The sequence below is a fragment of the Lissotriton vulgaris genome, chromosome 6 (genome assembly GCF_964263255.1).
Source record: "Lissotriton vulgaris chromosome 6, aLisVul1.2, whole genome shotgun sequence".
Classification (NCBI taxonomy): domain Eukaryota; kingdom Metazoa; phylum Chordata; class Amphibia; order Caudata; family Salamandridae; genus Lissotriton; species Lissotriton vulgaris.
In genome coordinates, this window is record NC_141694.1 from 763,799,794 (window position 1) to 763,943,972 (window position 144,179).

Here is a 144,179-nt window from a genome sequence, read left to right on the forward strand (position 1 = left end):
TTTTGTTTCGCTGCCGGTCCGCGAACCGGGCAGCTTTCCGTTAGCTCAATTTGGTTCCGTGACCCGGTCCGCGAACCGGTAAACGTTCCGTTAGCGCAAATATCGCGTTAGAAAGCAACATTGTGACGCTTCGCGTAAGCAAAACGTATTACGTTACCGCGTAATGCGTCTTATGACGCGCCGCGTTAGCGCACCTGGAAGCGCTCCGGAACGCGAACCGAGGCGCGAAGCGCAGCGCCCCGGAAGCGATCCGGGGCGCGGCGCGGAGCGCGTAATGTAAGCATAACAGGTCATGTGACTTGTTTATAAAACTTTTAATTGGTTCATTTTACTTTTGGTTTCCTAATGATGGAAGGCTTGGTCATATGACCTAAAAATACCACTTTTCATTGGTTTAGAACATTTTTTTTTCCCAAATGATGAAAGCCCCACCTTTTTTCCTCACTCTGACTTTCATTTTTATGAGAGAAAGACCTTTTTTCAATACCAGAGAAATGGCTTCAGTGATTGCTGCAGCTGGTGGACCCCCACCACCACCACAACCTCCTAGGAAGAGAGGACCACCTCCTCAGGTCATCCTAGAACAAGAGGAGGAAGAAGAGGAAGAAGAGGAAGAGGAGCAAGGGACAGGAAGGTTTTTACCTGAAGAGCCTAGGAGGTCCCATGTTAAAGAGAGTTATATTTGGCAATTTTTTTCAATACCCCCGGAACAAAAAAAGGTAAATGCCCGGTATGTTACCTGCCTGATTTGTAAAGATGAACTGACTAGAGGAACAGACAAGAAATACAGTTTTGGTAATTATACAATGCATCGCCATATGGAAAGGTGGCACCCTATAAATTACAGTGCTGCACAACTTCGTGATCTGGTGGATAACCCCCGACCTGTGGCCAGTACATCCACCAATGAAGAGGCAGTGTCGGGACCAGAGGCGAGGGAGATGGTCCCAAATATTCAAATGAAATTTGCAAGTGTGAAGCATGTTTGCATTTTTTGTGGACAACTCATTTGCTTCAGAGAGAGCAGCATAAACTTAATTAATAAAGCAATTGAAAATCAAAAATGTGCAAAACGTCCCAAGAAATAAATTATCTTTTTTTTGTTGCTCCTGTTGAGCCCTTCATAATGAATCATTTTTGTTTCTCCCCCCATCAAAAAAAACAAAAAAAATATAAAACCGTTCAAAAAATACAAAAAAAAACCAAAATGTTCAGAAAAATAATAAAAAAATATAAAACAACAAAAATAATTAAAAGAAAGTTCTTTTCAGAACTACCTCCCCTTTATAAGAAATCGCTAAAATGTTTAGCACTCTGACAACCTCTATTTCTTTTGGTTCGCTTCCCGGTTCGCGCGCCGGTACGCGAACCGGGAGCGAACTAAAAAAAAATTTTTTTTTTAAAAAGAAGAGTAAGTAAACTGAAAGTAATGTTAAAAGAAAGACAGTTAGAGGGAGTAACACAGAGATACTGTTTAACGAGGGACTGAGAACAGGAGTGGAAAGAGTAGAGTAAGAAAAAGGAATGAGGGAAGTAGCAAAGGCAGGAAACTGAGGGTTAAAGAAATGAAGCAGTGGAACTAATAAAAGTTAAATGTAAAAGAGATGTAACAGAATGAGTACTAAACACTTACCTTATAATTATCGTTAACTTAGTCATGTGTTATTTTTATACTTTCAATCTGTGAATGAGAGAACACAAATTTTAAAATTGATAGAAAGTAGTAAAAGATGAGTGAGCATGAGACAAGATAAGTACATATTAAAAATCACAATTCAAAGTACAGAATTAATTATACATATTAAATGGTTTATTTTTGCTGTTCTCAGAATATATCAAATTTCACTGATAACAGTGAGTTGAAGGTATTCATCATATAACAGCGGGGAAAAAAACACAATCAAAATGATTGTGTTTAAAAAACCCATATAATATTATCAATTAGAAATCAGAACTCCTCAAAAGTAACTTACTTTCCATGACGTCAAAGGATGTCCTATGAACAGCTTATACTCTGTTGTGCTGTTATTATTTTCTGCCCGCCACTTTCTGAAAGATAAGCTCTATCGTTTTAAGAAAAATGAGACATACAAAGCAATTTAAAACAGCACACTAAATTACAACAACACCTAGAATCATTATAATTCAGTTACCTACCCTAAATTCTCACTACTGAAAACAAGTCAAAAGGCAACATTGCTTCATAGTCAAATTCTAATCATTGCCGAAAGAGCAGCCTTTTTTAAATTTGTGGACAGCATTGCAGACTTACATTTCCTCTACTCCTTGTTTTGATCTACTGCTTGAATTAGCTTATTAACACAAACAGTTTTCGCTCTGAACTACAATTATCCACAAGGCCATATAGAGTAGGAGCCATTATAACCTCTTGAAATTCCTCAGAACAAATCCCAAGATTCCATCCCTAAAATTTTGGTTGTAAAAACACCAGGTAAGAATTTTGAAGGTGGAAAGGCAATCTTTTTTTGAAAGGTAAAACAGAATCATTGCAGAATGACCAGCCCTTTCCAGATTTTAAATAAGCTGTGTAATGTCCTGAAGTTGTTGATGGACCGTCATGATATATAATTGCTCTAGTTACAAAAGTCCTTCCTGATATTGACAACTGCGAAGCCACAAAATTATTAATTAAAGTTGTCAATTTAGTTCCATCAGACCTACATCGTTGGAACATTAAAATGACATACTGGCCATAACTTCTTATAATTAACGTGAACAGCATTGCAGACTTACATTGGCTACACTCCATGTTTTGATCGGCTGCTTTTACTAGCTTATTGAAGGATACTGATTTACTGTCAGGCAAAGTTAAATATATAAATCATTCTGAGTCTACACTAGTAGTACTTGATAGCCTACAGTTCTCGCAGTCATGCTGCCATTGATAAGAAAGGCCAAACAGATAATCTACATCTACACCTTCATCTTGCAATACATCAAGCATATACATTAAAAACTCCTGACAATCCTGCTGAATATTTCGAGAGAATTGCGTTTGACCTCAACATTTGTCTAACAGATTACGAATTTCAGACACACTTTCTACTCTTCTTCTATCAGTGCTACATTTCTCTAACACAGAATTCAACAAACAGCATAAACTTTGTTCCGAATTCATCACAATCTGTTCTTTTAAAGTCTCTAGTGAAAAGACAACATTAACCACTACATTAGCATAGCAGTTGACACCGGAACTATTTTCAAATTGAAAACCAACAACATCTTCAACAGAATTCATTTTCTTTCTGCTTACAATTTTCGGTTCATCAACCTTTGGTCTTTTTGCTACAACCTCCCTACTATTACTGATATTTCTTCGTTTCCGGCCTACCACACGTTTCTCAAACAAAGGATATTGAGGCAAATGTGGTGCATACTCTCTTCTTAACCTATTGTATTCCTTAACACAATCTATATCCGCACAAATGTTTGTGACATCACAGTCAATCAAGTACAATCCCGATAAAGTTCTGACTCGTGACAATGCTACATAAGCCATACCCTCTTTGAACACAGAACTGCCAATATTCACTAAAGCAGTGTCTACACTTAAACCTTGTGATTTATGGATTGTCACCGCATATGCCAAGCAAACAGGAAACTGCTTACGGCGAACATATAAGTCTTTTACAAGCAAAAACCTAGCTGTGCAACGACCAATTAGCTGTACTTCCTCAATGCCATCAAATTTAATTTTTAAAAATTCAATTCCATTTCTATTTCTGTATTTCTTTAAATCAACAACATTACCCATTGATCCATTTACCAGACCTCTTTCAACATGTAAATTCCTTCTCAAAATGATACGGCAATTTAAGCACACATTCAGAGTCTTTTCAAAACCAGCAGTTTTAGATATAGTCTTCTCTAATGAATCCAATTTAGATTTCAAATTCTCAGACAAAATAATTGTTGCTCCCATATGCTCTATTCTGTCAATAGCTTCCAGTTTCACAATCTATTGGTATTCTAAATTCAACATTTTGTTGTTGAAGATGGAACATTCTGCAAGAGTTGGCATCAAACATATTCCACATTTCTTCTCAGTAATTTTCTGAAAAATATCCTCTGGCAGAACGTCTTCTCCTGGATACAAATTTGACAGTAATCGTGCATGTAAAGCTTCTTTCCCACGCTCGGTCACTTTCCCAATTCTAACACCTTGTAGAATATTCTTGTAATCTTCATCCTTCGCCTGACGCATATTTTCACGCAGCTCAGCATAATTGAAGTTTAACCATATGTTAACGTTGCCAATGCTCCCTAGGCACTTCCTGGTATCTTCATGCGTAAGCAGTTTAAACACTGGATGTCCTTTCACTGGTGTCAGCTGCAGAACATCACCGAAAACAATGATGTGTTTGCCACCAAATAACACATCATACTCTGTTTTAAGAACTTCCTGCATTCTCAAATGCACAAAGGCAAGCATGACATTGGAAACCATGCTTACTTCGTCAATGATAAGAAGTTTCATCTTCTTCAGGACTCTAGATACTTCACAACAAGCATCTCCAGATAACTTGTGGTATTGTAATTTGTTATCATGCTCCACTGGCAGCATCAGTAGCCGATGCAAAGTAATACCTTTAATATTATGTGCTGCCAGACCAGTTGGAGCGGTGACAACACAAGACAGCGATGACTCAGTCCTTTTCTGCAGATAACATGAAATTGTTTTAATGAGGAAACTTTTTCCAGTTCCTGCTTCTCCACTCACGTACAGTCTGACAGGCTTCAACGACGTACATGAGCACTCTTTCTTCTCATGACTTAATCCATGCTCAATTTGTTTGGTAACTTCGTCATATATCTTCCTCTGCTCAACGCTGAGTTGTCTTTCCAAATCTTCTAAGTTAACAGCATCCTCCTGAGCATGTGCCATGGCTCTTTCCACTTCAATCATGGCAGTGGCAGCTTCATTTTCGATAACTGGTTCTCCTAGTGGATCCTGACTCAATGAAACAGAACTCTGACTGTCCTGAGAACTGTCTCTAGCAATCTCAGCTGCAATTGTTGCTTCCTGCTCTATTTCTGCATTCAACATTTCTAGATATTTTGGAAAAACAGGACATTCTATGGACTCCTTAGCTGCATTGAAAGAGTCTTCGTAACAGAGGAAATCTCCAAGCAGTTCCTCTTCTGCACGCCAAGGCTTGAAAAGTTGCAAAAGAGCTAAATAGAAAAACTCTTTTCTTTCTGGAGATTCGCAATTCAATTTTCGATGATTTACCAATTGACATTTTCTTTGCTTGACCAGACATCCCTCACTTCCAATTACAGCATACACTCCTTTATCAATATCTTCTTTGATGTTCCTCTTGAAAATGTAATTTTGTAGAACCTCATACATACAAACATTCTCCAGGTGACTGCTTCTATTTGGATAATATGTATTCAACATGTTGGTCTTCAAAATATCTGTACTGCTTGGCTCCTTCTCCGCCAAATACTCAATTTCCCGTACAGGTTTCAGAACTCGATTACGCGTTGCAGCAAGACCAAGACTCGCCCAAATGATACTCCTAGATTTGGCATAGAGACTTGCTGAAGATAACCGGTCAGAACATTCGTAAGCTCCGATTTCTCGATGCGACAACATCTTCAGACTGAAACTGTACAACTTCTTACTGAGGCTCTTTTCATGGGAAATATCCTCCCACATATCCTTGAGTTCTGACTTTCTTTTTTTGTGATGTAAGATGTCACATACCGAGCCACAGCCATACAGTTGTCAGCCACAAACTGTATATCCATGTTAGCATTCCACATGGACAAAATCACTGGGTTGTAGTCGTTAATGTACTTGGACTCTTCGTTTCTTATCAAATTGTATGTGTTTTTGGGTGATTTCCTCGTCACATTATGTCGCAGCGAAGACATCAAATTGTTCACTCTTCCTTTAGATATCACCGATTGTGGAAATGCAAAACGACATTTGGTATAGTACTTGTCCTTGTTTCTGAATTTACGACGACAGTACTTTCCACAACGATGGGTTTGAAACCGTAAAACTTGTTCTCTTAGACTTTTATCTTCGTTTGTCTTTGGAACAGCACATGTAGCATACTGTTCTATGAAATTCATCACTAAGTCATCCGGATCTGTTCCAAATTTGGGTGCATCTTTGATCCATAGTAGCATATGTATATGAGGAGCACCTCATGCTTGATACTCCTTTCTCCAGAAGAAATCCAACACCTCTCCAAGAGGTGGATTTTTCTTGTTCGTGATGAAAGACATAGCTTCAAATCTATGATTGAAGTACCTGCATACATTCACTGGATCCAAAGAGCACAGTTCTCCGGGTGTCTTGAATTCAATATTTTCAATGTTTCCATTTACCTCTCGTAAAAATTCAAGTAAGTCTTCCCAGCCATACTCAGCACAGCTGAGAGTGAGGAACCATGTGGGAGTTCCTAAGTTCCTCAGCATACATTTTAAGTCACCATGACGATGGTACCAATATTCATTAGTACCACGCTGACATGCCATGAGATTAATCAGGTGAGAATCCAAAATACTGTCTTGCACATTGACTTTATCCATAAATAGGGAATGCATTGACGAAACCTAGGATCTTCTGCATACAATCGTAAAGTCCGGTATTCAGAAGCAGGAATTTGATCAGGTCCCTCATCATATCGTCCTCCTCGACCTGTGGGAAATAACTGTGGGAAACACCGAGCTTCCAAACTTTCCTCCCAAACACTAATGGGACTCCCGTTGGCTTGTTTCATTTGAAACAACTCAATAGCATTCCCCATGACTTCCTTGGAATGCAAAGGATGAACACTATAATGTTCATATATTTCTTAATTTTTAGAAGCTTCTATTTTCTCAATTTGCCCAGCACACAATTCGCTGTCCTCTTCTTCACTTACTTCCTCTTCTGCAGTACATACATTCTTGTAGTACTCATTATTTTTATCAAATACAATGTTGCCTTTTTGACTTTTCTAACATCCACTAAATCTTGCCAGATTTTCTTACTCTTTGTCGGAACCCCATTAACTAGGATAACTAGATGTTCCTCTTCCACTTTCTCTACTCCAATTGTATTAATGTTTTTCTTCAAATCTAAAGGCAAATAAACAACTCTTCCCTTTAATCCTCTCTGTAAATCTGATGGAGGCAATTTCCCTGTCTTTGGCTCCATTCGTACAATAGCCTGAAAGGGATGAACACTTTGAATCAAAATAGATTCATAAGTATTTAAATCCTTCAATTCAGAAGGAATGTCAACCAATTCCAGATTATTATAAACCGCTCTAGCAAGCATCAGGTTTTGGTTTAATTTCTTTAAACACTAAGTACACATACGTTGGTCCGATCCCAAATCAAAACGATTTTCTACCATCAAGTATGTGGCAAAATCCTTCCATTCACTATTGTTTTCCATTTCACTTTTTGCATATAAATCCACTAACTTAGTCTGATTCTTATAATAAGTCCATTGACAACACACACAAGTAAAATTAGGCCTCTCACTTGATTTCACCTGAAAGTTGAAAATTTCCTTGTGAAACTTATCTATATTAGAAATCAGTACACTCTCTTCCACATTACCTACTTCTACTGGGTCAATTTCAACATTGTTCACTTCACCACAAAGTAACAGAACTCAATTTCTTCACAAATATTCTTCACATCTACTACAGAACCATGCAAAAGAGCAGTGCTTAATTGTTTAAGCATAATTGCCGGACTCTTAGCATAATACAACATTCTAACTAATTTCCTCACTTTATTATGATGCACTGCTAGCATCCTGAAATGATGAAAAACACTCTGGCATACTCTCCTGGAAAGACAAGCCAGTGAATGACCACGCAAACCTGTCACTTCTCTCACTCTGCAAGGATCTAATTCTTGCAGCAACTCCATTTTCTGTTTTAAACTTTTCTTATTAAATGTACGAACAAAATCACAAAGCAAATTGATGGAATCCTGTCGCACACTGCAAATAGAACTACACTTCCAGATGTACACTGGTCCCTTAGGACGTCTCCCTAAAACCTCATCACCTAACACCTCTTCTGCATCTGCAGACACAAGTTTTTCTTTTTCAACCGGACAACCATCTTTTACCTCATATGCTCGACCACTGGTGTCAACTGCATGTACCAAATCATTGTCCTGGAAGTAACTCTCCTCATTGAAAAATGCCTCACAACTTGAACTATGCATCCATTCTCCTGAGAAAACTTCACAAAAATTACTTCTATTAACTACTCTCTTCCATCTACTATTTGATTTGAAATCATAAATTACCTTGTTTAGTTTCCTAATTCTATTGATTACCAAAATAAATAACTTTCGCTTAATTTCGAAAGCCTGATCAATAATTTTCTCTACATTTTTCTTTCTCTTATAAAAAGCCACTTTCTGTTGACCTTTCTTAAAATTTTTTACAAATTGCCAATTATCCTGTTGCGGAACATTCGTCTACGAATGTCTCTAACCAGATTTTTCCTTCTACTACCATGCACAGAGTTATCTCCTGCTCTAGCAGTTACATTTTTGAGGGACCTTTCCTTCCCGTTTAAATTGTCTCTCTTCTTCTGAACTAAAACATGTTCTCTAGTGATACTTTTTCGTCGGAAAATGTTTCTTAAAAAAGATTTTGTTGTCTTACCCGGAATTGTTTTGGTGACTTCACTACTTTTAATTATAGAGGACTGCTGCAAAGGTCCATTATCTCCATTTTTTTTAAGGTGCGGTGTAAGTCGCTTTGCTTCTTTTTTTTTTCTTTGCCTTGAGGGCATGTTTCAATTTTCACGAATATTTTGAGTTGAATCTGTGGAAAATGTATTCAAAAAATGTTATTAAATACTATTACCAAACAGTAAATCAATAACAGTAATCAAACAATTGAATGGAAGGATTTTGCAACATACTTGATGGTAGAAAATAGCAATGGAGTGGAATGCTTCAACATATGACCTGTGCTCTGTTATATGTTAATCTCAACTAATTTCGAGACTCTATTTCTATTTAGAGATTGTTCCAGAACACACATTGTATATGTTATTGTTATTGACTTAAAATTGCCAAGCACACATGAAGGCATATTTACTAGACCCTTGCATCAGGGGGAAGTGACTTAAAATTACCAAGCACACATGAGGGCGTATTTACAAGGACCTTGCACCAGGGGGAAGTGACTTCAAATAGCCAAGCACACATGGGGGCGTATTTACAACGCCCTTGCACCAGGGGGAAGTCATATGAAATTGCCAAGCACACATGGGGGCGTATTTTCAAAGCCCTTACACCAGGGGGAAGTGACTTAAAATGGCCAAGCGCACATGGGGACATAATTAGAAGCCCCTTGCACCAGGAGGAAGTGACTTAAAATTGACAAGCACACATGAGGACGTATTTACAAGGCCCTTGCACTAGGGGGAAGTGACTTGAAATGGCCAAGCACACATGGGGGCGTATGTACAAGGCCCTTGCACCAGGGGGAAGTGACTTTAAATGGCCAAGCACACATGAGGACGTATTTACAAGGCCCTTGCACCAAGGGGAAATGACTTGAAATAGACAAGCACACATGGGGGTGTATTTACAAGGCCCTTGCACCAGGGGGAAGTCATATGAAATTGCCAAGCACACATGGGGGCGTATTTACAAGGCCCTTACACCAGGGGGAAGTGACTTAAAATGGCCAAGCACACATGGAGGCGTATTTAGAAGGCCCTTGCACCACTTATGCATCGCTTTTGACATTGACACTGTGGAGCACCATGGAGCATAAATAGCACAGATGCATAATGCATCTATTCCATAAAAAACACGCATTGCAAGAGTCACATCGCAAGTAAATAAATTCTTATAAATTTAAAAAGCATTCCTTTTCCTTAAAAACGATTTTCTGATCATAATTTGAAAACACAGCACCAGGGGGAAGTCACATAAAAATGCCAACCACACATGGGGCCGTATTTACAAGGCCCTTGCACCAGGGAGAAGTGACTTAAAATGGCCAAGTACACATGAGGGCGTATTTACAAGGCCCTTGCACCAGGGAGAAGTGACTTAAAATGGCCAAGCACACATGGGGGCGTAATTACATGGCACTGGCACCAGGAGGAAGTCACTTAAAATGGGCAAGCACACATGGGGACGTATTTACAAGGCCTTTGCACCAGGGGGAAGTGACTTGAAATGGCCAAGCACACATGGGGGCGTATTTACAAGGCTCTTGCACCACGGGGAAGTGATTTGAAATGTGCAAGCACACATGACGGCATATTTACAAGGAACTTGCACCAGGGATAAGTGATTTAAAAATGCCAAGCACACATGAGGGCATATTTAGAAGACCCTTGCACCAGGGGTAAGTGACTTAAAATGGCCATGCACACACATAGGAGAGTATTAACAAGGCCTATACACCACTTATGCATCGTTTTTAACATTTACAATGTGGAGCACCATGGGACAAAAACAGTACAGATGCATCATGCATCTATTCAACAAAAGCGACGCAATGCAGGACTCACATCGCAAGTAAATAAATTCTTATAAATTTAAAAAGTATTCCTTTTCCTTAAAAACGATTTTCTGATCATAATTTGAAAACACAGCACAGCTCCTATGTAGAAGCACACCTTGTCAGTAGTAATACTTCACATTATCTACAATTACAATTTGTAAAAGAATGCAATAGCTTTTTGGAAAACATAATGCAAACACTTCACACAAAACATCATTTTAAATGCACAACTGCCTTCCTTATTTTCTCCAAAAAGCATACTAGTCTCTTTCTAAAATAAAGGAACCATATCTCACCTTACCAAATGCTTTTTGAATTTAAAAACAGTCTCAGAGGCCTTTGCACCAGGGGGAAGTGACTTAAAATTGCCAAGCACACATGGGGGCGTATTTACAAGGCCCTTACACCAGGAGGAAGTGATTTGAAATGGCCAAACACACATGGAGGCGTATTTACAAGGCCCTTGCACCAGGGGGAAGTCACTTAAAATGGCCAAGCACACATGGGGGCGTATTTACAAGGCCCTAGCACCAGGAGCAAGTGACTTAAAATTGCCAAGCACACATGGAGGCGTATTTAGAAGGCCCTTGCACCACTTATGCATCGCTTTTTACATTGACACTGTGGAGCACCATGGGGCATAAACAGCAAAAATGCATCATGCATCTATTCCATGAAAAACACGCATTGCAAGCGTCACCTCGAAAGTAAATAAATTCTTATAAATTTAAAAAGCATTCCTTTTCCTTAAAAACGATTTTCTGATCATAATTAGAAAACACAGCACAGCTCCTATGTAAAACCACACCTTGTCAGTACTAATACTTAACATTATCTGCAATTACAATTTGTAAAAGAATGCAAAATCTTCTTGGAAAACATAATGCAAACACTTGACTCAAAACATCATTTTAAATACACAGCTGGCTTTCTTATTTTCTCCAAAAAGCATACTAGTCTCTATCTAAAATAAAGAAACCATATCTCACCTTAGCAAATGCTTTTTGAATTTCAAAACAGTCTCAGAAACACACCAATTTTTCTTTAGAAGAACAAAAGGTATGCACTCCAGAGGCTGCAACCAAGAAAGGCACATAAATGCTGATATTCATCACACATATCTCTCATGTCAGCCAATCAAGACTCTTCCCTCACTTTTTTCAAATCAACACCCTTCCCCCCTCTGCCCTTTCTGCCCTTTTTCCATAGCAACTACCTCCTGCCAGACCTCTCATGTTTACAAATTCACACAACAATGTTTCAAATGAACTCTGAACTCTCAGTACACCTGCTAATCCACTGCAATCTTTCATAAAATCATTTTTTATTAACCATTCAAATTACATCTTTCAAAGAACACATCCATGCACCCGAACTTTCTGTTTTCAGCAATGGAAATCCACCAATTATTGCTAATGAACCATTAGCACTGAAACTCCACAGTTTGTTTTCTTTACAAACTCCTACTGTTTCAACTGCCATTTCATTCCCACACTTCATCTGACTGCAGCAGAACCTCCTCTCGCCATGTTTTCTGTCTGGATTCTTGGACATAGCTATATTCACTGGGCTCACAGGTATGCTGATAACAGAAATTTACACAACCTCAATTTTCAAAATGTGGATATCAAATGGATTGGGCAAAGAGGATTGAGATGTCACCAATTGATACCATTGGTGAAAACCGTTTTGCATTTGCCAAACCCTGACCTCATAATAGTGCACTGTGGAGGAAATGATTTGGGCACTTTGACTGGGGTAGGTCTGGAGATGCTCTTAAAGGACACCTTTGAGCAATTGATGGCACTTTTCCCTCAAACTGCCTTGGTATATTCCAATATATGTCAAAGACAGAAATGGAGGTGGTCCAATCAATTTTGTCCACAAATTGAGAAAGCGAGGAAGCATGTAAATAAGTCTGTTTCAGCTTATATGAGAGACCATGGAATGGGCGCCATCTACAACAATAACTTGCGTTACTACATGCAAGATATCTACAGAGGAGATGGTGTGCACTTCTCAGATGAAGGCAACAGAGTTTTCATACAAAATTTGAGACTGTGTATTGGTACCTACTTATAAGTACCTAGAACTTACACAGAACACAAAAGCTCTTTTCAGAGCTACCTTAACTATAATTAGTCTTTCCAAATTTCGAATGTACCTTTTTTCACTAATTTTCACTTATGTTTGCTTCCCGGTTCGCTACCCGGTTCGCGTACCGCCAGCTAAGCGCGCGAAAAATTCAAATTTTCTTTTTTAAATTCCAACATATATGAGCCTCCTCAGCCACCCTCAGAAAACCTAGGGGGTCAGGATACGTCTCACGTGCCCCCTTATACCCATTTCCCACATTGTTTTTCCTCCATCTTGTGATTTAATTCAAACGAAACACAAAATGGTGAACTCCCGTTACGCTACCGGTGAGCGACCCGGTTCGCGTACCGGGAAGCGCTTCTACCGCGAAAAATCAAATTTTTTTTATTTGCCCCACGGGACCCTTTAATAACCCCAACATCATTCCTAGGTGGTCAAGAGGGGTTTACCTTGCCCCCTTTCATTAAATTCCCCCTTCGTTTTTCTCCTCCTCCTGTCTCTCAATCCTACCGAGAGACAAGATGGCGGCCGGTCCGGACTGTTTAGAATGTTGACAGACACCGGAGAGCCAATCAGCTTCGCTTCTCGAAGTTCCGTTACGCGTCAGGTACGCGAACCGGAGCGCTAACCCGAGCTCTGTCACAGATATATCTGTTTTTTAAAACGTTAATTTCTCAAAATCCACTGGAGCACATATATTGAGACATAGCAAAGGCAGGTCGGGCAAACCATATCTACAATTTTGCCAAGTTTCGTGTAAATCCATTCAGCCGTTCGAGCTAAAAGTGAGTCCAACCGCCCTATGGAAAACTCAATGTTAAAAACGTGTTTTGGGACCCCCCTTTTTTCTCGGGCCCCCCCTTGACGAAACCCCCCCAAATTTTCAGGGGCTGCTCAGAATCAAAATGTGCCATTTTCCTGAAAATTTCAGCCAATTCCGTTCACTAACGCCAAAGTTATTCGACATAGAATTTTCAAAAATCCCATAGGAAAAAAATCCTAACTATATATACCTACTGGCGACCGCCAGTAGGTAATATATTACCTACTGGCGGTTGTCAGTAGGTATATATAGTTAGGATTTTTTCTCTATGGAACTTTTGAAAATTCTATGTCTAATAACTTTGGCGTTTGTGGACGGAATTGGCTGAAATTTTCAGGAAAATGGCACATTTTTTTTCCGAGCAGCCCCTGATAATTTGGGGGTTTTGTCAAGGGGGGGCCGAGAAAAAAGGGGGGTCCCAAACGCGTTTTTCCCATGTTAATTTCCATAGGGGGTTTGGCCTCACTTTTAGCTCGAACGGCTGAATGGATTTGCACGAAACTTGGCAAAATTGTAGGGACTGTTAGCCCGATGTGCCTTTGCTGGGTCTCAATATATGTGCTCCAGTGGATTTTGAGAAATTAACGTTTTAAAAAACAGATATATCTGTGACAGCGTCCTGGATAGCGCTCCAGATCGCGTACTTTTCACGTAACGGAGCTTTGCGAAGCGAAGCTGATTGGCTCTCCGGTGTCTGTCAACATTCTAAACAGTCCGGAGCGGCCGCCATCTTGTCTCTCGGTAGGATCGAGAGACAAGAGGAGGAGAAAAACGAAGGGGGAATTTAATGAAAGGGGCAAGGTAGACCCCTCTTGACCCTCTAGGAATGATGTTGGGGTTATTAAAGGGTCCCGTGGGGAAAATAAAAAAAATTTGATTTTTCACGGTAGAAGCGCTTCCCGGTTTGCGAACCGGGCCGCAAACTGGTAGCGAAACGGGAATTCGCCATTTTCTGTTTCGGTTTAATTAAATTACAGGGTATAAGGGGGTACAGGAGACGTATCCTGACCCCTTATGTTTTCTGAGGGTGGCTGAGGAGGCTCATATATGTTGATACATGTCTTCCAGCGGCTGTAAGTGAGCGTTTTTTTTGTTGTTGCTGCGTGACGTCTGTTAACGTTCGATTCAATGGAAATCAGGAACTGTTGACCGCCATTTTGTCACTGCGAGTAAATATTTTGTTAAAAATAATTGTTATAAATTAATCCTTATTGATAAACATTGTCTGCGCCATCTTGCCTTTTTTGCAATGCCACACTTTTGTTGAGCACGGCAGCCATTTTAGATGCCTTGACCAGACCCACTCTCTGCACGCCGCCGATCCTCAGCATGGCTCCCCACCCTCGCAAGCATCTCCCCCACGCACTGGTCACCCCCGCTCTCTCTCTCATGCATGGGCCGGAAACCTCCTCCCATCTGCGCTGTTCTTCACTGAGAATCACACCCTGTGCCCGCCCGACACCTCCCTTTCACCCTATTCACTACCGCACCCTCTGACACTCCTCTTCCTCTGTGTCCGATTGTCCAGGCCGGTCCCAGGCTATCACCTAGCCCTGCAGATGTAGTTTATGGCCCCAGCTGTAAAGAATCACCCCTCTTCAAAGGAGTTACAGTAGATCAAGGCCCCCACCCGATGAGATCCGTCACACCACACGCGTTCCTACTATCTGATAACCATCCTGTATTGTGCTTGGGGAGGGGATTCTCACTGTGAGGGTGTGTGGGTCCGAGCCTGAAGCAAAAGATTCCAGGGATGCCTCTTTGTACATCAAAGTTTTTACAATTATGTGTCACATTAAAAATATATAGCACTCCAACAAAGTAGTAGGATTATAAAACTTTAATAACTTATAAATATATACAACGCAACAAAAACAGTAAATACATTTAAACATTTTTTTGAAAAAAGAAGCAACAATGGTCAGTAGCTGTGTTTTGTGCGAATAGTCCCAAGGCAGCACAACGTGCTGAGTTCTGGACGGCACCCAGGTGATGTTACCTGGGTGCCGCACTGGTTTTTGGTATCCTACAATGCTGCTCCAAAAAACGGCGTGGGGCATCCCGGGGGGTGCGGGGGGAGGCCTCGTCAGTAGCGGTCTGTTGTGCGAATAGTCCCAAGGCAGCAGAACGCGCAGAGATGTGGATGGCACCCAGGTGATGTCCAGTAAGTTGCTGCACTGGTTTTGGTATCCTATAATTCTGCTCCGAAAAACGGCGTGGGGCGCCCCGGGGGGGGGGGGAAACGGCGTGAACGGGCCTCCCCAGGTGGAGGCTCGTCTGCTGTAGTGGGGCGCCCCTTTACCGTTTCAGTTGCCATTCCGCCCGCTTTTGGTACACTGTGCCAAAATCCGCCATTCAGCTGAGTTGCGCCCACTCTTGCGGTTCAGCGATAGGCGGCTGCTACAGGACTCTCAAAATGGCGGCAGGCTCTTTCCTTTTTGGGCCTGGTCCACTAAAATGGCCGTGGGACACCTTGGAACTCGGACGCTTGTCTGCTAGGTCTTGGACCCCATTCTCGAAAGCGTCCCCTGAGCCTTGAAGATTCTACAAAAGTCTTGGGGGCCCCCGACTCCTGCAGGCTTCCGGGGGGGAGCAGATGCCATGATTGCTCGCGGAATGACCACGACGGAGCCACGAGATGGTGGTGCTTTTATGCTGATGCCAGCTTCAGTCTGAAACATCCAGAAACAAGGTGGGGCTTTCATCGTTTGGGAAAAAAAAATGTTTTAATCCAATGAAAAGTGTTATTTTTAGGTCATATGATCAAGCCTTCCATCATTAGGAAACCAAAAGTAAAATGAACCAATGAAAAGTTTTATAAACAAGTCACATGACCTGTTATGCGGCATAGGGCTATAAAAAGCGTAGAAAATCCGTTGGCACGTGAGGCGGCGTCAGTAGCGGACCGATGTGCGAATAGGCCGAAGGCAGCACAACGCGCCAAGATCCGGATGGCACCGAGGTGGTGTCCAGCAAGTTGCCGCACTGGTGTGGCCATCCTACAATGCTGCGCCGAAAGTCGGCGTGGGGCGCCCCGTTGGCCTGTGAGGTCGCGTCCGTCAGTGGGGGCTGTTTGAGGATCTGACTGCATTGGAAAGCAATGTGATGCTGTGCGTCGCCCCCAAGATGGAGGCTCCTCGGCTGCAGTGGGGCGCCCCTTGGTGTTTCACTCGCTATCCAGCTGAGTTGCGTCCGCACTTGCGGCTACAGTAGGCCGAAGGCAGCACAACGCGCCGAGATCAGGATGGCACCGAGGTGGTGTCCAGCAAGTTGCCGCACTGGTGTGGCCATCCTACAATGCTGCGCCGAAAGTCGGCGTGGGGTACCCCGTTGGCCTGTGAGGTGGTGTCAGTAGCGGACCGATGTGTGAATAGGCCGGAACCAGCACAAGGCGCCAAGATCCGGATGGCACCGAGGTGGTGTCATAGTTGAGAGTTCTGAGCAGCGCTTGTAACACTGTCTGAAGCTTATTTGCACCTGCTGCAGCTTCACTATTGTCCTGGTGTGGCCAAAGATCGCCCATGACATAGGCGGCCGGCTCCCGGGGTCTGGCGGAACTTTTTTCCTTTTCCTTTCTGCATCTTGTCCCACAATCCGTTTGACCTGAAGACACGACCAGGTCCCTGAATGTGTGCAGGGGGACGCTATTGATTGAATCAAAATGGCGGCTTCACACAAAGCTGACTCAAGCGTTGCTGCTGATGCTATACAGACAAAAACTGGTTTTCAGTTTGTACATTCTTCAGGATTTTTCCATCCAAGGCTGGTTGAGAGTTTGTAGAACAATGGCTTCAGATTTTCAACATACTACTCTTCAACATTCTTCCTAAATGTAACAATGTGAGACTCACTAGGAGAACGGCTGTTTATCTTTCCTTTCAAAATGCTGCCAACAATATTTTCTGAATGGAAGACACCACAAGGCGCTGAGATCCGGTTGGCACCGAGGTGGTGTCCAGCAAGTTGCCGCACTGGTGTGGCCATCCTACAATGCTGCGCCGAAAGTCGGCGTGGGGTGCCCGAAGGGGAGGGGGAGGCGGCGCAAACGAGCCGAAATATAGTTATGGTAATTATACCATGCATCGTCATATGGAGAGGTGGCACCGATTAATTATAGTGCTGCACAAATGAGAGATTTGGTGGACAACCCCCGACCTGCCAGTACATCCACCAATGACAGCATCAGAGGCAAGGGAAACAGTCCCAAATATTCAGAAGAACTTTGGAAAGATTAAAATGACATGTTTAGATTGTGGCAAATTAAGTTCATGTGGACAGATGAGTGTTACTCTAATAAATAGAGCTTATGAACATCATTATAGTAGATGGTTGGTGGAGACATTTTGACTATATCCTGGACCTGCCCGGCCTCGCCCAAAATGGCGCCGGTATAAATGGGACTCGTAACTCCTTGTTGTGTACTGGTTGCACAACCTTGATATCACGAGATACGTATGCAGTTTTGAAGCACATGGCGGGCGGGGACGAGAATTTATTGAATATTTCGACATCCCTATTGATATTAAGTTCTGATGTGTTATTGATTACTGTACTATTGAAAGTTCGAATTAACGTCACCCATGGTACTTGCCCGCAAATGTATATCTAGATAATTTTATTGTAAGTGGTCCTGTCGTATTTTAATTACAAAATGTACGTCCACCGATTCCGCAACTGTTAGACACCTTAGTTCTTGCAACCTAATGGCCCGCTCGTTACGTTCCTCTACAGTGTAAATGTCTCCTCATCATATACGATTCCAGTTTGCTCCGTGGCCGGCCCACGTGGTTATAGGCCCGTATTTGTATACTGACATTTTCACAATAAAGGTTTTTAAAACAAAACATGGTAGTAGTATTTACATTGGTAAAGTTTTTAATTTTAGTCACTGTTTTCGAATCAGTAAAAGGCAAGTGAAATAAAGCAGTCCAATTACATGACGGATAAAAGGTATAATACGCAGGAACGCAGTAAAGATAAATGGTCAAGGGCTGTTGTGTTTTCTACTCCTGCAACATAAAGTGATCGATAAGAATCTGATATTCAGGCGTATCGGCGACTAAGACAGCAGGCCGAGCCTCTTTTGCTCAACGGCTCCGTCATGGGACGAAGAAACGCCCTTTTTCTCGAAAAAGGAATATATTTTACTTGCAGGACAGTTGTAAATTTTCCGGGAAAGTACATTAGCCTGGAACATTATAACATATATGTTTAAGAAAAAATAATGTTCGAAAGCAATAAAAAGCGTAATTTTTAGGTCATATGACCAAGCCTTTCATCATTAGAATAACAAAAGTAAAATGAACCAATGAAAAGTTTTATTAACAAGTCACATGACCTGTTATGCTTACGTTACGCGCTGCGCGCCGCGCCCCGGATCGCTTCCGGGAAGCTGTGCTTCGCGCACCGGAGCACTTCCGGGTGCGCTAACGCGGCGTGTCATATAACGCATTACGCGACAACGTAGGTCCAGAATATAGTCAAAATGTCTCCACCAACCAGCAGTCGGAACAAAACCCCTTTCAGCAGTCTAAAAAGTTCTGTTAAATGACAACAGAAGGGACAGGCAACAAGAACCATCAGTCAAAGAGGGGAGGGCAAGTTCTTCTCTACCGGGTCACGTTGGGGCGCTACCGGAACTGATCGAATTGGTAGTCTACAGTGTTTCTGGATGTTTCAGACTGAAGCTGGCGTCAGCATGAGAGCACCACCATCTTGTAGCTAAGTCGTGGCCATTCCACGAGCAATCATGGCAGCTGCTCCCCACCAGAAGCCTGCGGGAGTCGGGGCCCCCAAGACTTTTGTAGAATCTTCAAGGCTGAGGGGACGCTTTCGAGAATGGGGCCCAAGCCCTAGCAGACAAGCGTCCGAGTTCCAAGGTGTCCCAGGGCCATTTTAGTGGACCACGCCCAAATCTGAAGAGCCGGCCGCCATTTTGAGAGTCCTGTGGCAGCCGCCTATCGCTGCATCGCAAGAGCGGGAGCAACTCAACTACATGGTGAGCGAGACGCTGTAGTCGCAAGAGCGGGCGGTAAACAGCTGAATGGCGGAAGAGGCACAGTGTAGCAAAAGCGGGCGGAATGGCAACTGAAACGGTAAAGGGGCGCCCCACTACAGCGTGTCTTCAGGTCAAACGGATTGTGGGACAAGGTCCAGAATGGAAGAGTCATCAAAAGGCAAAAAGTTCAGCCGGACCCCGGGAGCCGGCCGCCTATGTCGGGGGCGATCTTAGGCCACACCAGGGCAACACGACTTGGGGAGGGGGCAGGAGCCAAGGGCCCCCTCCCAGTCCGCGCCACCACACCGTATGTTGAAAATCTGAAGCCATCGTTCTACAAACTCTCAACCAGCCTTGGATGGAAAAATCTTGAAGAATGTACAAACTGAAAACCAGTTTTTGTCTGCATAGCATCAGCAGCAACGCTTGCAACAAAAAGTATAAAATAGTTATGTAAATAGTTATTTAATAAAATGTTTTACCCTGTTACTTTGCTGGTGTGTTGTATATATTTATAATATTTGCATAGAGTTTATCGTTATTTTGGGCGGGGTGGGTGGCGGAGCCGAGCTGTCTTGCAGCCATCATGGTGTGGAGCTCAGTTCATCTCACTAGTTTCGTATTTCTCATGAAGGGTTGTTCCTAATGTTTCTATTTTAGCGAGGTCACAAAGAGATCCCATTAGTGGCTTACTGATGTTGCTCGATTACTTTTGTTTTTTTACACAATTTTTCACTATCTGCAAAGACTAAACAGAGTATTGCGACTCTGTGCTTGTTTGTAAATTGAGAATGAACCAAAGAGAATCAATTCTAAAACAGTAAATGCTTGGATAACAATCAATCAAATGGAGAGACAAGCAGGCACGACGGATTACAACGGGGGCAAAGGCCTGCGTTAACTACCCTTCACTATCTGCAAAGAGAGAGTACTACTAAGAGAAAAGAGGGGGGGGGGCAGCGTTCAAAGCACATCAGCGTGCATAAACACGAAAATGTTTTTACCTATCACGTACTTGACATTTGACAGCTTTTGATATTTGCTATTAAAAAACCATTGAAATTCACTGAAAAAACCATAGGTTATAGACCATATATAGTTAGGAATTAGCATTTACAAAACCTTGAAAATTCAATGGAAAAACCATAGGTTTTAGGCCATATATAGTTAGGGATTAGCATTTACAAAACCTTAATTTACTCGCACAAAACCATAGAAATTTGCATATATAGTTAGTTGCAATAACTATATATCGCGCACCCGCAATCCACTGCTGATGATGTCACATATTACATCATTCATGACATGGTCAGTGACATCACTGATGACATCACTGATGACATCTCAAATGACATCACTGATGACATCACTGATGACAACACCCAGTGACAGTATGTTTCTGTAAAGTTAAAATATGTCTTACATATTGAAGAATGAGTGGATGTATAAGTGTCTGGATGAAGGATTTAGTAGGTGCGTGACTGACTGAGTGAGTGAATAAATATGTCTTATTGACTAAACTGTCTGAAAGTGTGCATCAATATGTCTGTTGTTGTGCAAACTGCTGCATGGTTTGATCAGTAGCTATATGAGTGGCTATATGGGTTATTGATTGGTTGCCCAAGTATTTGTATGGAAGACTGAGTGTGTGTGTGGCTGGCTGGGAGGTGTGTGACTTCTGAGTTCAGCTAGAAAATGAGTCCTGCGTCCAGAAACGTTCTCCTCAACTTTGAAGATTCTATAAGAGCCACGGGGGCCCCCGACCCCCGCAGACACCCCCGATGGGGAATGACTGCCATGATCACCCACGGAACGACCACGAAGTAGCCACGGGACGTTGGCGCACTCATGCCGGCGCCGGCCTCAGTCTTGAAATGACCAAAATCCTGCAAGACTACCAACTTGATCAGTTCCGGTGGGACACCAGTATGACCCGGTAGGAGAGATTGTTGCCTCCCACCCCTCTTTGACTGATGGTTCATGTCGCCAGTCCCCTCTGCTACCCTTCAACGAAAACTTTTGGACTGCCGAAAGAGGTCCCGGTCCAACCACGAGTTGGTGGAGACATTTTGACTATACTTGGACCTTCCTGACCTCACCCAAAATGGCGCCGGTACAAATGAAACTCTCAACTCCTTGTTGTGCCCCGATTGCTCAGCCTTGATATCATGAGATATGTATGCAGTTTTTAGCACATGAATTGATATGGGATAAGACTAATTATATGTTCGGACAATGAATTGATCCGGGATGGGTATTGATTATACGTTCCAACAATGAATTGAAATGGGACTTGTACTGATTACACGTTCGGACAATGAATTGATATTAAGTTCTAATGCATCATTGATTACTGTATTTATTGAAGGTTCGAATTGTCGACACTTTTGGTACTTGCTCACAATGAATTATCGATATGATTTTGTTGCATTTGTCGCACTTTTTACTATGAAATCAACGACCACTGACTCTGTTATGTTTTCCACAAATAAATACCCCCCCCCCCACCCATTTACAGTTCCAGCCTGCTCCGTGGCCGGCCCACGGGGTTGTAGGCCCGTATTTGTGCACCAACATTTTTATTAAAGGTTTTTGAAAAAGCAAACGTAGTTGTAACTCGTAGATTGGTAAGTTTCGAATAAATGGCCACTGTTTCCGATATAAAAAAAAAAAGAAAAAAGCAGGAGAAATGAAGCAGCTCGATTAGTTAAGGGTTAAAAAGTATAGTACGCAGAAGCATTGCAAATTAGAATGGTCCAGGTTTCTTGTATGTGTTTTTCATTTTTGTACAGCATAAAGCAATCGATAAAGATCCTGGTATTTAGCCTCTACTTTCTATGCTACCTGTATCAGGGAAGTTGTTTTAAATGCCCCTAAGTCACCCCGAAGGAATGTCACCTGGCCCCCCTAGTACGAACGAAAACGACCCCGTACCACTGTAGGTTATCTCTCTTCCTCAAAGGAGAGCACGAGCTCGCCCCCACTTTACACCGACTGCCCTTTGTTTTGACCCTCCCCTGCACACGATCCGTAATGCTACACTTGGGCGACCTATGCTATCCACAGGCCTCCGATAATTACCTCTCCCACATTACCGGTCCCCCCTGGGCTTAAACACCGAGATGGTAGGGACTGCATCCCGTGGAGATAGGCCGAGTATGTAGTAAGGAAAAGCCTTTTCGGGTTTATGCGCGCTGATGTGTTTTAAACGCTGCCCCGCCCCTTCTTTTTCCCTCTTTTCTGCAGGTCACTTCGGAACGTCCATTAAAGTACGGAAAAATGGTGACTTAACGGCCGATGGGATGGGAAAAAGGGTTTGAATATGGTGCCTATACACTTCCTGATTTCCTTCGAATCGAACGTTAACAGACGTCACGCAGCAAAAAAACGCTCACGCGCAGCCGCTGGAAGACAAGTATCAACATATATGAGCATCCTCAGCCACCCTCAGAAAACATAGGGGGTCAGGATACGTCTCCCGTACCCCCTTATACCCATTTCTCAAATTGTTTTTCCTCCATCTTGTAATTTAATTAAAACGAAACACAAAATGGCGAATTCCCGTTTCACGTCCCGATTCGCTACCCAGTTCGCGAACCGGAATGCGCTTCTTCCGCAAAAAATCACATTTTTTTTATTTGCCCCACGGGACCCTTTAATGCAGAAATTAAGACAGTTTAGTCACTGACCCATGCACTCAGTGAGACACATTAAATCACTCACTCATACAGTCAGTCATGCACCTACTAAATCCTGCATCCAGACACTTATACATCCACTCATTCTTCAATATGTAAGACATATTTTAACTTTACAGAAACATACAGTCACTGGGTGTTGTCATCAGTGATGTCATCAGTGATGTCACTGACCATGTCATGAATGATGTAATGTGTGACATGATCAGCAGTGGATTGCGGGTGCGCGAAATATATAGTTAGTGCAACTAACTATATATGCGAATTTCAATGGTTTTGTGCGAGTAAATTAAGGTTTTGTAAATGCTAATCCCTAACTATATATGGTCTATAACCTATGGTTTTTTCAGTGAATTTTCAAGGTTTTGTAAATGCTAATTCCTAACTATATATGGTCTATAACCTATGGTTTTTTCAGTGAATTTCAATGTTTTTTTAATAGCAAATATCAAAAGCTGTAAAATGTCAAGTACGTGGTAGGTAAAAACATTTTCGTATTTATGCACGCTGATGTGCTTTGAACGCTGCCCCCCCCTCCTCTTTTCTTTTAGGAATATTCTCTCTTTGCAGATAGTGAAGGGTAGGTAACACAGGCCTTTGCCCCCGTTGTAATCCGTCATGCCTGCTTCCCTCTCCATTTGATTGATTGTTATCCTAGCATTTATTGTTTTGGAATTGGTTCTCTTTGGTTCATTCTCTATTTACAAACAAGCACAGAGTCGCAATACTCTATTTAGTCTTTGCAGATAGTGAAAAATCGTTAAAAAAACAAAAAGAATGAAGCAAAATCAGTAGGCCACTAATGGGATCTCTTTGTGACATCGCTAAAATAGAAACATTAGGAACAACCCCTCATGAGAAATACGAAACTAGTGAGAGGAACTGAGCTCGACACCATGATGGCTGCAAGACAGCTCGGCTCCGCCGCCCACCCCGCCCAAAATAACGACAAACCCTATGCAAATATTATAAATATATACAACACACCAGCAAAGTAACAGGGTAAAACGTTTTATTAAATAACTATTTACATGGCAGCCTGCTGCAACAAACATCACTGTTCCTGTCGAGGTAGCATAGCTAGCGGCCTAGGGGTGGAGGACCGTTGTGCAAATTGCCCGGGGACGACACCATGCGCCTAGGCTCGTTCCCAGTACATCCAGAGGTGATGTCCGACAAGTTGTGTGGGGGGATGCCTTGCTGATGCCGCCACCCCACCACCACCTTCTTGTTGCCTGATCCGGCTAGCTCAATCGATCGAGCATGAGACTCATGCACTCTGATCTCCTTGGCCTCAGTCAAGCATCAATAGTAAGATTTTCATACGTGAGTGTAGGTTCATGGTTTTCCATCCACAGACTAAAAGCCTGGAGTGGGAGTGAAAGAACCATAACTGGGTAAGAAGGAAGGCAGAGGCTGTGGGAAGGACTCTGGATATGGTATGTTGCTTGGTCCCTCAGATGCTTCGATGTCACTGCCTTGCACAAATGGCATAAGTCCTGGATGTTGGGTGCCATAGTCGAGGGTTCCGAGCAGCGCTTGTAACACTGTCTGAAGCTTATTTGCACCTGCTGCAGCTTCACTATTCTCAAAGTAAGTGGGGGCTGTTTGTGTACCTGACTGCATTGGAAAACAATGTGATGCGGTGTCTCCCTGAACAGCTTGACGGAGGCCCCCAAGATAATTGCGCCTGCTGCACACCTTGTCCCACAATCCGTTTGACCTGAAGACATGTCCTGCGGTGCCCTGGTCCTACCATCACATATACATGCGCCAGGAAACGGCGTGGGGTGCAGTAGAAGGCAGAGGCAACGCGAACGAGCCTCCTCCACCTCCCCAGGTGGAGGTTTCACAGCTACACCCCAGCGCTTCACTCGACCAGCTGACTTGCGCCCGCTCTTGCGACACAGTGCCTCGCTCAGCCAGCTGAATTGCGTCTGCTCTTGCTATTACAACGTCTTACCCGCCATCCAACGAAATTGCACCCAATCTTGCGGTACAGCGACAGGCGGCTGCTACGGAGCTCACGAAATGGTGGTGGCTCCACAGACTTGGGCCTGGCCTGCAAGATGGCTCTGGGCAACCGTGGAACTCGGACGCTTGACTGCTAGGGCATGGGCCCCATTCCCAAAAGAGTCCCCTCAGCCTTGAAGATTCTACAACAGTCACCGGGACCCCCAACTCCCGTAGACTACCGGTGGGGAGCGACTGCCATGATTGCTCACGGAATGGCCACAACGTAGTCACGAGATGGTGGTGCTCTCATGCTAACGCCAGCTTCAGTCTGAAACATCCAGAATCAGTTCCGGTGGAGCCCCAACGTGACCCGGTAGAGAAGAACTTGCCCTCCCCTCTTTGATTGATAGTTCTTGTTGCCTGTCCCTTCTCTTGCCTTTTATCAGAACTTTTTGGACTGCTGAAAGGGGTTGTGTTCCGACCGCTGGTTGGTGGAGACATTTTGACTATATTCAGGACCTGCGTTGTCGCGTAATGCGCCATATGACGCGCCGCGTTAGCGTACCCAGAAGTGCTCCGGTGCGCGAGGCGCAGCTTCCCGGAAACGATCCAGAGTGCGGCGGGCAGCGCGTAACGTAAGCATAACAGGTCATGTGACTTGTTAATAAAACTTTTCATTGGTTCATTTTACTTTTGTTATTCTAATGATGAAAGGCTTGGTCATATGACCTAAAAATAACACTTTTCATTGGTTTCGAACATTTTTTTTTCCCAAATGATGAAAGTCCCACCTTTTTTTTCTCACTCTGACTTGTAAAGCAAAGGACCCAGATGCATTTACAGTTTATCACTAACAATGTTCCAGGCTAATGTATTTTCCCGGGAAATTTACAACTGTCCTGCAAGTAAAATATTCCTATTTCGAGAAAAAGGGAGTTTCTTCGTCCCATGAGGGAGCCGTTGAGCAAAAGAGGCTCGGTCTGCTGTCTTAGTCGCTGATAGGCATGAATATCGGATTCTTATCGATCACTTCATGTTGCAGGAGTGGAAAACACAACAGCCCTTGACCATTTATCTTTACTGCGTTCCTGCGTATTATACCTTTTAACCGTCATGTAATCGGGCTGCTTTATTTCACTTGCCTTTTACTGATTCGAAAACAGTGGCTATTATTCAAAACTTTACCAATCTAGGTACTACTACCATGTTTTGTTTTAAAAACCTTTATTGTGAAAATGTCAGTATACAAATACGGGCCTATAACCACGTGGGCCGGCCACGGAGCAAACTGGAATCGTATATCATGAGAGGACATTTACACAGTAAAAGAACGTAATGGGCGGGCCATTAGGTTGCAAGAACTAAGGTGTCTAACAGTTGCGGAATCGGTGGACGTACATTTTATAATTAAAGTACGACAGGGCCAGTTACAATAAAATTATCTAGATATACATTTGCGGGCAAGTACCATGGGTGACGTTAATTCGAACTTTCAATATTACAGTAATCAATAACACATCAGAACTTAATATCAATAGGGATGTCCAAATGTTCAATCAGTACTCGTCCCCGCCCGCCATGTGCTTCAAAACTGCATACGTATCTCGTGATATCAAGGTTGGGCAACAAGTACACAACAAGGAGTTACGAGTCCCATTTATACCGGCACCATTTTGGGCGAGGCCGGGCAGGTCCAGGATATAATCAAAATGTCTCCACCAACCAACGACTATGATGATGTTCATAAGCTCTATTGATTAGAGTAACACTCCTCTCTCCACATGAAATTAATTTGCCGCAAGTTAAACATGTCATTTTCATTTGTCCAAAGTTCTTCTGAAGATTTAGGACCGTTTCCCTTGCCTCTGATTCTGTCACTGCCACTTCATTGGTGGATGTACTGGCAGGTCGGGGGTTATCCACCAAATCAAAATGTCTCCACCAACCAGCGGTCGGACCAGAACCCCTTTCGGCAGTCCAAAAAGGTTCTGTTAAATGACAACAGAAGAGATAGGCAACAAGAACAATCAGTCAAAAGAAGGGACGCTTACGTGAATGGGGCCCATGCCCTAGCAGGCAAGCGTCCGAGTTCCAAGGTGTCCCAGGGCCATTTTAGTGGACCAGGCCCAAATCCAAAGAGCTGGCCACCATTTTAAGAGTCCTGTTGCAGCCGGCTATCGCTGCACCACAAGAGTAGCCGCAATTCAGCTAGATGACGAGTGAGTCACTGTACCGCAAGAGCGGGCGGAACTCAGCTGGATGGAGGGTGAGGCACTGTGCCGCAAGAGCGGGCAGAACTCAGCTGGAAGGCGAGTGAAACGCTAAGAGGCGCCCCACTGCAGATGAGGTGCCTTCACCTGGGGAGGCGGGAGAGGCCCGTTTACGCCGCCTCCCCCCCGGGCACCCCACGCCGTCTTTCGGCGCATCATTGTAGGATGGCCACACCAGTGAAACTTGCTTGACACCACCTCGGTGCCATCCGGATCTCGGCGCGTTGTGCTGCCTTCGGCCTACTGTAGCAGCAAGTGCGGGTGCAACTCTGCTGGACGGCGAGTGAAACGGTAAGGGGCGCCGCACTGCACATCAGGTGCCTCCACCTGGGGGAGGCGAGAGAGGCCAGTTCGCGCCGCCTCCCCCACCCCGGGCACCCCACGCCGTCTTTCGGCGCAGCATTGTAGGATGGCCACACCAGTGCGGCAACTTGCTGGACACCACCTCGGTGCCATCCGGATCTCGGCGCGTTGTGCTGCCTTCGGCCTATTCGCACATCGGTCCGCTACTGACTCCGCCTCACAGGCCAACGGATTTTGTAGGCTTTTTATAGCCCAAAGCCGCATAACAGGTCATGTGACTTGTTTATAAAACTTTTCATTGGTTCATTTTACTTTTGGTTTCCTAATGATGAAATGCTTGATCATATGACCTAAAAATAACACATTTCATTGGATTAAAACCTTTTTTTTTACCCAAACGATGAAAGCCCCACCTTTTTTTTTCTCACTCGGCAATCCAAAAAGGTTCCGTTAGATGACAACAGAGGGGACAGGCAACAAGAACCATCAGTCAAAAGAGGGGAGGGCAAGTTCTTCCCTACCGGGTCACGTTGAGGCTCCACCGGAAGTCATCGAATTGATAGTCTACAGTGTTTCTGGATGTTTCAGACTGAAGGTGGCGTCAGCATGAGAGCACCACCATCTCGTAGCTCCGTCGTGGCCATTCTGCAAGCAATCATGGCAGCCGCTCCCCACCGGAAGCCTGCGGGAGTCGGGGGCCCCCATGACTTTTGAAAAATCTTCAAGGCTGAGGGTACGCTTTCGAGAATGGGGCCCAAACCCTAGCAGGCAAATGTCCGAGTTCAAATGTGTCCCAGGGCCATTTTAGTGGACCAGGCCCAAATCCGAAGAGCCGGCCGCCATTTTAAGAGTCCTATGTCAGCCGCCTATCGCTGCACCGCAAGAGTGGGCGCAATTCAACTAGATGGTGGGCGAGACGCTGTAGCCGCAAGAGCGGGCGCAACTCAACTGGATGGTGGGCGAGACGCTGTAGCCGCAAGAGCGGGCGGTAAACAGCTGAATGGCGGATGAGGCACAGTGCAGCAAAAGCGGGTGGAAAACCGCTGAATGGCAACTGAAACGGTAAAGGGGCACCCCATTGCAGCAGAGGAGCCTCCACCTGGGGAAGCCCGTTCAAGCCGCCTCCCCCCCCTCCCCCCAGGGCGCCCCACGCCGTTTTTCGGCACAGCATTGTAGGATGCCAAGACCAGTGCAGCAAGTAAAGGACATCACCTGGGTGCCGTCCAGATCTCAGCGCGTTGTGCTGCCTTCGGACTATTCGCACAACAGAACGCTACTGACGCCACCTCACAGCAGACCATTGTTGCTTTGTTTTAAAAAAAAATCTTTTACGTGTTTACTTTGTTGGAGCGTTGTATATATTTATAAGTTATTAAAGTGTTATAATCCTACTACTTTGTTGGAGTACTATATATTTTTAATGTGACACATAATTGTGAAGACGTTGATGTACAAAAAGGCATCCCTGGAATCTTCCACTTCAGGCTCGGTCCCACACACCCTCACAGTGAGAATCCCCTCCCCAATCACAATACAGGATCGTTATCAGATAGTAGGAACGCGTGTGGTGTGACGGATCTCATGGGGTGGGGGCCTTGATCTACTGTAACTCCTTTGAAGAGGGGTGATTCTTTACAGTTGGGGCCATAAACTACTTCCGCAGGGCTAGGTGATAGCCTGGGACCGGCCTGGACAATCGGACACAGAGGAAGAGGAGTGTCAGAGGGTGCGGTAGTGAATAGGGTGAAAGGGAGGTGTCGGGCGGGCACGGGGTGTGATTCTCAGGGAAGAGCAGCGCAGATGGGGGGAGGTTTATGGCCCATGCATGAGAGAGAGAGCGGGGGGGACCAGGGCGTGGGGGAGATGCTTGCGAGGGTGGGGAGCCATGCTGAGGATCGGCGGCGTGCAGAGAGTGGGTCTGGTCAAGGCATCTAAAATGGCTGCCGTGCACGACAAAAGTGTGGCATTTGAAAAAAAGCAAGATGGCGCAGACAATGTTTATCAATACGGATTAATTTAAAACAATTATTTTTAACAATATCTTTACTCGCAGTGTCAAAATGGCGGTCAACACTTCCTGATTTCCTTCGAATCGAACGTTAACAGACGTCACGCAGCAACAAAAAAAAAAAAAAACGCTCACGCACAGCCGCTGGAAGACAAGTATCAACATATATGAGCATCCTCAGCCACCCTCAGAAAACATAGGGGGTCAGGATATGTCCCCCGTACCCCCTTATACCCACTTCTCACATTGTTTTTCCTCCATCTTGTAATTTAATTAAAACGAAACACAAAATGGCGAATTCCCGTTTCGCTAACGGTTTGCGACCCGGTTCGCGAACCGGGAAGTGCTTCTACCGCAAAAAATCTAATTTTTTTTATTTGCCCCATGGGACCCTTTAATAACCCCAACATCATTCCTAGGGGGTCAAGAAGGGTCTACCTTGCCCCCTTTCATTAAATTCCCCCTTCGTTTTTCTCCTCCTCTTGTCTCTCGATCCTACCAAGAGACAAGATGGCGGCCGTTCCGGACTGTTTAGAATGTTGACAGACACCGGAGAGCCAATCAGCTTCGCTTCGCAAAGCTCCATCACGCGAAAAGTACGCGATCCGGAGCGATACCCGGGACGCTGTCACAGATATATCTGTTTTTTGAGAAACGTTAATTTCTCAAAATCCACTGGAGCACATATATTGAGACCCAGCAAAGGCACATCGGGCTAACAGTCCCTACACTTTTGCCAAGTTTCTTGCAAATCCATTCAGCCGTTCGAGCTAAAAGTGTGGCCAAAAGCCCTATGGAAAACTCAATGTTAAAAACGCGTTTTGAGACCCCCCTTTTTTCTCGGCCCCCCTTGATGAAACCCCCCCAAATTTACAGGGGCTGCTCAGAAACAAAATGTGCCATTTTCCTGAAAATTTCAGCCGATTCCGTCCACAAACGCCAAAGTTATTAGACATAGAATTTTCAAAAGTCCCATAGAGAAAAAATCTACTATTATATATATACCTACTGACGACCGCCAGTAGGTAATAAATATATATATATATCCTCCTGTTTTGGTTCACGGCGTCCGGGACTTGCAGCGCTCGGCGTCGGGTTCGTTCTCCCTGCGGCTGAACCACGCCGCTCTTAAATTACTCACAAACCCACTTTACAAAGGGATTCACGGGACGAACTCTCAAACTTAAGGGATTTACTCTTTTTAATCAATTTTCAGCCTTCAGATAGTGCAAATGCAGTAAAAAGACAAGCAATGATCCACTCGTTTCGGGAGCACCTCTCCCTTGCTCACGATCACCTGAACACAGGAACTTAGTCCATTTAAAGTTACAGTGTAACCATTTCCTGCTCAAATTGCATTTTGTCTCTAGGCATTCTGGAGGTTGTAGTTTTAGTTCAAATCATATGTTATTTTTAACTTTTCAACATAATCACATCTTGATTCCCAGATCATTTACATTATATTTTTAAGTGTTTATATATCAATATGTGCATTTTTCTCATGTCCAACAATTCTCAAGTTTTATGATTTTTTTGGTACCAGTTTATTCTTTTCCCTTAAGTGGGAATTGATCTAATAGTTTTTTAATGTTCAATCAACATCTTATCTGTGAAATTTTTCGCTGAAAGATTTTGGTCTTCTTTTTTGATTTTCATTTGTGTTTTTTGATTTTCTTTCTTTTGGTGAGAATTTGTTTTGTTGGATACATTTCCCTTAGTGAATTTTTCAAGCTGTTATTCTGAATATTTCTCATTTTCTTATTTTTTATTATTCTGAGTTTCAGACAGTTCGAGTTACTTCCTATTTCCTTTTTTCCATTCAAAGATGTATATAAAGTTCTTCCGACTGGTTGAGGCCATACGGGTGCATTGTCCTTAACTTCATGATGTATTTTGATTCTTTCCGGCGAAGTTCCTTCTCTCTGTCTCCACCTCTCTTCATTTGAGGGACTGTGTCTATTCCAAAAAATTGTAGTTGCTTCCAGTCCCCTTGGTGGTGCTGTTCCATATGCTTTGCGATAGCGTTGGCCCGGTCTTTATGTACCGTTGCTCTTACGTGTTCCAACACTCGCTTTTTTAGCTCACAAATTGTACTGCCCACATACTGCAGTGGACAGGGACACTGAACTATTCATACAACATATTGTGTCTTGCATGTTATCAGGTGTCTAATCTCCCACGATTTCCCATTTTGCAATTGGAACATTTTTGTTTGTTTCTCTATCTGGCACACCTTGCACATGTGGCATTTCACAAATCCTTTTGTTTTAAGTCAATCACCTTCTTTTTTCTTTGGCTTAAAGTGGCTGTGAATAAGATGGTCCTTCAAATTCCTAGACCGTCTATATGTTACCACCGGATGTTTGCCCACTACTTCTTTAAGTGTATTGTCCAGCTGAAGGATCTTCCAATTTTGCCTCAGTATTTTCATGACTTGATTACTCTCAACTGAAAAGTCCAATATTAAACGTATTGGTTCTTTCTCCATTACGTTTTTTCTTTCTTTTGGCAATAGACATTCCTCTCTTGGCTTTAGGTTGGCCTTTTCCCAACTTTTATATATCATTTTGTTGTTATATTTCCTCTTTTTAAAACGTTCCGCCGTTTGTTGGCCATGTTTTTGCCACTCTTCTCTTCGCTGCAGATTCGCCTTATTCTGAGGAACTCCCCAAAGGGGATGCTTGATTTCAGGGATTCTTGATGGAAGCTAGTTGCTTCTAACGTTGAATTGGTGGCTGTACTCTTGCGATGCAAGGTTGTATGGATTTGGTTGTCACTGATGTAGATTTCTGTGTCCAGAAACACTACACGGTTTTTACTTGTTTCATATGTGAATTTGAATTGGGTAGTACTGTTGTTTAAGATTTCGAAGTATTCTCGAAATTCCTCTACCGTTCCGTCCCATGTAATAAAAAGATCATCTATGAATCTCTTCCACGTAATGATCTTACTTAGAAATTCATCATTTTCAGCTCTCCACGCCACCTCCTTTTCCCAATATCCCATCGTCAAGCAGGCATAATTTGGATTGAAGGAAAAGCCCATCGCTGTGCCATTCCGTTGCCGGTACGCCTCTTCTCCGAATAGAAAGATATTTTTGGTGAGGCAGATCTCAATCATCTGTCTCAACATGCAATTATGCTCATGATATTGAATATGTCGTTCCTGTAAGAAGAAGCTACACGCCTCTATGCCAAAATCATTCCCTATTGTTGTATATAAAGATACAACGTCCATTGTCACTAATAAGTAGGACTCCTGCCATGGTGTGTTTTGTAGCATTTTTAGTATATGGATTTGGTTGTCACTGATGTAGATTTCTGTGTCCAGAAACACTACACGGTTTTTACTTGTTTCATATGTGAATTTGAATTGGGTAGTACTGTTGTTTAAGATTTCGAAGTATTCTCGAAATTCCTCTACCGTTCCGTCCCATGTAATAAAAAGATCATCTATGAATCTCTTCCACGTAATGATCTTACTTAGAAATTCATCATTTTCAGCTCTCCACGCCACCTCCTTTTCCCAATATCCCATCGTCAAGCAGGCATAATTTGGATTGAAGGAAAAGCCCATCGCTGTGCCATTCCGTTGCCGGTACGCCTCTTCTCCGAATAGAAAGATATTTTTGGTGAGGCAGATCTCAATCATCTGTCTCAACATGCAATTATGCTCATGATATTGAATATGTCGTTCCTGTAAGAAGAAGCTACACGCCTCTATGCCAAAATCATTCCCTATTGTTGTATATAAAGATACAACGTCCATTGTCACTAATAAGTAGGACTCCTGCCATGGTGTGTTTTGTAGCATTTTTAGTATATCAGTTGTGTCTTGAATATAGGAGCTTAGCTGTTTGACATAGGGCTGCAAAAAGTGATCTATGAAATTTGCCACTGGTTCAAGTAGAGATCCTTTCGCCGATAGTATCGGTCGGCCCGGAGGTTTCTTTTGGTCCTTATGTAGCTTGGGCAAAAAATAAATTTTTGCCGTTATAGGATGATTTACTGTTAGATATTTCCGTTCTTCTTCAGTAATTTGTCCCTTCCTTGTCCATTCATGAATTGTTTCATCCAACATTTCCTTTATTTCATTAGTAGGATTCCTTTTTAGTCTTTCATAGTAGACACCATTCCAAAGTTGTCGGTGGGCTTCCATTACATATGTAGCTTTATCCTGAATCACAATATTTCCGCCCTTGTCTGCGATTTTACTTTCTATATTGTTGTCATCCTTGAGATTTTTTAGGGCTTCTCTTTCAGCTTCGGTTAGGTTGTCTTTGTATGTTCTGCTTTTCAATTTGTACAGCTCCTCAATTACGGCTTCCTGGAATACATCCACTTTATTTCCCGGCAGCAATTGTGGGTAAAATTTTGATTTTGATTTTAGTCCGCTTAGGCCAACACCTTTTTGTGCAATGGCTTCATCCAAGCTCATGTTATTCTCATCCATTGTATCCAGGTTGACTAATGTTAAGTAGCTTGTAGCATCCTTTGCTTGTAACCCTCCAATTTGCTCAATTGGTTTTTGTTGTGGTGCTACATTTTGTTTTTCCATGAAGAATTTTGCTAGTTTGATTTTCCGAAAATATAAGTAAAGGTCTATTCTTACTTGTGCCAAATCCATTTTTAGTTGGACAAAATTGTATTCCCTTTTTAAGCAGCATTGTCTCTGTATTTGTTATTTGGCGATTCGACAGGTTTACTACTTGGAGTTCATCCTTTACTTCCTCTTCAGGCGCATGCTCCTTGTCTCTGTTCCTATTTTTTCTGTGCTTGTTCCAGCACCTTTTGCCCCTTCTTGTGGGTTTCTTTGATATCATTGTCGTCCCCGTCCTCTTCTTCATTGTTGATAGGACGTAGGGTTGGCTTGGTCCCATTGGCGTTGTTGTAGTACGAGGCGCATGTCCCCTAAAAAAGAATTTCTCTTTCTGTTTTCTTCAGTGTCTTCATTAGAAATTAATGATGAAGCGCTACTCGAGCAACTTGTAGCACTGCTCCAAGATAACTGTTCCTTTATTGCGTCATATTTTCGTGCGAATGTAAAAATTCGACCTTCCTCATAATCATTAGCATCCCTGATAAACTTGGCATGTTTTCTTTCTCTCACAGTTTCTTCGTATTTTTCTATTTGTGCCTCCAAATCCTCCTTAAATTTTATCATTTCATTCGATAGTTTCATTGCTGCTATATCCTTTTCCATTTCATTTAACTCATCCTTTATTTTATTAAGGCTGATTTCTATATGTTTCCCCAGAATTTCAATCAGCCCCAGTGATGATTTCAAGATGAATTTACCCCATTCCTGCAGCAATTCATTTGAGGAGTCCTGATGGCTTGGCATTAGGGTGATTCTCAGCCCCCGCGGGACTCTTTTCACTTCCAGATATTTTTGTAATGTAATCAACTCCCAAGATTTATTGATCTCTTTACGACTTAATCACTCCCAGGCACGTAGAACGGACTTTGCATCCTTTTTCTCAACCTTATTAGATGACCCTGCTGTTGGGGTTTCACTTGTTGTATCTTGTAGCTTGGATTTTCTCGTGAGAAATGCGCATGCGCGGCCGCCCGCGCATGCGCATTAGTAAAGAAGCCGGAAGACGGAAGATAGCGAGCCCCGGGGACGCAGCGGGCAGCGGCGGGCAAGGTAAGTGCGTTTTAAATTATTTGACTCCTTTAATTTAAAGTATTTAGGGAGGGCGGGAGGGAGGCGGGTGGCGGGGCTGGCGGCCAGTGGTGTTTGCGGAGTGGGGCTACGCGGAGTGCGGAGGTGGGCGTAGTTTCTCGCCCACTTCGCGTAGCTCCGCGAAGCCCCACTCCGCCAACTACGCCCAGGGTTACTGATGACACCATCCTTGTGACAGAGTGAGAGACCTCCTTTCAGTGTAATGTAAGCCTTAAAACACATATTCAAAAATAGTATTTAACATTTTCAAAAAAATGGAGATACCATACCAGTTACAACAAACAATTCAGTAATTCCACCATCTATATACACATCCACTCATTCACCAACAGTTCTATATAGTCACTCATACATATACTCACTCATTATATGTAGTGATACACCTATACATCCTGTTACACTTCGACAGTCATCCAAAAGTTACTCACACACATATTCACACATGCAAAAAAACTATTGAACATCCATTTAATTGCATATACAGCAATACACACACTACCACTTTACTTCTAAGAATACTTACACATACTTACTCTCTTAAACAATCACTTATATAAACACATACTTATTTAAACAGAAACTCTTATAATCTCTCACTCTCACATATACTCACTTTTATAAATCAATACTCACATATACTAGATTAAAACATATGTCGTTACTGAAAAAGACAATAGTGAGACAGTCGTTTACTCACTAACATACACATATACACACTCATCCATCCATACTGTCCTGTACATATGCTGTCTTCAAAACACATATAAACAGTGAGTCAGTCACCAACCCATACAGCCACTTATACACAAAGTGAAACACTGATACATACATTTCAATATTTAAAAGTTACTTGCTAATATATGTATTCACTAAGATACACTTAATAAGGCAGTTAACCAATCAATTCTTTTAAAAACAAACATCCATTTACACACTTATTTAACCATTTATTCTTCCATCGAACTTTACAAATACATATACAAACATATTTATTTTTCAGAAAGACACACTTTCACTGGATGGTGTCATCAGTGATGTCATGAGTGATGTCACTGACCATGTCATGAGTGATGTAATATGTGACGTCATCAGCAGTGCATTGCAGGCGTGCAAGTTATAGTGAGTCCAACTAACTATAACGTGGGAATTTCAATGGTTTTATGTCAGTAAAATTTCCAGCTAACTATAACTGGTGTGAAACCTATGGTTTTTTCAGTGAATTTAATAGGTTTTTTAATGCTAATTCCTAACTATAACTGGTGTGAAACCTATGGTTTTTTCAGTGAATATATATATATATATATATCACGTTGCCCTATGATACAAATAAGAATGATTAGCTCCGGATGGGGTAAGAAGGAAGATCTTGAAATTACAAAACTCCCAAAGATCTAGGGTGGGTGATGAAGATGTACTGGTTGGGAATAGATATAGAGAGCTTGCATATATGGAATGTGAGGAAGATGGGTACTTGAGCGATATCGATTAGGAACAACGCTCGTTCCACAGCCTATCCTTCTTATCTTGGAACGCCAATGGATATAACAGAATAGTGCTCCAGGAAAGCTATAAAACATTCTTAAGAATACCGATATTGTTTGTTTGCAGGAAACTTGGCTGTCGAATGAAACCCTTGTTACAGAAGGATTTACCCATCGTGTAAAGCCTGAAAGAAAGAACATATTAGGTAGGCCGTCAGGTGGCCATCTGACGCTGGTATCCACAAAGATTGCTAGGGATATCAAATCCCTTGTACTTAACTGTAATTGGGCACTAGGTAGTACAGTGTTGACATTAAATAACAACTTAGGTTATAAAGGTATATGTATTGTCAATGTGCATATCCAGAAAGGTAAAGGAAATGATTATAAGGTGGACCTGGAATGTTTAAAAGTGTATCTGGAGGGCTCATGTGATATCTACCCCAGAGATGTGCTTCTGATATTTGGCAATTTAATCATAGACTAAATCCCTTAAAAATTGATTCATGGCACAGAGACTTGTTGAGAGCTTACAATGTAGAGACTGGTAAGTTTCCCAGTTGCGACACCTCACCCCAGGATGTGGCGCTTGGACAGTTGCTGGGTTCTATAGGCCTGGTCTGCGCAAATGAAAGAAAGGAATCCGATCAGCCCGCAAAGCGCACTTTTACAATAGGGCAGCAAATGTGTCCGATTGATTATGTATTTATTCAGGCTTGGAGCTTTGATCTAATTAAACATTTTGAAGTAGTAAGGGTTGAAGGTAGTGACCATTACCCACTGCTGATGGATTTATATGTAAAAAGGGTTCCTCAGAGACACAAAGCCTTGCAAGTACAGGTAGAATACCCAAAGCGACTTACAATTCGGATTACAGAAGAATATATAAAAAAACTAAGTGCACTCCAGTTGACATTCAGGTTAGAAAATGTATTGCCAGAGGAGGATATTACCTGGTATGAAGATATAATAAGAATATTGTTAGAATGTCTCAGGATAAAAATGAAATGTGGTAAACATGAGTTAGTAAGTAAGGAAAAATTACACATTAATAATAAGCCATGGTTTGACGAGGATTGTCACAAAGTAGCCTTAGAGGTAGATATAATGATGAAATGTTACTTAACCTTCAGAAATTAAGGTTGAAATATAAGACAATCATTAGAGATAAAAAAGATCCTATAAGGACAGATGCTGGGTGAAGTTACTAAAGGCAATTGAAGAAAAAAATGTGAAAGGCTTTTAGAAATTAATTCAAGAACGCACTGGTAAAGTTGTAAGTTCCTTGCAGTGCTCCGTACCGGAGGATAACTGGGTAGATTATCTATAGGAAATTTATGGGAAGTGGCCAAGGACGGTGGAAATAAATACTAACATATGGCCAGGTGTAAGGGAAGAAGTAAAAGAGCATTTCTCCCCCAGGCACATTAGGAATATAATAGTTAGGCTAAATTTAACTTGAGCCGCTCGTCCAGACAACTTGCCGGCTGTCATTATAAAAACGAATCCTGAGTGGTGATCAGAATTTTTTTCGAATATGTTCCAGGGGATACTAAATACAGGGGTTATGCCAGATAGTTAGAAAGGGGCTAATGTAAGCAAGTATACTAAGGCACCCCCGGTTTCTTCAAGGCCTAAGAGGAGGGGGAGAGTAAATACAAAATAGAGCAACCTCTTATCTGACCTGTCTGATTTAAGGAATGGCTATGACTCTAATTACAATATTCACTGTACAGCATAAATACACAGAAGTGAAATGGTTTTCATTTGCATTATATTTATTTATCAAAAACACATTTTTGTATATTTCGTTTTTTATATGCTTTCGTCTTTATAATTTGTTTTTTACATTGATAGACACATTACATAAAAAACATTAACAAAAATATTTCATAAAGGAGAAAGACATTTCTTCACTTTTTTTAACATAAATGTATATGTAGATAGCCCCCAGGAGCCACACAGGTCTGCTACACCTCTACATATGTGGGAGGACTAGCCTGATGTGTTGACTGCAGGATACTGTTGATGCCTGGATTCTTGATACTTTTAGGCAGTTCCAGCCCATCACAGCTACATTTACACTATAGAAATGGTTTTACTGTATCCCCGTTGTACCTATCAGTGCTAATTAACCCAAACATAACTCAGTGTAGATATTTCACGCTCTATTGGTCCTGACGAATCGCGAGTCTATTGACACACACGCGAAAAACATGTTGACCCTCCAATAAATCTCAACAACTGACACAGTAACAGGGGACATTATACCTCAAAATGTATCAGTCACACTACTTTTAATTGAGGCAGGAGACCCCCAGAATAAAAGTTTTTTCCAGGTACTCCCAGCCCCATTTTTTACTCACGATCACGTCTACACTTTCTCTGGCTCCATACCCGTGCTTCACCAAACGGCTGTTGGAAAAAAGATCTTTGAAAAAGGGCCCCTCCTTGAGGTGAGCCCGTTGGGTATTGCACCGCCGACCTAACGAGGAGCAGCCCAGATGATGAAGCATGATGAAGCATGACACCTGCAAGGGTGTGTGAGGGCATTAAATGCCAACAAATGGACTCCCCCTATAAATCCTAGTGAGACACAGTGGGTCCTAAACCCCTAGTGACTTTCATAACCCCCACCAGAGGAACAGCACCACAATCCTTTTTTGACTTCTTGATTGGGGCACCTGGTTGTGCTGGACCTCCTACTTCTAATAGTGGAAAAAGCCCCCCATCACTCTCCCCACTTTGATAATAGACCTAATACAGTGACACCTGCCCTCTATGGTGTACCGAAAGCCCACAAAGACACTTCTGATCCTTCTTTGAGACCAATAGTCTTGCCATAAATGTCACAGTATGTTGACACTTTTCTGTGTCCGCTCACCACGGCACATGATAGCAACATTAGAACATGCCCCCTTTAACCATAAAACACAGCTCCTTGTCACACTTGACATCAAATCACTCTATACCAACATTCCCCAGGACCTAGCCATTGAGTTGGTGGCAGCACTCTTGGATAGAGTACCTGGGGAGAGACCAGACACCTTTATTCTAAAGTGTCTCAAAATAGTACTAGAACCTAACTATTTTGAGTTCAAACAGAGTCACTAGCATCAGATCAAGGGTACCAGCATGGGGGCATCTTGTGTCCCCAGTGTAGCGAATATCTTTATGGGTGAGTTTGAACATAAACATATTTTCTTTTTTTTTTTTTTTTTTTTTCCAACCTGCAAACTTTATGCAATTTATTATTTATGCAGAGTTCTACATAGTAGATCAGCATTGCAGACAACACATATTTTCAACGAGGCAACACCCTTCTATGAAAATCTAGCCAAATGGCACAGATTCATAGACGACATTTTCTTCATATGGACAGGCTCAGAATCAGACCTCTTGGAATACATATCCTGCTTAACCTGGCTGATAATAACTTGAAATTTACTTGTCATTTTGCAGCTAACCAAGTGTAATTTTTAGATATCTGGTTTAAAGGCATAGAAGGTCAGCTGGAACTCAGTTTTTTCCGAAAACCCTCAGCTAACAATACAATATTGGAACACAGTATTTTCCATCCTTCATGCCAAAAAAGACTCTTTCCCCTTTGGGGAATTCTTACGAATTCGAAGAAACTGTACTCAAATGAAAGATTTCATGTACCATGCAGAGCAGCTGCAGAAAAGCCTACTACTTCAAGGGTATCCCAGAAGACTGGTTCGACAGTCTCTAAAAAGAGCAAACTATTACAACAGAGATGCACTCATTAACAACATACCTAAGGAAGCCTCAGACAAATTGGTATGCGTAGTGGACCATTCCAGTATCAATTATAAGATCAAGCAGATACTGGACAAAAATTGGAAAATCCGGACGGCAAATGAAGGGGAAAATACTATACAGAAACCCATTGTAGCTTTTAGGAGAAACCCCAATCTAAAAGATAAACTGGTACACAGCAGATCTAAGCCTCAGGCTGAGTCTAGACAAACCACAATAGATGGCTTACCACCCCCAACAAGGAACCACAGATATGGAAATTGCCATGCCTGTGATTCTGCTATCACAACCCATACATGGACATTTGGAGACAAATCAGGAACCATACGACATATAGCAAACTGTGAAAGCTCAAATGTCATTTACCTGATACCATGCCCATGCTGACTAGGCTATATTGGGGAAAACTCAAGAGAGCTCCGAATTGGATTCTCGGAACATAAATCTGCAATAAAACAAACAAACAACAAGCACCTCTAATCCACCATTTTTATAACCAACACCACACAGAAAATGATATGAAATGGTTGATTTTAGAACGCGTAAAAGTGACCCCAGGCAAAGACCCCTTAAAAACAAGAAAACAAAGAGAAACCTACTGGATTTTCTCTCTGGACACGGTCTGGAAAGGATTACATGAAGAAATAGTTTGGGTAGTCACAACCTGAAATATAGACAAGAATAAGTTGCCCCTCTGCCTATAATACACGTTCCTTGTGAACCAAACTTTTAGACTACAAAAACTACACCAACCTCTGCCAGGCCATCTGCCTACTGGCGCTGTTGAGGAACTAGATGAGCAGGTTCTTATCCTTGGCCGGCTAGGAGTACTACACCATTTCCAGTAAATACATAAGAGCTAAGAGACCAAATATTGGTATATTAAATTTAGTATATTCACTTTTGAATACCAACAAAATATCAACACAATAACAGTGTCGCCATCATAACCCATGCTTTCAAAAGCATGTCTCATTTTTATAATTTGTGACTAAATATGTCCTTTGAAGACTTAGTATAAACATTTTTGAGCCTTTTTATTTAAGACTCCACTTATGGTAGTCCATACATCCTGTCCTTAAACATCTCTCTACGGTCTCTCGCGTAATAATGAATACCAAGGCTGTGTTAGTAAATCATCTTCAGAAAAAATATATGTTGTACCAATAAATTAATCCTACAAACTGTGACATGATCTTGTCACATTTTGTAACAGTCAGAATGATTTTTAAACATGTTCCTCTTATGTCATAATTGTAGAAATACATCATATCTAATACTGCAGGTATTCTGCATTCTTGCTCTAAGATGGCGCCTATACTAACACAGTAGTTGCTTTCCAATCCAAAAAACGCATATCGCGGTATTTTGAATGTCATTAGATGCTCCAAGTATCGACATCAATTTGAAATTTGGGGTTTGGTATCTATTTAAATCCTAGAAAGCACATTGATAAGACGGCAGTGTTTTTCTCAAAAACTGAATTTTTCGACCTTAAAGCAATAATAATATAGACTGCCACTGACGGCACCACCTTCTCCAAGATGGCGCCCATTGACATATCACCTCTGTGTCGTTTGTCAAAATATCACGGCCATACCTTTTTCTTGTTTCCCACGAGATATACCTATGAAATATGTCTACCAATATCACCTCTGGCAGTGCTGTTAAGGAAGACAACAGACGTTTATTGAAAGCTGTAGACTCAGATAAGTCACGCTCCCATGCACCCCTTTAGTACTTGCTCCTTTTAGGTTAGGTGACTTGGTCTTACGGCCATAGATATAATTAGACCACTTCGTTAGTAATAATAGCCAAGGTTTTAACATTAGCCTAAACCTCACGCTGCACCTATTACTTAGTCAGTAATCATGTTGGGTGTCTTTTTATTGACATTAGCTCATGCCGTTAGTAATAATGGACAATACCGTATATATCACCAAAATATAATTTTCAACATGGACATCATTAGGAAAGAAAAAACGATACGAGACATGACACAAAATAAGAACTCTCCATACGGGCTATTTTAGTTGGAAGTCTAACCCTTATTGACACTTCCTTCTTTTATCGAGGCACCAAATCGCTTAGTTGACCGCATCGGTGTAATTTTTAGGAGAACAGTGGCATTGCTAGTTTAAAAAAAATGTAGACATTACCAATGCCGACATCGCTGTCAAATACAGTTAGGTCTGTGAATAGGACAATTCAAATGAAGCACCTTTAAAAACAATGCATCATTCAAATTTTTTTTCCCAAGTCTGTTGACCTTTATTTATATTTAGACCTTATAAGGTACGTGTGTTAATATAATGCACAACACCAAAAATAGGCTGCATTCCTATTGAACCTTACCTGTACCTAGATCTTCGCAGCTAATCCAAGAACAAGAGTAAATCTCACAATAACAAATGACCGTGTACTAGACACCAATGGACCATGTTCCTTTAAAATAGTTGTGAATGCATGAAAACAGAATCCCAGTCTTACCTAACAGGACAGGCTATATTAAGTAGTCTTAAAATACATTTGTACTCTCTTATCTGTATGATACTCTGATTTATGAATACCCCTTTCTACTGTATGTCTTTTTGCTTACACAGATTGTCTCTTTCTGGTTTTAAATGTATAGACACCTTTAAATAGGCGGAAATTAATACTCTCAAAGACCTCTAAATAATACTTAATCCTGACTTCATATTAAGGTAAGATTCCTTTTAAAGCCAGTCATGTCTAAAGGCCTACCAATACACATAACAACTTAAATGACCAGACATTTCCTGTATTACTGGTTGCAGTTGAAAGTCACCACATTTTTTAATATTGGGACAATCATTGCTGACTCAAGCACCTTTCATATAAGATCCGGAATATTATGTAGAAGATTTCTCTTTCTAACTAACTAAGTAGGATATCATTAACAAGAAATCTCCCCATAATTGACATCATAGGAAAAAATATACCCTAACATGTACAAATATTTTTTATTGTAGCTACTGCCTAAATCTCAATGTGGATATTGCAACACCCTGGAAAACTATAACACGTCTTCAGCCTACTATTTAGACATGTAGGTCCAAGTCAGTTCTTAAATGTTACCCTATCTCTGGTGAAGGCAAGTCTAAACACATTGTATCCTTTTTTCTCCTTTCACCTATGGGTTGTATCTGTATGTCAACTATCTTAAATTTAGGTTTTTCTTATTTCCTGTTATTTTGAACTACATCACCCCTTTTTTTTGTGTAGTTCGTTTGGAGTAGTCGCGCTACTTTTACCTTTGGGCACGAAAACATGCCAAATATCTGAATATGTTTTGTTAAAAGGTACAGCTTAGATATTCACACATAACATTGCATTATTACAGATAGAACCACCCAGACAATTTTAAAGATGGAACGTGTATTCTATCGGCCCTGAAGAAGGTGATAACAACATGTTTTCACCGAAACATACGTAGGCCAGCAACACACATTTGTGAAATCCACCAAAGAAAACGATCATTCTAAACCTAAAAGAGGGACACATGTTTGTGTTTTGAAATGCAATGACATAAGGCGAATTTAATGATTGTAGTAGGATTTTCACTCAAGATGTGATTTTTATGAATTTGTTTGTGTAGTATGATATTTGGCATGTATGAGAGGTTTGAAAGGTGAGAATGGATGAATGACAGCATGTTAAAAAAATTCTATTCACTTTGGGGGCTATCTACATATAAATTTATGTACAGAAAAGTGAAGAAATGTCTTTCTCCTTTATGAAATATTGTTGTTAATTTTTTATGTAATGTGTCTATCAATGTAAAAAAATCTTTATAAAGAACAAAGCATATAAAAAAACTAAATATACAAAAATGTGTTTTTGATAAATAAATATAATGCAAATGAAAAATATTTTTGCTCTGTGTATTTATGCTGTACAGTGAATATTGTAATTAGAGTCATTGCCATTTCCTAAACCAGACAGGTCGGATAAGAGGTTGCTCTATTTTGTAAGGGGCTAATGTAAGACCAAGACATAAAAAAAGTGATGTAAATTCCCCTAAAACTACTGTTTAATAAATCTCTTGGACATAGGAGAAAAAGTATGTGCTAAAGTAATTCTAGGATTACTCAAGGACTGGGCAGGTGAAAAACAGATAGTTCCCCCAGAACAGGGAGGGTTTAAAGAGGGACACTCAACGGTTGATCACTGTTTTGCTCTCCATCGCATGGAAGTCGATCGAGCAGAGGGGCAATTTTTTCTGCTGCTTTGTGGACTTCCGTGCAGCATTCGATCTTGTGAGCAGGGAGCATCTGTGGTCAGCTTTGGTAGGGTATAATATCCAAGGCAATTCATTGGCCTTGATCCAAGCCCTGCACACAGAAAACTGGACCCAGATAATCTTGGATGAGGATGGAGGATTGATTGGGAGGATCCGGATAGGTAATGGGCTGAGACAGGAGTGCGTACTTGCCCCTTGCTTTTTTTCCTGTTTATAGCTGACCTGCCCTTAAAATTAAGAAAGGTTAGAGGGGCTAGCCGGAAACTAGGAGGAAACAATATCTTATGTTTATTATACGCAGATGATCTGGTAATTATGGACCAGACGGAGATTGGTCTACAAAGAAAACTAAACATGTTTAAAGAATACTGTCATATTAAAAATGTTGTTGTGAACATGGAGAAGACCAGAATCCTATGCTTTGGAAGGTGTAAAACAAAGTTCTGCTGGTATCTAGGTACAGAAACGCTGGAAAAAGTAACAGAATACAGATACCTGGGGATGTGGTTTGCGAGTAGCCTGAAATGGTATACCCACCTTGATGCATTAAAAATGAGGCCATCGGTTTCCATGAAGGGATTAAAAATATTTAATAGTGTATATGGAGGAATCTCCGATAGGCCGGTTATAAAGGCCTATCAATCAATGGTCCCTCCACAATTTCTGTATGGCGCAGAGGAACTCTATTTAAGAGGTAAAAATGGTTGGGACAAACGGTAGGGAAATATCCTTAAAAGCTTGTTCTCAATGCCTAAATCGTCTATGGTACAGGAAACAAGAATATAATTGGGAATTACCTCTTGGGCTATAACAGCTTGCATGGCTCTATTACGTTTATGGCAGCATTTAGGATCAGGTGAGGACCACAAAATGTCACAGTGGTGTACAAATGAAATTGCCAACAGTGAGTTCACCTGGGCAAAAGAGACAAGAGCCTCAATAAAGAAGCGTATGGTGTGTTAAAGCTAAAGTTGTGCCCTCAGTCCCTCCATCTAAAGATAGATAAGAAAGAACTTAGGACACTGGGTATTGACTACACGACCAAGAGTACCTCTCACGGAAAACCTCAGTTGCCATATCATATGTCCATGGCTTGGGAAAATTATTTACATTACCCTCATCTGGACAGATTATCAAGCTGCCTGTTACAGTGTGTAGTGCTAAGATTGCAAATTTGAATAAACCCCTGTTACGCAAATAAAGGGGTTACAAATTTAATGACAGACAGCAATAGTAAATGCACCTGCACTTTAGGTACTACCTGTGATATTTTACATATTTTATTAGATTGCTTGAAGATTTTAGATATACGAAGAGAGATCTTAGTTCCGATTTTTAAATAATATGATATTAAAAATAGGATGCAAGCTGTAAACCTCTTAGTGGGAATGATCATTTTAGATATTGCCTGTGCCATTGGGAAATATATAAATATATTTAAAGTGTTCCTTAAATGTAAAGAGTAATGATGAAATTTAGATATTTTAGGTTATTAGGAGAATGAGTTATTAAAGGATAGAAGTATTGTGTGTGACATACCTGAAGGTCTAAGTGCCCAAGAATGGAATAGTTGGTTTTAACAAATTTTAAGATGATATTTATCTCCTATTTTCAAGAAAATATGTTTTATAGGCTCGCAGAAGATTTATTACATATCCTCTGATACTGACTTACTTATTTTTAATTGAATGATATGCTGTTATTGTATACCTTTATGGTTTTAAAAATACAAATAAAGTTTTTATTGACTGACTGACTGACTGATTTCTCGGATAAGAATATGCAACACATTGTGGGAAGTGGTCTACCGGAGGGTGGCACCCTGCACCCCAGTGGTCAGGGGTATCCCCTGCTTGTCACCCAAGAGCACTCTATAACAATGGCCGAGCTGGCCAAAAACCTAGATCCCTGCCTGAAACTACAAAAAGAAGAAGGACTGCCCTGCTGGAACCTTGGCATGCACCAAGAGGATTGCACTCTGAATGACTGCAGCTGCTACACACTTTGGAACTACAGCCCTAATAACTTTGCTTTTCTTTGAAAAATAAAAGGGTGGATTTCCTGAAAGCAACAGGTGAAAAGAGCTTCACCTGCATCATCATAAGCAAGAAGAAACCAGCTTAACACCTTCAGCTGGACTTTAAAGGATTTGGCCAGGTGCATTGTGGGGGTCATAGTCCCAACATCCCAAGGCGAAATGTATCAGTTCTGGAACCTTGGTTTGGTGTTGCGGACACTTTGTAACCCCAAAATTACCTCCTGGAAGAAGACCCAGACGTTTGGGGAAGAACAGAGAATTTCAAGTAAAAAGCTCCATAAGGTAACCACACATCAATGAGAGTCAAGATGGCCACTTTAAACTGCAACCCGGCCTGAGATCCAAGTTTGCCGCGCTGAAGCTCTGGAGCATTTTGTCATCAGCAAGATACCTAGGATTTGACTGAACTATTGCTCTGAGCCAAACCGCCTTCATTGAACCCAAAGCCCGCCTGATGAGGAGCCTCACTCAATGTAGAGAGAAAACTCTCCAAAAAAGTGACTAAGTCAAAAGGTAAAAATGTGACCAGGCCCTACCAGGAAGTGTATCTAACCCGCGCACCATTGCAGTCAGGCTGAAACTTTGAAAATGTCCCGGTCAAGTGCAACCAGATGTCCCAAGTGGCACTTTTGACTTTTAAGCACTAGAACGTGCTTATTCTTTAAAAATGTATTTCTCCGGTTCCCTTATTACTAGTGGTGGATACCTACCTACTCCAACTAATACACCATATTTCATCAATTACATAACATAGCATTTCATGAAATAACATAACGTATATAGCCAAGTTGGCATTAGAGATGAGAGCGTAAAGCACTTTTCAACTTTTCTCTTTCCGCAGGGACACAAAAGCTAGTTAGGAGCAAGGGTCATGGCCATGAGTCAGCTTGGTGTTTGCTGAATGATCCGCAAATCCGGTGAGTCCTCACAGAATTTTGAGTCCAGTCAAAAATGGAGTGAGACTTTTGAATACTAATTGACTCACCAAAAATGCTATTCATATCTGTCCGTAACCAATTACCATACACCCCCCTCATTTCATTTTTCACTAAATTGCAGGCCCGATGAGTTACAGTTGTTTCCATGATTTACCAGAACAAATCTTGTTTTTATTGTATTTTATGTCTCTCCTACAGACAGCCATAACTATTTGTTGTATAAGAATTTTTTTTATTAATGTATTGCTTCACCTTCGCGCTACGCAAGGGGGCACAAAGGCGACACAACACTAAAGTAAGATTGCATGGCCCTGCATGGCTTGATAAATCTAAAGTAACGCAACACAGCCCAAATCACTATGTTGCATTTCTCTGCCCCAGGAAAGTGTTCCATGGGTGGAGCGTGGATGTGCCCATGCATCCACCTATTGATTTTGGTGCATTCCCAGATTTACCGACACTAGTAAACCTGGGAATGCATCAACATGCTGCACTTTCCCAGGGGAGGAGCAATGAGGAGAAATATATTTATTTCTCTTTGTTTCATCCTTTTAAGTGTGCTGCATTCTGCAGCACAATTAGAAAGAGGAAAATCCACTGGGAATTGTTTTTGTGCAGGTAGGTGTCCCTTTCTATGCAAAAACAATCCTACCTAGAATGCAGGCACCCTTACACCATGGCATAGGGCTGCCTGCATTGGCGCTAGGCAGCTGAAAGAGAGCCAGTACAAGGAAAGAACAGGAATGAGCCTTATATTGTTAAGTATAGCACATTCCTGCCTTTTCACACACCACAGGTTGGCTTACTGCACTGTGCTTCCTGGAAGCTTGTTAAATGCCCTGCTTTGGGTATGATACAATAGAATTGGAATAGACTTTGGGTTAGCCCCATTGCTCATGACTGAATGACTTTCTAATCTATCTCAGTTCTCTACCAATTATTACATTGCTTTTCCCTCTATATCTGTGTGCTTTCCTGGTAACATATCTATCAAAAGAATCAGTAATTTCTGTCTGTGTCTGCTTCTGGAAGAAAGCTTGTGGTAAGGCAGCTCCTTGAGTATCATGGGAGTGCTTCCCTTACACTGGAATGCATCTCAGTGAGACAAATCCCAGATTGTGGAGTTTTCAGCAGAGCAGTAGAAGCGTACCTTTGAATATTTCAATCAGATGGTCCGGAAAGGGTAGCCATTTTACCTTTTAGTCATCATGGGGTACCCATGTTCCCCAAAGCAACCTCGGCTGCATGTCTTCCAAGTGACTCAGGGATTAACATAACATATAGGGCATAGTTGTTAGAAAGGGGTAATGGTACTAAACAATTAGTGGTACTCATTTTAATGTTATTGGTGATTATTGGTGGATATCTAGCCTTCCCAGACTGAACCAGCATGATCCTTTTATGTAATCGATTTTTCCGATCAGCAAATTCATAGACACTTTGTATTGCTCTCATTGACATATTGAAGGAATATGTTTGCAAGAGGACAAAAAAGGAGGAAACTGATTGTCAAACTATTTTGAAATGTAAATAACACATTAATTGTTTCTAAATACTTTTGAACGGTTAATACATATTTTAATTAAGAAGGCATGCTTTAAAAGAGAATAGAGGAAAGCGATTTTGCTCACTTTTCGTCCAACATCCAATTTAACTATGGCAATTTGCCTCACTCTTTAACCCCTTTTGCATTTCAAAAGTGCATAGAACATTCATGTACTTGTAGAAAACGCAGTATTAAAACTGTTTGCTTTATGTTTTGCCCTGATTCAGAAGTTAAATAATTTAGAAGTAAATGTCGTTTACTGACTTCCATGACACTCACAAAGCAGCGAAAGTTGTACAAATTGTATTTTCTGGTATTTTTTTATTACTTCTGCAAAGTGGCTTTGATACTGCCTTGCATGCCCTATTTTGAGGTGTATTTGACATTGCTATGACAAGGAAAAGTAGAAGTACGCAAAAGGGAGAGTGCAGAAGTACGCAAAAGGGAGAGTTCATAGACACGCGCAGCAGTTGTGTAAATTGTTAACAATTGTTTGCGATTGTTAGGGGATTTCCAAAAATGAATTGTATCTCGGTCACATGAACGCATATGTTCGTCAACCCATTGACATTTTGAGTTGACGGAATTTTTGCAACCACATAATATTTCTACTAACTTGCAAATTCCTGTCAATCAACACTTTCTTTGAAAGTGTTCATACGTTGAAGAATGTGGTAGAAATATAACTAGAAGTATTCGAATGGTATTCTTTGTCAACATAACCTGAGTTAAGCCCAATAATACACTTTTAGGTTATGAAAATGAAAGCATTTTTGCAAAGTTATGAAATTTAGATGTCTGTGAGAAGGTGTCAATTGGTCAAAATACCCAGTATACACACAGGGTGGTCATCATACTGTCCGCCTGCTCCACTTTGAAATAGTTGAGGAAAACATCGAGCCTCTAAACCTTTCTCCCACACAATCATTGGAATTGCCTTAGCTTGTTTAATCTCATAAAGACCTAGGGGCATATTAGCAAGGTCCTGCGATAATTATCGCTCAGCGCTTTTAGAACGAGGATAATTATCGCATGCTAACGCAGGATTCTATCGCGGAGATAGCATGCTATCAGCAATGCTCATCTCCCAAGCAATAGGAATCCATGCGATAGCTGGAAAACAGTGTGATTATCGCTGGAAATCCAGCCATAATCACACTGCAACCAGCAAAACCTTGCTGATAGGGCAGGATGATCTTAGCCATGTAATCCACCTCCCATTGGATTACATGGCTAAAGTCAGGTTACAAGCATTTGTTAGGAAAGTAGCGTTAACTGTGGCTAGCGCTACTTTTCTTAACACTCTGCTTGTTTGCTTGCAGCTTGATAATTGGAGAAATGTCAGTTAGCAACATTTCTCCAGTTATTTTGGCACGGAACGCCCACTTTGCATCTCATGAGAGATGCAAAGCTGGGCGTTGTTGAAATCAGCCAAACTTGTGATAGCGTGTCTTTGCTGATAAGGCGATAAAATTATCGTCACTTTTTAGCCAAAAACAGCCGCAAAAGCGGTGATAAATTTATAGCGCCGCCATGGTAATATGCCCCCTAGTTTGTTGTCATTTAGTAACCAATTAAAAATGTGGCTAATCAATTAGTAGGCTTTTCTTTATCTAGGTCATGGCCCTGCTGTCTGGAGCACTTACAGGCACATGCATCAAGCGATTTTGGAATCGCAAACGGTGCGAATCGCAAAATTCGGCCGTTTGCGATTCCAAAATCACTTTTTGGGATGCATCAATCATTTCCCATTTCTTGCAATTTAAGGAATCGCATGTTTTTGCGATTTCTCAAATTGCGATAGCATTTAAGAAATCGCAAATTTTGCGATTTATTAAATGCAATGCATGATTTTTTTTTGCGAATTCTCAATTTTAAAGGGAAAAATTACCATGAAGTACACCTTCATGGTAATTTGCGAAAAGTTTCAAAAATGAAAATAAATGCATTTTTGAAACTTACATTTTACACACACACATGCCCTTGGGACATGTGTGTGAGTAAAATGTACTTACATGACATTCCAGGGGTGCAGGGGGGGTCCTTTGGACCCCCCCTGCACCCTTGAAATTGCATTCTCATTTTGCGATTCCTTAATTGCGAATTCGCAAAATGTGAATGCCTTCCCATTGATTCCTATGGGCCTCTAGGCCCATAGGAATCAATGGAAAGCATTTCCTTATTTGCGATTCGCAATTAAGGAATCGCAAATAAGGAAAATTAGCGAATCGCAAAAAAAATTGCGATTTTTTGGTGCATAGGAATTTGCGATTCCTAAATTGCGATTCCTTAATTTTCGCAATTTAGGAATCGCAAATTCCTACAATGATGCATGTAGCTGTTAGCGCCTTTGGGTATTTGCGAGCTTTATAAGTTGTTTTAACATAACACACAGTACAGTGCACCCCCCATAACCTCTTTTGATGAGAAACTGGAGTGCTCAGAAATCTCTTCAGATCTACTATCCAATTTTTCAAACTGTTCGCTTGAAGGATACATTTCTTCCTGCATGCAACTTCCATGTTCGACAAAATCTACATCTTTATAGTACACATTATTTTCTTTAAGATACACTGCTGCTTTCTTCACCTTATTTACATCCACTAGCTCCTGCAGATTTTTTTGTCTTCATGGGCCCACTTTTCGCTAGACTAACAAGCTGCTCTTCAAAATCGCTCTCTACACCTGTGGTTTTAATTTTGGGGTTAAAATGTAAAGGTAAATGTAAACTCTTTCTGAAACTCAGTGGGTGGTAGCTTCCCAGTCTTTGGTTCCATATGATATAATTCTTAAAAAGGGTATACATTACATGACTATTGCTTTAGAAACATTCAGATGCTAAAGTTCCTCTGGTATGTCAACCACCTCTAACTTATAGTGTACTACTCTGGCAGGTATTTTGCTATCCTTTAATCATATGAATACGTGCACATGATCTGGTGTGTTGACAAATCAAAACGTTCCTCTACTAGTAAATATACAGCAAATTCTAGCTACTATTCTCTCTTTCCTCTTAAGTTTTTAAACAGACATCAACATTTTGAAAGTGGTCTTTGAAGTGGGTGTGCCAACAACAAATACAAACATAGGGGCATATTTACAATAACGTAGCAAAGCGTGTCGTTAAGCCAAGAAGGCTAATGACATACGTTCTCACTTTAGAAACACAGGGCTGCACCATATTTATAACAATATGGTGCAGCCCGTTTTTCCCCCTGCACTGGCGTTAACTTTTGCTGCCTCGAGCCAACACAGGCAACTTTGCACCATAGTGTAAGGGTGCCTGTGTGGAGGAGAAGATTTTTCATGTGCTGGAAGGTCCCCCTTCCTGCACATAAACAATCTTTAAATGTCTTTTCATAATGCAGCAGACATAGAAGTTGCAAAACTGCATTTTTTTTAAAAATGATTGTTTATGTGCAGGAAGGTGGACCTTCCTGCACATAAACATTCATAAGCAATTTGCTGTTTCTATATGTGCTGCACAAGGCAGCACACGTGGAAACAGCAAAAACAAGAAGAAATAAAGCATGTTTAAGACCAGGTTTTCCCTGGTCTTAATTTTGGTGCTGCCTCCTTTTTCCACTACCCTTGCAGATAGGGCGTGAAAGCAAAAGACACACAATTGATGGATAGAATGCAGAACAAATCAAAACATTCATCCCCAGTCAAGAGATCTGGGTTAAATCCATCCTTCTTTTGCTCACCATAGCACTCCAGTTCAGACCTGGCCATATGCAACGCAATGTCTTAACATTGTAAGTCATTAGATCGACTTGCTCTAGATGGCGCTCCAACCGAAGGAATAGTATAATTTACTATTCCAACACCTTCAATAGTGTTATGCAGGGTGGAGTTGGAATAGTAAAATATATTATTCCTAAGGTTGGAGCGCCATCTAGAGCAAGTCGATCTAATTACTTGCGTTTCAAAGGTATCGCGTTCTAACAACTCGGTCGCTGTAACAACTGCGTTGTAATTGAACGCGATGTAAAAGCATGTGTTGTAGCACGCTTTATTCTTTTGAAATATGAACAGCAACATTAAAAAATTATGAAAAGTATGTTTGCACACTTTCCTGGATAGACAAGCCAAGGAGTGTCCTTGTAAATGAGAATATTGCCTCTCTTTGCAGGTATTTAATGCTTGTAGCATTTCAATTTTCAGAGTCACACTTTTAGATGGAAATTGATGTAGAATGGTTCTTAATGTATCATTTTATCCCTGGAAAACACTCAGAATACTACTGTACTCTCACTTATACACCGAGGCATAGCCTCCTTCGCAATGGGAGTACCGTCTTTAATCTCATAGAATCAAACTGTTGTTTCAACTGCATGCATTAAGCATTCTGTTGTGAGTAGAATTATTAATTAGGTTTAAAGTATTTTATTGAAGCAGGGTAAGGAAGGAAACAACAAAGTACATGAAAAAGAAAACCACAGGTGCCCTCATAATCAGTGCGTACGGTACATGAGATACATCAAAGCAATTCTTTCGCCACAATGGGCACCATCCTGCTTGGAAACACAGCTCGCGCACCTGTGGTTGAAGACAAAAAAAAAGAAAAGGGGGGGGGGAAGGGAGGAAAGGGAAAAGGGGGAGAAAGAAAAAAGGGGTGGGGAAAACAGTCCTGCCCCAGTTCCTACCCAGCCAACAACCCCCCAACTCCCACCACCCGTCCCACCCCCTGCACTGTGCCATCAACCATTCGCCCTCCCCTCATAGCAACCTATCGTGTGCCCCCGCTACCCGATGCCGGCTTAGCCCAATCAAACAGGCGGGTCCGGCGGCGGTGTCAGCCGTAACAGTCTGAGATATCTAGGGCAGGTGATTTCCTTGAATTCAGAGCACAACAGATTATGGAAAGGCGCCCACAGCTCCTCAAAAGCATCTACGTCTCCTGCCACCACCAAAGACAGTTTCTCCATGCCAAGGACATGCCACAATCTATGCAGCCAGCCGACAACAGTGGGGAGCGTGGTGGAGCGCCAGTGTATGAGTATATTTTGTACAGCTGACCCCAAAGCTATCGCTATCTGTCTACCCCTTTTAGATCTGAGAGGGTACATCAATCCATTCGGCAAACCCAATAGGACGTAGGCAGGGAATCGGGGCAGCTCTATCCCAAAACATTTATCAACCTCATTGAGGACCTCCTCCCAGTAGGAAGCCAAAAGGGGACAGTCCCACAAGATATGAGTAAGCGTGCCATTCTGGCCACAGTTACGCCAGCACGTCCCTGGTATTGATCTATCCATCTCATGTAGTTTCTCAGGAGTGCGATACCAATAGGTTGAGATTTTGGTGAAGGTTTCCGTGAGCCCCGTGTGATAGGCAGAGTGGCGCGCCCGGTAGGAGATGTGGTCCCATTCAGTATGACTCAGCACACGACCAAGCTCCCGCTCCCAGCGCTCCCTGCCCGGGCTATGGATTTGAAAGGGGGGGGGGCTGCAGCATCTTGTACAAATCGGAGATAAGCTTAGCGTCCGACGTGCGAGTGATTAGCCAGCGCTCGTACACCGTGATCTCCCGGTCTGCCGTCTCACGCACTTGAGGCTGTAGCGCCCAGTGGCGCGCCTGCATATACCGCATGCGCTCCGTCTCGGGCAGGCCATAATCCCGACGTAAGTCCTGGAAGGGGACGACACCCTCCGGGCCATATAAATGATACAAGGTGCAGCAGCGAGCCGCCCACCAGTGATCGTAGGCGCCAGTCTCCATACCCGGCCCAAAGTCCGGATTGCCAATCAGCGGCGTGAAGGGAGAGGGAAAGGTAGTGAGCTCATGCCTAGTAGCCACTGAGTCCCACACCCTAAGCGGGACCCGCGTCACAAAAGAGGCGTAAAGGTTAGGGGGCCGATGAGCCCGTCTCAGGAAAGGCACCTCCTGTAGCGTTCTGCCTGCCACCGCCTGGTCCTGAAACAGCCAGTGTTTATCTGACTCCCACCGGCTCCACTCCACCAAATAGCGCAGTTGGGCAGCCTGGAAATATTTCTGCAAGTCTGGTATCCCTAGTCCACCAGACTCAGGCGCCAGCGTAGCTATGGTCCGTTTGATTCGGGGCCTACGGCCCTGCCACACAAAACGTGCGATGGCCGATTGAGTCTCCGCGAGCCATCTTTTGGGGGGCTGTAGCGGGAGCGCCCTAAACAGGTATAGTACCTGAGGTAGAAGGGTCATCTTCACTGCGGCCACCCTGCCCAGCAGCGATAACGTGCCCTTATCCCACCGGGCCAATTCCTCTCTGATTTTCGTACTCAAAGCCGTGTAATTGGCCGTGACCATTGCGGGGAGTGAGGGTGCCAAGAAGATCCCCAGATACGGAATCCGGTCCCCAGACCAGCTCAAAGGGAAAAGCCTCTGCAGGTCAGCTCTGGTGGCGCTAGACAGCAAGACATCGAGGGCAGTAGATTTCCCGAGGTTCACCTTGAAGCCCGCCACCTCGGCAAAGAGGTCCAGTTCCGCGATACATGCAGGCAGGGATCTACGTGGGTCATCAAGCGTCAAAATGACATAATCCGCGTAGAGGCTAAGTGCGTGGTGAAACTCTCCCATCTTGACCCCTGTGATATCGGGGTTCTGACGGACCCTTTGAGCAAACGGCTCCATATAGAGAGCGAAGAGCAGAGGGGACAATGGGCATCCCTGTCGTGTACCACGTTCTATTGGAAAGTGTCGGGAGCTGCCCCCATTCACCCGGACCACCGCGGACGGAAACCGGTAGCAGTTGAAGATCAGGTGCCGGAACCTCTCGCCGACCCCGAACTTGCTCAGGACCTTCTCCAAATAAGGCCAATGCACCCTGTCAAACGCCTTTTCCGCGCCTATGGAGAGGAGCATGCGTTCCCTGGGAATCCTGGAGGCCTTCTCAAGAATATGAGTCACCCTCTTCGTGTTGTCCACCGTCTGTCTGCCTGGCACGAAACCGGCCTGATCCGAGTCGACCATGCCTGGGAGATGAAGTGCCAGACGTGCTGCCAGGATGCTAGTGAAAACCTTCAGGTCCGTGTTCAGTAACGAGATAGGGCGGTAGGACCTGCAGGCAGTCCGGTCCTTGCCCGGCTTCGGGATCACGGAGACCGTGGCCTGGAGGAATTCGGGGGGGATGGCACCCGGTTCCGAAAAAGTATTGAAGAGGCGCGTCAACAGAGGCGCAAGTTCCTGACAGAAGGTCTTATAGAAAAGAGGGATGAAGCCATCCGGTCCCGGGGCCTTACCCGTCTTAAGCCGGGAGATCGCCGTAACCACCTCCTCGATCCGAATCTCCCGCTCCAGATACTGGGCCTGATACGGTGTCAACGATGGGAGCGACACCGAGTCCAGATAGTCCGCCTCTGCCTGGGCGGAGGGGGCCTCGGCAGTATAGAGGTCGGCGTAGAAGTTACGGAAAACGTCCGCAATCTGCTCGTCCTCCGTAACCGAACCTCCGGCGGGAGTAACCAGCTCTTTCACCCGGTGTTGCTGGTGCTGCACCCTGAGCTTGTGCGCCAAGAGCCGGCCGCACCTGTCGCCACCTGTGTAATACTTGTGCTTCAGGCGAAGCACTGCGTACTCCGCCCGGTCTGTGTCAAGAGCAGACAGGAGTTTCCTAGCGGCCTTCAGTTGCCTCCAGACTCTGGGGGCGCCCGTTCTGTGGTGTACCTGTTCCAGCTCCCGCACCTGCCGGGTAAGCTCGTCCCTCTTGAGCTGGCGATCCTTGTTCTCCGCCGAGGAGATAGCGATAAATTCGCCCCGGAGCACAGCCTTCAGGGCAGCCCATTGCGTCGCGCGGGAGGTGTCGTCGTTGTCGTTTACTCGCTGGAAGTCTGTTATGGCCGCGCGGATCTGTTGTACCGTAGAGCGCCTATGCAGCAATGTGTCCCGGAGACGCCAGACCCCTCTCGGACGAGCCACCGGAGTTATAGCGAAGGTACCCTCCACCGGCGCATGGTCAGAGAGAGAGAGGACCCCCATGTCGGCAGTCGAGGCTAGTGCGAACATCGGGCCTGTCACTAGAAGATGATCCAGCCTCGTGTAGGACTTGTGTGCATGAGAGAAATAGGAATACGCGCGGGTCGTGGGGTGGAGGCGGCGCCACATGTCGTGCATGTCAAGCTCCTCCAGTCGGGTACGTACCGAGCTCGAAAGCTCTCCCAGCTGGTGGCGCTGTTGCACAGACCTGTCCAGAGTCGCATCAAAGACCAAATTCAAGTCCCCCCCTAGCACTATGTGCCTATCAGAGGTGGATGCCACGTCTTCCAATGCCCTGTGCAAAAATTGGTCTTGGTGGTCATTGGGGCCGTATATAGAGCCTACAGTCATCACCAAGCCCCCCACCCTGATCCTGTATGCCAGAAGTCTCCCCTTCTGTTCCGCTACCTTCTGCAAGACCTCCCCTCTGAACCCCCTAGAGAACAAGAGCGCCACACCTGCCGTTTTAGAAGCACTGGAGGAAAAAAGCTGTGTGGGGAACTTGGGGGTGCGCATTCTGGGACAATCCTTGGCCAGCAGATGAGTCTCCTGCAGTAGGCAGATGTCGGCCTGAGAGTTCTCCAACATAGACAGGACGGCCCGCCTTTTAACCGGGTTATTCAGCCCCTTCACGTTCAGAGTAACAACTTTAAGAGCCATCAAGGAGGGGGTTCCAGAAACGCACAGGAAGGTGGGCAAGGCCCAGTGGGCGAAACACAGAGGCCACAACAAGAAACCTCAGCAAACAGTGAAGGCAAACATCCCTACGGCACAGTACAGTCCTAGAACCCCAAAACCCCCCAACTAAGTGGACCCCCCCCCCCTTCCCCCGGAGCATCGCACGCCCAGCTCCACACCGCCCCCAACTCCAAACCCCCCAACAAACCCCCCAACTCGAAACATTTCCCTGCAACTCCCTTTCCCACCCCCCGCTTCTCAAGCTATTCAAAAAAGTCATTGTCCCAGTCCGGTCCTTATCGGACAAGGCCGTGGAAAGTCGATTGATTGGACGTCCAGCCACCACCACCAGCACCCCCGTCCCTCCCTACCCCCAGAACCCTCACACCTGCAGTGATGAAGAGCTAATGTAGACTCCCCCGGAGTAAGTTCAGGCCGTCAAGGCCACATCTCCGCTCGCTGTCGCTCTAGAGGCCTTCTGGATAGCGCTCGACATGTCCGCCCGAATCGTCGGCGAGTCCGGCCGCTCCGGTGGTGGGGAGCGTCTCCTCCCGATCTGCTGCCAACCGTCTCGAGTGCTTCGCCGGCGGCGCGGCGCCGGGGTGTCAGCATCCGAAGCCGTGATTCCCAATACTGCGCAGACATCCTGGAGGGACCGGAGCTGGTGCAATGTCCCGTTCCACCGGAAGATCAAGCGGAAGGGGTGCCCCCAAGAATACTGCGTTTCATGCTCCCGGAGGAAGTCCGTGGCAATTTTAAAAGATTTCCTCTTCTGCAGCGTGGCCGTGGATAAGTCTTGATAGAGAGCCACTGGGTGCTCTCTAAAGCGGAAAGGTTGCTGCCTTCGCGCCTTGCGGAGAATCCGCTCCTTCAGGGGGAAGTCCGGCAAATAGGCCAAAATGTCCGGGGGGGCGCCGAGGTTCTGCGAGGGCGGCCCACCCTGTGTGCCCTGTCGATACGGACTTGAAAGTCCTCTGACTCCCCCAAGATCGCGCGGAAGAGAGCCTCCAGGTAGGCGGTCACGTCGTCACCTTCCTCGTTGGACGGGATGCCCCGGACCCTGATATTGTTCCGCCTGGACCGGTTTTCGAGGTCTTCAGCGTGGGCTTGCAGCTCAATCTGTTGCTCCCGCAGCCGCAGGACCTTCTGCTGCAGGTGGGTGATCTCTTCGTCTCTGGAATGACCAGCCTCCTCCACGGTATGAACTCGTTCCCCCAGGGAGTCCACTTCTCTTCGGACTTCCCGGACCTCACCGGCCACCTCCTGCTTCAAAGTCTGAAAATCCTCCCTCAAGGAGCTAAACAGCGACTCCAGGAATGATCGAGTCACCGGGGGTTCTCCGCCGTCCGCGCCTCTGGAATGGGCCGGGGAGTTAGGGGCGGCCTGGCTCCCCCCGCTGCGCAGGGCACCACGTCCCAACATGTCCGGCAAAGTTCGGTCGCCTCTCCTCTGACCCCTGGCATTCGACATCTTGGCGGGGCGGGAGTCACCGGTGGCCGGGCAGCCGAGCAGCGGAAGCCGGTCGGGCACTAGTCGTCGGTCAGGAAGCACTGCAGCGCAGGGGCCTCGATCAAGGCTGAGCGACCGGTCCGAGGTCTCCAAAATGGCCGCCCATTACAGCCAATGGGGCCAACGCCCAGGGAACGGGGCCTACCTTCGTCGCGGGTCCAAATGCGGCACACACAGTCGCAGGACAGGCCCGCAGGGCGAGAGGCAACTAGGGCCGGCTCGCCTGGATGTGCAAATACTCCGAAGGTGTGGTTCAACTCCGCACAGCCAGGGCTGGGCCGAAGCAGCCACGTGGAGCAGGCGTTCTCTTGCGTAGTAGCTGTAGGCCGGCTATGCCTCCGTCGCCTGTCTCCGCTCGGCTCCGCTCCGCCGGCGAAGGTCGCCTCGGTACCCACTCGGTCGCTGCAGCGCAGGCACTCCGGCAGGCCACTCGTAGTTGCTGGATCACGCCGCCGGGACCCTAAGCCTGAAGGTCTCACGGCACTCGGGCTTCCCACAAGCCGATCAGCGGGCTCCGTCTCAGGTGGTATTCCGGGCGGAGTCACCACCGTGGCAGGACACCCGGGGCTCGCCGACTGCTCCGTACCACCACGGGGGTCACCAGGTGTGGTTACCGCTCGATCCGGGGGGAATCAGCGGATGTAAGCGGTGCAGGATTTCCAGGGGCTCGGGAGCTCTCGGCAAGTGCGTCCTCTCAGCCCGCCATCTTGGCCACGCCTCTAGAATTATTAATTAAAGAAAGTCTCAGAAATAGAAGAATGCTCCCATTCTTCTTTGAATGTTTTCTATTATTATTAAGCCTCTTTTGGCTTTTTTTCTTTATAGACAACACTGTTTTATCCATTGTTTTCATTCTGTCCAGTACCAAAATAAATAATTTGCGCTTCAGCACAAACGTTTTGTCAACCTCATTTTCAATGTGTTTGGATTTTTTCAGTGCCTGCTTTCTCTTATACTGCTTCATGGTTTGTACCACATTCTGTATTACCATATTTCTAAACATTCTCACTCACATTTTATTTAATTGTTTCTGCCTCTTTGTCAAATCAATTTTTTATATCATTTTTCACTTTCAATCTGACATACTTCTTCTCCTTAGTGAGTTGATTGTAAACCTAGCTTTTTTTTATTTGAAACTTTTTCCACATTTTGAATTTTCCCAGATACTACTTTAAAAAACTTCTAAGTTTTCTTGACATCAACTTCTTTTTTCCAGCACTTCCTCCACATCATGTCCTTTTTACTGCCTCTTTTAAGCAGATAGTACTCTTTCTTCATTTTTTTTCTCTTTGTATCTTTTTCAACATTGTAGGTCCTCCTCTTTAAACACAACTAAATATCTGAAAAGCAAATAAAGACTGCATTTAACTTTGCATTAGAAACTATTAGATTGCATACTGTAAGCAAATCAATCAGTAGCTACATAAGTGTGTATGTCAGTTTGTAATAAGCTGTCTGAGTGTCTAGGCTTAGGTGTATACATGGGTATATATATGTGCCTGTAGGGGTGGGTGTCTCTGTGGTGGATTTTGACTCGTCGCTGATTGTTTGTTCAGTGAGCTTCTCCAGTGCTAGAAAAGTAGCGCAAAGAACACCATGTCGTGTGCCAGAGGACACTGCTTCTTTCTGACGCTCAAGTAGATTTCCTACTTGAGTGGCAGCTTTCTCAGTGTGAGAGGCAGCTTTCTCAACACAAGCAGTAGCGACCTACCACGAACCCCGCAATGAGAAAATCTCACCAGGAGGTGGTCAAGCACTTGATTTTCTCAAGCACCAACCTACGATTGGTGAGCAACGTGCGAGAAATAACTCTGCCACCTGGCAGCTGGCAAAGACTTTCCTAGAACTCCACGCTCCAAGCGGAGAGCAAAGTGGGTAACACTCTGTGAACTCTGCAGTAGGAGCGGAGATTACCACCCACTCCTAGTGGATATGTGAGTAACAGTAGCAGTGCTTCTGTGAGTGTGTCACTGGATGTGTAAGTATCTGTGTGGGTAAGTGACTAAGTGTGTTAGTGACAATATGGGTGTCTAAATGAGTATATAAGTAGCTGATTGGATAGGCAACTGGCTTTGTTTGTGGTTGTTTTGTATGTGTGTAACTGTGTGCAAGTGGCTCTGTTAATGGTGTATACATATGTGCTTTGTGGGTGAGTGAGTGAATATGTAATTGCCTGTGTCGCTCTCTGATAGGGAGTATGAGTGTCTCTATGGTTTTGCAAATAGGTATCTAAGTGGCTGTATGGGTGGGTGACCTGGTGTTTAACTGGTTGTCTGAGTTTGCAAGTTCATGTGTAACTCACTGTCTGAGTGTTGTGTACATGAGTGGCTGTATAGGGGTGTGAGAGGGTGTGATAGTGCCTGTATGGGTAAATAAATGACTATGTATGCGAATGTATAGGTGAGTAAATGGGTATGTGAATGCTATTATCTGTGTGTAACTGAGTGTGTCAGCACCTGTCTGTCTATATGAGTAAACAGGTACATATGTGCTTTGATGGAATTGTAACTGGGTGTGTAAGTGCCTGCTGTCTGTTTGAGTGGGTACAAATTACATACTATTAAATTACATACTATAAGCAAGCACCTACATCTATTTCTAATTTCAAACACATTGATTCATACTGATTAATAAAATGACTATTTTGTCAGTATAGCAATTCCTCTTTCTTCTTTGCAGCACAATATTTTTTATTTAATGTTCTTTCTCATCTAAGCTCCCTTCTATTTTGCCTTTGACTGTAGTGTCAAGAAGCTGCACATTTTCTTTAGCTTATATACACTCAAACGTTATTTAAATATACTTTTTTCTAGTACAACCTAATTAACATACCAGTCAAATCTCTTTGCAGTTGTCCAAATATAAGTGTAATATTTGTTAACATCTGTTTTTCACTGTAAACCATAAGTCAGAACCATGGCAATCCTCCTCCACTCTCAGTAGAAAAGTACCTAAAATGGCTACCCTTCCCCATGTGCTCTTACTCATGCGCCTATTCTTAGAAAATCACAGACAGCCTTTCATCTTTAATGTTTGATATATTACTCCCAAATGGTCACTATTTTTTAACCCTTTCCATGCTTCCTGTAAAGAAGCCCAGTTTGGTATGTTTTGTTGTGGATCTGCAGATCCACCGCTGTGCTCTATGCTTTCCCAATGTAAAACCACAACAGATCCACATGGAAGCTCTGAAAAGCATTCAACAATCTGCTGTTAATGCTTTTCATTTAAGTTTCATTTGGTGAAATATTGTCAATTACAAGGCATACACTTCCTACTGAGAAATTAAATGTACACCAATATGCTTTTCAGTTTCATACTGCAGTCTCTTTTTGTTCCCATACCTCCACAATATTTTACCTCCATTTCCATAGTAACCATGGGGCATATTACCAAGCAATAGCGATAATTATCTCTATTGCTTGGTTAGCGGGAAAAATTTACCGCTGAGCTGCGGCGATTTTTACCGCAAATAAACCTTGGTATTACCAAGGTTTATCGCAAATGCGATAAAAATCGCCGCAATGCATGAATATCGCTGAAAAGTCAGCGATATTCATGCATTACCGAGCTAATGCTCTTAGCCATGTTATCCACCTCCCATTGGATAACATGGCTAAGAACTGCTCAGGGCAGGTGTTAGCTTTTGGAGATATTCGCGCTTAGCGCGAATATCTCCAAAAGTTGGTAATAGGAGATAGCGATGTTAGCGACTGTTTTCAGTCGCTAACATCTTGGCACGCCCACTTTGCATGTCATTAGTGATAAATATCACTGACATGCAAAGTGGGGCCCAAGATGGTCGCTATCTCCTACTAGCTGTCGCTAACTGGTGTTAGTGACAGCTAGGTAATAGGGAGATAATTTTATCTCCGCTTTCTTGGCTTTTAAAGCCAAAAAAGCGGAGATAAACCCCCTTGATAATATGCCCCCATGTCTCCAGATGTTTCTGCCTACCAGTGGGAGAACAGTTAACAAGACTTTCTCTAAACAGCATAATTGGTTCACATTAACTGTAGCAGGTGTGGTTGACTGTTTTATTTTATTTTTCCAAAGCCAGTCACAGAGGAAGTTACTTTTTTCTGTAAAAATCACTACCTAATTTTAGTTTCCTGCACATCTCCACCATCCAATCAAATAGGTTCTTTTATATTTTATGCGCATAACTTTTGTAAATATACTTATTTATACTGCAATCTAATTAGCATGCCTGTAAAATCTCTCTGTTGTAGTCCATATATTATTCTATATCAGTTATCATTTTTTTACAGCACATCTCAAGTCAGAACTATGGCAATCTTCTTCCTCTCTCAGTGGAAAGGTATCTAAAACGGCTACCCTCCCCACTGTGCTCTCACTCAGACACCCGTACTTAGCCAAACACAGAGGGGCATATTATCAAGGGGGTGTATATCCGCTTTTTTGGCTTTAAAAGCCAAGAAAGCGGAGATAAAATTATCTCCCTATTACCTAGCTGTCGCTAACAACAGTTAGCGACAGCTAGTAGGAGATAGCGACCATCTTGGGCCTCGCTTTGCATGTCAGTGATATTTATCACTAATGACATGCAAAGTGGGCGTGCCAAGATGTTAGCAACTGGAAACAGTCGCTAACATCGCTATCTCCTATTACCAACTTTTAGAGATATTCGCGCTAAGCGCGAATATCTCCAAAAGCTAACACCTGCCCCTGAGCAGTTCTTAGCCATGGTATCCAATGGAAGGTGGATAACATGGCTAAGAGCATTAGCTCGGTAATGCATGAATATTGCGGACTTTTCAGCTAAATTCATGCATTTCGGCCGATTTTTATCGCTTAGGAGATATACCTTGATAATAGCAAGGTTCCTAAGCGATAAAAATCGCCGCAGCTCGGCGATAAAAATATCGCCGCTAAACCAACATAGCGATAATTATCGCTAGTTGTTGGTAATATGCCCCAGAGTTCCTTTAATTTTTTTATTTTGTTATACCACTCTTAAATAGATACTATTTTTAACCCTTTCCATGATTCCTGCAAAGAGGCATACTTTGATAGGGTTTTATGGGATCTGGGGTTCCACAACGTTGCTCTGTGTAAATCTGTGGCAGATCTGCGGATCCAACAGGAAACCCTGAAAAGCATAAAACAATCTGCTGTTAATGCTATTCATTTATTTTACGAGACATAGACTCCCTACTGAGCAATTTTTGTACACGAGCCTGCTAGTCAGTTTCACACTGCTCGCTCTTTTGCTCCCTTCCCCCACACTCTGCTACCTATTCATTTCTATAGTAACCATGTTTTCAATAGTCTCTGATACCTGTAGATTTAAGGAGGTGCTTTTAGAAAAGCACTAAATCTCATCTACTACAACACAGAATATACGTGTAGTTGCTGTTTAAATGCTTACTCAATTCTTTATTACCTGTACTGGACAAACAGTAACTAACATGTTTTGTGTTTAAGGCTTACTATCATATCAGTTGCTGCGCTATACACTTTGATAATTTGTGGATACACATTATAGTGTAGTTCCTATATTCCCAATAGGCTCTGCGCATTGGAATAACATAAACAGCAGAGTAGACGTAGGACTGAGGTCTTCTAGGTCTCCACTGACTATGTTAGACTTAATTCGTTTTGTCAGCTAGCTCAGAGGTCACTAGAAACTTTCTCAAATGAATAGGGAGGGGTTAACTTCCCTGATTTAGACAAGAAGGGATTAGCTTCTGACAACCATATAACATGACAACTTTGCTCCCCCATAATAAGGAGTGTATCTCCAGAGTTGTGTGAAAACAATAGACAGCTAGCTATTTCACTCAGTCAATCGTGCATGCTTAGTTCCACCAGAGTGCAGAGAAATAGAAAGACGGGCGTTTTCAATAAAAGATGTTATTTTATTGAGCAGTCTTCTTTCTCATGCAAGAGAAATGAATTGCCACAATTGCAATACTTATCATGAAGTAAAGTGCGTACAGTAAAAGGAGTATTATAAAATAATACTGTAAAAGCATTGATATGGTTTCTTAGCCATATGATACTTTAAAACGGATAAAATATTTACATACCTAAAAACATTGACTAACGAACTCAACTGGTGCTTCTAAGATACGCCTACCCCTGTGTACCTGACCTAAGCCTAATAGGTGGGAAGTTGGGTTTTGTTGCCAAAAATCTGAATCAAGAATTCTCTCTAAAGTTTGAATCAGCTCCGTACCTTGGTTATAGAATGAAGGAGGTCTTGTATCTCGTTTCTCAGGACTCGATCTTCCAGTAACCTGCGAGGGTGACTGGAAACACCGGAGCTGGATTTCTCGGCATGAGAAAAGGCAGCTTCTCCAGTGTGTCAAAGGGGAGGGGCGGCTTCCTTCAGCTCTCGCATCAGCTGGGCTTCGGATAAGTAGATAGCCGCTCTGCTCTACACCACCGTGTCTTGCTTAAGGCAAGTGTTGGTCTATTTATACCTGGAAGGTGCCGTGTTTGACATAAGGTTGGACATAAGACGTCCATAAAAGATGTCACTAAGAACTGACTGTTCCTTTAGTGCTCGCAGGAGTTCAATGACAAATCAAAACAAAGACATGGGGAATTCCCAGGTTACTGAAGGTTTGGTGTGTCGAAAGAACTTGTTGTGCTCTCTAGGAATCTAAGGAAGTAGCCTTGCCGTATTTGGGCTGTGTGGGCTATGGCTGAATATGGGTAAGATTCGTATGCCTTCATTAGGACATGATTTATCATAACCGCATAAGGGCATGCATCAGGAATATTTTAATTAGGGTCCTAGATACATTCACAACAACCTACACACATAACTATGAACACACACACATATACTCTTGCACACACAACCACACATACAATCTCCCACTCACACAACTAGACTTAAACACCCCTCTGCACAGAACCACACACTTTAACACCCACAGACATAACACACACATGAAAAAGTACAAACACACACCATGACACCCACAACAGATACAATTAGACAACTCCAGCACTCACAACTACACAAATCCCCTTGCAGAGAAGCATTCACTCTCCCACACCCACAGAAACAATACATACATATACACACCAACAAATGCACACACATGTACACATACACAACTGCTTCCCATAGAACTACAAACACATACACAGAGGACAAACACATGACTCACAAAAACACACACACAACACATACAAATACATAACACCTACTACTCATGCAGACCTCTGCACAAAGAACCAGAAACACACAAGCACTCATGCACACACAACATATGCAGTAGACACACACAATAAGAACACACCCCACACACACAACACAAATGCACACACATTCCTGCACACACAACCACACTTAGTCACACTCACTCAACATACACAAGCGCAATATGTACTCACACATCTGTACACAAATGCACACACATACCTGTACACAAATTCACACTACCACTCACACAACACATACACAGCTACACACACACACCCTTGCACACAGAACTACACACATAAACACTTCAACACCCAGGGACACAACACACACAACATGCATACAACACACATTAATATATACACTCTGAGACAGACATAACACATACAATTCCCTACAAACACAAATACACACATAGACAAAAGCATACACACCTACTCCTGTTGCACTGTGGGCCAAGCTGCAGCCCGCAATGCTGCCCACCCCACAACACCTCCCTCTCCTCATCAAGCACATCACAGTGCAGTGCGGTGGCCCCCTATTGCCATCTTGGCATCACGGGTCCGTCCCGCGAAGCCTCCTACCCTTTTGTATCAGGCACACCTCAGACTTACTCGGTGACCCGTTGGATATTTTTCTTCATATTAGGAATGCCGCAGCTCCCAGATTAGGACTGCAGCTTCCTATAATTCACTTTTGGGGCCACCTGAAATTACTTTTTTCCACTCTATGAAGGCTCCCTCGCTACTCTTTACCGTCTTTGGGGCCATCTTGCTTCTTGGTTTTCCTCCCACACTTGCACAGTCATGGCCCCAGAAGGCCTTGGGTAGATTTTTCTACATTCCTAAGATGGCGACCTTCCTATTCTGTAGTTTACTCCTTTCCCTATGCACGATGAGGACGGCCTACTGCCTGTTTTTTCACTTCCTGTTCTATAGGTATATAAGGGGCAGAAACTTTTCTTTTCCTTGAGTTGCACCACTCCTGCTGGTGTGTCCTCGCTCCTGTTGGATCCATTGCTCCTGTTTTGGTGTTCCTTTCCTTCTGTTGGTGCTCCTTTGTTCCTTTGTATCTCCTGTTCCAGTTTGGATTCCTGTAGCCTTCTGCTCTTTCTTGGACTTCTGGTCTTCGAGCGTCTGCCTTTGCTCCTTGACATCTCCTTCCTTTCCGTTCCTGGAGTCTCCACCTCATCAAAAGATTTTCCCCACTGGGTTTTTTCCTCTTGGGACTCTTTCTAGAAGGCACAGGCTGCTTAGGCTTTTCCACTGTCGGCAGCACCACAGCTACCGAAAAGGGTTGCTCATAGCTCAGACAAACCATAACTTACAAGAACTGAAGCCGTGAACCGTCCTAACACATCAAGACTGGCAGGATTCCAAACATTACAACTCCCACTCCAACACACAGAAAACACACACATACCTCATACACACACATTTCACACACTACATATCACACAAAACACAACTACCTGCACAAAAACAATTCTCTGAATCTCTTTCTTCTTTCTATGTGTGCTGCAGAATATGGCACACATAGAAAGAGGAAAAAAACAAGGAGAAATAAAAAACATTTTCCTCGCTACACCTCCCCCGGAGAGGCGCAGCATTTTGATGCATTACCAGGAACATTAAATCTGGGAATGTGCCAAAATCCATGGGTGGATGCATGGGAATACCCACGATCCACCCATGGAACGTCTCCCTGGGGCAGAGTAATGAAGTGCAGAGATTTGCACTTCGTACATTACTCTACATTTATCAAGCCACACAAGGTGCTTTCTGCGTGGCTTGACAAATCTTACTTAGCAGTTGCGCTGCCCTTGCACCCTACCTAACTCAATGATAAATCTTCACCAAAATATATTAAAAAATACTTTATTTGAAGTTATTTCTGTGATAGTGATGGTACGTAGCTCTGAAAAAAACTGCTGTGTGAATAGCATGTTTTGCAGATGTAAAGGTAGAACTGGATGCATTTCTTGGTGCTCCCTTGTTCTGTAAATTGGACAACATCCTTGGGATACACTCCAGGCAGCGAATGTTATTGTGGTATACGAAGCCCATTCCATGGTCATGGAGGAATGCTGAAATTGCTTCGTTGATATGTCTCTTAGATTTCTCAATCTTTGGGCAAAATTGACTTGGCCACTGCCATTTATTCCTTTCATATATAACATATGAGAAAATGTACCAGGACATGTGAGTATATTCATAATGAATGGGGAAAATCCTTGTAGTACATGTGGTATTTATTTCTCAAAAACAAAGATGTGGAAGGGATGATTCTTAGTGTATCAGATTTAAAAAGAATCAAACAGACCTATTGTGAGGCACAGCCAACAGGTGTTTTGCCACCTATTGGAATGCAAGCCTGGGCTTTTTCAAGGCTATGGTGTTTAGGATACAAAGACGTAGAAAGATTATGTGCGCAAAACCAAGCAAATATATAGAAAAATGCATAACCAATGTATTTAATATATTATCCAGATAATATAAAATGGTGCATACATACACAAACTGCATTTCATTTCATACCAAGCCAAAATAAACAGTGAAAGGGAAGGAAAGATGTAAGAAAACAAAAAAAAGTTAAAGATGAGAAAACAAATTAAAATATTATCAAAGTTGCACACATGTTGGATAGTATAATAAATAATATTAGGTAATAGTATAATTGTAAACCTCACATCATATTCGAGCCAAGATGTCATGTTAACATTGTTTCTGACATGGTAGTCTGAACCAGAGACGAAATAGGGACCCAATCGAAAATGGTCAAAATTAGATTGCAAAGTATTAAGTGAGGCTGTATACATGCGTTCATGTGAATATTTAGGTCAGGTCATAATATTATGTGGAGAGAAATGAGACACATAGATGGTTCCTAAGTTTGTTCGCCTTCACTCAAATATTTTAATTGTAGGTTGAAAAAGGGCAGGATGGGGCGGGAGGAACTTATGTGTTTCAGCGAAGCCCATATATCTAAGATGGACACCTATTTGTGATATAGAAGTTGGCTTTTCACTGCAAGTGGGGTATGATCAGTATTGCCTTAATGTCAAGTCTGAATGAAATGGAGCATTACAGTTCAGAGACATAGAATTATGTGGAAACAGGACTTTGGTGATCTGGATATCAGAGATCATGTCTATATTATACCCCCCAAGCTATCAAATGTTAGTGATCTTACAGAGCACTACAACTCAACAATGTCTGATATAATTGACTCTCTACCCCTGTTTAAATTAAACACAATTCAGGTTAAAGACAAAAATCCCTGATTCAATGGGACTCTTATCAAGGAAAGGATAGTTTTTCGGCTAACAGAAAGGAACTGGAGACAACACCCCTCTTCCCCCAGCCTACACATCTCAGAAAGGCCAAAAATGAGTACAACAAAAGCATTCTCAAATCAAAAAAGAAATCTTAAGATTGTAACTGGAGAACACTAGGGATAGACCTCATAAGCTCAATGAAATGGTTCAACAGTCGAACAAATTTGCAAAAATCTCTAAAGAAGCTTCAAGAGCCCTAATAAACTGTGATGAGTTTTCCTCCTTCTTTGCAACCAAAATCAACTCCTTGGGAAACAAGCTGAATTCTGCCACTAATGTCTGTTCTCTTCCTTCAGTGACACAATCCAACGTCTCTACTCACCTTCACCAGGCAGCACCCAAAAACCAAGCTCACTGGACTACCATCAACCTATATGATGACCATATCATCTAAAAAATACAATCGTCCATAAAACCTAACAACCACTTCAATAAACAGCTCCCCTCCAACTGCCTGCCTGCAACCACTAATTTATAATACCCATCTGAACTACAATAATGAATGCTTCCCTAACACAAGGGTCCGTACTAGGAAAAGATGGTGTGTCAATAGGATGCAGCCATTTTGCTCTCTGCTCCTGTCGGGCTCCTAACCGCTTATCCAGTGGGCGTAGGCGGACCAGAGCCTGCTTGAGCGGTCGAGGGAGAAAGGCAGCATAGCCGGTGATTTTGCTCCCCGGGGAGAGGCGGTAGTGAGCCTGTGACAGAGCGACAGGGATTGCACCGGAATCCCGGAAGAGACCGTGGACGTGAGCATTCAGCTCAGAGCACCTACGCAGGTTCTTTGCTGCCTCCCGGTGCTACATAAAGGGGGGCTGCCACTGCCCCACAACATCCACTGCTGGTTGGCGTTCCCGGTGGTGGCAATGCAGGCACACACCGGAGGCTGTGGTCAAGGAGCCAGGAAGCCTGATCTACGGGAGACCCCATCTCAGCTGGCCTTGTTGAGCCTTTCATGCGATGGAGCACTGCAGGGGAATGGATGCCTCGCCCAACAGCAGAAGGGCTTGATCTGTTTTCCAGCCAGTGCGGACCCCAGCCCAAAGCCAAGGCGGGCTCTCTGGTGGAGCACCAGAGGGGTAAAAGGGGGCCACCGCCACTCTATTAAGCCTGCCATTGGACAACACTCCCAGCAGCACTGGAACAAACACGCAATGGAGGCACTGAAGGTGAGCTCAAACAGCGCGTCTCAAGTGCGGCCTGTTCCCTGGTTGACCTTATCGGGCCTCCAATGTAGTAACGCCTGCGCAAAGGAGCAGACACAAGTGCACAGGGGGCCCGTGGCACCACCTGGCCTGAACTGACTCTCCCCATAGGGCATAGTGGACTTCCATGTAGCCCCCAGGAGCTATATAGGGGGGTTCGCCACTGCCACATAACACCCACACCAGACAGCGCTTGCAGCAGCACCCTCATAGGCTCATACCAGAGGCCGCGTGAGTGACCACTGGGTGCGTGTTCGACGTGAGGCCTGGTTTGAACTGCCTGAAGGGGCCTTCCACACAGAAGCCAGTAACTAAGAGGCCAAAAGCCTGTGTCCAGCAAACAACGGACCAACTACACCACCCGGCCTGAGCAGACTTTCCTCTAAGGTCACAAGCAAGATGGTCCCTGTGGGGGCAACAGAAATCAGGCACAAAGGCCCTGGAGAGTTGGGGCAGTCCATAATCCCTGTTGGAGGAGAACCAGTGCAGTGGACCCTGTGGCAGGAGTGGCGGGTGGGGTGAGCTCACTGCAAGGGCACCCTAGCAAACCAGAGCCCACACTGCACCGACAGGCCCGGCGGGCCTCTAGACCCATGCTGGCACCCAAACAAAAAGGCCCTACAGCAATTGCGAAATGGCGGCCCCCAAAGGCAAGAAAGACAGGATGGTTAAAGATTTTCGCCTTAAGCCAGCAGCTCAGCAAGCAGAGGGCCCGCCATCGGCGAAACACCCAGACGAGGCTGAAGGCAATGAGGGACCAGAAGGCCCGAGCAGCAGATTCTTCATGGAATCACTGTTTTCCTTGCTCCGAGAGTTCTCAGCGGACTTGAGGAGAATCCGGCAGGATGTGGATTCTCTGGGGGAATGAATCAACGCAATGGAGGAGCACGAGGCAGGCCGGAATGAAGAAATTGGGCACCTCCAGCAAGAAGTCCTTAAACTACAGGAACAGAAACTGAACCTCCATGCCCTCACTGAGTACCAGGAGAACCGGTCACGCCAGAACAATATCCGTATTCATGGCATTGCGAGGGGCAAGGGGCGAGGGGGACAGTGATATGGTGGCTGGCCTTTTCTGCTTCATTCTTGGCGAGACCCCCAAGTTCCCCATCAAGTTGAACTGCACCCACAGGGTGGGCCCCAAGAGAGTGGCCCCGGCCCCACCAGCGAATATCCTGAAGTACGTACATGATTATCAGCTAAAAGAGTAGATCCTCAGGGAGGCTTGGCTCCACAAGGATCTCCCCGAATAAGGTTCAAAGACTACATTATACTAAGACCTGCCAGCCTCCACTCTACTCCAATGTAAAACTTTCTGCCCAACCACGTCCTACCTCAAGGATGCTGGTATTAAATACTCCTGGGGACACCCCTTTAGACAGATCTTTCACTTAATTGGAGAACAAGCAAATCCAGTCCCTTTCGGCAGCATGTAATCTTTCAGGAATCAAGGACCCTATGGCAGGCACACAGCTCCAGAACAACCCCCCACGCAGTCACTTAAGGGGCCATGGGTGGACCACTATCAAATCTCCCAGCCCATCAACATTCCCTGACTCAGACATTTTTGCCAAAGAACGCCAGGCAGTACTGGAGACACTCGCAGGGGCTTCTTCGGAGTAAATGGACACACAAAGGCATATGCTCTGAAACTTACAGTTCTAAATCTTGATGGCTGCTGGATATAGTCAGAGGTACCCTAAACTGCTTTTCCAGGAAGCAGTACGCTCTGGACATTGACTGTTTCGATTCACCATCATTAATGTTTTTTTATGTTGGGGTGTTTCTCTTGTATATTCCTTCCCCTTCCCTACAAGTATCTCTTGGCCTGTCTGCCCTCCTGCTATACTGGCCTAGCTAAGACCTCATGAAAGCTGCCCCACACAGGCCTAACCGGGGAATGTGTGTTCTGTATTACAGCAATCATTTCGCACCGCATCACCTCCACCTGCGCGGATGAGTATTGAAATCTTGACCCTTAATGTGAAAGGGCTTAATAATCCTGTTAAACTCAAAGCCATCCTGTCTTATTTGGAGAATTCCAAAGCTCACATTTGCTTGCTACAAGAGACCCACCTGTTGAGCAGCGATACACAAAGGCTACGCTCTAAGGCCTTCCCTCATCAATATTTCTGTTCCCTCCCGAATAAAAGGGCTGGAGTTGCCATTCTCATCACCCGCTCTTTCCATGGGATGGTGGGGACACAGATGCTAGAGATCAAGGGGAGACTTCTGGCAATTTCTCTGACTGTGGGGTTGCACACGCTGACTCTGGCTACTATTTATGTCCCGTACGAGGGCCAAGAGGTGTTTTTACTAGATGAGGTGGCCGACTTGACATCCTCCTCCGACAGGCAAATACTTCTGGGGGCCGATTTGAATATTGTGTTCGATAGTCAACCGGACTGTTCGGCTCAGAGGCAGAGACAGTCCAGCACTCTCACTGATAGCATTCAGCAGTGGTTTTTTGACCTGGGGCTATCCGACATGTGGCCCCACCTTCACACCCTTTCAGAGGACTACACCTTCTATTCACACTCCTGAGGTTCCTATGCCCGATTAGATTACTTCATGAGGTCCCAATATCTCCTTACTCTCATACAGGGCTTGGTTTTCAAGCTAAGGCGCAATCAGACCATGTAGCTTTGACCATGACCCTGCTATCTCCCCCTACCTCTCGCCCATCCTTTAGTTGGAGGCTTAGGAACACTCTCCTCCACCATCCTAAAGTTATTGCCTGCCTCACTAAGACACTACAGGGCTAATTAGCTGAGAATGACACCCCTGAAACATCCATAGTTTCACTATGGGAAACACTCAAGTTCGTGGCCAGGGGCGACTTAATAACCACATCCTCCGCGGACAATAAGATATGTAGAGAGAAAAGGGAGGAGCTCTCACTGCAGGTTTCAGAAATAGCGGGGATGCACAAGAGAACAGGTGCTCCGAGGATATGGAGGCAACTAAAGAATGCACAAGGTCAACTCGCTAGCTTCAACCTGGTCCCAGCTGATTACGCGGCCCTCAGGCTCAAACAAATGTTCTACACGGTAGGAGACAAATGTGGTCACTTGCTAGCACATAAACTCCATCAGGCAGTGGCGGTCCCTCCGATCACAGACGTGGGGGGCTCAGAACTTTCCTGAGAGGCGGACATCTCTCGCGCCTTCAGGGATTTTTATGCCAATCTCTACTCGGCACAGCAAATCCCAGAGCAAAAATCCTCTGCATACTTTCAGGACATATAACACTTGTGCCTGTCACTTGATCTGTCCGCCTTGTTAGATATCCCTATCTGAATCAAGGAGGTATTCTCAGCCATTACAAGGCTAAAGCTTCTCAAATCACCCGGCCCAGATGGGTTTACAGCCATTTTTTATAAAACTTTCTGCTATGTCCTAGCTCCAATATTAACACAGCTATTCAACGTGGTGCAGAGCGGGAATATCGACGGAAAAATATTAGGTGACATAAATATCCCCGCATAAATATCGATTTGAAGAAATATCGACAACAAAAATATAGTTTGTCCAGAATATCGACTGACAGGTAAGTAATATCGATAACAATAATATAGTTGTAATAAATATCGTTTACAAAAATATAGTTTACAAAAATTTTGATTTTTTTAATATTGTTATGTATTTTAGTGTTTTTAATGAGAATTGTTTGTCATTTTATTATATGTTGTAGATTTTTATTAGTTATTAATGTATTTTATGTTGAATTTTGTGTTATTAGTTCCATAGCGGGTTGTGGGTTTATAGGGGAATAGGGTGGGAAGTAATTTAAATATATACAATTAATTGATTAATTAATGTGTTAATTTATTATAAATTGTTTAATAATTATGTGTTAATTAATTTCAATTAGTCAATTATTAATAAAAATGTTAATTAATTATGTTAATTGTTTAATTAATTGTAGGTGTGTGTAGTGGAGTTTATATGTGTAAATGGTGTGAAGTAATTCAATATTTATTGATTAATTATTAAATACTTTATAAATTAATTACCATTAATTAATTTTTAATTGTAATTGTGTAATAAATTTTAGGTTTGTGTTGTTTATAAGTGTATATGGTGTGAAAGATATCAATTAAGTAATTAATTAATTAATTAGATAAATACTTTAATTTTCATTAATTTAATAGTAAATATTAAATGTAATTGTGGAATTATTTTAGGTGTGTGGTGGATATTATAGTGTTAAATAATGTGTAAATAATTATTTTATTATTATCTTTGTTAATATTAATATATTTAAATGTATATATTAATTATGTTTATATTGTAAATTAAATTTAATAAAAAATTTGATAGTTTTTTTTTTATTGTTTTGGGTTCCAGCGCTTTCCCTACTGTTGTACCCTGTGGAGTGGGAATAGTCATTTTCACCCCTACGCTATCCAACGCTTTCCCTACTGTTGCACTCTCTGGAGTGGGAATAGTAATTTTTACCCCTATGCGATCCAACGCTTTCCCTACTGTTGCACCCTTTGGAGTGGGAATAGTAATTTTTACCCCTACGCTATCCAACGCTTTCCCTACTGTTGCACCCTCTGGAGTGGAAATGGTAATTTTTACCCCTACGCTATCCAACGCTTTCCCTACTGTTGCACCCTCTGGAGTGGGAATAGTAATTTTTACCCCTACGCTATCCAGCACTTTCCCTGCTGTTGCACCCTTTGGAGTGGGAATAGTCATTTTTACCCCTACGCTATCCAACGCTTTCCCTACTGTTGCACTCACTGGAGTTGGAATAGTAATTTTTACCCCTACGCTATCCTACGCTTTCCCTACTTTTGCACCCTCTGGAATGGGAATAATCATTTTTACCCCTACGCTATCCAGCGCTTTCCCTACTGTTGCACCCTTTGGAGTGGGAATAGTAATTTTTACCCCTACGCTATCCAATGTTTTTCCTACTGTTGCACCCTCTGCAGTGGGAATAGTAATTTTTGCCCCTACGCTATCCAGCCCTTTCCCTACTGTTGTACCCTTTGGAGTGGGAATACTAATTTTTACCCCTACGCTATCCAACGCTTTCCCTACTGTTGCACCCTCTGGAGTGGGAATAGTCATTTTTACCCCTACGCTATCCAGCGCTTTCCCTACTGTTGCACCCTTTGGAGTGGGAAAAGTAATTTTTACTACTACGCTATCCAATGCTTTCCCTACTGTTGCACCCTTTGGAGTGGGAATAGTAATTTTTACCCCTACGCTATCCAACTCTTTCCCTACTGTTGCACTCACTGGAGTTGGAATAGTAATTGTTACCCCTACGCTATCCAACATGTTCCCTACTGTTGCACCCTCTGGAGTGGGAATAGTAATTTTTACCCTTAGGCTATCCAACGCTTTCCCTACTGTTGCACCCTCTGGTGTGGGAATAGTAATTTTTATCCCAACGTTATCCAGCGCTTTCCCTACTGTTGCACCCTTTGGAGTGGGAATAGTAATTTTTACCCCTACGCTATCCAATGCTTTCCCTACTGATGCACCCTTTGGAGTCAGAATAGTAATTTTTACCCCTACGCTATCCAACGCTTTCCCTACTGTTGCACCCTCTGGAGTGGGAATAGTAACTTTTACCCCTACGCTATCCAGTGCTTTCCCTACTGTTGCACTCACTGGAGTGGGAATAGTAATTTTTACCCTTTCGCTATCAAATGTTTTAACTACTAATGTTTTTATTTTGTTATTAAATGTATGTATTATTATTTTTAAATACTTTTATGTGTTAATTAAATATAGCAAATTGTATTTTATTCAAAATGTTTTATATATGTGTTTTTTTTATTTTTATATAACTATTAAAGTTTATAAATTTAATAAAGATAATAATAAAATGTATTTAAGAAAATATATGTATATGTACACATTTATATTGATTAAATTAAGTTTATTTGTTATAAATAGTTAAAATATAAATGTAATATAATTTATTTTGTTAATAATATTAATATTATTTAATTATTTAATTTACGTTATAATATTTTTAAAAGTCGATATTTTTTACATCTATATTTTTTTCATCTATATTTTTGAGTCGATATTACTGTACTTACCTGTTTAAGTATAGGGAGTCGATATGTTTGTAATCAATATTTTTACCACTATATTTTTGTAAACTATATTTTTGTTATTGATATTTAAACATGGAACCATTCAACGCGATTGGAGAGACCTTCGTGATGCCCCACACAATGCTAATGACATCAGTGGTAGTTTTGTCCAAACCCGGAAAGGATGGTAGGCTCTGTGCCTCGTATAGGCCTATTTCCCTGTTGAACTTCGATCAAACTTAAGTTCTATACCGGAATATTGGCAACCAGGCTTGGCATGTTGATGCCTGGACTAATTGAACCTGACCAGGCCAGATTTGTGTAGATGAGGCAGTGCAGTGATAACTCCAGGAGGCTGCTCCCCCTACTTGACAAGGAGCACCACCAATCACTGGAGTGAGTGGTATTATCTGTGGTACTATCTGTCGACGCTGAAAAAGCATTCAACAGGGTACACTGGCTCTTCCTAGAGACCACCCCGGAGAGGTTTGGGGTTGGCAGTGGATTCCTCAGGTGGGTGCTTAGCAAGTATAGCCACGCCTCAGCCACTGTCCGAGTGAATAGCTACACATCTAAACCCTTTCCGATAGCCAGGGGCACAAAACAGGGCTGATCGCTCTATCCACTCCTGTTTACCCTCTATGTGGAGCTGCTGGCCCTGAAGGTTCGGGAAAATCAGCGGATCAGTGTGGTCCTTTTTGGAGGGGAAAGGCATACCATTAGCCTTTATGCTGATGACATCATTGCTACACTCAAGTCATCTGTTCCAACCTTCCTTGTGGAATTGCTAGCCTCTGACTCTGGCTTTCATGTAAATATATCCAAATCACAGGCCCTAGGTTTCTCTCCGCAGCCATCAACTCTTGATGCCATAGCCCGGGTATTCCCCATCAGGTGGGATAAAAAAACAATCCCCTACCTAGGTATAACACTGGCAGTCTCAACTGCAGAGACAGTCTCCATAAATTACATGTGCCTATTTGGACAGACACAGCATGATTTGCAACGCTGACGCCCGTTCGGCTTCTCGTGGTTTGGCCGGGTGACAGCTCTTAAAATTAATGTGTGCCCTAAAATCCTTAACTTTTTCCAGACACTGCCTGTGTAGCCTCCCCCGGTAATGCTGATGTAGCTCCAGTCTGAGTTCTCTAAGCATGGGCGAATTTTGCAAATCTGGCGTTTGCGAATTTGCGTATTTGCGAACTCGCAATCCGCAAAATCTGCGAATTCTCGCAAATTCGAGGATTTTTTATTTTTTTTTGTGTTCGCAAGGGTTTCTGCCAGTTCGCGAGGGTTTTTTACCAGTTCGCAATTGCGAACTTACTTGTCGGCTCGCAATGGTCGCGACTATGTTGTTTCTACGTCTGGTTCATCATCACAGGTTCACAGCACCCTCTGTTTCACCACTGCCACCCTCTGTTTCACCCATGCCACCCTCTGGTACATCAATGCCACCCTCTGGTTCATCACTGTAGATTATGGGGGGGAAAAGCAAGCACACCTGCCCTGCTTCAACTGACATGAATTAATTTGGGGTTGATTTATTAATGTGTCACTGTTTTAAAATTCCAGTCTGGCACCTGCTTCCTTATCTGTAATTTACTTTCTGTTGCAGTGCAATTTTTTTTTCCAGGACCTTTGTGGCCTACTTGTAGCTATTCTATGAGCCTGCTGTAAGGGTCAGAGCAGGGTCATAGAATAGTTGCAAGTAGGCAACTGAACTCTGGAGGGGCCCCTCAGGAAGCACTACAGGGAATGGTTACTAATGATGAGTTTGAAATTTTGCACCTGCTGAGTGCTTTCAGTTTTGCAAAACTCATTTTTCTGCAATTTCGCGGGATACGCGGGGTGCGAACTTGCGCGAGATCGAATTCGGAAGCCGCAAATTCGTGCGAATATGCGATTTGTTTTTTTGCGGCGTGTTAGTTCGCAAGGTTTTGTGCGTTTTAGCGAGCCGCTTGTAGCGCAATGGCGCAAAGTTACCCTCACGGTCGTTCACGGGCGCGGCCATCTTGTTTGCATGATGTATTTCCATTTCCGGCCGCGATGTGTAATCTCGCAAAGTGTGCGGCTCGCTAGTACAATTTCGCGTGTGATCACGAGGAAAATCTCACGCGAACTTACCCACACGGTCGTGAACGGGCGCGGCCATCTTGTTTCTCATTCATTGCTATGGTTCTGGGCATGCTTTCTGTATCCTTTCTGAATCTCTGCCATCCTTTGCTTGTTTGAAGTTTTTTTTAATCTATTTTACTTATTATCTATCCCTCTATTTTTCTAGCTCTATATTTTTGTGTTTTCTGCTACTTTTGGTTAATTTTAAACTACTTTTTTAAACTCTTTTCTTTTCTTCTTCCCTATTCTATTTCTTCTTTATTATTTAACTTCCTTTCTGCCCAGACCATGGTAAAGGGAGCCGGGAAGCATCCTGAGAAGGGGAAGGGTCCCGCACCCCATGCCCGGATCCCGTGCGGGCGTTTGAGGGGGGAGCAGGTCGCAGCCCGGGAGATCTTCAGCGCGGAGGAGGTGGCCGTGCTAATTTTTTATGTTCAGCGCCGCCTCCCCAGGACCATCATGGCAGGCGGCAAGATCGCTAGCGGGTACGGGATCCAGGAGCGCCGGAAGCGGTGGGAGAAGGTGTGCCGGGCCATGTACCAACACTCTCGGGTCCAGCGCACCTACAACCAGGCCACCCACCATTGGACGGATCTCCTGGACCGGGAACACAATCTGCTCGACCTGCTCGGCCTTGAGATCCCCGGGCTTGGTGAGTAGTAGTAGCTACTTCTTTACTACTCTGTTTTCTCCTGCTCTGTGTGTTATTATATTGAAAATTTTTGTTTTTTACCAATAGCATTAATGCTGCTGATTACATTGTAGGTAAATTATATTTCAAAATCTTCTGTGCATTTCAGGTGCACTGCTCTCCTTCTCAGTAGCGTTGCTACTATGCTTATTTGTTTTCGATTTTGTGTTCATTTCATTGACCTGTGAAATTATGTATGAGTGTAGTTTAAAGAACTGCGTAATGCTAGACACTAAGGGTCAGATTTTTAATTACCGGCGCATCCCTGCAAAGTAGCAGGGATGCGCCAGTAATTGTGCGCCACGCCACCACCACCCATGGTGTGCCGTATTTACAATGCGGCGCACCATGGGCCCAAAACGTCACCAAAGCATTACGCATCTGTGCGGTAAAGGCGGCGCATTGCTGGAGTTGCGTCGCAACGATGGCACAGCTCCAGCAATGCTCTGGGGTGCCCTATCTCCCCAATGCTGCGTCAAGCCATACGTCTGCTTCAAGCAGGCGCAGGGTTTGAGTCACGCATCATTGTCCTCAAAGTGACTGATTGAAATCTTGTAGATTTCCCTCAGCCACTTTTAGGATGCGTTCCTGCGCAGGAACGCCCTCCCTTGCGCCGGACCGCCCCCTGATGGCGCAGGGCTTTACAACATGATGCATCTCCCATATGCGTCACGTTGTTAATATACGCGGCACCATGGCGCCTCTTTTGTTCTGCCGCTGCGTCACAAAAGTCATGTGCAGCAATGGAGCAAAAGAGCCGCAAGGGGCTTCTAAATCAGCCCCTACAGACTCAAGTCCAGTCCTTCCTTTGTACACATGGCGATAAGAAGAAATAGTGGTGGTGGATTGATAGTTTGAGTATTTTAATGACTGGTTAATGTAGTAGGAAACTTTTTAGTGTTGTCGCTGATCTGCAATCACAATGGACTTTGTCTGTCACTTCGCGTGCTGCGGACTGCTGCCTGCCTGTCCTAGGCGAACCTTTTTAGTAGTTTGTTTAGTGAGTTACATAAGAACTTTCCAAGTCGACGGTCCGCAAATCAAGCAATACTGATAACGTAGTAGACCACATGAGATCGGTCAATATATCCCGAGGAATAGTTGTCTATTTGCTATTTCGCCAAAATATTTTGTTATTGTTCTTTTGAAATGTTTGATTTGGTTGACAAATATCATCCATGTTTTCTGGTCTTTCTTTCTTTCATGTTGTACATCAGCTCCCCCCAGGGGCAAGAGGGCATTGGAGGAGGCTGCTGCTGCTGCTGAACAGGATCGGTCAGGCGAGGGCTCCTTTGCTGGCACCGGTAAGTTTTAATTTTAATATAGAGTACCTATTTTTTCCTAGCGTTCCTCATTCGATTTTTTCTAAATCGTCTTTGATCTTCTTGTAGACTGTATCTAAATTCTTATCCTGCCTCGACTATGACTCCCTGTGGTATTACTAGATTATTCTTATTAGTCTGTCTGTGTAGCTAAGTAAGATTGCACATTTGGCAATTCCATTGGACTCCCATTCTAGTCAGCAATAGCTCTATGCACTGAGTGCAGTACTCTGGGATTGTCCATAATGTCTTTTCAAGTCTTCTAAATGTTTATGCTTTGACACTTGCCAACAATAAAAAGGTGAATGACCACCAAGAAAGAATAAGATACTACTTTACTATTGGTTGGATAGGAGGACAATCCATTCTACTACTGTTGCAGGGACAAATCTGCACAAACAGAACTATGGACACTAAATAGTGCATTGTTTATCAATTATAATAGGCGCAGGTAGACTTTCCACATACCTCAGTGATATCAGACTTTGAAGAACCCCCAATCTCCTTACTGACTAGATAGTGTGGCAGAGTCATTTAACTCCCGAATTCATCGAAGATTGATCCCCAATGATGATTATCCAATGCAGGACAAGAGTACAGAGTCAGAGTCCAGAAGTGTCAGAGGCACGGACTCATGCCTGCAAATTGCAAAACCTTTAGCTCATTCACTCATGAACAAAAACCACAGAGTCTATTTAAGTTTTAAAGCTTTATTAAAAGTAAAAATATTTATTAAAATCAAGCTTGTCATAAAACAGAAACGGTTGATTAAAAATGGAAAAGTGCTAATAGTGATTTATTTCACACATTTATTGTGGCCGAGCCGAGCCCTCACCTGGTTTCAACTTTAATTTTTCTTTTTGGTGCTGAATCGTTGGTCCATCTGTCCTAGTGGTGATGATGATGATTTTTTCTTAGAAGTGAAGCTTCTGTCTGTTATGAGAAAAATGGTGCGTGTTAAAAAACAAGCATTCATCAGTTGTGCCAAAAAGTGCAGCAAGACAAGAACCTTCACTGGAAAATTTTACTTTAGAGTAGCCAGTCACAAATTATTAGATTGGTTTCTGTATTCACCTTTCTTCATTCCTAGACAAAATTCTAGTGAGTGGTGTATGTCTATGAAATCTAACATTCTTAAATGTACTTTGTAGGTGGAACATCTGGTGCTGGGCCCAGTGCGGAGGTGGAGGAGGAATACTCTGGGGAGGAGGCGGTGTAAGTGCCGGTCCAAACTGCTGTGCGGGCTGCCACGGTAGTGGCGGGTAGTGGTAAGCTCTTATATTCCTTACTTATTGAGATTGCAGACTGCATAGTGTGCTCCCCATGAGAAAATGTAAGGTTTGTCCAGATGAGAGACATGAAGAAGAATGATTGACATTTAGGGGCCTATTATGATGGCGGGTGGACATGAGTCCGTCCGCCACCATAGAGTAGGAGGGACCGTCCGCAGGGGCAGCGGCGGTCCCTCCGTGGTAATTAGGATGTGACCGCCACCCAAACAGCCAAAAAGGAAAATCTCATACTTACAATATTTATCGGCCTTCGGTCCAAACGCGCTATGCAGCTAGGTCATAACTCCCGTTTTCCACCACGGATTTCCTGAAAAGCAAATGCAATCAAAATTAGACTGTCCCAGCAGTGCTCCCAGACCCCGAAACCCACCCACAAACACCAGGAAGCCCCCCAAACAGGCCCCTGAAAACATGATAGTCAGCAAAAAGTCAAATACGTTTTCAGGTCTGATTTGGTCAAAACCAGTTTTATCCGGTATTAGACCTTCCCAGCAATGCCCCAAGACCCGCCAACTCACCCGCAAAGAAGTAGAACACCCCCACAAGTGCAGAGTCTTTCTTCATTGGGCGTAATCCAGCCCTCTGCTTTGAGGGAAATAGGAGTCTGGAGGAGGAGGACAGAGGAGCATGTTCTTGTGAACTCGTGAACCTGAGGAATGCAGACTGCGGCACCTTCAAATCAATAAGCAAATAAGTGAAGACAGTTCTGCTGATGGGCTTGTTTTTGTGATTAGGTGATTAAAGTTTTAATTATATTAACTGTTCAAAACAAAGAAAGACAGACACACAGGAATAAAAGTGAATAAGTACAAAAAAGAAAGTTATTGAATCATTGGCTCATTTTCAGGGCTTGGTGTCAATTTCATCAGGTTGCGGGTCATCGATCGTTTAGCATGAAAAATCGAACGTTCTCGCATGAACATTAATTTATTCTAAATGTTGTTTATATCTCTTTCTGCAGTGAATAAACCCGTTTTAAGCCCTCGAAGTGGGCATTTGGGTCCTTTTAAGTCACTTTTACCCTTCCGACAATCCTTGAGTTTTGGCTCCCTAGAAGCATAAAAATGACTATAAAGATGCTCATTTTAGCTCCAAAAGTGATGATCCACATCTGAAAGTCAAAATTAGTTGAAAGATGGAAATTTTTTAAACGGACCATTTTGGTCATCTCAGAGCAATTTCATCAGGTCGCGGGGCATCGATCGTTTAGCATAAAAAATCGAACGTTCTTGCATGAACATTAATTTACTCTAAATGTTGTTTATATCTCTTCCCGCAGTGAATAAACCTGTTTTAAGCCCTCGAAGTGGGCATTTGGGTCCTTTTAAGTCATTTTTACCCTTCTGCAAATTCTTGAGTTTTGGCTCCCTAGAAGCATGAAAATGACTTTAAAGATGCTCATTTTAGCTCCAAAAGTGATGATCCACATCTGAAAGTCAAAATTAGTTGAAAGATGGAAATTTTTATAACGGACCATTTTGGTCATCTCGGAGCAATTTCATAAGGTTGCGGGTCATCGATCGTTTAGCATGAAAAATCGAACGTTCTCGCATGAACATTAATTTATTCTAAATGTTGTTTATATCTCTTCCCGCAGTGAATTAACCTGTTTTAAGCCCTCGAAGTGGGCATTTGGGTCCTTATAATTCACTTTTACCCTTCCGCCAATTCTTGAGTTTTGGCTTCCTAGAAGCATGAAAATGACTATAAAGATGCTCATTTTAGCTCCAAAAGTGATGATCCACATCTGAAAGTCAAAATTAGTTGAAAGATGGACATTTTTAAAACTGACCATTTTGGTCATCTCGGAGCAATTTCATCAGGTCGCGGGTCATCGATCGTTTAGCATGAAAAATCGAACGTTCTCGCATGAACATTAATTTATTCTAAATGTTGTTTATATCTCTTCTCGCAGTGAATAGACCCGTTTTAAGCCCTCGAAGTGGGCATTTGGGTCCTTTTAAGTCACTTTTACCCTTCCACTAATTCTTGAGTTTTGGCTCCCTAGAAGCCTGAAAATGACTATAAAGATGCTCATTTTAGCTCCAAAAGTGATGATCCACATCTGAAAGTCAAAATTAGTTGAAAGATGGAAATTTTTAAAACGGACCATTTTGGTCATCTCAGAGCAAATTCATCAGGTCGCGGGTCATCGATTGTTTAGCATGAAAAATCGAACATTCTCGCATGAACATTAATTTACTCTAAATGTTGTTTATATCTCTTCCTGCAGTGAATAAACCTGTTTTAAGCCCTCGAAGTGGGCATTTGGGTCCTTTTAAGTCACTTTTACCCTTCCGCCAATTCTTGAGTTTTGGCTCCCTAGAAGCTTGAAATTGACTATAAAGATGCTCATTTTAGCTCCAAAAGTGATGATCCACATCTGAAAGTCAAAATTAGTTGAAAGATGGAAAATTTTAAAACGGACCATTTTGGTCATCTCAGAGCAATTTCATCAGGTCGCGGGTCATCGATCGTTTAGCATGAAAAATCGAACGTTCTTGCATGAACATTAATATACTCTGAATGTTTTTTATATCTCTTCCCGCAGTGAATAAACCTGTTTTAAGCCCTCGAAGTGGGCGTTTGGGTCCTTTTAAGTCACTTTTATCCTTCCGCCAATCCTTGAGTTTTGGCTCCCTAGAAGCATGAAAATTACTATAAAGATGCTCATTTTAGCTCCAAAAGTGATGATCCACATCTGAAAGTAAAAATTAGTTGAAAGATGGAAATTTTCAAAACGGACCATTTTAGTCATCTCAGAGCAATTTCATCAGGTCGCGGGTCATCGATCGTTTAGCATTATAAATCGAACGTTCTTGCATGAACATTAATTTACTCTAAATGTTGTTTATATCTCTTCCCGCAGTGAATAAACCCGTTTTAAGCCCTCGAAGTGGGCATGAGGGTCCCTTTATGTCACTTTTACCCTTCCGCCAATTCTTGAGTTTTGGCTCCCTAGAGCCTGAAAATGACCATAAAGATGCTCATTTTAGCTCCAAAAGTGATGATCCACATCTGAAAGTCAAAATTAGTTGAAAGATGGAAATTTTTAAAACGGACCATTTTGGTCATCTCGGAGCAATTTCATCAGGTCGCGGGTCATCAATCGTTTAGCATGAAAAATCGAACGTTCTCGCATGAACATTAATTTGTTCTAAATGTTGTTTATATCTCTTCCCGCAGTGAATAAACCCGTTTTAAGCCCTCGAAGTGGGCATTTGGGTCCTTTTAATTCACTTTTACCCTTCCGCCAATTCTTGAGTTTTGGCTTCCTAGAAGCATGAAAATGACTATAAAGATGCTCATTTTAGCTCCAAAAGTTATGATCCACATCTGAAAGTCATAATTAGTTGAAAGATGGACATTTTTAAAACTGACCATTTTGGTCATCTCGGAGCAATTTCCTCAGGTCGCGGGTCACCGATCGTTTAGCATGAAAAATCGAACGTTCTCGCATGAACATTAATTTATTCTAAATGTTGTTTATATCTCTTCCCGCAGTGAATAAACCCGTTTTAAGCCCTCGAAGTGGGCATTTGGGTCCTTTTAAGTCACTTTTACCCTTCCGCCAATCCTTTAGTTTTGGCACCCTAGAAGCATGAAAATGACTATAAAGATGCTCATTTTAGCTCCAAAAGTGATGATCCACATCTGAAAGTCAAAATTAGTTGAAAGATGGAAATTTTTTAAACGGACCATTTTGGTCATCTCGGAGCAATTTCATCAGGTCGCGGGTCATCGATCGTTTAGCATGAAAAATCGAACGTTCTCGCATGAACATTAATTTATTCTAAATGTTGTTTATATCTCTTCCCGCAGTGAATAGACCCGTTTTAAGCCCTCGAAGTGGGCATTTGGGTCCTTTTAAGTCACTTTTACCCTTCCACTAATTCTTGAGTTTTGGCTCCCTAGAAGCCTGAAAATGACTATAAAGATGCTCATTTTAGCTCCAAAAGTGATGATCCACATCTGAAAGTCAAAATTAGTTGAAAGATGGAAATTTTTAAAACGGACCATTTTGGTCATCTCAGAGCAAATTCATCAGGTCGCGGGTCATCGATTGTTTAGCATGAAAAATCAAACATTCTTGCATGAACATTAATTTACTCTAAATGTTGTTTACATCTCTTCCTGCAGTGAATAAACCTGTTTTAAGCCTTCGAAGTGGGCATTTGGGTCCTTTTAAGTCACTTTTACCCTTCCGCCAATTCTTGAGTATTGGCTCCCTAGAAGCCTGAAAATGACTATAAAGATGCTCATTTTAGCTCCAAAAGTGATGATCCACATATGAAAGTCAAAATTAGTTGAAAGTTGGAAATTTTTTAAACGGATCATTTTGGTCATCTCGGAGCAATTTCATCAGGTCGCGGGTCATCGATCGTTTAGCATGAAAAATCGAACGTTCTCGCATGAACATTACTTTATTCTAAATGTTGTCTATATCTCTTCCCGCAGTGAATAAACCCGTTTTAAGCCCTCGAAGTGGGCATTTGGGTCCTATTAAGTCACTTTTACCCTTCCGCCAATCCTTGAGTTTTGGCTCCCTAAAAGCATGAAAATGACTATAAAGATGCTCATTTTAGCTCCAAAAGTGATGATCCACATCTGAAAGTAAAACTTAGTTGAAAGATGGAAATTTTTAAAACGGACCATTTTGGTCATCTCGGAGCAGTTTCTTCAGGTCGTGGGTCATCGATCGTTTAGCATGAAAAATCGAACGTTCTCGCATGAACATTAATTTATTCTAAATGTTGTTTATATCTCTTCCCGCAGTGAATTAACCTGTTTTAAGCCCTCGAAGTGGGCATTTGGGTCCTTATAATTCACTTTTACCCTTCCGCCAATTCTTGAGTTTTGGCTTCCTAGAAGCATGAAAATGACTATAAAGATGCTCATTTTAGCTCCAAAAGTGATGATCCACATCTGAAAGTCAAAATTAGTTGAAAGATGGACATTTTTAAAACTGACCATTTTGGTCATCTCGGAGCAATTTCATCAGGTCGCGGGTCACCGATCGTTTAGCATGAAAAATTGAACGTTCTCGCATGAACATTAATTTATTCTAAATGTTGTTTATATCTCTTCCCGCAGTGAATTAACCTGTTTTAAGCCCTCGAAGTGGGCATTTGGGTCCTTATAATTCACTTTTACCCTTCCGCCAATTCTTGAGTTTTGGCTTCCTAGAAGCATGAAAATGACTATAAAGATGCTCATTTTAGCTCCAAAAGTGATGATCCACATCTGAAAGTCAAAATTAGTTGAAAGATGGACATTTTTAAAACTGACCATTTTGGTCATCTCGGAGCAATTTCATCAGGTCGCGGGTCATCGATCGTTTAGCATGAAAAATCGAACGTTCTCGCATGAACATTAATTTACTCTAAATGTTGTTTATATCTCTTCCTGCAGTGAATAAACCTGTTTTAAGCCCTCGAAGTGGGCATTTGGGTCCTTTTAAGTCACTTTTACCCTTCCGCCAATTCTTGAGTTTTGGCTCCCTAGAAGCTTGAAATTGACTATAAAGATGCTCATTTTAGCTCCAAAAGTGATGATCCACATCTGAAAGTCAAAATTAGTTGAAAGATGGAAATTTTTAAAACGGACCATTTTGGTCATCTCAGAGCAAATTCATCAGGTCGCGGGTCATCGATTGTTTAGCATGAAAAATCAAACATTCTTGCATGAACATTAATTTACTCTAAATGTTGTTTATATCTCTTCCTGCAGTGAATAAACCTGTTTTAAGCCTTCGAAGTGGGCATTTGGGTCCTTTTAAGTCACTTTTACCCTTCCGCCAATTCTTGAGTATTGGCTCCCTAGAAGCCTGAAAATGACTATAAAGATGCTCATTTTAGCTCCAAAAGTGATGATCCACATATGAAAGTCAAAATTAGTTGAAAGTTGGAAATTTTTTAAACGGATCATTTTGGTCATCTCGGAGCAATTTCATCAGGTCGCGGGTCATCGATCGTTTAGCATGAAAAATCGAACGTTCTCGCATGAACATTACTTTATTCTAAATGTTGTCTATATCTCTTCCCGCAGTGAATAAACCCGTTTTAAGCCCTCGAAGTGGGCATTTGGGTCCTATTAAGTCACTTTTACCCTTCCGCCAATCCTTGAGTTTTGGCTCCCTAAAAGCATGAAAATGACTATAAAGATGCTCATTTTAGCTCCAAAAGTGATGATCCACATCTGAAAGTAAAACTTAGTTGAAAGATGGAAATTTTTAAAACGGACCATTTTGGTCATCTCGGAGCAGTTTCTTCAGGTCGTGGGTCATCGATCGTTTAGCATGAAAAATCGAACGTTCTCGCATGAACATTAATTTATTCTAAATGTTGTTTATATCTCTTCCCGCAGTGAATTAACCTGTTTTAAGCCCTCGAAGTGGGCATTTGGGTCCTTATAATTCACTTTTACCCTTCCGCCAATTCTTGAGTTTTGGCTTCCTAGAAGCATGAAAATGACTATAAAGATGCTCATTTTAGCTCCAAAAGTGATGATCCACATCTGAAAGTCAAAATTAGTTGAAAGATGGACATTTTTAAAACTGACCATTTTGGTCATCTCGGAGCAATTTCATCAGGTCGCGGGTCACCGATCGTTTAGCATGAAAAATTGAACGTTCTCGCATGAACATTAATTTATTCTAAATGTTGTTTATATCTCTTCCCGCAGTGAATTAACCTGTTTTAAGCCCTCGAAGTGGGCATTTGGGTCCTTATAATTCACTTTTACCCTTCCGCCAATTCTTGAGTTTTGGCTTCCTAGAAGCATGAAAATGACTATAAAGATGCTCATTTTAGCTCCAAAAGTGATGATCCACATCTGAAAGTCAAAATTAGTTGAAAGATGGACATTTTTAAAACTGACCATTTTGGTCATCTCGGAGCAATTTCATCAGGTCGCGGGTCATCGATCGTTTAGCATGAAAAATCGAACGTTCTCGCATGAACATTAATTTATTCTAAATGTTGTTTATATCTCTTCTCGCAGTGAATAGACCCGTTTTAAGCCCTCGAAGTGGGCATTTGGGTCCTTTTAAGTCACTTTTACCCTTCCACTAATTCTTGAGTTTTGGCTCCCTAGAAGCCTGAAAATGACTATAAAGATGCTCATTTTAGCTCCAAAAGTGATGATCCACATCTGAAAGTCAAAATTAGTTGAAAGATGGAAATTTTTAAAACGGACCATTTTGGTCATCTCAGAGCAAATTCATCAGGTCGCGGGTCATCGATTGTTTAGCATGAAAAATCGAACATTCTCGCATGAACATTAATTTACTCTAAATGTTGTTTATATCTCTTCCTGCAGTGAATAAACCTGTTTTAAGCCCTCGAAGTGGGCATTTGGGTCCTTTTAAGTCACTTTTACCCTTCCGCCAATTCTTGAGTTTTGGCTCCCTAGAAGCTTGAAATTGACTATAAAGATGCTCATTTTAGCTCCAAAAGTGATGATCCACATCTGAAAGTCAAAATTAGTTGAAAGATGGAAAATTTTAAAACGGACCATTTTGGTCATCTCAGAGCAATTTCATCAGGTCGCGGGTCATCGATCGTTTAGCATGAAAAATCGAACGTTCTTGCATGAACATTAATATACTCTGAATGTTTTTTATATCTCTTCCCGCAGTGAATAAACCCGTTTTTAGCCCTCGAAGCGGGCCTTTGGTTCCTTTTAAGTCACTTTTACCCTTCCGCCAATTCTTGAGTTTTGGCTCCCTAGAAACATGAAAATGACTATAAAGATGCTCATTTTAGCTCCAAAAGTGATGATCCACATCTGAAAGTCAAAATTAGTTGAAAGATGGACATTTTTAAAACTGACCATTTTGGTCATCTCGGAGCAATTTCATCAGGTCGTGGGGCATCGATCGATTAGCATAAAAAATCGAACGTTCTTGCATGAACATTAATTTATTCTAAATGTTGTTTATATCTCTTCCCGCAGTGAATAAACCTGTTTTAAGCCCTCGAAGTGGGCATTTGGGTCCTTACAAGTCACTTTTACCCTTCCGCCAATCCTTGAGTTTTGGCTCCCTAGAAGCATGAAAATTACTATAAAGATGCTCATTTTAGCTCCAAAAGTGATGATCCACATCTGAAAGTAAAAATTAGTTGAAAGATGGAAATTTTCAAAACGGACCATTTTAGTCATCTCAGAGCAATTTCATCAGGTCGCGGGTCATCGATCGTTTAGCATTATAAATCGAACGTTCTTGCATGAACATTAATTTACTCTAAATGTTGTTTATATCTCATCCCGCAGTGAATAAACCCGTTTTAAGCCCTCGAAGTGGGCATGAGGGTCCCTTTATGTCACTTTTACCCTTCCGCCAATTCTTGAGTTTTGGCTCCCTAGAGCCTGAAAATGACCATAAAGATGCTCATTTTAGCTCCAAAAGTGATGATCCACATCTGAAAGTCAAAATTAGTTGAAAGATGGAAATTTTTAAAACGGACCATTTTGGTCATCTCGGAGCAATTTCATCAGGTCGCGGGTCATCAATCGTTTAGCATGAAAAATCGAACGTTCTCGCATGAACATTAATTTGTTCTAAATGTTGTTTATATCTCTTCCCGCAGTGAATAAACCCGTTTTAAGCCCTCGAAGTGGGCATTTGGGTCCTTTTAATTCACTTTTACCCTTCCGCCAATTCTTGAGTTTTGGCTTCCTAGAAGCATGAAAATGACTATAAAGATGCTCATTTTAGCTCCAAAAGTTATGATCCACATCTGAAAGTCATAATTAGTTGAAAGATGGACATTTTTAAAACTGACCATTTTGGTCATCTCGGAGCAATTTCCTCAGGTCGCGGGTCACCGATCGTTTAGCATGAAAAATCGAACGTTCTCGCATGAACATTAATTTATTCTAAATGTTGTTTATATCTCTTCCCGCAGTGAATAAACCCGTTTTAAGCCCTCGAAGTGGGCATTTGGGTCCTTTTAAGTCACTTTTACCCTTCCGCCAATCCTTTAGTTTTGGCACCCTAGAAGCATGAAAATGACTATAAAGATGCTCATTTTAGCTCCAAAAGTGATGATCCACATCTGAAAGTCAAAATTAGTTGAAAGATGGAAATTTTTTAAACGGACCATTTTGGTCATCTCGGAGCAATTTCATCAGGTCGCGGGTCATCGATCGTTTAGCATGAAAAATCGAACGTTCTCGCATGAACATTAATTTATTCTAAATGTTGTTTATATCTCTTCCCGCAGTGAATAGACCCGTTTTAAGCCCTCGAAGTGGGCATTTGGGTCCTTTTAAGTCACTTTTACCCTTCCACTAATTCTTGAGTTTTGGCTCCCTAGAAGCCTGAAAATGACTATAAAGATGCTCATTTTAGCTCCAAAAGTGATGATCCACATCTGAAAGTCAAAATTAGTTGAAAGATGGAAATTTTTAAAACGGACCATTTTGGTCATCTCAGAGCAAATTCATCAGGTCGCGGGTCATCGATTGTTTAGCATGAAAAATCGAACATTCTCGCATGAACATTAATTTACTCTAAATGTTGTTTATATCTCTTCCTGCAGTGAATAAACCTGTTTTAAGCCTTCGAAGTGGGCATTTGGGTCCTTTTAAGTCACTTTTACCCTTCTGCCAATTCTTGAGTATTGGCTCCCTAGAAGCCTGAAAATGACTATAAAGATGCTCATTTTAGCTCCAAAAGTGATGATCCACATATGAAAGTCAAAATTAGTTGAAAGTTGGAAATTTTTTAAACGGATCATTTTGGTCATCTCGGAGCAATTTCATCAGGTCGCGGGTCATCGATCGTTTAGCATGAAAAATCGAACGTTCTCGCATGAACATTAATTTATTCTAAATGTTGTCTATATCTCTTCCCGCAGTGAATAAACCCGTTTTAAGCCCTCGAAGTGGGCATTTGGGTCCTATTAAGTCACTTTTACCCTTCCGCCAATCCTTGAGTTTTGGCTCCCTAAAAGCATGAAAATGACTATAAAGATGCTCATTTTAGCTCCAAAAGTGATGATCCACATCTGAAAGTAAAACTTAGTTGAAAGATGGAAATTTTTAAAACGGACCATTTTGGTCATCTCGGAGCAGTTTCTTCAGGTCGTGGGTCATCGATCGTTTAGCATGAAAAATCGAACGTTCTCGCATGAACATTAATTTACTCTAAATGTTGTTTATATCTCTTCCCACAGTGAATAAACCCGTTTTAATCCCTCGAAGTGGGCATTTGGTTCCTTTTAAGTCACTTTTACCCTTCCGCCAATTCTTGAGTTTTGGCTCCCTAGAAGCCTGAAAATTACTATAAAGATGCTCATTTTAGCTCCAAAAGTGATGATCCACATATGAAAGTCAAAATTAGTTGAAAGATGGAAATTTTTAAAACGGACCATTTTGGTCATCTCGGAGCAATTTCATCAGGTCGTGGGTCATCGATCGTTTAGCATGAAAAATCGAACGTTCTCGCATATACAATAATTTACTCTAAATGTTCTTTATATCTCTTCCCGCAGTTAATAAACACGTTTTAAGCCCTCGAAGTGGGCATTTGGGTCCTTTTAAGTCACTTTTACCCTTCCGCCAATCCTTGAGTTTTGGCTCCCTAGAAGCATAAAAATGACTATAAAGATGCTCATTTTAGCTCCAAAAGTGATGATCCACATATGAAAGTCAAAATTAGTTGAAAGATGGAAATTTTTTAAACGGACCATTTTGGTCCATCCCGGAGCAATTTCATCAGGTCGCGGGTCATCGATCGTTTAGCATGAAAAATCGAACGTTCTCGGATGAACATTAATTTATTCTAAATGTTGTTTATATCTCTTCCCGAATTGAATAAACCCGTTTTAAGCCTTCGAAGTGGGCATTTGGGTCCTCTTAAGTCACTTTTACCCTTCCGCCAATCCTTGAGTTTTGGCTCCCTAGAAGCATGAAAATGACTATAAAGATGCTAATTTTAGCTACAAAAGTGATGATCCACATCTGAAAGTAAAAATTAGTTGAGAGATGGAAATTTTCAAAACGGACCATTTTGGTCATCTCAGAGCAATTTCATCAGGTCGCGGGTCATCGATCGTTTAGCATGAAAAATCGAACGTTCTCGCATATACATTAATTTACTCTAAATGTTCTTTATATCTCTTCCCGCAGTGAATAAACACGTTTTAAGCCCTCGAAGTGGGCATTTGGGTCCTTTTAAGTCACTTTTACCCTTCCGCCAATTCTTGAGTTTTGGCTCCCTAGAAACATGAAAATGACTATAAAGATGCTCATTTTAGCTCCAAAAGTGATGATCCACATCTGAAAGTCAAAATTAGTTGAAAAATGGACATTTTTAAAACTGACCATTTTGGTCATCTCGGAGCAATTTCATCAGGTCGCGGGGCATCGATCGATTAGCATAAAAAATTGAACGTTCTTGCATGAACATTAATTTATTCTAAATGTTGTTTATATCTCTTCCCGCAGTGAATAAACCCGTTTTAAGCCCTCGAAGTGGGCATTTGGGTCCTTTTAAGTCACTTTTACCCTTCCACCAATCCTTGAGTTTTGGATCCCTAGAAGCATGAAAATTACTATAAAGATGCTCATTTTAGCTCCAAAAGTGATGATCCACATCTGAAAGTAAAAATTAGTTGAAAGATGGAAATTTTCAAAACGGACCATTTTGGTCATCTCGGAGCAATTTCATCAGGTCGCGGGTCATCGATCGTTTAGCATGAAAAATCGAACGTTCTCCCATGAACATTAATTTGTTCTAAATGTTGTTTATATCTCTTCCCGCAGTGAATAAACCCGTTTTAAGCCCTCGAAGTGGGCATTTGGTTTCTTTTAAGTCACTTTTACCCTTCCGCCAATTCTTGAGTTTTGGCTCTCTAGAAGCCTGAAAATTACTATAAAGATGCTCTTTTTAGCTCCAAAAGTGATGATTCACATCTGAAAGTCAAAATTAGTTGAAAGATGGAAATTTTTAAAACGGACCATTTTGGTCATCTCGGAGCAATTTCATCAGGTCGCGGGTCATCGATCGTTTAGCATGAAAAATCGAACGTTCTTGCATATACATTAATTTACTCTAAATGTTCTTTATAACTCTTCCCGCAGTGAATAAACACGTTTTAAGCCCTCGAAATTGGACATTTCGGTCCTTTTAAGTCACTTTTACCCTTCCGCCAACTCTTGAGTTTTGGCTCCCTAGAAGCATGAAAATGACTATAAAGATGCTCATTTTAGCTCCAAAAGTGATGATCCACATCTGAAAGTAAAAATTAGTTGAAAGATGGAAATATTCAGAACGGACCATTTTGGTCATCTCAGAGCAATTTTATCAGGTCGCGGGTCATCGATCGTTTAGCATGAAAAATCGAACATTCTCGCATGAACATTAATTTATTCTAAATGTTGTTTATATCTCTTCCCGCAGTGAATAAACCCGTTTTAAGCCCTCGAAGTGGGCATTTGGGTCCTTTTAAGTCACTTTTACCCTTCCGCCAATCCTTTAGTTTTGGCACCCTAGAAGCATGAAAATGACTATAAAGATGCTCATTTTAGCTCCAAAAGTGATGATCCACATCTGAAAGTCAAAATAAGTTGAAAGATGGAAATTTTTAAAACGGACCATTTTGGTCATCTCGGAGCAATTTCATCAGGTCGCGGGCATCGATCGTTTAGCATGAAAAATCGAACATTCTCGCATAAACATTAATTTACTCTAAATGTTGTTTATATCTCTTCCTGCAGTGAATAAACCTGTTTTAAGCCCTGGAAAAGTGGGCATTTGGTTCCTTTTAAGTCACTTTTACCCTTCCGCCAATTCTTGAGTTTTGGCTCTCTAGAAGCCTGAAAATTACTATAAAGATGCTCTTTTTAGCTCCAAAAGTGATAATCCACATCTGAAAGTCAAAATTAGTTGAAAGATGGAAATTTTTAAAACGGACCATTTTGGTCGTCTCGGAGCAATTTCATCAGGTCGCGGGTCATCGATCGTTTAGCATGAAAAATCGAACGTTCTCGCATGAACATTAATTTATTCTAAATGTTGTTTATATCTCTTTCTGCAGTGAATAAACCTGTTTTAGGCCCTCGAAGTGGGCATTTGGGTCCTTTTAAGTCACTTTTACCCTTCCGCCAATCCTTGAGTTTTGGCTCCCTAGAAGCATGAAAATGACTATAAAGATGCTCATTTTAGCTCCAAAAGTGATGATCCACATCTGAAAGTCAAAATTAGTTGAAAGATGGAAATTTTTAAAACGGACCATTTTGGTCATCTCGGAGCAATTTCATCAGGTCGCGGGGCATCGATCGATTAGCATAAAAAATCGAACGTTCTCGCATGAACATTAGTTTACTCTAAATGTTCTTTATATCTCTTCCCGCAGTGAATAAACCTGTTTTAAGCCCTCGAATTGGGCATTTGGGTCCTTTTAGGTCACTTTTACCCTTCCGCCAATTCTTGAGTTTTAGCTCCCTAGAAGCATGAAGATGACTATAAAGATGCTCATTTTAGCTCCAAAAGTGATGATCCACATATGAAAGTCAAAATTAGTTGAAAGATGGAAATTTTCAAAACGGACCATTTTGGTCATCTCAGAGCAATCTCATCAGGTCGCGGGTCATCGATCATTTAGCATGAAAAATTGAACATTCGCGCATATACATTAATTTACTCTGAATGTTCTTTATATCTCTTCCCGCAGTAAATAAACACGTTTTAAGCCCTCGAAGTGGGCATTTGGGTCCTTTTAAGTCAATTTTACCCTTCCGCCAATTCTTGAGTTTTGGCTTCCTAGAAGCATGAAAATGACTATAAAGATGCTCATTTTAGCTCCAAAAGTGATGATCCACATCTGAAAGTAAAAATAAGTTGAAAGATGGAAATTTTCAAAACGGACCATTTTGGTCATCTCGGAGCAATTTCATCAGGTCGCGGGTCATCGATCGTTTAGCATTATAAATCGAACGTTCTTGCATGAACATTAATTTACTCTAAATGTTGTTTATATCTCTTCCCGCAGTGAATAAACCCGTTTTAAGCCCTCGAAGTGGGCATGAGGGTCCCTTTATGTCACTTTTACCCTTCCGCCAATTCTTGAGTTTTGGCTCCCTAGAGCCTGAAAATGACCATAAAGATGCTCATTTTAGCTCCAAAAGTGATGATCCACATCTGAAAGTCAAAATTATTTGAAAGATGGAAATTTTTAAAACAGACCATTTTGGTCATCTCGGAGCAATTTCATCAGGTCCCGGGTCATCGATCGTTTAGCATGAAAAATCGAACATTCTCGCATGAACATTAATTTACTCTAAATGTTGTTTATATCTCTTCCTGCAGTGAATAAACCTGTTTTAAGCCCTCGAAGTGGGCATTTGGTTTCTTTTAAGTCACTTTTACCCTTCCGCCAATTCTTGAGTTTTGGCTCTCTAGAAGCCTGAAAATTACTATAAAGATGCTCTTTTTAGCTCCAAAAGTGATGATCCACATCTGAAAGTCAAAATTAGTTGAAAGATGGAAATTTTTAAAACGGACCATTTTGGTCATCTCGGAGCAATTTCATCAGGTCGCGGGTCATCGATCGTTTAGCATGAAAAATCGAACGTTCTTGCATATACATTAATTTACTCTAAATGTTCTTTATAACTCTTCCCGCAGTGAATAAACACGTTTTAAGCCCTCGAAATTGGGCATTTTGGTCCTTTTAAGTCACTTTTACCCTTCCGCCAACTCTTGAGTTTTGGCTCCCTAGAAGCATGAAAATGACAATAAAGATGCTCATTTTAGCTCCAAAAGTGATGATCCACATCTGAAAGTAAAAATTAGTTGAAAGATGGAAATATTCAGAACGGACCATTTTGGTCATCTCAGAGCAATTTCATCAGGTCGCGGGCATCGATCGTTTAGCATGAAAAATCAAACATTCTCGCATAAACATTAATTTACTCTAAATGCTGTTTATATCTCTTCCTGCAGTGAATAAACCTGTTTTAAGCCCTGGAAAAGTGGGCATTTTGGTTCCTTTTAAGTCACTTTTACCCTTCCGCCAATTCTTGAGTTTTGGCTCCCTAGAAGCCTGAAAATGACTATAAAGATGCTCATTTTAGCTCCAAAAGTGATGATCCACATATGAAAGTCAAAATTAGTTGAAAGATGGAAATTTTTAAAACGGACCATTTTGGTCATCTCGGAGCAATTTCATCAGGTCGTGGGTCATCGATCGTTTAGCATGAAAAATCGAACGTTTTTGCATGAACATTAATTTATTCTAAATGTTGTTTATATCTCTTCCCGCAGTGAATAAACCCGTTTTAAGCCCTCAAAGTGGGCATTTGGGTCCACTTAAGTCACTTTTACCCTTCCGCCAATCCTTGAGTTTTGGCTCCCTAGAAGCATGAAAATGACTTTAAAGATGCTCATTTTAGCTCCAAAAGTGATGATCCACATCTGAAAGTAAAAATTAGTTGAAAGATGGAAATTTTCAAAACGGACCATTTTGGTCATCTCGGAGCAATTTCATCAGGTCGCGGGTCATCGATCGTTTAGCATGAAAAATCGAACGTTCTCCCATGAACATTAATTTGTTCTGAATGTTGTTTATATCTCTTCCCGCAGTGAATAAACCCGTTTTAAGCCCTCGAAGTGGGCATTTGGTTTCTTTTAAGTCACTTTTACCCTTCCGCCAATTCTTGAGTTTTGGCTCTCTAGAAGCCTGAAAATTACTATAAAGATGCTCTTTTTAGCTCCAAAAGTGATGATCCACATCTGAAAGTCAAAATTAGTTGAAAGATGGAAATTTTTAAAACGGACCATTTTGGTCATCTCGGAGCAATTTCATCAGGTCGCGGGTCATCGATCGTTTAGCATGAAAAATCGAACGTTCTTGCATATACATTAATTTACTCTAAATGTTCTTTATAACTCTTCCCGCAGTGAATAAACACGTTTTAAGCCCTCGAAATTGGGCATTTCGGTCCTTTTAAGTCACTTTTACCCTTCCGCCAACTCTTGAGTTTTGGCTCCCTAGAAGCATGAAAATGACTATAAAGATGCTCATTTTAGCTCCAAAAGTGATGATCCACATCTGAAAGTAAAAATTAGTTGAAAGATGGAAATATTCAGAACGGACCATTTTGGTCATCTCAGAGCAATTTTATCAGGTCGCGGGTCATCGATCGTTTAGCATGAAAAATCGAACGTTCTCGCATATACATTAATTTACTCTAAATGTTCTTTATATCTCTTCCCGCAGTGAATAAACACGTTTTAAGCCCTCGAAGTGGCCATTTGGGTTCTTTTAAGTCACTTTTACCCTTCCGCCAATTCTTGAGTTTTGGCTCCCTAGAAGCCTGAAAATGACTATAAAGATGCTCATTTTAGCTCCAAAAGTGATGGTCCACATCTGAAAGTCAAAATAAGTTGAAAGATGGAAATTTTTAAAACGGACCATTTTGGTCATCTCGGAGCAATTTCATCAGGTCGCGGGCATCGATCGTTTAGCATGAAAAATCGAACATTCTCGCATAAACATTAATTTACTCTAAATGTTGTTTATATCCCTTCCTGCAGTGAATAAACCTGTTTTAAGCCCTGGAAAAGTGGGCATTTGGTTCCTTTTTAATCACTTTTACCCTTCCGCCAATTCTTGAGTTTTGGCTCTCTAGAAGCCTGAAAATTACTATAAAGATGCTCTTTTTAGCTCCAAAAGTGATAATCCACATCTGAAAGTCAAAATTAGTTGAAAGATGGAAATTTTTAAAACGGACCATTTTGGTCGTCTCGGAGCAATTTCATCAGGTCGCGGGTCATCGATCGTTTAGCATGAAAAATCGAACGTTCTCGCATGAACATTAATTTATTCTAAATGTTGTTTATATCTCTTTCTGCAGTGAATAAACCTGTTTTAGGCCCTCGAAGTGGGCATTTGGGTCCTTTTAAGTCACTTTTACCCTTCCGCCAATCCTTGAGTTTTGGCTCCCTAGAAGCATAAAAATGACTATAAAGATGCTCATTTTAGCTCCAAAAGTGATGATCCACATCTGAAAGTCAAAATTAGTTGAAAGATGGAAATTTTTAAAACGGACCATTTTGGTCATCTCGGAGCAATTTCATCAGGTCGCGGGGCATCGATCGATTAGCATAAAAAATCGAACGTTCTTGCATGAACATTAGTTTACTCTAAATGTTGTTTATATCTCTTCTCGCAGTGAATAAACCTGTTTTAAGCCCTCGAATTGGGCATTTGGGTCCTTTTAGGTCACTTTTACCCTTCCGCCAATTCTTGAGTTTTAGCTCCCTAGAAGCATGAAAATGACTATAAAGATGCTCATTTTAGCTCCAAAAGTGATGATCCACATATGAAAGTCAAAATTAGTTGAAAGATGGAAATTTTCAAAACGGACCATTTTGGTCATCTCAGAGCAATCTCATCAGGTCGCGGGTCATCGATCGTTTAGCATGAAAAATCGAACATTCGCGCATATACATTAATTTACTCTAAATGTTCTTTATATCTCTTCCCGCAGTGAATAAACACGTTTTAAGCCCTCGAAGTGGGCATTTGGATCCTTTTAAGTCAATTTTACCCTTCCGCCAATTCTTGAGTTTTGGCTTCCTAGAAGCATGAAAATGACTATAAAGATGCTCATTTTAGCTCCAAAAGTGATGATCCACATCTGAAAGTCAAAATTAGTTGAAAGATGGAAATTTTTAAAACTGACCATTTTGGTCATCTCGGAGCAATTTCATCAGGTCGCGGGTCATCGATCGTTTAGCATGAAAAATTGAACGTTCTCGCATGAACATTAATTTACTCTAAATGTTGTTCATATCTCTTTCTGCAGTGAATAAACCTCTTTTAGGCTCTCGAAGTGGGCATTTGGGTCCTTTTAAGTCACTTTTACCCTTCCGCCAATCCTTGAGTTTTGGCTCCCTAGAAGCATAAAAATGACTATAAAGATGCTCATTTTAGCTCCAAAAGTGATGATCCACATCTGAAAGTCAAAATTAGTTGAAAGATGGAAATTTTTAAAACAACCATTTTAGTCATCTCGGAGCAATTTCATCAGGTCGCGGGTCATTGATCGTTTAGCATGATAAATCGAACGTTCTCGCATGAACATTAATGTACTCTAAATGTTGTTTATATCTCTTCCCGCAGTGAATAAACCCGTTTTAAGCCCTCGAAGTGGGCATTTGGGTCCTATTAAGTCACTTTTACCCTTCCGCCAATCCTTGAGTTTTGGCTCCCTAGAAGCATGAAAATGACTATAAAGATGCTCATTTTAGGTCCAAAAGTGATGATCCACATCTGAAAGTAAAAATTAGTTGAAAGATGGAAATTTTCAAAACGGACCATTTTGGTCATCTCAGAGCAATTTCATCAGGTCGCGGGTCATCGATCGTTTAGCATGAAAAATCGAAAGTTCTCGCATATACATTAATTTACTCTAAATGTTTTTTATATCTCTTCCCGCGGTGAATAAACACGTTTTAAGCCCTCGAAGTGGGCATTAGGGTCCTTTTAAGTCACTTTTACCCTTCCGCCAATTCTTGAGTTTTGGCTCCCTAGAAGCATGAAAATGACTATAAAGATGCTCCTTTTAGCTCCAAAAGTGATGATCCAACATCTGAAAGTCAAATTTAGTTGAAAGATGGAAATTTTTAAAACGGACCATTTTTGTCATCTCGGAGCAATTTCATCAGGTCGCGGGTCATTGATCGTTTAGCATGAAAAATCGAACGTTCTCGCATGAACATTAATGTACTCTAAATGTTGTTTATATCTCTTCCCGCAGTGAATAAACCCGTTTTAAGCCCTCGAAGTGGGCATGAGGGTCCTTTTAAGTCACTTTTACCCTTCCGCCAATTCTTGAGTTTTGGCTCCCTAGAAGCCTGAAAATGACCATAAAGATGCTCATTTTAGCTCCAAAAGTGATGATCCTCATCTGAAAGTCAAAATTAGTTGAAAGATGGAAATTTTTAAAACGGACCATTTTGGTCATCTCGGAGCAATTTCATCAGGTCGCGGGTCATTGATCGTTTAGCATGAAAAATCGAACGTTCTTGCATATACATTAATTTACTCTAAATGTTCTTTATATCTCTTCCCGCAGTGAATAAACACGTTTTAAGCCCTCGAAGTGGGCATTTGGGTCTTTTTAAGTCACTTTTACCCTTCCGCCAATTCTTGAGTTTTGGCTCCCTAGAAGCATGAAAATGACTATAAAGATGCTCATTTTAGCTCCAAAAGTGATGATCCACATCTGAAAGTCAAAATTAGTTGAAAGATTGAAATTTTTAAAACGGACCATTTTGGTCATCTCGGAGCAATTTCATCAGGTCGCGGGTCATCGATCGTTTAGCATGAAAAATCGAACGTTCTCGCATGAACATTAATTTACTCTAAATGTTGTTTATATCTCTTCCTGCAGTGAATAAACCTGTTTTAAGCCCTCAAAGTGGGCATTTGGGTCCTTTTAAGTCACTTTTACCCTTCTGCCAATTCTTGAGTTTTGGCTCCCTTGAAGCATGAAAATGACTATAAAGATGCTCATTTTAGCTCCAAAAGTGATGATCCTCATCTGAAAGTCAAAATTAGTTGAAAGATGGACATTTTTAAAACGGACCATTTTGGTCATCTCGGAGCAGTTTCATCAGGTCGCGCGGGTCATCGATCGTTTAGCATGAAAAATCGAACGTTTTAGCATGAACATTAATTTATTCTAAATGTTGTTCATATCTCTTTCCGCAGTGAATAAACCCATTTTAAGCCCTCGAAGTGGGCATTTGGGTCCTCTTAAGTCACTTTTACCCTTCCGCTAATCCTTGAGTTTTGGCTCCCTAGAAGCATGAAAATGACTATAAAGATGCTAATTTTAGCTACAAAAGTGATGATCCACATCTGAAAGTAAAAATTAGTTGAGAGATGGAAATTTTCAAAACGGACCATTTTGGTCATCGCAGAGCAATTTCATCAGGTCGCGGGTCATCGATCGTTTAGCATGAAAAATCGAAAGTTCTCGCATATACATTATTTACTCTAAATGTTCTTTATATCTCTTCCTGCAGTGAATAAACCTGTTTTAAGCCTTCGAAGTGGGCATTTGGGTCCTTTTAAGTCACTTTTACCCTTCCGCCAATCCTTGAGTTTTGGCTCCCTAGAAGCATGAAAATGACTATAAAGATGCTCTTTTTAGCTCCAAAAGTGATGATCCACATCTGAAAGTCAAAATTAGTTGAAAGATGGAAATTTGTAAAACCGAACATTTTGGTCATCTCGGAGCAATTTCATCAGGTCGCGGGTCATCGATCGTTTAGCATGAAAAATCGAACGTTCTTGCATATACATTAATTTACTCTAAATGTTCTTTATAACTCTTCCCGCAGTGAATAAACACGTTTTAAGCCCTCGAAATTGGGCATTTTGGTCCTTTTAAGTCACTTTTAACCTTCCGCCAACTCTTGAGTTTTGGCTCCCTAGAAGCATGAAAATGACTATAAAGATGCTCATTTTAGCTCCAAAAGTGATGATCCACATCTGAAAGTAAAAATTAGTTGAAAGATGGAAATATTCAGAACGGACCATTTTGGTCATCTCAGAGCAATTTTATCAGGTCGCGGGTCATCGATCGTTTAGCATGAAAAATCGAACGTTCTCGCTTATACATTAATTTACTCTAAATGTTGTTTATATCTCTTCCCTCAGTGAATAAACATGTTTTAAGCCCTCGAAGTGGCCATTTGGGTTCTTTTAAGTCACTTTTACCCTTCCGCCAATTCTTGAGTTTTGGCTCCCTAGAAGCCTGAAAATGACTATAAAGATGCTCATTTTAGCTCCAAAAGTGATGATCCACATCTGAAAGTCAAAATAAGTTGAAAGATGGAAATTTTTAAAACGGACCATTTTGGTCATCTCGGAGCAATTTCATCAGGTCGCGGGCATCGATCGTTTAGCATGAAAAATCGAACATTCTCGCATAAACATTAATTTACTCTAAATGTTGTTTATATCTCTTCCTGCAGTGAATAAACCTGTTTTAAGCCCTGGAAAAGTGGGCATTTGGTTCCTTTTAAGTCACTTTTACCCTTCCGCCAATTCTTGAGTTTTGGCTCTCTAGAAGCCTGAAAATTACTATAAAGATGCTCTTTTTAGCTCCAAAAGTGATAATCCACATCTGAAAGTCAAAATTAGTTGAAAGATGGAAATTTTTAAAACGGACCATTTTGGTCATCTCGGAGCAATTTCATCAGGTCGCGGGGCATCGATCGATTAGCATAAAAAATCGAACGTTCTTGCATGAACATTAGTTTACTCTAAATGTTGTTTATATCTCTTCTCGCAGTGAATAAACCTGTTTTAAGCCCTCGAAGTGGGCATTTGGGTCCTTTTAGGTCACTTTTACCCTTCCGCCAATTCTTGAGTTTTAGCTCCCTAGAAGCATGAAAATGACTATAAAGATGCTCATTTTAGCTCCAAAAGTGATGATCCACATATGAAAGTCAAAATTAGTTGAAAGATGGAAATTTTCAAAACGGACCATTTTGGTCATCTCAGAGCAATCTCATCAGGTCGCGGGTCATCGATCGTTTAGCATGAAAAATCGAACATTCGCGCATATACATTAATTTACTCTAAATGTTCTTTATATCTCTTCCCGCAGTGAATAAACACGTTTTAAGCCCTCGAAGTGGGCATTTGGGTCCTTTTAAGTCAATTTTACCCTTCCGCCAATTCTTGAGTTTTGGCTTCCTAGAAGCATGAAAATGACTATAAAGATGCTCATTTTAGCTCCAAAAGTGATGATCCACATCTGAAAGTCAAAATTAGTTGAAAGATGGAAATTTTTAAAACGGACCATTTTGGTCATCTCGGAGCAATTTCATCAGGTCGCGGGTCATCGATCGTTTAGCATGAAAAATTGAACGTTCTCGCATGAACATTAATTTACTCTAAATGTTGTTCATATCTCTTTCTGCAGTGAATAAACCTCTTTTAGGCTCTCGAAGTGGGCATTTGGGTCCTTTTAAGTCACTTTTACCCTTCCGCCAATCCTTGAGTTTTGGCTCCCTAGAAGCATAAAAATGACTATAAAGATGCTCATTTTAGCTCCAAAAGTGATGATCCACATCTGAAAGTCAAAATTAGTTGAAAGATGGAAATTTTTAAAACGACCATTTTAGTCATCTCGGAGCAATTTCATCAGGTCGCGGGTCATTGATCGTTTAGCATGAAAAATCGAACGTTCTCGCATGAACATTAATTTATTCTAAATGTTGTTTATATCTCTTCCCGCAGTGAATAAACCCGTTTTAAGCCCTCGAAGTGGGCATTTGGGTCCTTTTAAGTCACTTTTACCCTTCCGCCAATCCTTGAGTTTTGGCTCCCTAGAAGCATGAAAATTACTATAAAGATGCTCATTTTAGCTCCAAAAGTGATGATCCACATCTGAAAGTAAAAATTAGTTGAAAGATGGACATTTTCAAAACGGACCATTTTTGGTCATCTCAGAGCTATTTCATCAGGTCGCGGGTCATCGATCGTTTAGCATGATAAATCGAACGTTCTCGCATGAACATTAATGTACTCTAAATGTTGTTTATATCTCTTCCCGCAGTGAATAAACCCGTTTTAAGCCCTCGAAGTGGGCATTTGGGTCCTATTAAGTCACTTTTACCCTTCCGCCAATCCTTGAGTTTTGGCTCCCTAGAAGCATGAAAATGACTATAAAGATGCTCATTTTAGGTCCAAAAGTGATGATCCACATCTGAAAGTAAAAATTAGTTGAAAGATGGAAATTTTTAAAACGGACCATTTTTGTCATCTCGGAGCAATTTCATCAGGTCGCGGGTCATTGATCGTTTAGCATGAAAAATCGAACGTTCTCGCATGAACATTAATGTACTCTAAATGTTGTTTATATCTCTTCCCGCAGTGAATAAACCCGTTTTAAGCCCTCGAAGTGGGCATGAGGGTCCTTTTAAGTCACTTTTACCCTTCCGCCAATTCTTGAGTTTTGGCTCCCTAGAAGCCTGAAAATGACCATAAAGATGCTCATTTTAGCTCCAAAAGTGATGATCCTCATCTGAAAGTCAAAATTAGTTGAAAGATGGAAATTTTTAAAACGGACCATTTTGGTCATCTCGGAGCAATTTCATCAGGTCGCGGGTCATTGATCGTTTAGCATGAAAAATCGAACGTTCTTGCATATACATTAATTTACTCTAAATGTTCTTTATATCTCTTCCCGCAGTGAATAAACACGTTTTAAGCCCTCGAAGTGGGCATTTGGGTCTTTTTAAGTCACTTTTACCCTTCCGCCAATTCTTGAGTTTTGGCTCCCTAGAAGCATGAAAATGACTATAAAGATGCTCATTTTAGCTCCAAAAGTGATGATCCACATCTGAAAGTCAAAATTAGTTGAAAGATTGAAATTTTTAAAACGGACCATTTTGGTCATCTCGGAGCAATTTCATCAGGTCGCGGGTCATCGATCGTTTAGCATGAAAAATCGAACGTTCTCGCATGAACATTAATTTACTCTAAATGTTGTTTATATCTCTTCCTGCAGTGAATAAACCTGTTTTAAGCCCTCAAAGTGGGCATTTGGGTCCTTTTAAGTCACTTTTACCCTTCCGCCAATTCTTGAGTTTTGGCTCCCTTGAAGCATGAAAATGACTATAAAGATGCTCATTTTAGCTCCAAAAGTGATGATCCTCATCTGAAAGTCAAAATTAGTTGAAAGATGGACATTTTTAAAACGGACCATTTTGGTCATCTCGGAGCAGTTTCATCAGGTCGCCGGTCATCGATCGTTTAGCATGAAAAATCGAACGTTTTAGCATGAACATTAATTTATTCTAAATGTTGTTTATATCTCTTTCCGCAGTGAATAAACCCATTTTAAGCCCTCGAAGTGGGCATTTGGGTCCTCTTAAGTCACTTTTACCCTTCCGCTAATCCTTGAGTTTTGGCTCCCTAGAAGCATGAAAATGACTATAAAGATGCTAATTTTAGCTACAAAAGTGATGATCCACATCTGAAAGTAAAAATTAGTTGAGAGATGGAAATTTTCAAAACGGACCATTTTGGTCATCGCAGAGCAATTTCATCAGGTCGCGGGTCATCGATCGTTTAGCATGAAAAATCGAAAGTTCTCGCATATACATTAATTTACTCTAAATGTTCTTTATATCTCTTCCCGCAGTGAATAAACACGTTTTAAGCCCTCGAAGTGGGCATTTGGGTCCTTTTAAGTCACTTTTACCCTTCCGCCAATTCTTGAGTTTTGGCTCCCTAGAAGCATGAAAATGCCTATAAAGATGCTCATTTTAGCTCCAAAAGTGATGATCCACATCTGAAAGTCAAATTTAGTTGAAAGATGTACATTTTTAAAACAGAACATTTTGGTCATCTCGGAGCAATTTCATCAGGTCGCGGGTCATCGATCGTGTAGCATGAAAAATCGAACGTTCTCGCATATACATTAATTTACTCTTAATGTTCTTTATATCTCTTCCCGCAGTGAATAAACACGTTTTAAGCCCTCGAAGCGGGCATTTGGTCCTTTTAAGTCACTTTTACCCTTCCGCCAATTCTTGAGTTTTGGCTCCCTAGAAGCATGAAAATGACTTTAAAGATGCTCATTTTAGCTCCAAAAGTGATGATCCATATCTGAAAGTAAAATTTAGTTGAAAGATGGACATTTTTAAAACGGACCATTTTGGTCATCTCGGAGCAATTTCATCAGGTCGCGGGTCATCGATCGTTTAGCATGAAAAATCGAACGTTCTCGCATATACATTAATTTACTCTAAATGTTCTTTATATCTCTTCCCGCAGTGAATAAACATGTTTTAAGCCCTCGAAGTGGGCATTTGGGTCCTTTTAAGTCACTTTTACCCTTCCGCCAATTCTTGAGTTTTGGCTTCCTAGAAGCATGAAAATGACTATAAAGATGCTAATTTTAGCTCCAAAAGAGATGATCCACATCTGAAAGTAAAAATTAGTTGAAAGATGGAAATTTTCAAAACGGACCATTTTGGTCATCTCAGAGCAATTTCATCAGGTCGCGGGTCATCGATCGTTTAGCATGAAAAATCGAACGTTCTCGCATATACAATAATTTACTCTAAATGTTCTTTATATCTCTTCCCGCAGTTAATAAACACGTTTTAAGCCCTCGAAGTGGGCATTTGGGTCCTTTTAAGTCACTTTTACCCTTCCGCCAATCCTTGAGTTTTGGCTCCCTAGAAGCATAAAAATGACTATAAAGATGCTCATTTTAGCTCCAAAAGTGATGATCCACATATGAAAGTCAAAATTAGTTGAAAGATGGAAATTTTTTAAACGGACCATTTTGGTCCATCCCGGAGCAATTTCATCAGGTCGCGGGTCATCGATCGTTTAGCATGAAAAATCGAACGTTCTCGGATGAACATTAATTTATTCTAAATGTTGTTTATATCTCTTCCCGAATTGAATAAACCCGTTTTAAGCCTTCGAAGTGGGCATTTGGGTCCTCTTAAGTCACTTTTACCCTTCCGCCAATCCTTGAGTTTTGGCTCCCTAGAAGCATGAAAATGACTATAAAGATGATCATTTTAGCTACAAAAGTGTTGATCCACATCTGAAAGTAAAAATTAGTTGAAAGATGGAAAATTTCAAAACGGACCATTTTGGTCATCTCAGAGCAATTTCATCAGGTCGCGGGTCATCGATCATTTAGCATGAAAAATCGAACGTTCTCGCATATACATTAATTTACTCTAAATGTTCTTTATATCTCTTCCCGCAGTGAATAAACACGTTTTAAGCCCTCAAAGTGGGCATTTGGGTCCTTTTAAGTCACTTTTACCCTTCCGCCAATTCTTGAGTTTTGGCTCCCTAGAAGCATGAAAATGACCATAAAGATGCTCATTTTAGCTCCAAAAGTGATGATCCACATCTGAAAGTAAAAATTAGTTGAAAGATGGACATTTTCAGAACGGACCATTTAGAGCAATTTTATCAGGTCGCGGGTCATCGATCGTTTAGCATGAAAAATCAAACGTTCTCGCATGAGCATTAATTTACTCTAAATGTTGTTTATATCTCTTCCCGCAGTGAATAAACCCGTTTTAAGCCCTCGAAGTGGGCATTTGGGTCCTTTTAAGTCACTTTTACCCTTCCGCCAATCCTTGAGTTTTGGCTCCCTAGAAGCATGAAAATTACTATAAAGATGCTCATTTTTTTTTTCAAAACCAATTTTATTATGAGTTCAAGCAAGGCTCAACACAGCCCTCCACAGACAGGAGGAGACTGTCAACGACAGATAGAAAGAGACACATCATTAGCACAGCATCGAACCCAGCGTTATATAGTGAAGGACATCGAACTAGCCCACCCACCCAACCCCAAAAAAACACAAACCAGCCCCGCACCCAGCTACCCACCCCTTATCCCACCCTAACCCAGTGCACGTGATCACAGTCCAGCAACATGAGATAACCTACAAAGGTGGAGCCGGCCAGCGGCCTAGAGTGCGGGATCCACATCCAGCTGTAATGCATCAACAATGTCCACGGGGGGGTCAAGGAGCAGGCCCCGGTAATCCGCCCACCGTTTCCAGATTTTGTAATGTTTGCGGGGACATCCCCGGGCTTCAAAAACAGGCTGCTCCAGACCCATGAGGAAATCCAGGCCCGTCCTCCAAGCCCCGAGTGGGGGGGCGCGCTCACTCTTCCAGGCCTGCGCCAGGTCCCTCTTCGCCACCACCAGCCCCAGCAACAGCAAATGGCGTTTGTAAATATTGCCCCCAACATTCTCTAGAACATGAAGAAGGCCCAGCCTGGGGGTACGGGGCAGGTCCCAACCCAACACCTCTGACAGGCAGTCCCAAACCCCAGCCCAGAATCGAGTCAGTCTCTCACAGGACCATACTGTATGAAACAGGGTGCCCTCTTCAGAACCACACCTCAGGCATTCCGGAGACGCGATAAGGCCTGCCCGCCATAGGCGGTGTCTAGTATAATACGCCCGGTGGAGGTATTTGAACTGGATGAAGCGAAGGCGGATGGCTATAGCAGCACCTCGGGGAGATTCCAAGGCCTCACGCCAGTCGTCATCATCCAATGGACCAACATCACCCTCCCAAGAGGCCCTCAGCGCTGCGAGTGAAGGGGAACAGTGAGTGACCAGAGAGCGATATATCTGCGAGACCTTCTTGTCACCTAGGTCTCCCATAAACAGTTTAGCCTCGATAGGGCTAAAATCAGGGAGCTGTTCCAGGCCCACCAGACTAGGAGTAAGTGCGTGGCGAAATTGAAGGTAACGGAAAAACTGTGTCTTGGGCATGCTAAATTCGGAGCTAAGTTCCCGAAAGGACTTTAGGGTAGTACCAGAGAGGACATGACCTAGGGACGAGATCCCAATCGCATCCCAGCCGTCAAATCCGGACAGAGACGCCAGCGCCGGTAATAGGCCATTCCGCCACAACGGGGTTTCAGCTGTAAGCCGACCCCACCAGCCCACCCGGTGCAGGGCCCGCCGCCAGACAGTGAAGACCACTTGGGTGACTTGCGGAAGCAGTCGCCTCCGCCTAGCCGAGTACAGCAGGGTGTGGAGGGAGGCGCCACCCATCAGTGAATGCTCAAGGGCATAAGCCGGATCACTACGGTCTCCATACCACCACTCGTTGAGCACAAGGAGATGGGAGGCCTGATAGTAAGATAAAATATCCGCGGCCGCCAAGCCGCCGCAGTAGGTAGAGAGGAAGCACGTGCGCAGCGCCACCCTGGCAGCACCGCCAGCCCACAGAAACCGGCCCAGCACAGAATCAACAGTACGGAACCACTGCGGGTCAACCTGGAAGGGATGATTCTGCAGTTGATATAGCAGACGGGGCAAAGCCACCATCTTGAAGATGGCCGACCGGCCGTAGATATTAAGTGGCATGCGCGTCCATGTCTTGACGTCCAATTGGACCCGATCCCATACCGGCAGGATGTTCCGGTCCCATGCCACTGCTGGCGAGGCAGAGAGGAAGACACCCAGGTACTTCACACCCTCCACAGCCATCTGAAGGGATGCAGCCCAAGGGCAGTCCACTGTGGCACCCCCCAGCACCCACATGGTCGATTTGCGCGGGTTAAGGAAGAGCCCCGATGCCCGACCAAACTCCTGCATCAACTCCAGGACACGAGGACCCGTACGCTGCAGGTCAGTCATGAAAAATAGCACATCATCCGCATATAAAGCTATGCGGTCTGAGTGATCCGCACCCCAGACGAAGCCACGGTAGAGCTCATCGCGGCGCACCCTGGCGGCCAGCGGCTCCATGGCCAGCGCGAAAAGGTAAGGGGAGAGCAGACACCCCTGACGCGTGCCCCTGGACACCGGAAAACGAGCAGACGCCGTTCCCGAGATACGCACCGAGGCCGTGATCTCAGTGTAGAGCAGCCTGATATAGGAGAGGAATATCGGGCCGAGATTCAGCAGCGGCAACAGAGCAAAAAGAAAGGTCCAGCTGACCGAATTGAAGGCACTATCAATATCAGCCAGCAGGAGCGCCGCCAGGTCCTCTGAAGACTCAATCGCTTGTATTGCGGCCTGCGCCCGTCGTATATTGTGTCTCGTTGCCCTGCGCGGCATAAAACCCGCCTGATCTGGGTGGACAAGGGCCGAAATGTGTGGAAGTAAGCGGTTCGCCAGTGCCTTCGCTAGGAGCTTGGCCTCGAAGTTGATGAGGGATATGGGGCGATAAGAGTCATGGCGATCGGGGGGCCTACCTGGCTTCAAAAACACCACTATTTCGGCATGACGCCAGTCCGGTGGGAGGCGGCCATGCTCTCGTGCCTGTTCCAGGGCCCGCAAGTAGTGCGGCCCGAGCTGCAGATGGAACTTCTTATAAAATTCGCTGGGAAAACCGCTCGGCCCCGGCGCCTTGCCTACATTTAACTGACCCAGTGCATCACCCAGCTCCTCAGCCGACAGGGGAAGGTCCAGGGCCTCGCGCACCTCATCAGATACAGCAGATGGGGGAACAGATGCAATATAATCTGCGATAATGGCAGGGGAGAGAGTCTCCCGAGAGGCATACTGGTGCCCATAATAGCGCGCAAAGCTCGTTGCAAGAGCTGCCGGATCTGTAATCGCCACTCCTGCACCATCAACAAGGCCTGGCAGTGTAAGAGGCTGTAGGTTCTGTTGGCACAGCCTATGGAGCATGGTGCAAGACTTGTCGCCCCACTGGTAGACCCGGCTACGGGTGGCTAACCACGCCTGACGAGCCTCGTCCAACAGGACCGAGGAATAAGACTGTTGCGCCTGCAGGAGTAGCCGCAGTGACATATCATCGGGTGCCTCACTGTGCCGAGCCTCGAGCTCCTCCACCCGCTCTGCGGCCGCAGCAATGCCTCCCAGCCGAGTCCGGCGAGCCGACGCACACCAAGCAATATCTATGCCCCGCAGGGTGGGTTTCATAGCCTCCCAGACTGTCACCGCATCCATCCCTCCGGTAAGGTTGTCCTGCCAATAATGGGCGATCGCGCTACGCAGATGCTGGGAATAATCAGGGCGCTGCAGATGCCACGCGGACATTCGCCATCGGAAGGGGGAGCGCGCTTTGCACAAGTCAATTTGTACCGCCACTGGGGAGTGATCCGAGAGCCCGCGAGGCCGAATCGCTGCCCCCTTCACCCTGTCAAGGAAAGCCCTCGGGACAAACACACAGTCCAAACGCGAAAGGGAGCCATGGACAGCCGAGACAAAGGTGTACTCTCGCCGTTCCGCATGCAGATGTCTCCATACATCCACCCAGCCCAGACCATCAACCATAGCCCCCAGCTGCGTAGGGGAGGATACAAGTGCCACTCCAGGTCTCCTCTGCCGGTCCAAAGCCACATCCATCACATCATTCCAGTCTCCGCCAATCACAGCCAAGGAGCGGGGGAACTCAGCCCATAAGGAAAACAAACGTTCAGCCAAGGCCCACTGCAAGGGGGGGGGGCATACACACAGCCAAACACAACCGGCTCCACCCCGACCTTCCCCTGTACAAAGACAAAACGTCCCTGGGGGTCAAGCCACTGACGCTCATGTACATATGCCAGCCGTCTATGAATAAGAATGGCCACACCCCTGGAGCCCCTGGTAAATCCGGCATGGAACACTTGATGGAAGCCAAAGCACTGCAAACTCAGGGCTTTTGTACCTAGCATGTGCGTTTCTTGAAGAAGGAGCACATCCGCCAAGTCCCTCTTAGCCCAGCGAAGCACCGCCCCCCGTTTAATCTTGTCCAATAGTCCTCGTACATTCCAGCTAAGAATACGCATGGAAGCGCCATTTGGCGCTAAGTGAGGAACATCAACCATGATCACAATGCTCCCAGCCCCACACTCCCCGACCCCCGGCCCATGCCCCAGACCCCACAGTTGCAAAATACACAGAGACCACGTGCACCCCCAGAACCAGAACCCCAGACCCCACAAACCCCGAATCCCCAAACCCTACCACCCCTCCGACCCCTACCCAACTCACAAGCAACCAAACACCCCGGTTCCCCCCACCCCCACCCCATACCTCAAGGAACAATGAAGTATCTGTCGCGGTATACGGTACTTCAGGCCCAAAACACAGCGCCCAAAGCCAGCCATACCAATGGATCCCAACTAGTCCCCCCCGAACTAATCAGACACACTCCCAGAACCACCCCCCAGTCCCAACAGGAGGAGGCAGCCCAAAGTATGTGCCCTGAACCCCAACAAACATACAGTAGAGTCATAAGCAAAGCACCACAAGAAAGTTACAGCCCATGAAGGCCCCGGCATTCGCCAAGAAGAAGTAGTCAATACTGCACCAGCCATTGTATGTCCCACCGATCACAGCTCAGCCTCTGCCAGATATAGTCACATATAGAAGGCAACCAGCAGACAGTCCCCATGAAGGGCGATCAGGAGCCTCCATCAGATCGATCCGCATCAGGCTGTGTGTCCCCCAAGAGGGGGTCCCGGGACAGGGACCTCCGCCGGGAGCGGGACTTGCGATGACGTTTCCCTTTGCCAGACGGGTTGCTCCTGTCCTGAGACGAGCCACGCGATGATCCAGAGTGCAGCCCCGGTTGGACGTGAGGTCGGATTCTGACTGTTTCATCGGTCCAGTTGAAGACGGCCTCCGGTGTATCAAAGAAGAGGGTCTTGGAATTGAAGATCACCCGGAGGCGGGCCGGGTAGAGCAGCGAGTATTGGATTTTCAGGCCACGCAGCTTGGCCTTGGTATCCAGGAAGGAGTGCCTCTGTTGGTGGACCAGTTTGGTATAGTCCGGGAAGATCATTATTTTATGATTGTCATACAGCAGGGTGTCCTTCATCCGCGCTTCCCGGAGAATGACGTCCCTGTCGTGGAAGTTGAGGAGCCTGGCGATGATCGGGCGGGGCCGTTCCCCGGCTGGCGGCTTCTGTGTCAGGGCGCGGTGGGCACGCTCCACTATGAAGCATCGCAACAGGGAGTCCGGTGGTAGCCAGCTCTCCAGCCACCGGGACAGAAAAGCGTCCATAGGCCCATTCTCGCAGTCCTCCGGAAAGCCAACGAAGCGCAGATTGTTCCGCCTCGCCCGCCCCTCGGCATCCTCCACACGAAGCGCCAGGCCCCGTTGGATCTGTTCCATGTCGGCAATCTTCTTCTTAAGGGTACCAACATCTCCCTCCACTGCCGTGACCTTGGTCTCAGTTTCGGTAAAGCGGGCGACTGCATTGCGAAGATCTTGACGCAGCAGCATCACAGCGGCCCCCACCGCGCCAATTTTCGCATCCAGCATGTCGCGGGACTGGGTAATGGCCGCCATCAACGCCGCGTTGTCTGGTCCAGCCGGATGACTCCCACCAGCCGCCCCGGCTCCTCCACCATGGCCAGTAAACTTGTCGATGGGTCCTGTCTTAGTGGCGGCCGAGCCCCTCGTCATGGCGGCCGCTCAGACGGTAGAGCAGTGACACGCACCTGTATCAGGGCCGCTTCTCGCAATAGTCCACCAGCTAGGCCCCGGCCGAGGCGTCCCGAACCCACCAGGCCGCTCGAGAGTCCCTCGCCACCGGCCCACAGATCGGGTACACCCCAGGCAATGTCACCCCGCCAAGGTGTATGAAGTCGTCTTCGCGCCCACCGGCACTCCTGGCACGGCGCAGATATGGGCCACTCTAGTGCAAACCACAAGTTCTCCAACCGCCGCCCCAGGTACCACAGGAGCCGGATAGGGCAATTATCCGGGCCAGGCGCCTGTTTAACACCTCAGTTCCCGGGGGGCCCCCGCCGTGTCCACTCACCAGGGCTATGGATCTGGGCTGGTGACTCCGGGCGGGGATCACCAAACTAGAGGTCCCGGCTGCACCAAGGCCAGGCAGGCCGCAGATCTTCCGACACCCTTTCCAGCCGCAGGCCCCTCCGCAAACACGGTGAGGAAAGGCAGGGGATCTCACTGTAGGTCGTCAGGAGCAGGCAGCCCCGGATCGTGGCCAGCCCAGGCTGCGAAGATCAAGGTCCCGGCTGCGCCCGGGCCACCAGGCCGCCCCTGCCGCTCCGGTCCCCTCGCCACGTCCACACCACCTGTAGGTCCAGCCAAGCCCTGGGAGGATAATCACTGGTCAAAGGTCCAACGTCTGCAGCGACCCCCTCCGGCACATCAGCCCCCACAGCGCCAGTCAACAAGAATGGAGGATGCAGCTCTCACCGGCAACGGAGCCGCCGCCAGTCCCAGTGGAGGGCAAAGCGTCTGCCAGCGGTGGGGGGCGCGCGCCCCCGGAAGGCGGAGGGTGCCGCGGACAGCAGTAACAGAGTGTCCGAATACCAGCGTGTATGACCTCGGGCGGGGGTCGCCAAACTCGAGGCCCCGGCTCCGGCAAGGCCAGGCAGGCCGCAGCTCCTCCGAGGCCCCCCACCGGCCCAGGCCCCCACCGCCGGCAATGTGAGGATCGGCAGGGCACTCCGCTGTGAGCCGCCGACAGCAGGCAGCCCCGGAACGCGGTCAGGGAGCGGCAGCGCCGGCTCCGGGTCAGGTCCCCCCGTCGGGGATGCCAAAATTGAGGCCCCGGCTTGTCCGGCGGGCACCAGGCCGCTCGCTGTACTCACTCGCCCCACGGCCGCAGATGGTCTAGGCGCGTCGTCTCCAGCACCGGACGGTTCCCGGTGTCCTCCGCCAACACCACCTTGGATGCGGTGCACTTTTCGGGGTTCAGGGCCAGGATAATCCTAGGATAATCGGCGGGCCGGCGGGAGCTCTTAGGCAGCCACGTCCGCCATGTTCGCCCGCTAAGCCACGCCTCTAAAGATGCTCATTTTAGCTCCAAAAGTGATGATCCACATCTGAAAGTAAAAATTAGTTGAAAGATGGACATTTTCAAAACGGACCATTTTGGTCATCTCAGAGCAATTTCATCAGGTCGCGGGTCATCGATCGTTTAGCATGATAAATCGAACGTTCTCGCATGAACATTAATGTACTCTAAATGTTGTTTATATCTCTTCCCGCAGTGAATAAACCCGTTTTAAGCCCTCGAAGTGGGCATTTGGGTCCTTTTAAGTCACTTTTACCCTTCCGCCAATTCTTGAGTTTTGGCTCCCTAGAAGCATAAAAATGACTATAAAGATGCTCATTTTAGCTCCAAAAGTGATGATCCACATATGAAAGTCAAAATTAGTTGAAAGATGGAAATTTTTTAAACGGACCATTTTGGTCATCCCGGAGCAATTTCATCAGGTCGCGGGTCATCGATCGTTTAGCATGAAAAATCGAACGTTCTCGGATGAACATTAATTTATTCTAAATGTTGTTTATATCTCTTCCCGCAGTGAATAAACCCGTTTTAAGCCCTCGAAGTGGGCATTTGGGTCCTCTTAAGTCACTTTTACCCTTCCGCCAATCCTTGAGTTTTGGCTCTCTAGAAGCATGAAAATGACTATAAAGATGATCATTTTAGCTACAAAAGTGTTGATCCACATCTGAAAGTAAAAATTAGTTGAAAGATGGAAAATTTCAAAACGGACCATTTTGGTCATCTCAGAGCAATTTCATCAGGTCGCGGGTCATCGATCATTTAGCATGAAAAATCGAACGTTCTCGCATATACATTAATTTACTCTAAATGTTCTTTATATCTCTTCCCGCAGTGAATAAACACGTTTTAAGCCCTCAAAGTGGGCATTTGGGTCCTTTTAAGTCACTTTTACCCTTCCGCCAATTCTTGAGTTTTGGCTCCCTAGAAGCATGAAAATGACCATAAAGATGCTCATTTTAGCTCCAAAAGTGATGATCCACATCTGAAAGTAAAAATTAGTTGAAAGATGGACATTTTCAGAACGGACCATTTAGAGCAATTTCATCAGGTCGCGGGTCATCGATCGTTTAGCATGAAAAATCGAACGTTCTCGCATGAGCATTAATTTACTCTAAATGTTGTTTATATCTCTTCCCGCAGTGAATAAACCCGTTTTAAGCCCTCGAAGTGGGCATTTGGGTCCTTTTAAGTCACTTTTACCCTTCCGCCAATTCTTGAGTTTTGGCTTCCTAGAAGCATGAAAATGACTATAAAGATGCTCATTTTAGCTCCAAAAGTGATGATCCACATCTGAAAGTCAAAATTAGTTGAAAGATGGACATTTTTAAAACAGACCACTTTGGTCATCTCGGAGCAATTTCATCAGGTCGCGGGTCACCGATCGTTTAGCATGAAAAATCGAACGTTCTCGCATGAACATTAATTTATTCTAAATGTTGTTTATATCTCTTCCCGCAGTGAATAAACCCATTTTAAGCCCTCGAAGTGGGCATTTGGGTCCTTTTAAGTCACTTTTTCCCTTCCGTAAATTCTTGAGTTTTGGCTCCCTAGAAGCCTGAAAATGACTATAAAGATGCTCATTTTAGCTCCAAAAGTGATGATCCACATATGAAAGTCAAATTTAGTTGAAAGATGGACATTTTTAAAACGGACCATTTTGGTCATCCCGGAGCAATATCTAACCCTGGGCGGAGTTGGCGGAGTGGGGCTTCGCGGAGCTACGCGAAGTGGGCGAGAAACTACGCCCACCTCCGTACTCCGCGTAGCCCCACTCCGCAAATACCACTGGCCGCCAGCCCCGCCACCCGCCTCCCGCCTCCCTCCCGCCCTCCCTAAATACTTTAAATTAAAGGAATAAATTAATTTAAAACGCACTTACCTTGCCCGCTGCTGCCCGCCGCATCCCCGGGGATCGCTATCTTCCGTCTTCTCTACTAATGCGCATGCGCGGGCGGCCGCGCATGCGCATTTCTCACGAGAAAATGCGCAAATGCGCATGCGCGGCCGCCCGCGCATGCGCATTAGTAAAGAAGACGGAAGACGGACGATAGCGAGCCCCGGGGATGCGGCGGGCAGCGGCGGGCAAGGTAAGCGCGTTTTAAATTAATGTATTCCTTTAATTTAAAGTATTTAGGGAGGGCGGGAGGGAGGCGGGTGGCGGCCAGCTACGCTCCGTCTGCGGAGCGTGCGTAGTGCCGCCTAGCTACGCCCGCTCCGCAAAATGCGGAGTAGGCGGCACTACGCACACTCCGTGCACGAAGCGTAGCTGGCCGCCCACCCCTAGCAATATCATCAGGTCGCGGGTCATCGATCGTTTAGCATGAAAAATCGAACGTTCTCGCATGAGCATTAATTTACTCTAAATGTTGTTTATATCTCTTCCCGCAGTGAATAAACCCATTTTAAGCCCTCGAAGTGGGCATTTGGGTACTTTTAAGTCACTTTTACCCTTCCGCAAATTCTTGAGTTTTGGCTCCCTAGAAGCCTGAAAATGACTATAAAGATGCTCATTTTAGCTCCAAAAGTGATGATCCACATCTGAAAGTCAAAATTAGTTGAAAGATGGACATTTTTAAAACAGACCATTTTGGTCATCTCGGAGCAATTTCATCAGGTCGCGGGTCATCGATCGTTTAGCACGAAAAATCGAACGTTCTCGCATGAACATTAATTTATTCTAAATGTTGTTTATATCTCTTCCCGCAGTGAATAAACCCGTTTTAAGCCCTCGAAGTGGGCATTTGGGTCCTTTTAATTCACTTTTACCCTTCCGCCAATTCTTGAGTTTTGGCTTCCTAGAAGCATGAAAATGACTATAAAGATGCTCATTTTAGCTCCAAAAGTGATGATCCACATCTGAAAGTCAAAATTAGTTGAAAGATGGACATTTTTAAAACGGCCCATTTTGGTCATCTCGGAGCAATTTCATCAGGTACCGGGTCATCGATCGTTTAGCATGAAAAATCGAACATTCTCGCATGAACATTAATTTACTCTAAATGTTCTTTATATCTCTTCCTGCAGTGAATAAACCTGTTTTAAGCCCTCGAAGTGGGCATTTGGTTTCTTTTAAGTCACTTTTACCCTTCCGCCAATTCTTGAGTTTTGGCTCTCTAGAAGCCTGAAAATTACTATAAAGATGCTCTTTTTAGCTCCAAAAGTGATGATCCACATCTGAAAGTCAAAATTAGTTGAAAGATGGAAATTTTTAAAACGGACCATTTTGGTCATCTCGGAGCAATTTCATCAGGTCGCGGGTCATCGATCGTTTAGCATGAAAAATCGAACGTTCTTGCATATACATTAATTTACTCTAAATGTTCTTTATAACTCTTCCCGCAGTGAATAAACACGTTTTAAGCCCTCGAAATTGGGCATTTAGGTCCTTTTAAGTCACTTTTACCCTTCCGCCAACTCTTGAGTTTTGGCTCCCTAGAAGCATGAAAATGACTATAAAGATGCTCATTTTAGCTCCAAAAGTGATGATCCACATCTGAAAGTAAAAATTAGTTGAAAGATGGAAATATTCAGAACGGACCATTTTGGTCATCTCAGAGCAATTTTATCAGGTCGCGGGTCATCGATCGTTTAGCATGAAAAATCGAACGTTCTCGCATATACATTAATTTACTCTAAATGTTCTTTATATCTCTTCCCGCAGTGAATAAACACGTTTTAAGCCCTCGAAGTGGCCATTTGGGTTCTTTTAAGTCACTTTTACCCTTCCGCCAATTCTTGAGTTTTGGCTCCCTAGAAGCCTGAAAATGACTATAAAGATGCTCATTTTAGCTCCAAAAGTGATGATCCACATCTGAAAGTCAAAATTAGTTGAAAGATGGAAATTTTTAAAACGGACCATTTTGGTCATCTCGGAGCAATTTCATCAGGTCGCGGGCATCGATCATTTAGCATGAAAAATCGAACATTCTTGCATAAACATTAATTTACTCTAAATGTTGTTTATATCTCTTCCTGCAGTAAATAAACCTGTTTTACGCCCTGGAAAAGTGGGCATTTGGTTCCTTTTAAGTCACTTTTACCCTTCCGCCAATTCTTGAGTTTTGGCTCTCTAGAAGCCTGAAAATTACTATAAAGATGCTCTTTTTAGCTCCAAAAGTGATGATCCACATCTGAAAGTCAAAATTAGTTGAAAGATGGAAATTTTTAAAACGGACTATTTTGGTCATCTCGGAGCAATTTCATCAGGTCGCGGGTCATCGATCGTTTAGCATGAAAAATCGAACGTTCTCGCATGAACATTAATTTATTCTAAATGTTGTTTATATCTCTTTCTGCAGTGAATAAACCTCTTTTAGGCCCTCGAAGTGGGCATTTGGGTCCTTTTAAGTCACTATTACCCTTCCGCCAATCCTTGAGTTTTGGCTCCCTAGAAGCATAAAAATGACTATAAAGATGCTCATTTTAGCTCCAAAAGTGATGATCCACATCTGAAAGTCAAAATTAGTTGAAAGATGGAAATTTTTAAAAAACGGACCATTTTGGTCATCTCGGAGCAATTTCATCAGGTCGCGGGGCATCGATCGATTAGCATAAAAAATCGAACGTTCTTGCATGAACATTAGTTTACTCTAAATGTTCTTTATATCTCTTCCCGCAGTGAATAAACACGTTTTAAGCCCTCGAAGTGGGCATTTGGGTCCTTTTAAGTCAATTTTACCCTTCCGCCAATTCTTGAGTTTTGGCTTCCTAGAAGCATGAAAATGACTATAAAGATGCTCATTTTAGCTCCAAAAGTGATGATCCACATCTGAAAGTCAAAATTAGTTGAAAGATGGAAATTTTTAAAACGGACCATTTTGGTCATCTCGGAGCAATTTCATCAGGTCGCGGGTCTTTGATTGTTTAGCATGAAAAATTGAACGTTCTCGCATGAACATTAATTTACTCTAAATGTTGTTTATATCTCTTTCTGCAGTGAATAAACCTCTTTTAGGCTCTCGAAGTGGGCATTTGGGTCCTTTTAAGTCACTTTTACCCTTCCGCCAATCCTTGAGTTTTGGCTCCCTAGAAGCATGAAAATTACTATAAAGATGCTCATTTTAGCTCCAAAAGTGATGATCCACATCTGAAAGTAAAAATTAGTTGAAAGATGGACATTTTCAAAACGGACCATTTTGGTCATCTCAGAGCAATTTCATCAGGTCGCGGGTCATCGATCGTTTAGCATGATAAATCGAACGTTCTCGCATGAACATTAATGTACTCTAAATGTTGTTTATATCTCTTCCCGCAGTGAATAAACCCGTTTTAAGCCCTCGAAGTGGGCATGAGGGTCCTTTTAAGTCACTTTTACCCTTCCGCCAATTCTTGAGTTTTGGCTCCCTAGAAGCCTGAAAATGACCATAAAGATGCTCATTTTAGCTCCAAAAGTGATGATCCTCATCTGAAAGTCAAAATTAGTTGAAAGATGGAAATTTTTAAAACGGACCATTTTGATCATCTCGGAGCAGTTTCATCAGGTCGCGGGTCATCGATCGTTTAGCATGAAAAATCGAACGTTCTCGCATGAACATTAATTTACTCTAAATGTTGTTTATATCTCTTCCCGCAGTGAATAAACCCGTTTTAAGCCCTCGAAGTGGGCATTTGGGTCCTATTAAGTCACTTTTACCCTTCTGCCAATCCTTGAGTTTTGGCACCCTAGAAGCATGAAAATGACTATAAAGATGCTCATTTTAGGTCCAAAAGTGTTGATCCACATCTGAAAGTAAAAATTAGTTGAAAGATGGAAATTTTCAAAACGGACCATTTTGGTCATCTCAGAGCAATTTCATCAGGTCGCGGGTCATCGATCGTTTAGCATGAAAAATCGAAAGTTCTCGCATATACATTAATTTACTCTAAATGTTCTTTATATCTCTTCCCGCGGTGAATAAACACGTTTTAAGCCCTCGAAGTGGGCATTAGGGTCCTTTTAAGTCACTTTTACCCTTCCGCCAATTCTTGAGTTTTGGCTCCCTAGAAGCATGAAAATGACTATAAAGATGCTCCTTTTAGCTCCAAAAGTGATGATCCACTTCTGAAAGTCAAATTTAGTTGAAAGATGGAAATTTTTAAAACGGACCATTTTTGTCATCTCGGAGCAATTTCATCAGGTCGCGGGTCATTGATCGTTTAGCATGAAAAATCGAACGTTCTCGCATGAACATTAATGTACTCTAAATGTTGTTTATATCTCTTCCCGCAGTGAATAAACCCGTTTTAAGCCCTCGAAGTGGGCATGAGGGTCCTTTTAAGTCACTTTTACCCTTCCGCCAATTCTTGAGTTTTGGCTCCCTAGAAGCCTGAAAATGACCATAAAGATGCTCATTTTAGCTCCAAAAGTGATGATCCTCATCTGAAAGTCAAAATTAGTTGAAAGATGGAAATTTTTAAAACGGACCATTTTGGTCATCTCGGAGCAATTTCATCAGGTCGCGGGTCATTGATCGTTTAGCATGAAAAATCGAACGTTCTTGCATATACATTAATTTACTCTAAATGTTCTTTATATCTCTTCCCGCAGTGAATAAACACGTTTTAAGCCCTCGAAGCGGGCATTTGGGTCCTTTTAAGTCACTTTTACCCTTCCGCCAATTCTTGAGTTTTGGCTCCCTAGAAGCATGAAAATGACTATAAAGATGCTCATTTTAGCTCCAAAAGTGATGATCCACATCTGAAAGTCAAAATTAGTTGAAAGATTGAAATTTTTAAAACGGACCATTTTGGTCATCTCGGAGCAATTTCATCAGGTCGCGGGTCATCGATCGTTTAGCATGAAAAATCAAACCTTCTCGCATGAACATTAATTTACTCTAAATGTTGTTTATATCTCTTCCTGCAGTGAATAAACCTGTTTTAAGCCCTCAAAGTGGGCATTTGGGTCCTTTTAAGTCACTTTTACCCTTCCGACAATTCTTGAGTTTTGGCTCCCTTGAAGCATGAAAATGACTATAAAGATGCTCATTTTAGCTCCAAAAGTGATGATCCTCATCTGAAAGTCAAAATTAGTTGAAAGATGGACATTTTTAAAACGGACCATTTTGGTCATCTCGGAGCAGTTTCATCAGGTCGCGGGTCATCGGTCGTTTAGCATGAAAAATCGAACGTTTTAGCATGAACATTAATTTATTCTAAATGTTGTTTATATCTCTTTCCGCAGTGAATAAACCCATTTTAAGCCCTCGAAGTGGGCATTTGGGTCCTCTTAAGTCACTTTTACCCTTCCGCCAATCCTTGAGTTTTGGCTCCCTAGAAGCATGAAAATGACTATAAAGATGCTAATTTTAGCTACAAAAGTGATGATCCACATCTGAAAGTAAAAATTAGTTGAGAGATGGAAATTTTCAAAACGGACCATTTTGGTCATCGCAGAGCAATTTCATCAGGTCGCGGGTCATCGATCGTTTAGCATGAAAAATCGAAAGTTCTCGCATATACATTAATTTACTCTAAATGTTCTTTATATCTCTTCCCGCAGTGAATAAACCCATTTTAAGCCCTCGAAGTGGGCATTTGGGTCCTTTTAAGTCACTTTTACCCTTCCGCCAATTCTTGAGTTTTGGCTCCCTAGAAGCATGAAAATGCCTATAAAGATGCTCATTTTAGCTCCAAAAGTGATGATCCACATCTGAAAGTCAAATTTAGTTGAAAGATGTACATTTTTAAAACAGAACATTTTGGTCATCTCGGAGCAATTTCATCAGGTCGCGGGTCATCGATCGTGTAGCATGAAAAATCGAACGTTCTCGCATATACATTAATTTACTCTTAATGTTCTTTATATCTCTTCCCGCAGTGAATAAACACGTTTTAAGCCCTCGAAGCGGGCATTTGGGTCCTTTTAAGTCACTTTTACCCTTCCGCCAATGCTTGAGTTTTGGCTCCCTAGAAGCATGAAAATGACTTTAAAGATGCTCATTTTAGCTCCAAAAGTGATGATCCATATCTGAAAGAAAATTTAGTTGAAAGATGGACATTTTTAAAACGGTCCATTTTGGTCATCTCGGAGCAATTTCATCAGGTCGCGGGTCATCGATCGTTTAGCATGAAAAATCGAACGTTCTCGCATATACATTAATTTACTCTAAATGTTCTTTATATCTCTTCCCGCAGTGAATAAACACGTTTTAAGCCCTCGAAGTGGCCATTTGGGTTCTTTTAAGTCACTTTTACCCTTCCGCCAATTCTTGAGTTTTGGCTCCCTAGAAGCCTGAAAATGACTATAAAGATGCTCATTTTAGCTCCAAAAGTGATGATCCACATCTGAAAGTCAAAATTAGTTGAAAGATGGAAATTTTTAAAACGGACGATTTTGGTCATCTCGGAGCAATTTCATCAGGTCGCGGGCATCGATCGTTTAGCATGAAAAATCGAACATTCTTGCATAAACATTAATTTACTCTAAATGTTGTTTATATCTCTTCCTGCAGTGAATAAACCTGTTTTACGCCCTGGAAAAGTGGGCATTTGGTTCCTTTTAAGTCACTTTTACCCTTCCGCCAATTCTTGAGTTTTGGCTCTCTAGAAGCCTGAAAATTACTATAAAGATGCTCTTTTTAGCTCCAAAAGTGATGATCCACATCTGAAAGTCAAAATTAGTTGAAAGATGGAAATTTTTAAAACGGACTATTTTGGTCATCTCGGAGCAATTTCATCAGGTCGCGGGTCATCGATCGTTTAGCATGAAAAATCGAACGTTCTCGCATGAACATTAATTTATTCTAAATGTTGTTTATATCTCTTTCTGCAGTGAATAAACCTCTTTTAGGCCCTCGAAGTGGGCATTTGGGTCCTTTTAAGTCACTATTACCCTTCCGCCAATCCTTGAGTTTTGGCTCCCTAGAAGCATAAAAATGACTATAAAGATGCTCATTTTAGCTCCAAAAGTGATGATCCACATCTGAAAGTCAAAATTAGTTGAAAGATGGAAATTTTTAAAAAACGGACCATTTTGGTCATCTCGGAGCAATTTCATCAGGTCGCGGGGCATCGATCGATTAGCATAAAAAATCGAACGTTCTTGCATGAACATTAGTTTACTCTAAATGTTCTTTATATCTCTTCCCGCAGTGAATAAACACGTTTTAAGCCCTCGAAGTGGGCATTTGGGTCCTTTTAAGTCAATTTTACCCTTCCGCCAATTCTTGAGTTTTGGCTTCCTAGAAGCATGAAAATGACTATAAAGATGCTCATTTTAGCTCCAAAAGTGATGATCCACATCTGAAAGTCAAAATTAGTTGAAAGATGGAAATTTTTAAAACGGACCATTTTGGTCATCTCGGAGCAATTTCATCAGGTCGCGGGTCTTTGATTGTTTAGCATGAAAAATTGAACGTTCTCGCATGAACATTAATTTACTCTAAATGTTGTTTATATCTCTTTCTGCAGTGAATAAACCTCTTTTAGGCTCTCGAAGTGGGCATTTGGGTCCTTTTAAGTCACTTTTACCCTTCCGCCAATCCTTGAGTTTTGGCTCCCTAGAAGCATGAAAATTACTATAAAGATGCTCATTTTAGCTCCAAAAGTGATGATCCACATCTGAAAGTAAAAATTAGTTGAAAGATGGACATTTTCAAAACGGACCATTTTGGTCATCTCAGAGCAATTTCATCAGGTCGCGGGTCATCGATCGTTTAGCATGATAAATCGAACGTTCTCGCATGAACATTAATGTACTCTAAATGTTTTTTATATCTCTTCCCGCAGTGAATAAACCCGTTTTAAGCCCTCGAAGTGGGCATGAGGGTCCTTTTAAGTCACTTTTACCCTTCCGCCAATTCTTGAGTTTTGGCTCCCTAGAAGCCTGAAAATGACCATAAAGATGCTCATTTTAGCTCCAAAAGTGATGATCCTCATCTGAAAGTCAAAATTAGTTGAAAGATGGAAATTTTTAAAACGGACCATTTTGATCATCTCGGAGCAGTTTCATCAGGTCGCGGGTCATCGATCGTTTAGCATGAAAAATCGAACGTTCTCGCATGAACATTAATTTACTCTAAATGTTGTTTATATCTCTTCCCGCAGTGAATAAACCCGTTTTAAGCCCTCGAAGTGGGCATTTGGGTCCTATTAAGTCACTTTTACCCTTCTGCCAATCCTTGAGTTTTGGCACCCTAGAAGCATGAAAATGACTATAAAGATGCTCATTTTAGGTCCAAAAGTGTTGATCCACATCTGAAAGTAAAAATTAGTTGAAAGATGGAAATTTTCAAAACGGACCATTTTGGTCATCTCAGAGCAATTTCATCAGGTCGCGGGTCATCGATCGTTTAGCATGAAAAATCGAAAGTTCTCGCATATACATTAATTTACTCTAAATGTTCTTTATATCTCTTCCCGCGGTGAATAAACACGTTTTAAGCCCGCGAAGTGGCATTAGGGTCCTTTTAAGTCACTTTTACCCTTCCGCCAATTCTTGAGTTTTGGCTCCCTAGAAGCATGAAAATGACTATAAAGATGCTCCTTTTAGCTCCAAAAGTGATGATCCACATCTGAAAGTCAAATTTAGTTGAAAGATGGAAATTTTTAAAACGGACCATTTTTGTCATCTCGGAGCAATTTCATCAGGTCGCGGGTCATTGATCGTTTAGCATGAAAAATCGAACGTTCTCGCATGAACATTAATGTACTCTAAATGTTGTTTATATCTCTTCCCGCAGTGAATAAACCCGTTTTAAGCCCTCGAAGTGGGCATGAGGGTCCTTTTAAGTCACTTTTACCCTTCCGCCAATTCTTGAGTTTTGGCTCCCTAGAAGCCTGAAAATGACCCTAAAGATGCTCATTTTAGCTCCAAAAGTGATGATCCTCATCTGAAAGTCAAAATTAGTTGAAAGATGGAAATTTTTAAAACGGACCATTTTGGTCATCTCGGAGCAATTTCATCAGGTCGCGGGTCATTGATCGTTTAGCATGAAAAATCGAACGTTCTTGCATATACATTAATTTACTCTAAATGTTCTTTATATCTCTTCCCGCAGTGAATAAACACGTTTTAAGCCCTCGAAGCGGGCATTTGGGTCCTTTTAAGTCACTTTTACCCTTCCGCCAATTCTTGAGTTTTGGCTCCCTAGAAGCATGAAAATGACTATAAAGATGCTCATTTTAGCTCCAAAAGTGATGATCCACATCTGAAAGTCAAAATTAGTTGAAAGATTGAAATTTTTAAAACGGACCATTTTGGTCATCTCGGAGCAATTTCATCAGGTCGCGGGTCATCGATCGTTTAGCATGAAAAATCGAACCTTCTCGCATGAACATTAATTTACTCTAAATGTTGTTTATATCTCTTCCTGCAGTGAATAAACCTGTTTTAAGCCCTCAAAGTGGGCATTTGGGTCCTTTTAAGTCACTTTTACCCTTCCGACAATTCTTGAGTTTTGGCTCCCTTGAAGCATGAAAATGACTATAAAGATGCTCATTTTAGCTCCAAAAGTGATGATCCTCATCTGAAAGTCAAAATTAGTTGAAAGATGGACATTTTTAAAACGGACCATTTTGGTCATCTCGGAGCAGTTTCATCAGGTCGCGGGTCATCGGTCGTTTAGCATGAAAAATCGAACGTTTTAGCATGAACATTAATTTATTCTAAATGTTGTTTATATCTCTTTCCGCAGTGAATAAACCCATTTTAAGCCCTCGAAGTGGGCATTTGGGTCCTCTTAAGTCACTTTTACCCTTCCGCCAATCCTTGAGTTTTGGCTCCCTAGAAGCATGAAAATGACTATAAAGATGCTAATTTTAGCTACAAAAGTGATGATCCACATCTGAAAGTAAAAATTAGTTGAGAGATGGAAATTTTCAAAACGGACCATTTTGGTCATCGCAGAGCAATTTCATCAGGTCGCGGGTCATCGATCGTTTAGCATGAAAAATCGAAAGTTCTCGCATATACATTAATTTACTCTAAATGTTCTTTATATCTCTTCCCGCAGTGAATAAACCCATTTTAAGCCCTCGAAGTGGGCATTTGGGTCCTTTTAAGTCACTTTTACCCTTCTGCCAATTCTTGAGTTTTGGCTCCCTAGAAGAATGAAAATGCCTATAAAGATGCTCATTTTAGCTCCAAAAGTGATGATCCACATCTGAAAGTCAAATTTAGTTGAAAGATGTACATTTTTAAAACAGAACATTTTGGTCATCTCGGAGCAATTTCATCAGGTCGCGGGTCATCGATCGTGTAGCATGAAAAATCGAACGTTCTCGCATATACATTAATTTAATCTTAATGTTCTTTATATCTCTTCCCGCAGTGAATAAACACGTTTTAAGCCCTCGAAGCGGGCATTTGGGTCCTTTTAAGTCACTTTTACCCTTCCGCCAATGCTTGAGTTTTGGCTCCCTAGAAGCATGAAAATGACTTTAAAGATGCTCATTTTAGCTCCAAAAGTGATGATCCATATCTGAAAGAAAATTTAGTTGAAAGATGGACATTTTTAAAACGGACCATTTTGGTCATCTCGGAGCAATTTCATCAGGTCGCGGGTCATCGATCGTTTAGCATGAAAAATCGAACGTTCTCGCATATACATTAATTTACTCTAAATGTTCTTTATATCTCTTCCCGCAGTGAATAAACACGTTTTAAGCCCTCGAAGTGGGCATTTGGGTCCTTTTAAGTCACTTTTACCCTTCCGCCAATTCTTGAGTTTTGGCTTCCTAGAAGCATGAAAATGACTATAAAGATGCTCATTTTAGCTCCAAAAGAGATGATCCACATCTGAAAGTAAAAATTAGTTGAAAGATGGAAATTTTCAAAACGGACCATTTTGGTCATCTCAGAGCAATTTCATCAGGTCGCGGGTCATCGATCGTTTAGCATGAAAAATCGAACGTTCTCGCATATACAATAATTTACTCTAAATGTTCTTTATATCTCTTCCCACAGTGAATAAACACGTTTTAAGCCCTCGAAGTGGGCATTTGGGTCCTTTTAAGTCACTTTTACCCTTCCGCCAATCCTTGAGTTTTGGCTCCCTAGAAGCATAAAAATGACTATAAAGATGCTCATTTTAGCTCCAAAAGTGATGATCCACATATGAAAGTAAAAATTAGTTGAAAGATGGAAATTTTCAAAACGGACCATTTTGGTCATCTCAGAGCAATTTCATCAGGTCGCGGGTCATCGATCGTTTAGCATGAAAAATCGAACGTTCTCGGATGAACATTAATTTATTCTAAATGTTGTTTATATCTCTTCCCGCAGTGAATAAACCCGTTTTAAGCCCTCGAAGTGGGCATTTGGGTCCTCTTAAGTCACTTTTACCCTTCCGCCAATCCTTGAGTTTTGGCTCCCTAGAAGCATGAAAATGACTATAAAGATGATCATTTTAGCTACAAAAGTGTTGATCCACATCTGAAAGTAAAAATTAGTTGAAAGATGGAAAATTTCAAAACGGACCATTTTGGTCATCTCAGAGCAATTTCATCAGGTCGCGGGTCATCGATCATTTAGCATGAAAAATCGAACGTTCTCGCATATACATTAATTTACTCTAAATGTTCTTTATATCTCTTCCCGCAGTGAATAAACACGTTTTAAGCCCTCAAAGTGGGCATTTGGGTCCTTTTAAGTCACTTTTACCCTTCCGCCAATTCTTGAGTTTTGGCTCCCTAGAAGCATGAAAATGACCATAAAGATGCTCATTTTAGCTCCAAAAGTGATGATCCACATCTGAAAGTAAAAATTAGTTGAAAGATGGACATTTTCAGAACGGACCATTTAGAGCAATTTCATCAGGTCGCGGGTCATCGATCGTTTAGCATGAAAAATCGAACGTTCTCGCATGAGCATTAATTTACTCTAAATGTTGTTTATATCTCTTCCCGCAGTGAATAAACCCGTTTTAAGCCCTCGAAGTGGGCATTTGGGTCCTTTTAAGTCACTTTTACCCTTCCGCCAATTCTTGAGTTTTGGCTTCCTAGAAGCATGAAAATGACTATAAAGATGCTCATTTTAGCTCCAAAAGTGATGATCCACATCTGAAAGTCAAAATTAGTTGAAAGATGGACATTTTTAAAACAGACCACTTTGGTCATCTCGGAGCAATTTCATCAGGTCGCGGGTCACCGATCGTTTAGCATGAAAAATCGAACGTTCTCGCATGAACATTAATTTATTCTAAATGTTGTTTATATCTCTTCCCGCAGTGAATAAACCCATTTTAAGCCCTCAAAGTGGGCATTTGGGTCCTTTTAAGTCACTTTTTCCCTTCCGTAAATTCTTGAGTTTTGGCTCCCTAGAAGCCTGAAAATGACTATAAAGATGCTCATTTTAGCTCCAAAAGTGATGATCCACATATGAAAGTCAAATTTAGTTGAAAGATGGACATTTTTAAAACGGACCATTTTGGTCATCCCGGAGCAATATCTAACCCTGGGCGGAGTTGGCGGAGTGGGGCTTCGCGGAGCTACGCGAAGTGGGCGAGAAACTACGCCCACCTCCGCACTCCGCGTAGCCCTACTCCGCAAACACCACTGGCCGCCAGCCCCGCCACCCGCCTCCCGCCTCCCTCCCGCCCTCCCTAAATACTTTAAATTAAAGGAATAAATTAATTTAAAACGCACTTACCTTGCCCGCCGCTGCCCGCTGCGTCCCCGGGGCTCGCTATCTTCCGTCTTCTCTACTAATGCGCATGCGCGGGCGGCCGCGCATGCGCATTTCTCACGAGAAAATGCGCAAATGCGCATGCGCGGCCGCCCGCGCATGCGCATTAGTAAAGAAGACGGAAGACGGAAGATAGCGAGCCCCGGGGATGCGGCGGGCAGCGGCGGGCAAGGTAAGTGCGTTTTAAATTAATTTATTCCTTTAATTTAAAGTATTTAGGGAGGGCGGGAGGGAGGCGGGTGGCGGCCAGCTACGCCCCGTCTGCGGAGCGTGTGTAGTGCCGCCTGGCTACGCCCGCTCCGCAAAATGCGGAGTAGGCGGCACTACACACACTCCGTGCACGAAGCGTAGCTGGCCGCCCACCCCTAGCAATATCATCAGGTCGCGGGTCATCGATCGTTTAGCATGAAAAATCGAACGTTCTCGCATGAGCATTAATTTACTCTAAATGTTGTTTATATCTCTTCCCGCAGTGAATAAACCCATTTTAAGCCCTCGAAGTGGGCATTTGGGTCCTTTTAAGTCACTTTTACCCTTCCGCAAATTCTTGAGTTTTGGCTCCCTAGAAGCCTGAAAATGACTATAAAGATGCTCATTTTAGCTCCAAAAGTGATGATCCACATCTGAAAGTCAAAATTAGTTGAAAGATGGACATTTTTAAAACAGACCATTTTGGTCATCTCGGAGCAATTTCATCAGGTCGCGGGTCATCGATCGTTTAGCACGAAAAATCGAACGTTCTCGCATGAACATTAATTTATTCTAAATGTTGTTTATATCTCTTCCCGCAGTGAATAAACCCGTTTTAAGCCCTCGAAGTGGGCATTTGGGTCCTTTTAATTCACTTTTACCCTTCCGCCAATTCTTGAGTTTTGGCTTCCTAGAAGCATGAAAATGACTATAAAGATGCTCATTTTAGCTCCAAAAGTGATGATCCACATCTGAAAGTCAAAATTAGTTGAAAGATGGACATTTTTAAAACGGCCCATTTTGGTCATCTCGGAGCAATTTCATCAGGTCGCGGGTCACCGATCGTTCAGCATGAAAAATCGAACGTTCTCGCATGAACATTAATTTATTCTAAATGTTGTTTATATCTCTTCCCGCAGTGAATAAACCCGTTTTAAGCCCTCGAAGTGGGCATTTGGGTCCTTTTAAGTCACTTTTACCCTTCCGCCAATCCTTGAGTTTTTGCTCCCTAGAAGCATGAAAATTACTATAAAGATGCTCATTTTAGCTCCAAAAGTGATGATCCACATCTGAAAGTAAAAATTAGTTGAAAGATGGAAATTTTCAAAACGGACCATTTTGGTCATCTCAGAGCAATTTCATCAGGTCGCGGGGCATCCATCGATTAGCATAAAAAATCGAACGTTCTTGCATGAACATTAATTTACTCTAAATGTTGTTTATATCTCTTCCCGCAGTGAATAAACCTGTTTTAAGCCCTCGAAGTTGGCATTTGGGTCCTTTTAAGTCACTTTTACCCTTCCGCCAATTCTTGAGTTTTGGCTCCCTAGAAGCATGAAAATGACTATAAAGATGCTCATTTTAGCTCCAAAAGTGATGATCCACATCTGAAAGTAAAAATTAGTTGAAAGATGGAAATTTTTAAAACGGACCATTTTGGTCATCTCGGAGCAATTTTATCAGGTCGCGGGTCACCGATCGTTTAGCATGAAAAATCGAACGTTCTTGCATGAACATTAATTTACTCTAAATGTTGTTTATATCTCTTCCCGCAGTGAATAAACCAGTTTTAAGCCCTCGAAGTGGGCATTTGGGTCTTTTTAAGTCACTTTTACCCTTCCGCCAATCCTTCAGTTTTGGCTCCCTAGAAGCATGAAAATGACTATAAAGATGCTCATTGTAGCTCCAAAAGTGATGATCCGCATCTGAAAGTCAAAATTAGTTGAAAGATGGAAATTTTTAAAACGGACCATTTTGGTCATCTCGGAGCAATTTCATCAGGTCGCGAGTCATCGATCGTTTAGCATGAAAAATTGAACGTTCTCGCATGAACATTAATTTACTCTAAATGTTGTTTATATCTCTTCCCGCAGTGAATAAACCCGTTTTAAGCCCTCGAAGCGGGCATTTGGTTCCTTTTATGTCACTTTTACCCTTCCGCCAATTCTTGAGTTTTGCCTCCCTAGAAGCCTGAAAATGACTATAAAGATGCTCATTTTAGCTCCAAAAGTGATGATCCACATCTGAAAGTAAAAATTAGTTGAAAGATGGAAATTTTCAGAACGGACCATTTTGGTCATCTCAGAGCAATTTCATCAGGTCGCGGGTCATCGATCGTTTAGCATGAAAAATCGAACGTTCTCGCATGAACATTAATTTATTCTAAATGTTGTTTATATCTCTTTCTGCAGTGAATAAACCTCTTTTAGGCCCTCGAAGTGGGCATTTGGGTCCTTTTAAGTCACTTTTACCCTTCCGCCAATCCTTGAGTTTTGGCTCCCTAGAAGCATAAAAATGACTATAAAGATGCTCATTTTAGCTATAAAAGTGATGATCCACATCTGAAAGTCAAAATTAGTTGAAAGATTGAAATTTTTAAAACGGACCATTTTGGTCATCTCGGAGCAATTTCATCAGGTCGCGGGTCATCGATCGTTTAGCATGAAAAATCAAACCTTCTCGCATGAACATTAATTTACTCTAAATGTTGTTTATATCTCTTCCTGCAGTGAATAAACCTGTTTTAAGCCCTCAAAGTGGGCATTTGGGTCCTTTTAAGTCACTTTTACCCTTCCGACAATTCTTGAGTTTTGGCTCCCTTGAAGCATGAAAATGACTATAAAGATGCTCATTTTAGCTCCAAAAGTGATGATCCTCATCTGAAAGTCAAAATTAGTTGAAAGATGGACATTTTTAAAACGGACCATTTTGGTCATCTCGGAGCAGTTTCATCAGGTCGCGGGTCATCGGTCGTTTAGCATGAAAAATCGAACGTTTTAGCATGAACATTAATTTATTCTAAATGTTGTTTATATCTCTTTCCGCAGTGAATAAACCCATTTTAAGCCCTCGAAGTGGGCATTTGGGTCCTCTTAAGTCACTTTTACCCTTCCGCCAATCCTTGAGTTTTGGCTCCCTAGAAGCATGAAAATGACTATAAAGATGCTAATTTTAGCTACAAAAGTGATGATCCACATCTGAAAGTAAAAATTAGTTGAGAGATGGAAATTTTCAAAACGGACCATTTTGGTCATCGCAGAGCAATTTCATCAGGTCGCGGGTCATCGATCGTTTAGCATGAAAAATCGAAAGTTCTCGCATATACATTAATTTACTCTAAATGTTCTTTATATCTCTTCCCGCAGTGAATAAACCCATTTTAAGCCCTCGAAGTGGGCATTTGGGTCCTTTTAAGTCACTTTTACCCTTCCGCCAATTCTTGAGTTTTGGCTCCCTAGAAGCATGAAAATGCCTATAAAGATGCTCATTTTAGCTCCAAAAGTGATGATCCACATCTGAAAGTCAAATTTAGTTGAAAGATGTACATTTTTAAAACAGAACATTTTGGTCATCTCGGAGCAATTTCATCAGGTCGCGGGTCATCGATCGTGTAGCATGAAAAATCGAACGTTCTCGCATATACATTAATTTACTCTTAATGTTCTTTATATCTCTTCCCGCAGTGAATAAACACGTTTTAAGCCCTCGAAGCGGGCATTTGGGTCCTTTTAAGTCACTTTTACCCTTCCGCCAATGCTTGAGTTTTGGCTCCCTAGAAGCATGAAAATGACTTTAAAGATGCTCATTTTAGCTCCAAAAGTGATGATCCATATCTGAAAGAAAATTTAGTTGAAAGATGGACATTTTTAAAACGGTCCATTTTGGTCATCTCGGAGCAATTTCATCAGGTCGCGGGTCATCGATCGTTTAGCATGAAAAATCGAACGTTCTCGCATATACATTAATTTACTCTAAATGTTCTTTATATCTCTTCCCGCAGTGAATAAACACGTTTTAAGCCCTCGAAGTGGCCATTTGGGTTCTTTTAAGTCACTTTTACCCTTCCGCCAATTCTTGAGTTTTGGCTCCCTAGAAGCCTGAAAATGACTATAAAGATGCTCATTTTAGCTCCAAAAGTGATGATCCACATCTGAAAGTCAAAATTAGTTGAAAGATGGAAATTTTTAAAACGGACGATTTTGGTCATCTCGGAGCAATTTCATCAGGTCGCGGGCATCGATCGTTTAGCATGAAAAATCGAACATTCTTGCATAAACATTAATTTACTCTAAATGTTGTTTATATCTCTTCCTGCAGTGAATAAACCTGTTTTACGCCCTGGAAAAGTGGGCATTTGGTTCCTTTTAAGTCACTTTTACCCTTCCGCCAATTCTTGAGTTTTGGCTCTCTAGAAGCCTGAAAATTACTATAAAGATGCTCTTTTTAGCTCCAAAAGTGATGATCCACATCTGAAAGTCAAAATTAGTTGAAAGATGGAAATTTTTAAAACGGACTATTTTGGTCATCTCGGAGCAATTTCATCAGGTCGCGGGTCATCGATCGTTTAGCATGAAAAATCGAACGTTCTCGCATGAACATTAATTTATTCTAAATGTTGTTTATATCTCTTTCTGCAGTGAATAAACCTCTTTTAGGCCCTCGAAGTGGGCATTTGGGTCCTTTTAAGTCACTATTACCCTTCCGCCAATCCTTGAGTTTTGGCTCCCTAGAAGCATAAAAATGACTATAAAGATGCTCATTTTAGCTCCAAAAGTGATGATCCACATCTGAAAGTCAAAATTAGTTGAAAGATGGAAATTTTTAAAAAACGGACCATTTTGGTCATCTCGGAGCAATTTCATCAGGTCGCGGGGCATCGATCGATTAGCATAAAAAATCGAACGTTCTTGCATGAACATTAGTTTACTCTAAATGTTCTTTATATCTCTTCCCGCAGTGAATAAACACGTTTTAAGCCCTCGAAGTGGGCATTTGGGTCCTTTTAAGTCAATTTTACCCTTCCGCCAATTCTTGAGTTTTGGCTTCCTAGAAGCATGAAAATGACTATAAAGATGCTCATTTTAGCTCCAAAAGTGATGATCCACATCTGAAAGTCAAAATTAGTTGAAAGATGGAAATTTTTAAAACGGACCATTTTGGTCATCTCGGAGCAATTTCATCAGGTCGCGGGTCTTTGATTGTTTAGCATGAAAAATTGAACGTTCTCGCATGAACATTAATTTACTCTAAATGTTGTTTATATCTCTTTCTGCAGTGAATAAACCTCTTTTAGGCTCTCGAAGTGGGCATTTGGGTCCTTTTAAGTCACTTTTACCCTTCCGCCAATCCTTGAGTTTTGGCTCCCTAGAAGCATGAAAATTACTATAAAGATGCTCATTTTAGCTCCAAAAGTGATGATCCACATCTGAAAGTAAAAATTAGTTGAAAGATGGACATTTTCAAAACGGACCATTTTGGTCATCTCAGAGCAATTTCATCAGGTCGCGGGTCATCGATCGTTTAGCATGATAAATCGAACGTTCTCGCATGAACATTAATGTACTCTAAATGTTTTTTATATCTCTTCCCGCAGTGAATAAACCCGTTTTAAGCCCTCGAAGTGGGCATGAGGGTCCTTTTAAGTCACTTTTACCCTTCCGCCAATTCTTGAGTTTTGGCTCCCTAGAAGCCTGAAAATGACCATAAAGATGCTCATTTTAGCTCCAAAAGTGATGATCCTCATCTGAAAGTCAAAACTAGTTGAAAGATGGAAATTTTTAAAACGGACCATTTTGATCATCTCGGAGCAGTTTCATCAGGTCGCGGGTCATCGATCGTTTAGCATGAAAAATCGAACGTTCTCGCATGAACATTAATTTACTCTAAATGTTGTTTATATCTCTTCCCGCAGTGAATAAACCCGTTTTAAGCCCTCGAAGTGGGCATTTGGGTCCTATTAAGTCACTTTTACCCTTCTGCCAATCCTTGAGTTTTGGCACCCTAGAAGCATGAAAATGACTATAAAGATGCTCATTTTAGGTCCAAAAGTGTTGATCCACATCTGAAAGTAAAAATTAGTTGAAAGATGGAAATTTTCAAAACGGACCATTTTGGTCATCTCAGAGCAATTTCATCAGGTCGCGGGTCATCGATCGTTTAGCATGAAAAATCGAAAGTTCTCGCATATACATTAATTTACTCTAAATGTTCTTTATATCTCTTCCCGCGGTGAATAAACACGTTTTAAGCCCGCGAAGTGGCATTAGGGTCCTTTTAAGTCACTTTTACCCTTCCGCCAATTCTTGAGTTTTGGCTCCCTAGAAGCATGAAAATGACTATAAAGATGCTCCTTTTAGCTCCAAAAGTGATGATCCACATCTGAAAGTCAAATTTAGTTGAAAGATGGAAATTTTTAAAACGGACCATTTTGGTCATCTCGGAGCAATTTTATCAGGTCGCGGGTCACCGATCGTTTAGCATGAAAAATCGAACGTTCTTGCATGAACATTAATTTACTCTAAATGTTGTTTATATCTCTTCCCGCAGTGAATAAACCAGTTTTAAGCCCTCGAAGTGGGCATTTGGGTCTTTTTAAGTCACTTTTACCCTTCCGCCAATCCTTCAGTTTTGGCTCCCTAGAAGCATGAAAATGACTATAAAGATGCTCATTGTAGCTCCAAAAGTGATGATCCGCATCTGAAAGTCAAAATTAGTTGAAAGATGGAAATTTTTAAAACGGACCATTTTGGTCATCTCGGAGCAATTTCATCAGGTCGCGAGTCATCGATCGTTTAGCATGAAAAATTGAACGTTCTCGCATGAACATTAATTTACTCTAAATGTTGTTTATATCTCTTCCCGCAGTGAATAAACCCGTTTTAAGCCCTCGAAGCGGGCATTTGGTTCCTTTTATGTCACTTTTACCCTTCCGCCAATTCTTGAGTTTTGCCTCCCTAGAAGCCTGAAAATGACTATAAAGATGCTCATTTTAGCTCCAAAAGTGATGATCCACATCTGAAAGTAAAAATTAGTTGAAAGATGGAAATTTTCAGAACGGACCATTTTGGTCATCTCAGAGCAATTTCATCAGGTCGCGGGTCATCGATCGTTTAGCATGAAAAATCGAACGTTCTCGCATGAACATTAATTTATTCTAAATGTTGTTTATATCTCTTTCTGCAGTGAATAAACCTCTTTTAGGCCCTCGAAGTGGGCATTTGGGTCCTTTTAAGTCACTTTTACCCTTCCGCCAATCCTTGAGTTTTGGCTCCCTAGAAGCATAAAAATGACTATAAAGATGCTCATTTTAGCTATAAAAGTGATGATCCACATCTGAAAGTCAAAATTAGTTGAAAGATTGAAATTTTTAAAACGGACCATTTTGGTCATCTCGGAGCAATTTCATCAGGTCGCGGGTCATCGATCGTTTAGCATGAAAAATCAAACCTTCTCGCATGAACATTAATTTACTCTAAATGTTGTTTATATCTCTTCCTGCAGTGAATAAACCTGTTTTAAGCCCTCAAAGTGGGCATTTGGGTCCTTTTAAGTCACTTTTACCCTTCCGACAATTCTTGAGTTTTGGCTCCCTTGAAGCATGAAAATGACTATAAAGATGCTCATTTTAGCTCCAAAAGTGATGATCCTCATCTGAAAGTCAAAATTAGTTGAAAGATGGACATTTTTAAAACGGACCATTTTGGTCATCTCGGAGCAGTTTCATCAGGTCGCGGGTCATCGGTCGTTTAGCATGAAAAATCGAACGTTTTAGCATGAACATTAATTTATTCTAAATGTTGTTTATATCTCTTTCCGCAGTGAATAAACCCATTTTAAGCCCTCGAAGTGGGCATTTGGGTCCTCTTAAGTCACTTTTACCCTTCCGCCAATCCTTGAGTTTTGGCTCCCTAGAAGCATGAAAATGACTATAAAGATGCTAATTTTAGCTACAAAAGTGATGATCCACATCTGAAAGTAAAAATTAGTTGAGAGATGGAAATTTTCAAAACGGACCATTTTGGTCATCGCAGAGCAATTTCATCAGGTCGCGGGTCATCGATCGTTTAGCATGAAAAATCGAAAGTTCTCGCATATACATTAATTTACTCTAAATGTTCTTTATATCTCTTCCCGCAGTGAATAAACCCATTTTAAGCCCTCGAAGTGGGCATTTGGGTCCTTTTAAGTCACTTTTACCCTTCCGCCAATTCTTGAGTTTTGGCTCCCTAGAAGCATGAAAATGCCTATAAAGATGCTCATTTTAGCTCCAAAAGTGATGATCCACATCTGAAAGTCAAATTTAGTTGAAAGATGTACATTTTTAAAACAGAACATTTTGGTCATCTCGGAGCAATTTCATCAGGTCGCGGGTCATCGATCGTGTAGCATGAAAAATCGAACGTTCTCGCATATACATTAATTTACTCTTAATGTTCTTTATATCTCTTCCCGCGGTGAATAAACACGTTTTAAGCCCTCGAAGCGGGCATTTGGGTCCTTTTAAGTCACTTTTACCCTTCCGCCAATGCTTGAGTTTTGGCTCCCTAGAAGCATGAAAATGACTTTAAAGATGCTCATTTTAGCTCCAAAAGTGATGATCCATATCTGAAAGAAAATTTAGTTGAAAGATGGACATTTTTAAAACGGTCCATTTTGGTCATCTCGGAGCAATTTCATCAGGTCGCGGGTCATCGATCGTTTAGCATGAAAAATCGAACGTTCTCGCATATACATTAATTTACTCTAAATGTTCTTTATATCTCTTCCCGCAGTGAATAAACACGTTTTAAGCCCTCGAAGTGGCCATTTGGGTTCTTTTAAGTCACTTTTACCCTTCCGCCAATTCTTGAGTTTTGGCTCCCTAGAAGCCTGAAAATGACTATAAAGATGCTCATTTTAGCTCCAAAAGTGATGATCCACATCTGAAAGTCAAAATTAGTTGAAAGATGGAAATTTTTAAAACGGACGATTTTGGTCATCTCGGAGCAATTTCATCAGGTCGCGGGCATCGATCGTTTAGCATGAAAAATCGAACATTCTTGCATAAACATTAATTTACTCTAAATGTTGTTTATATCTCTTCCTGCAGTGAATAAACCTGTTTTACGCCCTGGAAAAGTGGGCATTTGGTTCCTTTTAAGTCACTTTTACCCTTCCGCCAATTCTTGAGTTTTGGCTCTCTAGAAGCCTGAAAATTACTATAAAGATGCTCTTTTTAGCTCCAAAAGTGATGATCCACATCTGAAAGTCAAAATTAGTTGAAAGATGGAAATTTTTAAAACGGACTATTTTGGTCATCTCGGAGCAATTTCATCAGGTCGCGGGTCATCGATCGTTTAGCATGAAAAATCGAACGTTCTCGCATGAACATTAATTTATTCTAAATGTTGTTTATATCTCTTTCTGCAGTGAATAAACCTCTTTTAGGCCCTCGAAGTGGGCATTTGGGTCCTTTTAAGTCACTATTACCCTTCCGCCAATCCTTGAGTTTTGGCTCCCTAGAAGCATAAAAATGACTATAAAGATGCTCATTTTAGCTCCAAAAGTGATGATCCACATCTGAAAGTCAAAATTAGTTGAAAGATGGAAATTTTTAAAAAACGGACCATTTTGGTCATCTCGGAGCAATTTCATCAGGTCGCGGGGCATCGATCGATTAGCATAAAAAATCGAACGTTCTTGCATGAACATTAGTTTACTCTAAATGTTCTTTATATCTCTTCCCGCAGTGAATAAACACGTTTTAAGCCCTCGAAGTGGGCATTTGGGTCCTTTTAAGTCAATTTTACCCTTCCGCCAATTCTTGAGTTTTGGCTTCCTAGAAGCATGAAAATGACTATAAAGATGCTCATTTTAGCTCCAAAAGTGATGATCCACATCTGAAAGTCAAAATTAGTTGAAAGATGGAAATTTTTAAAACGGACCATTTTGGTCATCTCGGAGCAATTTCATCAGGTCGCGGGTCTTTGATTGTTTAGCATGAAAAATTGAACGTTCTCGCATGAACATTAATTTACTCTAAATGTTGTTTATATCTCTTTCTGCAGTGAATAAACCTCTTTTAGGCTCTCGAAGTGGGCATTTGGGTCCTTTTAAGTCACTTTTACCCTTCCGCCAATCCTTGAGTTTTGGCTCCCTAGAAGCATGAAAATTACTATAAAGATGCTCATTTTAGCTCCAAAAGTGATGATCCACATCTGAAAGTAAAAATTAGTTGAAAGATGGACATTTTCAAAACGGACCATTTTGGTCATCTCAGAGCAATTTCATCAGGTCGCGGGTCATCGATCGTTTAGCATGATAAATCGAACGTTCTCGCATGAACATTAATGTACTCTAAATGTTTTTTATATCTCTTCCCGCAGTGAATAAACCCGTTTTAAGCCCTCGAAGTGGGCATGAGGGTCCTTTTAAGTCACTTTTACCCTTCCGCCAATTCTTGAGTTTTGGCTCCCTAGAAGCCTGAAAATGACCATAAAGATGCTCATTTTAGCTCCAAAAGTGATGATCCTCATCTGAAAGTCAAAATTAGTTGAAAGATGGAAATTTTTAAAACGGACCATTTTGATCATCTCGGAGCAGTTTCATCAGGTCGCGGGTCATCGATCGTTTAGCATGAAAAATCGAACGTTCTCGCATGAACATTAATTTACTCTAAATGTTGTTTATATCTCTTCCCGCAGTGAATAAACCCGTTTTAAGCCCTCGAAGTGGGCATTTGGGTCCTATTAAGTCACTTTTACCCTTCTGCCAATCCTTGAGTTTTGGCACCCTAGAAGCATGAAAATGACTATAAAGATGCTCATTTTAGGTCCAAAAGTGTTGATCCACATCTGAAAGTAAAAATTAGTTGAAAGATTTAAATTTTCAAAACGGACCATTTTGGTCATCTCAGAGCAATTTCATCAGGTCGCGGGTCATCGATCGTTTAGCATGAAAAATCGAAAGTTCTCGCATATACATTAATTTACTCTAAATGTTCTTTATATCTCTTCCCGCGGTGAATAAACACGTTTTAAGCCCGCGAAGTGGCATTAGGGTCCTTTTAAGTCACTTTTACCCTTCCGCCAATTCTTGAGTTTTGGCTCCCTAGAAGCATGAAAATGACTATAAAGATGCTCCTTTTAGCTCCAAAAGTGATGATCCACATCTGAAAGTCAAATTTAGTTGAAAGATGGAAATTTTTAAAACGGACCATTTTTGTCATCTCGGAGCAATTTCATCAGGTCGCGGGTCATTGATCGTTTAGCATGAAAAATCGAACGTTCTCGCATGAACATTAATGTACTCTAAATGTTGTTTATATCTCTTCCCGCAGTGAATAAACCCGTTTTAAGCCCTCGAAGTGGGCATGAGGGTCCTTTTAAGTCACTTTTACCCTTCCGCCAATTCTTGAGTTTTGGCTCCCTAGAAGCCTGAAAATGACCCTAAAGATGCTCATTTTAGCTCCAAAAGTGATGATCCTCATCTGAAAGTCAAAATTAGTTGAAAGATGGAAATTTTTAAAACGGACCATTTTGGTCATCTCGGAGCAATTTCATCAGGTCGCGGGTCATTGATCGTTTAGCATGAAAAATCGAACGTTCTTGCATATACATTAATTTACTCTAAATGTTCTTTATATCTCTTCCCGCAGTGAATAAACACGTTTTAAGCCCTCGAAGCGGGCATTTGGGTCCTTTTAAGTCACTTTTACCCTTCCGCCAATTCTTGAGTTTTGGCTCCCTAGAAGCATGAAAATGACTATAAAGATGCTCATTTTAGCTCCAAAAGTGATGATCCACATCTGAAAGTCAAAATTAGTTGAAAGATTGAAATTTTTAAAACGGACCATTTTGGTCATCTCGGAGCAATTTCATCAGGTCGCGGGTCATCGATCGTTTAGCATGAAAAATCGAACCTTCTCGCATGAACATTAATTTACTCTAAATGTTGTTTATATCTCTTCCTGCAGTGAATAAACCTGTTTTAAGCCCTCAAAGTGGGCATTTGGGTCCTTTTAAGTCACTTTTACCCTTCCGACAATTCTTGAGTTTTGGCTCCCTTGAAGCATGAAAATGACTATAAAGATGCTCATTTTAGCTCCAAAAGTGATGATCCTCATCTGAAAGTCAAAATTAGTTGAAAGATGGACATTTTTAAAACGGACCATTTTGGTCATTTCGGAGCAGTTTCATCAGGTCGCGGGTCATCGGTCGTTTAGCATGAAAAATCGAACGTTTTAGCATGAACATTAATTTATTCTAAATGTTGTTTATATCTCTTTCCGCAGTGAATAAACCCATTTTAAGCCCTCGAAGTGGGCATTTGGGTCCTCTTAAGTCACTTTTACCCTTCCGCCAATCCTTGAGTTTTGGCTCCCTAGAAGCATGAAAATGACTATAAAGATGCTAATTTTAGCTACAAAAGTGATGATCCACATCTGAAAGTAAAAATTAGTTGAGAGATGGAAATTTTCAAAACGGACCATTTTGGTCATCGCAGAGCAATTTCATCAGGTCGCGGGTCATCGATCGTTTAGCATGAAAAATCGAAAGTTCTCGCATATACATTAATTTACTCTAAATGTTCTTTATATCTCTTCCCGCAGTGAATAAACCCATTTTAAGCCCTCGAAGTGGGCATTTGGGTCCTTTTAAGTCACTTTTACCCTTCCGCCAATTCTTGAGTTTTGGCTCCCTAGAAGAATGAAAATGCCTATAAAGATGCTCATTTTAGCTCCAAAAGTGATGATCCACATCTGAAAGTCAAATTTAGTTGAAAGATGTACATTTTTAAAACAGAACATTTTGGTCATCTCGGAGCAATTTCATCAGGTCGCGGGTCATCGATCGTGTAGCATGAAAAATCGAACGTTCTCGCATATACATTAATTTAATCTTAATGTTCTTTATATCTCTTCCCGCAGTGAATAAACACGTTTTATGCCCTCGAAGCGGGCATTTGGGTCCTTTTAAGTCACTTTTACCCTTCCGCCAATGCTTGAGTTTTGGCTCCCTAGAAGCATGAAAATGACTTTAAAGATGCTCATTTTAGCTCCAAAAGTGATGATCCATATCTGAAAGAAAATTTAGTTGAAAGATGGACATTTTTAAAACGGACCATTTTGGTCATCTCGGAGCAATTTCATCAGGTCGCGGGTCATCGATCGTTTAGCATGAAAAATCGAACGTTCTCGCATATACATTAATTTACTCTAAATGTTCTTTATATCTCTTCCCGCAGTGAATAAACACGTTTTAAGCCCTCGAAGTGGGCATTTGGGTCCTTTTAAGTCACTTTTACCCTTCCGCCAATTCTTGAGTTTTGGCTTCCTAGAAGCATGAAAATGACTATAAAGATGCTCATTTTAGCTCCAAAAGAGATGATCCACATCTGAAAGTAAAAATTAGTTGAAAGATGGAAATTTTCAAAACGGACCATTTTGGTCATCTCAGAGCAATTTCATCAGGTCGCGGGTCATCGATCGTTTAGCATGAAAAATCGAACGTTCTCGCATATACAATAATTTACTCTAAATGTTCTTTATATCTCTTCCCACAGTGAATAAACACGTTTTA